The sequence below is a fragment of the Botryllus schlosseri genome, chromosome 10 (assembly GCF_051294905.1).
Source record: "Botryllus schlosseri isolate E-star chromosome 10, Bs_hap1, whole genome shotgun sequence".
Lineage (NCBI taxonomy): Eukaryota > Metazoa > Chordata > Ascidiacea > Stolidobranchia > Styelidae > Botryllus > Botryllus schlosseri.
The window spans coordinates 27004850-27126270 of NC_137245.1; the positions used below are offsets into that span (position 1 = coordinate 27004850).

The window sequence follows — 121421 nt, forward strand, 5'->3', positions numbered from 1 at the left end:
AAATGTTTGCGAGTAATGACAGTTTCCCAACACAGCAAGTCTTCATCAACAGCTAAATATACTGAAAACAATAAATTCATCCGCCGACGACAGCTTTTCACAGTAATTCACACGTCGCAGTGAAAATATTGGATCCATTAGTAGCTGTAACAGAACCTTTTCACACCTGGACACTTTGAGTCCGCAGGCATCGGTTATAATCACGATACCAAGTGCAACTCGCAGGTTGATGGTAATGACTACGTGATGTTATGACAGGAATATGACCAGAAAATTTATTACTGACAGAGTGTTTTCTAGTTAACCCGTTTCATATTTGTCATTCGTACGTCATTATTAACAAAATGAATCTTGTGTGCATCTGAGAGTGTGTGTGTGTGCCTTGCCTATGCTAGGGGCGATAGACGATATTGTTTACAATGTTCAGTGCATGTAGTTTCCTGTATTATATGAGGCAGATGGTTCCACATCAGCGATTGTTCATTCATGCAGGTTGCAGACGAATATATATTTAGTGTTATACATGTACTTCATAGTAATTCATGCCGGGCGAAGTGGGTTTCTTCATGCAATGTTGGTTTGCGCCCCCCAGTGTGTGGACATTTGACACATTGCACATATGCCCGTGCATCATTTCTCAAAGTTCGTTTTGAATATCAATTGAATCGCAAATCCTTGGTACACAGAGCATGTTAGATTCCGGTTTAATTTCTTATATTTAATATATTAATATGTGTGCGCATTACTCGATCCTATATCGTCCGTTGCATTAGTTATATTCACTAATAGGTATATATATTTGAATGCTAATTACTGCAATTGACTACTTCTAGGTCGTGGTGCACCAAGCACTAGCCGGTTTAAAGTGCCACTTCGAAAATAATAATGCCACAATAACAATACTGCACTGTGAGAATTTAGCATTAGCCTGAAATAAGATCGAATGAAAGTTGCAAAACCCTCCAACCATCGCGGCCATGCCTATCATGCACTAGGACGTTTCAGAACACAAAAAGTCAATTCGTTACGTTACGTTGTTGGAGTTCTTCAATATACAGTTGAATAATATGTTCAATTCAAATAAACCAGAATATTTCCGGCTGACACTTGTGAAAAGTAATCGTCAGCAACTCTAATTTATTTATATCAACAATGACAAAAGTTGACTCCAAGGCACGCAAATCTAGTTTGTGACATCAGAATGAGTTCGTGTAAAATCTAAAATAGTACGTTGAGCTTATGAAGTCATCTGTTCGCTTCGATTATTTCATGTCGATGACTTTATATTTGGTGATACGATTGTTGATATACAATGTTCTTCTCAATTATCTGCTAGTCGCTGACGATCACCCCTGGCCAGTGTCAGTCGAAAATATTCGGATTAATTTCAATATGAATATATAAGTCAGTTGAAAATCTTTCATATTGTGAATACCAAAGAGTTGAGAGTATTGAACTCAGAATCACGATTTGCCTATCCTCTCGGATAACGCGGCACCAATATAAGCGACTGAACCCATCGGAAATATGTTTCTGTAACTGAACGCATCGCTTGATGTCAATGTAAGAAGGTGATGTAAATGTCACGACGTGACGAATATTTCGTCGCACGGGATACGCCGTGCCGTTGCAGCTCAAACTCGCAGAAATATTTAGCGAACATGGAGGTGCGCGTAGCAGTAATCGGAATTTTCTTGTTCGAAGCAGTTGGAGCAGGTAAGTTTCGAATGGCAGCAACTAAAAAAACTTTCGAATCAGTTATGAATGAACCACCACCATGCATGATAAACTCAGATGCGTACTTGAGCGTTGGAGATCCGATCCTATAGCTTACAAGAGCCTAGAGTGAACGTGGGTCGTGCTGTAAGTCAGTACAGTATTAAATTCAGCAACCAGAGGCTTACTCAGAATAGGCTTACTCTAAAATTACCATATAGTACCATACCATGAAATGAAAGCATTAAAGCAACAGTAATTACGAATTTCGGTCGCTTGCAGGAGCGAGGTTTACGTGCCAATATCTATGTCGATAACAAATAATTTAGTATTTACTATGGTTGCGACATGTTTGCTCTTTCGGGTCGGAAGTGGCTATATGGTAATGAATAATAACAGATTGCGAGAAGTGTAACTGATTAATACTGAAACAAACTCGTCAAGGCCAATCATTTGCAATTAAGAAATGATAAAAGAACATTGTTTGCTTATCAAAAATCTTGTTACCAAATAGTGTCGCTACAAAATGTTCTTCTCGATTCCGTATTTGTTGATGACGAATATACTGAAAGTACTCGGGTATATTTCAATATGATTGTATCATACAATTGTATATTGAATTTCGGTACGTTTTAGAGTCTCTTGAAATTTAAAGATACTGTATTTTGTTGCATCTGTCTGCGTGCGTACATTGGTAAAATACATTAATTGTTTTTAGACACAACCATACAATTCATTGGAAACAGCGAAGCTAACGATGGGATCACTTATTGGGCGCCCAACTTTCCGACTATTACAGTGGTGGTTACATCTTCGTGTTCTACGAACGGGACTCGCCTCTTCACGGTATCTGGCGACACAAACATTCTCTACGATTCGGTGTTGACGCTCGGGGAGAACTGTGCTTCTTGTGAATGCACGACCATCGAAAGCACAGTCGCTATTTCAAGGGAATGTGTGGCGGGCAACGACCAAGTCAGCTTAAGCACCAGGCTAAGCGGTATACCCAGTGAAACGAAGGTTTTGTCGGTGCGATACAATAACGGAACGAACGATTTCGTGAAAGAGTCACGGTATCGAAGTATGATGTTATTCGTGTTTTATTGCCTCGTAGCTAACATGATATTTGTTGTTAACGATGTTTTTTGCGGCATACATAATCGGCATGGGTGGTCACTGCTCAGTAATGAAGGATTTCTACTTTTGTGAATCCAACCTGTATTACTAGAATTCTAGCCAGCCTTCAAGATTATCGAACCTCGATCTCGCCTATGATCGACACATGCGTCCTTCATTTTCCTCGCTTATAAACGTTTTATGTTATCCACTCTTCCCATCCATTGTGAATGTCTCGTATTTACATCACCTAGGCCCCGGTGGGTGTCTGATTTCAAAGACTACTCTAAGTCGTTTCGACATCTTCCTATCTTTTCATAGTAACGCAGTCTTGTGGTGCCTTGAAATAATGAAATTATTATTAAACTGATGCTGATCGTCTGCGGTGAGATAAAAATGATATGATCTTGCAGACTGTACAAAGGCCGACGTTCTGCAAAACTTTACAATTTCAACCCAAACGTCCCAGGAGTCCTTCGGTTATATGGAAGGGGTTGACGTAACGTGCTCGTCATGTTCGAACGAAAATTCAACGACCCGCGCCGCGTGCGAAGTCAACGGTGAATGGAACACGACAGCTGTCGATTGCGGTAAGGGTGTGTAAGGTGTGCCAGGTGGACTACTGGTAATTTCAAATATGTTTGATAACGAGAAACTTGAAAGTACAGAACTTTAGTATACAATTATGCAATTTATTAATATATTCATACTGCATCAGCACCTGTAGTAGACTAACTCAATTGTTAAATATTTCACTGCTGCTTCAACTGTTTTCAGTTCTTTTTTGTGGAAAAACTAGGCCTAGAATATTTCCTACTGCTCTGCTACTCTAAAATCGCCACTTCTACTTGTACTGCAGTAGAAATTTATGACTTTACGTCCACTTCGACTTGAAAACGAACGGTGACTTCTGTGACCACTTTGCCTGTAAGATAAAACATAGATCGTTATTCGGAGTCTAGCAGTCAGAGATTATAGTTCTCTGATTCCCTACACCAGGGTTCTCAACTTCTGATGTATAGCGGGCCGCATTTTCACAACCAAAAGTGCTGCGGGCCGCAGAACATTATTACTCGTATTTGTAAGCTACTATTATATTCACTGTATCTATCAGTCGTATACGGGCGTTTAATACACATTTTAACGTATTCTAAAGCATTAATGGACAGCGTCCACAGATTCGTAGTTGCTGTTTTTGTGTGAATATGTTATCTATCAGTGGCCCAAGTAAATCACGCAGATTTTTCTCCTAAAATATGCTTACTGCTATGGTAGCAAGTTCATGGAGCGTGCATTGCATGCATTGCCAACGTGCTATATGCACCTTCAAACCCTTTCAGCACGGATCCCTCAGTTTAATTGTGTGAGCAAGGACATAATTACGGTAACTGTTTTCGTCACCGAGGCCATTGTATATTTTAGCTCTCATGCAAAATACATCGATATGAGAAGAACTCTGGCGTTTCGGGATCCTTTTTGAGCAAACCAATCAACCCTTTTTCCTATCTTACCATGGCTGGAGCCCCATCAATAGTTACAGAAGTTAGCTTTGTCAAGTCGGTATTATTTTGGGTGGTTCTCGATAAAAGCTCGCAATTGCGACAACTCTTCGACACATACGACACATCGGTTTTCCATATATCGCTGCAAAAGCAAATTTATGGTCCCACGCTGAGTTGAAAACCCGATTTTCGTCTTTTAACTCCGCTCTCCTTGTATCGATCTGTTCAAGCCAGCCGCGGTTTTTGTCTGTGTGTTTTATTGGCACGACAGTGGCGCTTTTCGCTTATTAAGGTCACGTGCGCCACGACAGTAACATGCGTAGTATTCTTTGTCTTTGCTTTATGTCTCCTTCCGGACGGTCTTTCATCATCGGTCTCCCTAGTTTTTCATGCGCCCGAATCTTCGTCTTAACTGGCTCGGCTCACCTTCACTCTGGGCTTTTCATACACTGCAATCGCAGTGACGTTAGCGGTGAGGAGACCTGATAAACCTCCGACATATAAAAGTTTGAACTGGGGTTCGAACCCACATCCATTGGTGTCGTCGTGGTGATGGTGATTGTAACATTCTTTAAGAGTATAGGCCTACTACCCATCATGATGCTCATGAACCAGAGTCCAGACGAATATCCATCATCAAAACAATACCAATTTCAACTCGAGTATATCAAGGAACCAGATTACATCATAAATTGTTCATCAATAAACAACGCAGAGACGGTGCGATGAGAGAGCTAAATCGCTAAATTAATAGCCTATGTAATATTTCGGGTCTCAGTAGTAATTGCTTTGAGAAAAGTGTGTGTATTCGCACCCGTGCACCACCCGTGATATACAGGTGTGGATATACACCTCCGGTACACCAAACCAGAACCTACTTCAGACTTACCTCACGGTATAAATCAAGCACAATATCTTAATCCAAATTATGTAGGAAAGTAGGATTTGTGACCGCTACATAATTCTGAGTTAGGTTTTGTCATCGTGTACCACTTCTAGGGTGTGAATAAACACTCTTTTCTCTAGGAGTGTATTACATAGGTTACCATATGTCTTCCTTTAGGAGGATTTGTCCTCCATTTTCAGGAAATTGACAATGTCCTCCGAGATCGCCTAAAATTCCTCCTTTGTGACAATTCGTGTCCTTTTACAGCTTTTACAGCTAGGCTAATGGACAGGGTCAACTGAAAATCAGCATAAATGTCACGAAATAGGTAATGCGGACGATCGAGCTGGCCATTCACGAGTTCGAATCCTGGTGATGAGCTTTTGTTTTAGTCAACACCACTAAAGCAACGTAAAAAACGGGTAATTCGGGAGTCGAGTCAAAGTCATGACCTTTCTTTTTCTTTTTTAAGTCAACACAACAAGATTTATTGTAAATATTTCAAAACAAGCTGTTTCGAATTTTGGTAAACTAACATTTATGATTTTTAAAAAGAGCACTCCTTTCCGGATCCCCAAATATGGTAATCCTAGAATTACCGTTGTCGATCTAGTTTTTACCTTCAATGACCGACACCAATGTTTCTTACACAGTGTGATATCGACTCGATATTATCGGCAAACCGATATAATCGGTCAGTCGCTAGTCATGCGTCAAAGACAATGAAGAAATCACGAATTAATTCTTTTCCAGACACAATATGTGCCGAGAATAATGAAGATGAAGCTCAAGCAACAACTCCATTCAACGGATCTGCTGCGGATGTAGTAACGACGCTAGCTGGCGCGGCAAACGTTACCACAACAACAACTACAGCATCGAATTTCAGTGACGAAGAAATAAACCAAATTATAGCGGTCACAGTCGCAACCAACGTGATCATGGTTGTGAGCTGCTGTGTTATGGTATTCTTTTTCCGACTCAAACGCAGCGACAAGGAAAAATCACGCAATCACACGCCGGAACCAGAGGATTAAAGCGTAGTAGAGTGAACTCTTCAGTTCCCACTATTTGGTTAGCTTTCATTTGTGATTTCCAGTATACAATTGAATATTATATTCATATTGACAGTTATATCGACATTGGTTCGGGCTTATCGTCAGCAACAAGCAGAGTATTGAAAAGAACATTGTATATTAACAGTCGTCATATTTGGTGATACGATTGTTGATATAAAGAATTCTTTTTGAGCCGAAAATATTGGGGTTTATTTTATTTCAATAAGAATATATTACACTGGTGAATACGATTTATGAAATTTCAAAAAATTCACAGCCAAAAAATCTGACGTGATAGAGCAATTCTAATCTCAGATTCGGAATCATTCATCAAAGTGCCTGACGCATTATTTCTAATTTGTAGAGCAGTGTTATTCAATTGTATACTGAAGTTCTGTACCTCCAAGAGTATTATCAATTATTTGAGATTTTTCTCACTGTGTTGATTTCAAATAGTGCTATAACGAAGCTTCGTAGTCTGATCGATTTTTTACTTTTCGATCATAGGGATACATCGCTTATGCATATTTATAGCTGTGTGCTGAAATACACGTACGATAAACCAGCCTGTGTATATAGTATTCAAATAAACAGGATGCGTCAGGTAGATAGGCTTGAAGAATCTAAGAACCGCAATCAGATTCCGTTCTCAGTCATCTGGCTTTTTTGGAATTCTCTTTCAACTGTTGTCTGATAGAAAGACCGAAATCGAGTACCTGAGTGATTCGATTCTGAATCACGTATTACGCTTTGAGTCTAGTCGAGTATTCGAGTATCAGTCATTATGACGTCACATCAGAATTTACTATGTCAAAGTTGAAATATCTACCTTTGATGCCACCACAAAGAACATAATGCCTGCTATCCGTCACATTAAAGATACTTTGGTATTTTTTAGACCATACAGATTTCATTGCACTTATTGACAACGTTGTGCGATGATCATGACTTCGGAAATGTGTTATTTCCAGGAACGTTCGTAGCTTTGTACTATGTCTCGTATGCTGCGACACGGCCAATTAGGGTTTCAAGGCTGCCTGAGCGGAAAATACGATTAGAACTATAATTCTCGTTGATAAATTAACTTGCAGTGGCGGGATGCGTATAATTTCAGTACTCGAAAAAAATCGTCTTATACCAGACTCGAATCATCAAAATTAATACTCGATTCAGATTCGATTACTCGAATCAGTGTGACCACCCCTACCGGGCAGCCATTGCTGAATAGTTGGGCGAGCATTTAAACCAGTAGGACAGAGTTCGACAATCTTTCATAAGCAGCGCGCCAAAATATGGATATATCGAAATAGTACCCACTGGCGCGCTAAACATTTAAAGTTTTTTCTTAGTTTTCGGTTCAAGCCAAGAATCCCACCAACCGCTTATCACTTTTAGCAAAAACCATTGTTCCAATATGATGTGCGCGCCAAATCATTTGGTTGCCATGAAAAATCATATCCAGGGTTACCGACCCCTGCAGTGGGCTATCTCCCAACATACAAAATGGAATCTTACTCAAAATGAAACGGCCCACAGCCCGGTACACTGTAAAAATATGGGCTGGGGTAAAATTTTGTGTGGACCTATTTACTACACTCTTAGCTAAAAGGTGTGTTTTCATACCCGTGTACCACCCGTGATAAATGGGTGGGAATATGCACCCGTGGTACACCAAACCAGAACCTAATCAGACTTACACACTCTTTTCGCTAAGAGTGTACCACCTTTTAGGGATTTCTTGGAGATATAATTCCATACGAATTGATGTATTTGAAGAAATACAACCTGTTGGAATGGGTGGGAAAGCTAAATTTCCACAAAAATGCTATAAATACAGGTATTTTCAACGCATGGATTCACAGTTTACATGGGTGTAAGTAGGTGAATTTACAATATTTACACCACAATAGCGAAGCTTGTTGAACAGGCCGTTGGCCAACTTTTTACGCCATCTTGGGGATGTAATCGCCATGGAATTTGCGTATTTGACTCACTATCTCTGATTGGAATCGTGTTAAAAGCTCAATTTCATACCCGAAAGCGTCATATAATGATTTTCACCTTATACTGGGATGGTAATCGGCGAAATACCCGATTCACGTATGCAGTTTGTAACCAGGGATATAGCATCTCAATGAAAACACCTCCGATACACAAATACACGGAGTATTGGATTAAAGGGTTGTTCACGCATATCCGCAACGAATTCATCAATATCCAAGCGATCTGATGTGGTATTTATACGCTCTGACTGCATTCATCATAAATTCCTGGTGATTAAATTAATAATTGATGTCCTCAATTAATTATAAATCGACTTGGCATGTTCGATACGGAGCTAATCTGTCGATACATCAGATTATGCCGCAGTCCGTGGAATCCTCGCCAATCGTAATCAACAGGCCCGTGACGAATTATGGGCAGTAGAGTACCGTGAAGCAGAGTTTGACAACTAGAAAGTTTTCAACTATTAGAATTATGATTATGGCTGCATATTTTTTCGATAGTTGACTAGAATTAGAATTATTGAATTTGCAAAAACTTGGAAATGGAATGAAATTCCGAATTAGCAGGAAACACAACGAACATCAAGTCCAGTTTATATTAAGACAGAGTACATTCTCATAAGCAGAATGGTAAATATCTCTAAACAGAGTTTGGCTCGTTTCGCACTAGTTCTGTTACATGCTCTATATAACCAGGAATTAGATTAGAATTAAATCTAAAGCTTAGAAACATTTCACAAATTAGAATAGCATTAGATTGCCGGCATTCGCTTTAATTTATCTAATTAGACAACTAGAATGATGTACCGCGACGGGCCAAGGGTATACTTTTCTGAAATGTTTTGTCAGAGAAGGAAGTCACGAAACTATAATGAGATTTTCGATTGACTGCAAGTCTTCGTTAATTGATCGGTAAATTCAGTGACTTAAATTGTCTGAACGTGTCACCGCATTGAGCACTTTCGCGTAGAAATAGGCCGTGCGTTTAATAAGTGGTTAATATCGCACAATGCCGGCAAAGAGACGACCGTTTACGCTTACCAAATAATATAGACATAATTTGATGGGTTGATGTCATGCCGGATGTCATGCCAGTCTAGCTTGGTCGTTATCCCAACCGTATTAGGAATATGGAAGTAGTATTCCCGATGTAACCTGACCTAAGGAATATATGTCGTGTCGGCAAAATCGAGTTCAAGAGTGATTAAATTCTGAATCGAGTGTTCAAGTATCACTTATAATAACGTCGTTGCAGTATAAGCGATGCGGAAAGTTCAAATGACTACTTTTTTGCGACCACAGGGAATATAACGCGAGTTCTACATCACATTAAAGATATTCGGTAATTTTTCGACCGTGCCTATTTCATTGCACTTTGTGACAATGTCGTGAGTTGACTACGGCCTCACAGATATACCATTGCCACTAACGCCTGTAGCTTTGTACTACATGTTTCGTACGCTGCGAGCAGACTTGCACAAACTATACCCATTTAGGTAGCCGATGGTCAACTGACTAACGGTTTTTTGAGTAGTTCTAGGTATAGTTCTAGTTGCGGATTTTGAAAATTGAGAATTTCTAGTTCTAATTGTAGTTGCGGATATTGAAAAGTGAGTAGTCCTAGACCTGGTCCCAGTTGCGGATATTGAAAGGAAATAGTTCTAGTTTTAGTTCTAATTGCATATATGGAAAAGTGAGTAGTTTTATAATTCTACTTGTGAGTTTTAAAAAGTAAGTAGTTCTAGTTCTAGTTGCGGATATTGTAAAGTGATTAGTTTTAGTTCTAGTTCTAGTTGCGCATTTTGAAAAGTGAGTAGTTCTAGGTTCAGTTATAGTTGCGAGTTTCAAAAATTGAGTAGTTCAAGATTTTTCTATTTGCGGATATTGAAAAGTGAGTAGGTCCAGTTTTAGTTCTATTTGCGAGTTCAGAAATCCAGTAGTTCTAGTTCTAGTTGCGTTTTTTGGAAACCCAGTTTTGTACAAGTCTGGGTGTGAGACGACCATGCGAAGTTTAAAGGCATCCACATTGGAAAATACTACAAAACTATGATTCTTGTGGCAAGGAGCATATCATTTCAGTTACTCGAAAAACACATCTATTACTAAACCTGATTTTTTGTTGTTGTTAACTTCACTATGTGATTGTTTCCATACCTATTCGAATAACACCTGTGTATAGTCGTGACGCAAAAAACCATTGTTGTTATATGCGTCACGTAAATTGTTCGCAAATCGAGAAGTTTGGCCACTGTTCAATTTGATTGATATTGAGTTTATTTTACTGTTGCATCCTTTTAAATATTATACTTACATTTTGATCAGCGAAGGTATACGTCGGACAGAATCATAGCTATAACTAAAATTCGCGTGTAAGAAAGGCATAAGTTTATTGTGCGATAATCATGATACATTTATTTTCTACTCGACGTGTGCTTAATTAGTTTCGAATATTCCTAGATATTACCTTAACCAGAATAGGACGATGACACGGCCTCATAATCGAGAATGATATGACAACAGAGTGTTGGTTTTTGCAATTGTTTTCAGGCGTGATAGCGCCGAGGGGGATATCACGCCCTTCGTCTTTTTACGACCCAAGATGAATCCGATGTTTTACTTATGTATAAAAGCCAAGTTATCCATGAGCTATGAATTTTCGCCAAGTATTTGCGCTATCATTATAAATGACACGGATTTCGGAATGGTAGGGTGGTTTGAAAGCGAGATATCTACTCATCGCATAAAATTAGATTTGCCATCGTGTAGTGATCTGTTACGAAGCTATGGCCTGAGAATGTTAGTCTGCAGTAGACAGTCACATCTCAATCTCAGGATTAGACATCTCACTATAAAGAAGATGCGATATATTCATTTGTTGGCATGAGTGGTTATGAAGTCGGTTTCGGTTTTAATTCCGTCCTAAAAATAGCAACACAGCAAAACCGGAATGTTATTTCGAGCGAACGTGATTCGACATTGGTCAGTGGAGAACGGCGATGGTGGACATTATGTAAATATATATGCCTGTGTTGCGTAAGATTTACTGCATAATTTGCATTCGTATAATTACTCTAGCTACTTAGATTATACAACTGTACATGGATCACCGCCAATGCTTTATAGACCGAACATTAACTTTACTAAGTTTACAAAGCTCAAATGTAGTCAGAATTCGAAACGTTGGCGTACCATATCGTGTGAAATCGTTGATAGTACATGCTGCGTTTCATGCGTTGTTTGTTCCCTCAGCATTGGCGTTCCTTCATTGAAATCTTGGACGTGATAAATGGACGACGTGACAGCATTCTATAGTGTGCTGCGCGATCATTTCCGCCTTCATAGAGCATCAGATTCATGTCAGATACAAGCCGATATATAAAACACTTTGTACACCAGGAAATTAGCCGAGCACGAGACGGATATTAGGATGCATCGCTGCTGTAATATTTTGGATGAAGTGATCGGTCAGGGGAAACGATAGTCGGCTCGTGAGATAAGACAAGGTGGTCAATAACAAAGAAATTCTACATTTGCAGGGTACTCAAGTTGGTTTTGCTTATTTCGTCGTCGTGGAATCAATCTAACTTTCGTCAATTTTACACATTTTGAGAAAAATTAACATCATGAAAAGTTTTCATTTGTTTTCGGCAATATCTTGGCCATGATTAACTTTGAAACAGTGTGATAAACGCAAACATGGCCAAGATATGATAGGAAAAATGAAAAATTTACAAAACCTAATTTTCTATAGTTTGAAAAAATGGGCCTCAAAGTTTTGAAAGTGGACATAAGGTACTTTGATACTATACCGCGACGATTTGCAGTAGGCCTGCTTACTCTAATGGTTAAGGTTACATACTACCTCCACTTCACCATGACAGTTTTTAGACAAGATTAGGCATAAAATACTTCCTTTTTACTTGAAAATCGCTGATTCTACTTTTCTTGAGTCGAAATTTCTGAGTTTCCCTCTACTCCTAATACTTGAGTATACCGACGATCACTGCCGCTGGGATTAACATCGACTCTTTGGTGTTAATCAGAACCAGACCTATTATTATCGTTTCGTCGGTAATATCAAGGCGATATCACGATATGAAAGAAATATCAGTATCGACAGTTTACGTGACGTCATGACCTGATATAGTAGGACATCAGAGAACTAGGGTTGCATTTAAAACAAATGGATGTTTAAAACAAGGCCCTTGCTTAAAACATGTATTTTATTGTCTTATTTTTTAAGACATGACGTCACGGATATTCAATTGTGACGTCATAGTGGATTGACATTCACGATTGAAATTATAGAGTAAATATACCTCCTTTGTCAAAACATCTACGTACTATAGCGGTAGAACCGACTATTTTGAGGTTTCCAACCATCCCATATGGTATGCGTCGGCTTGTAGGGTGGTAGTCATCCGTATAGGCTCATACAACATGTTTTTTGTAAAGTATTTACACAATTATGCCATAATTATACAACTTGAAAAAAAAACAATTATTGTTTTTTCAAAAAGGCATTTGTTTAAAACACTGCTTAAAAACATGTTTTAAACATGTATGATTTAAATTTATTTTTGTTTTAAATGCAACACGCCTATACAGATAACTATAATCTGCGACTAGTAGACTAGGAAATTGATACTATACCCAACAGGTGTCCAGATGCAGCCTTTCCGGTTCATTTCATGTCCATTGTCCAAGCATAGTGATGGATGTAAACTGTTAGGATAAATGATCCGAAGTATAGAAAACATGCCCTAAGCTCGATACTTGAATATATAGGATTGTAAAAACGCTTTAAAACCAACCCTATTGATTGATGATCATATGCTTTAGGACTATAAGTTCTCTGTGGTGTCCATTCTCGGTGGTGTTAATTCTCGGTAATGTCCATTCTCTGTGGCGTCCATTCTCGGTAATGTCGATTCTCGGTAATAGCGTTCTCGGTAATGTCCGTTCTCGGCAATGGTTTTCTCGGTATTGGTATAGAACCCATATCGTAGTTATCAGTGAAGGTGCTAGTTATCGGCTTCATCGGTATTCGCTCGAAATTTCTGTTATCGGCGGCTATAACGTTAATGACTATATACATACAAAAGTTGTTTTACAGTGTTCGGTTTATAAAGCGATGAAACTGGTTGGCCCGTCGTGCGCCTAAACAGCTTACGGAACGCCATCGGTGTTAACTTCATACGTATGTAATTATAACAAATTATATCCATAATCGTCGCATCGATTGGCGTCCCGGGACACGAATATAGTAAGTTTATCGACTACTCTAGTTGGAATATTAGTTCATTACTATGCCATAGTTCAACTGATCCACACGGGCGTAGTATAACATCTTCTAATTACGTCGCTTTACCCGCAAGGCTTCGTATGATCGTATAATTACAATGCTGGTTTCGCTTATATTCGGTTAGATTGTGAGGCGCTGTCGTGTGAACACTGAACGTGCACAGTTACTGGATGTTGCTAGACCGCCAATGCATTCACCACTGATCTACGGAGGCAGACTGACAGGCTTGAAAAACGAGATTGTTTTAATTGTGTAATTACGCTAGGGCAGTGGTTCCCAACCGGGGAGGAATTCCCCCCTTGGGAGGAATTTTGCAATTTTTAGGGAGGAATTCCACTTTCGAATTGTAACGGATTTCCCAAATTGTTCATGTCCAAACCAGTTATATCCGAAAGTATGCTCCATGGCTGTTTTTATTTGATGAAGGTATGCTCAAATGCTATTTGAAATCTCTTTTCCACATACAAATTCCCCCTTTTAAAAAAAAACTAGTTCAGATGTGCTGTAGTTCGCAAGACAATTTTGTAGGCCAGCGACGGCCTCTCAATCAAATATATCCTAAGCGAGCAAATGTCGTGCCGAATCTATCACAACAAGGCCTCTGGTGAAAGTATATATCTTATATTTTCAAGTCAACATTTTCAGACAGTGACAAAATTTTCCAACGTCATCGATTCAAGTCGAAGAGATCGCTAGCCTTGCTTTATTTTTAGTGAACAGTTGCCCGATCAAAAAGGCATGTTAAGCCTGGTGCAATGTTGCCGAAACGTAATGGGTGTCCTAAATTTCAACGAGCTCCAGCAGGAAATCTGATCACGTGTATGTTATATCTCAGGGCTGTAACCAAGTCACGAGGTTCCGAGTCACAAGACATGCAATCTCACTTTCATAGTTTTGACTCGAGTCAAGTCGAGTCATTTTCAATTCACCATTGAGTCCGAGTCCAAGTCCCCGAGCAGAGGGTCGGGTAGGTGATATTGAATGATTTGAATTTATAATATACTAATTTTCCTCACTTTGAGCAGTTTCCTGTAGCGTTTTCAAGTACTAGGATCCATAGACAAAATTCCAATAGGGTGGTCACTTTATTGTTCTTCGAAATTACAATGAAATGTCGGTCATGGCCGTCTTATAGTCTCGAGTCCTATGACTTGGTTAGAGTCATGTACAATGACTCGAGTCCGAGTCGAGTCAATACACAAATTGTCTCGAGTCGAGTCGATTCCGTATTTTGAGTCACGTCGAGTCATCAGAAAATGGTCAAATAGTCAACCCTCTATATATTAAAGTACCAATATTATTGGCCAGATGCATACGCAAACTTGAGAAAAAAATCGCGAGACTAGTAAATTTATGCATAGCCTACTGATTTTTCACAGCAGTTATATATTAGCGATTGGTGCATGGTAAGCCGAAAACACAAATGGAAGTATGGGGGTCTGTTGAGTCAAGCCATCCAGAATTTGTTTGATTGGGACCAAGACCATTGTTTTTGGAGGTCTCCAAAGTTTACAGGCCCACTAGAAACAAACACTCGGTACCACCGGTCTTATTCTCTCAGTCGACAGGTGTTTGCGCGGTAAAAATGACCTTTTTTAATCATCGGGCAGATTTCTCCTAAGGGGGGAATTTTGGCTTAAATTTCGGCCAAGGGAGGCACGAGGTGAAAAAGGTTGGGAACCACTGCGCTAGGGAAATGCCGGTAATCTAAGTCTAAGTTTGGGAAATGCCTTTGCGCTATGATTTTAATCCTAGTATACATCTGGTTTTCCTGGAAATGCTACAGGAGAAGTGTATATAGCGCGATACGAGTCAATATTGCTGTACAATATACTATGTGCCATTCTGATGCTTATGCGGAAGAATTGATTTTTGTTTTATTTCTTCCTGATTCTGAATTCAATTTCCAAGTTCTTGCGAATTTAGTAATTCTAATTCTAATTTGAGCGGATGAATTTGAAAATTTTCTAGTTGTCAACCCTTGCTGACTGTCAATCTGATCAAAATTATGACTGGTAAAAGATATAAGTTTTGCGTTCGCCACACTCGTACAAGCGATATTGGAACCAAAGTAATGATCCAAATAACCCGAATTCAAGATTCATGTCTTGTTAGCTCATGCAAAATGCTTTTTGTGCTGTTGTTATGATGAGGAACCGGTACCGCTTAGTGTGTGTAAATATTTAACACATTGACTTTGGCAACATCTATATGTAAACTACTCACTATACCTGACACAGATCATGTGGTATAGAGTATATGGCAGAACAGTACTGTTTAAGTTCAAAGAAGATGTATTGGAGATGTTAAATCAAGTACCGCAAGAGAAGGGAGCGAGGTATCGTAAAATACAACAGTAGGTCAGGCTTATACTTCGGAATTTTTCGCCGTGACATGACTGCATTTGTGAGGTTAAGGAGAATCGGATAGGATGCGGTAGGGCTTAATCCGATATTCAATAAAACAGTTATTTCACCCGTAATAGCGTGTAATGACATCTTATTAAAGTGGCGCTATTTATAAAATACTTGAAATTGAGGTTGTGCTGTCAAACTAGAAGAAAATAATCCAATCTTGTATATCATATTATGTATCTATGGGTGTATAGGTTTATAAATTTATGCAGTCGCTCTTACTCTGAAATTGACAAAGCAATTTTGTAGCTTTATGATAGTGTCATCGTTGGGATGAACTATAGTCACTGTAGCGTCGAGTCACAAGTCATTTCGAGTCGAGTTTCAAACTGGGATTCATTCACCCATGTGAGTTCGAGTCCGACCAAGGTCGACTTCAGAATTCCTCCCCAAATCTTGGAGGTTTATCTAGGCTCCTCCTCGCCATCTCATCCGTGTAAGCGATGTCTTATAAAAAGCCTAGAGGTGGGCCTTGCTACAAGTCGGCAGCAACGGAATAAAATTCAACGCAATATGCCTGGTGTAAATGACCATAGTAGTCAACCAACACCATGAATACGACAAACAACAACAAGTCATAGATAACAATGGGCTAGCTTGAAGTTAATCTGCGAGAAACTAACGAATAGTCTTCTCCACGTAGCATGGACGTTGCGTAAGATTTACTCATGACCGTAACTGCCGCACCCCAAACCTCCTAATTGGAGTGGCCGAGCTCGAAGGGGGCCCAAAATTATATCGTGAATTAACATAAATCATGGTGTATTTAGTCGGAATTTTGCAAAAATATTTTCGCGCTGCGCGCGATTTAATATTGTCAGATATCTCGATTATTCGGTATCCTTTCCCCAACAAAAATATGCATGATTTATACGAATGGGCACTTGGGCGTCTGCCATTACCAAACCACGACGCACCAAGACATACGAAGTTATAGGTTATGTAGCATGCTACTCTGAGAAGTGCGCCAGAACGATCAGCAGCGAGAAAACCTTGGCCAAAAAGGACTGCCCTTGTGCTGACCGAAAACTTCGATATATATACATATAGCCTACGTCTAATTGTCCATAGGCGCCTAAATGACGGGCGCTGAATGTGGTGTCCTGGCGACAAGTCCCACAACAAGACAAATGCAATATCGAGGGAACATTATTTGCTAGTAAAGAAATACCAATTTGAAATCGTGTACGTCTTTTATTTAATAAACGTTTGGGCGATTTCAATATCTTTCGACATAGCAGATAGGAAGTCACGAAATAGCATCATGTAACGAAGTCATTGTATCAACGGGTACGGCCGAAGATGTTTATTATTATAAGGGCCTACCTTTTCCAACTCACCGCACTCGATCAGCTCTACCGGTAAATCTGATTATGTGAGCAGAGATATAGGATAAAAATTGAAAGCAATATATATGCAATTCCCGATCATGTTGACCGATTCAATCATGAATTATATAAAATGTTCGCGCGTTCAGGCGACAGAAGCACTAAACGGGCCCCCAATATACATGATAAGTACCGACCAAACAGCGAAGAGGCAGAGGGGGGTCTGGGGGCTAAGCCCCCCAGAATTTCGGTTTATCACCCTATGAGGCCTGGTTGCGCACTGTTGTCCGAGGGCCTGCGCCGTGAAGTGGCGTGTTTGCGCAGACTCGTGAAAAATTAGAGGGAACATTGATGGTAAGCCTAGCTAACATGTCATTTTGATGAAGCAAACCTTACGTAGAACGGAAATTAAATCTGTAGCAAGAAAGATTATAAACTATTAATGCCACCCAATATTACTTTTCAACCCGAAAATATCTGTCCCGTACAAGCCGGATTTAATTGGGTTTTAGGAGAACTTCTGCGAGCATGCATTTGTAAACAAACTAACGGAGTGGAACGACTGTATTACCAATTATCATAGAGAACTAGCAGTGTGTCTTCCGTCACACTGTGCCATCCGAGCTATATCTTCTAATACTTTGCACATAGTAGCTAAATCAATCATTATTCCAAATCCAGTGACTTTAAAACTGTTACTGTGTGGATAGTTTATCACTTTTATACGCTCAAGTGTAGTTGACGCGTTTCATGCAACTTTGAACGGCCTGATGCGATTACGCTGAAACTGTTTGGACCGCTATCGCAAACATGCTGCTTTTCAAATTGACGAAGCTGCAACTCTTCCATTGCTGTCTAGTTGCTGTAGAATTTTCCCTGGTAGAAGGTAAGTATAGTCTTGTATGTGAAAGTTGCGTAGTTTCTTTGAAGTGTCTTGAAATGCAAAGTTAGCGAACATTCGATGTGCATTATGATATATTATAGTATCCGTGCTTTCCTGTTTCATCGAGTTTTTATGAACAGAACCAGACTGTCTAATAATAATATTTCAAGTGGAATGCCGGTAATCGAGCTCTATTCTAATTTGTTAAATGTTTCTATGCTCTAATTTTAATTATAATATATTTTATGGTTTTCTTGAAACTGGTACAGGAGAACTGTATATTGCGAAACGAGTCACGCTCCGTGTTCAGTGATTCTTCATTCTGCAATTTTCAAGTTTTTGCAAATTCAGTAATTCTAATTATAATCTAATTTGAACATCTTGAAATAATCAAGTTTTCAAACTCTCAACAGAACGAGACCGATCTCTTAAGTCAACGACCACATTGTCGCAACAGTCACACTCACATTGTGTTTCACATTTGTCGATCTCTTTATACAGGATTTGCATGCGGCAAATACGAATTTCAATGTCTGAACGTGTCGCAATGTATTCACTATAAGAAATTCTGCGATGGCACTCAAGATTGCATGTATGTATTCCTGTCAATACTGTTTACGAATATCAATAAAGGGATGTATAGTTCGGTTTCTAATCATAAATAAAAATCCAGATAGTGGTAAATAGCTAACGACAGATGCGAATCTATGAGAATTTCTAACGATCTGTAGCTTTGCAGAAATTAGAAGAAACTCAAGAGCCGGTCAATACAATGTATTTTTTCACCACTGCTGCTATAATAGCCTGATAGAATTGGTGACCGTGACGTGAATGCCGTACCACCGAAACTCAACAATGCATATACTATTTATGAAAAGATTTAATTGATATACGATTGAAAATATACCATGTTCTTTCGGATTCTCTATTAGTTACGGACGATTAACCTTGACGAACATCAGTCAAAATATTAGGGTTTATTTCAATATGGATATATTATTCATGTGTACTGCAGATCAGTACCTTCAAGTGTCTCTGCAATTTACGTAGTCAAATTCAATAAACCGTATAAAAAGTCATGAATCACTGGGTGCATTCCATTTCGCAAATATGTTCAATAATAACGTTTTATCAGGGTTTGAAAATTTTGATATTTCAATGCTAAGGAGATTTATTTATTCAGCGATGGGAGTGACGAATATCGTTACCAGAAACCGCCATACAATACAACCGTAGAAGGAATTCCTTGCCGTCAACTCTATTACACGTGTGTCCTACCTACGCATATGACCTCCCGGAAAGAACTGATTTGTTCCAAGGGTGAGCACTGAGCCGTGGTCTACTTCACACAGGCTCTCGATTGCTGTAGAATACCTTTAAGGGGTTTACATTCACTACCAACAACTATATTATTCACGAAAATACAATATTGGTGATCGGTGACTTGAAATGCACGTTCCAACTCAATATATTCTCCTATTTTCATTAGATCTGATGCAACTCTAGGACAGTGGCACAGGCAACCGTTCGACAACCAGGGGTGGTCAAAATAGTCAGCGTTGCTACTCAAGTAGAAGTAATTCCATAATTCCATGATTACAAGTGAAAGTAATGATTTCAAAGACATGACTAAACTTTTTGAAGCGGAAGAAAAATGAAGGGACGGAAAAAGCCCTATAAAATCTCTCTCTCTCTCTCTCTCTCCCTCTCTCTCTCTCCCTCTCCCTCTCTTCGTAGAGTATATCTTTTCGACCAACGCAAAATCGTCATTGGCAGTATAAATGGTAGAGGTCGTAGACCAGGGGTCACCAACCCGGTGCCCGCGGGCACCAGGTAGCCCGCGAGGACTAGATGAGTAGCCCGCGAGCCCATTCTGAAAATAGGTGGAATAGCAGCATTTACTAATATTCGTCAGATTATTACCAGTGAGCTTTTAGATATATAGATTGATTGATTCAGCTATATTCTTGTTTAAAACACACTAACATGTAACTTACATATATAAACACTTAAAAATATCTTCAATTACAATTAGTAATATATAGATGTATGTGATAGAATCACCAGAAATTCAAGGTACGGCGCATTGCCTATACAAGCGACATGACGGAATGCCGTTCACGATCATCTTGAAATGGTGGAGGGTTCCGTTACGATAGCTCGACGACCAGGACAATGCCGAAGTAGTAAACAATATTACTATTCGGAGTCAGATAGCCGTGATGTACTAGCAGATTTTCAATATCCGTATACCCATTACGTATTGCATCTTTTGGCACAGCTTGTTTCTATTACAATCAACGCAGTTTAATATACCATGTTTCCAACTTTCTGTAATCGTTGCTGCTGCCCGGTATAATGAAATCCTGTCATTTCTGGATGCTAACAGTTGGAGATTGAAATTGTAATACTGCAAAATGACCTCCATCTCAGTCTGCAGCAAACGTTTGGTGCATTGTTGATACGGAAAAGTACAGTGGTGTATGCGCAGCAGCTATGAAGGTTGCAAGCGTCTATGGTTCAACTTATCGTTGTGAATCAGCCTTTCCGGACACGAACTTCATCAAAAACAAACACAAAACACGGTTAAATAATGCACATCTGGAACACTAGCTCAGAATTGCAGTGTCAAGTTAAATACTGGAGTACAGCGCACTAGTTGATATCATGCATACAATGCCAGGCTTCCCACTGACTGCTATAGAAACAGATAACATGATGTCCAGTCATGCCCAGTGCTATGAATATCAAAGCGGAAATTCAGTGTGGTACGGGTAAACGGCGGGAGTAAATAGTAGCCCGCCGCTTCAATCATTACGAAAAAGTAGCCCTCGGTTGCAAAAAGGTTGGTGACCCCTGTCGTAGACAATATGGACAATGGCCAGGATACAGAGGCTATTTCACGAGGCTATCATGACAATTTCAGTCCGAAAACTGATCCAAACTCAACACAAAACTTATAAAGTAGCTTGAAAAGTATGTAGTTTTGCCTGACAGCCGTTAAGTATAAGCGGAAAAATTCTAAAATCGCGAACACTGGAATAAGTAGCACAAGAAGTAATATCTATTTGAGCACTATTATGAAGAAGCTCTACTTCTGCGGGCTAGCGACTCACTTGTGACGACACGAAAAGCTTATAATTATGGATTCATTGTTCTGCGAGAAGAATATTCGCGAATCGCGACAATAACGAATTATTCGAATTTATTATTTTCAGGCTTAAATTGCGTTAGCGGCGAATTTCGGTGCAAGGACGGTAGCGGCTGTCTCCCTCCGTCTTGGTTTTGCGGCGGCATCAACGACTGCGCGTAAGTGTCAGCAGATCTGCGTCAAGCCCGGTATAGGCCAATGTTAAACAACTAGAAAACATTCAGCATTGCCGATTTAGATTAGGAATACGATTATAGCTAAACATGTTTTTCAAATTAGAATTGCTGAATTCGTAAAATCTTAGAAATGGAATAAGATTACGAATTAGAATTCAATACAGCAGAAATCAAGGTATGTTCATCTCAAATCTGAGTTTATTCTTATGAACATTAAATCGAAAATCTATGTACACCAAGCGTGGCTCTATTCACACTATACAGGTCTCCTGTAGCTTTTTCGGGAAAACCAGAAATTAGATTAGAATTAAAATGATAACATAGAAACATGTCACAAATTAGATCATAATTAGATAACCGGCCTTTCGCACTATTTCGGCTAATTATAGAACTAGAAGTATATACCTTTACTTGTCTGGTACGGGCTGACCGTTTTTATTCTTAAAGAGATGGAAGCGACGAAAATCAGTACGTATCTGAAAAACCGAGCGACCGGGACAAGACTTTACACAACGGATGTTTCTTGGAACATGAAATTGTATGCGATGGGGTGCCCAACTTTAAAAACGGTAAATGCTCAACTGTTGTGGCTGCGGCTAGGTGTATGTCATTACCAGAATAGTCATCATAGATACTCAGGTTAATGTCGAAGTAACTTCATAAACTTCTACTTCAGTACCAGTAGTGATATCCAAGTATGTAAAAAAGTAAGTATTACAGGCCTATAGTTTTGCCTTAAAACCTTAAAACTGTAACATAGAAGTCTAAGCAGTCAAAATTCATAACCCCTTGAGCTAAGTATAGCGACAGTAAGCAAAATATACTTGGGTATATCGAAGATATAGATAACATGTAGCAGTAGATATGGAGGCAGTCGTTCTTGAAACTGGAGTAAAAGTAAAAATTGCGTTCTAAGTGCCTATACAAGTAAAAGTATCGATTTTCAAGTAAAAATTATCGGTCGTTGGTTCTTAAACCGCGTGTCCACGGACCGGTCCATGGCAAGTTTCCTGCATGGTCTGCCAAATATGTTAGAATTTTATATTTCAATTTCAGAATGCAATATTTTTTCAATTTTTTTCAATTTTTCAATTGATTCGGCAGTTTGGAAGCATGGTGTCGTAATCGAGAATTCATGGTCAACTTCCGGCGTACGTCACAATGGTGCCAATGTTGTACGAAACTGTTAATAGACTGCATCTCGTCTTGGGCAAACAGCAAAGTCGCATTTCTTTCAAAAGAAAACGAGCAATCGCAATCAATTTAGTGGACTTTAACAGGACTTCGCGAGTTTCGCCTTGCAGAAACCTCAATTTTTCGACATTACATTTGAGTTGCATACATTTGTCGTAAATAAATCGAGGGTTTGTTTGTGTTATTCACGGTGTTTGTCGACTGCAATGGCCATTTACACCAGCCCGATTGTCTTTATTTTGATTCCGTATCTGCCGACTTGCCCACTTATAGGCTATTTAAGACACCGTTGCACAAATCAGATGGTGAGGAGGAGCCTAAATAAACCTCCAGCATTTAGGTAGGGATTCTAGAGTCGACCTCGGGAGGACTTGATGCCGCAACCCATTGATGTTGCAGCTGTGGATTATACAAGTAGTGTAGTAAGTGTACATTCAAGTAGAAGTATGGATTGTGAAGTAAATATTCTAAGTTTAGTTGTGTCTTATTACCGAGGAATTGATGCAGTAGTGGAACTGTAGTCAAAAATCATACCTACGTAAGTAAGTTTAGTGCAAGAAGGGTGCAGCCTATTTGAGTACGCCAAAAAGTAGACGTGCTTCGTTACTGACTCATTACTAGGGGTGGTCAGTAACGAAGTACTTGTACTTTTGTGAAGTACTCAAGTAGTTTTCCGCTACTTGGGTATTTACTCAAGTAGATCAAATTCCCCGATACTTCTACTTCGTAATATTCTGTGATTTAGAAATAGTTTAATCCTCCAATCAGGAAGATAGCCTGAGGAGTTTCGGGGCTGTTTTCACGGAGTATCAACATTTGACTTTTCATAAAAGTTGAGTAAAGCCCAGAATTTTTGTCGCGCTTCGCGCACAGTGAATATGGAGTGACCGTGTTATGATTTCACGAAAGTATCGGTGAATATAATTTAGGTAGCGGGTTGCGTTGTTCGGTTCATGAAATAGTATAAATATGGCCCATCATAACGTTTGAAACTGATGTTTCACAATCTAGCATTTAGGCCTACTTATCGTATCGTAATCTAGCAGTCCGTGTCGTGTCCTGATCTGGAAAAGTGCACTCTGATTTGTTTTAGCATATCACCTTTGAAACCTTCTGGACCAAAGACATGAAATACATTTTCTGCTTTTAGAAGTAGTATCTATAATTCTCTTGCAATTCCCAGTATCATACTTTGAGTACTAATCAGTTTCAGTTCTTTTGTCTGGAGAACATACATGTTGAAGTATAAAAGCAAGTGTAGTAATGCCTTTAATTTCCGGAAATAAAGCTACACAATATGGCATTTTTACGATCCACCATATTTTTATTAACGTTTATTAATCGCACAAAGTGTTTACACCGTATCTGATACAACTTCTCCGTTTTGCTCTTTGACTAAACTACGGGCTTTATAATATGGGGGAGGTCATCATACCACGATATTTTCTAAAACGGGCTGTTCGAGTAAACAGAGGATTAGTATCGCATTTCCATATCAATACTATCGTTTACATCCCATGATGCGGAAGAATGCTTATGCTGTCGAAAATTGGATACCTCGTGGTATCCATATAAATGAATCAAGCTCTGCTCCATTCGCATAGCTTAATATGCAGCTTTTGACACTCCATGCGAACGAATTGCGATCGTTTTTACAACTACTTACTTACTTGAGTTGACTTCTACTTCAAGTAGTTTTAGGTGCTCGTCACTACTTCTACTTGAGTAGATTTCTTGACTACTTTGACCACATCTGCTCATTACTTAATCGATTTTGCTTTCCGTAGGAGCTAAAGGCCGCAGTTTGATGCACTTTATCCATAATATTACAGCATCAGATTCAATGTAGGGTTACCATACGTCCTCCTTTTGGAGGATTTGTCATTATTTCGGAGGTATTATTCTCCTTATTTTCATCCTAAAATGCCCAAAAATACCACGATAGACGTTAAATTTTGGGCTAAAAGATAGATAACGGATTACGCGGGAGTTAAATCTGAAAAATGACCCTTTTTCGTCAACAGTGATAGTATAAGGTGAAAGCAGGTATTTCGAGAGTCAAATCGGTAAAATGACATTTCGTTTTTTTAGTCCACTCAATTTAATTGGCTGTATAAATATGACTTTCTGTTCCGCTTCAGTAACTTTTGGAGCCTGTGAAAAGTGTCCTCCTTTCCCAATCTAAAAATATGATAAGCTTTACTCAATAACACGATGTCCATTTCCATTTTCCCTCAAGAAAACATAATTGATATCCGCTGAGATGTAATTAAACATACGGTCAAAGTGTGAAACTGTCAACTCAGATGCCGCAGATACAGAATTACCTGTGACCTTTTGCCTTGAAAACTACCAAATAATGTTTTAATCACACATGTAACCCCACAATCTATATCCGTTTAAATTAATTTATACATAACTTGCATGGAACAAGGTTTATTAATTTTACTTTATTTTAACCTTATTCTCGGCATACGGAATACTCTTTAGACCGCAAATCTATCATATAGTGATCGTTCTGTTGTTGTCTCTGGCATCATGAATTATTGCCAACACTAATGATCATTTGATGAGGCGTGTATCTAAAATAGATTTTTATGGATACACAATGCGTTGCTGATATAATTTATCCATCTTCTTAGGGATTGATGAATGTCTCTGTCCAAGATATCCGGCGAGTAAGTTGAAAATTTGTGTGAGGATGTGCAGTACATATTAAACCTTTCTCGTATATTTAGAATACTCTGACGCGAGATGTTTTCGATGTCTGATGCACAGCCGGACTGTGTTGACTCTCGGGAAGCTTTGTGACGGGGTGATCGACTGTCCGGACCTCAGTGACGAATGCATGTGTGGGTCAGAAAGGAATATAGAGATTTGCAGGAACATAACATGGGGTGGGTTAGCTAAAGTAATCGGTTATGATGCGGTTATGACCTCGGAGTTGGACAACATTAAAATTTTCAGCATTTCCTAATTAGTTTAGAGTTAAAATTATAGCTGCACGTTTTGTTTTTGAATTAGATTAGAATGAGAATGGCTGAATTCGCAAAAACTTGGGAATAGAATTAAATCCCGAATCGCAGAGAAAAACAACAGAAATAACTTCAGTTCATATCAAATCATAGAGTTCATTCTCGTGAGAATGAGAATGAAGAAGGTCTGTACATAAAGCCTGCTTCGTTTCGCACTATGCAGTCCTCTTGCGCCATTTTCAGGTACACCGGGAATTAGAATTAAAATTAAAGCAGTGAAATATTTCACAAATTACATCAGAATTAGATTGCCCGCATTTCGCTTTAATTATAGTGTCAGTATAGAATTATCGTGCTGTGCAAGTCTTCTGTAACTAACCAAGTACATCATGACTTGAAGATCTCGAAAATGGCGGGACTCGGATGAAACACAGGCTTGCGTGCCTCGACTCTGGCTCAAGGAAGAAGACCATCGAAATTAGCCAGATTTGCGACGGAAAGTATGTAGTCCTTTCTTGAATTTCTCGCTTTCCGATTATTTCCTAGGGATCTAAAATAAAATGTAAGCAAAAGGCTTGAATAAACTATAGTAGTCTAGTTGTGAACATAGAAGAAGTCGACAATAACGTAATGATTTAATTATTTCACTTTTTGATATTCGATTACGATTATAATGCTATAGTTACAGATAACTTGGCATTTTTAAACCATACCCCTGTCATTGCATTTTTGTGACAGTGCTGTGGGTTGATCACGACTGCACAGAAAAGTCATTCCCAGTAACATTCGTAGCATTGTACTACGTGTTTCAATTGCTGCGATACTTTTTAAAAACCCTGACAGCTGTAATGCCGGAAAAGAAAATTGTTATTTTTAAAAGTTTCCGACCGATAGCATCTGTGCTGACTAAAAAAGGTCAACACTTCGACTCGACATCCGTTTTTTTCGATTGTTTTACGAAACTCTGGCAATCGTTGCGTCGCGGTCGACACTTTGATGGCATTTTAATACTTTTGCAAGAAAATCTGGACAATATTCCCAAAAAAGAGGACATTTAGGCGTCCTCCGAGGACACTTTCAATTTATTAAAAAAGAGGACGAATCATATTAAAAGAGGACGTATGGTAACCCTACCGACCGCGGTTTCGCTGTTTCCGCAGTGGAAACCAGCGAAACTACGATTTTTGTTGATAAATAACTCTTATGGCAGAAAGTGCGTATAATTTCACTGCTCGTGCAAATCAGCGCTCACTACTCGCCCCGAATCATTGCAATTATTGCTCCATTCAGATTGCTCAGTACTCGACTCATTGCGCCCAACCTTACGTTTACACCATCGCAACAATTAATAGAATCAAACATGGCGGGCTGTGCCTATCAGACTATAGACTATAGACAATCTCTATAATCAGACTGTAAATTGTGAGGTTATTTTATCAACAGATTCGACTGTGCGGACGGTATCGACGAAGAGAATTGCAGCAACGATTGCGGTGATTGCTTTTTTGTTGTATAGCATTAGTATCAAAGAAAATTGCTGCATGATTTTTCAAAAGTGTGCGCTCTCGCATTTCATCCTACCGGCATTGACTATCAGCATGATCTACACATTAGATTGCACTAAATTCTACTGAATTTATATTTAATTCACCTTCAGAGTCGGAAGTCGGGAGACATGCCAACAAGCATTGCGGACGTTACAGTTGTGGAATATTCGGTAAGTGCTATATACTTTAGAAGAAAATAAAGTTTTATAGATTCGTCTGGTATTTTCGGCAAAGCTAGTCAACTGCATTATGCCACTTAAATTGGAGCACTCCGACGTGTTTCGTTTCCAGCGCTCTTTTGGCGTTACAAGTATTGCGATTGCATTCAAGTCACAAACCTAGGAAATTGGTGAAACACACTTAAGAACACCAAAATTTTAGGGTGGCTGCGTGGACACCGGAATAATGGACCTATTTCCAGTAGTATAACCAGGGTCGACTTTAGGGATGCATTTGCAACAAACGGTGTTTTAAACAGTGTTTTAAACAAAGGCCTTTTCAAAAAAAAGTGTTTTTAAGCTGTAAAATTATGACATAATTGTGTAAATACTTTCCAAAAAACATGTTGTATGAGCCTATACGGACAATTACCACCCGATATAGCCGACGTATATCGATATGGGATGGTTGGAACCCTCAAAATAGTCGGTTCAAGTATAGATATTTCGTCAAGGAGCTATATTTACCCTATATTTTCAATGGTCAATGTCAATCCACCATGACGTCCCAATTGAGTATTCGTGACGTCATGACTTAGAACAAACAGTAAAAAACAAGGGTATTGTTTTAAACATGCTTGTTTTAAATTGATTTTTGTTTTAAATGCAACCCCAGTTGACTTCGCCATGCACAAATTCTTAACCGAGTTTATTGGAAAGCAGATGCATAAAAAAATCATCACATTCTCCCGCCGCTAGCAATTGTTGCTTTACCTCATGGTGTACAAATGTTATTGGACATAAATAAAAAATACGGGCAGATCTTATAAAGAAGACATTCTAGATTTATATTTGTAGTTTAAATGTTGCGATTTTACGGACCACCCAATAGGTAAATGAATCCCAGTCTAAAACCCAGTCTATACCATGTAAATTTCTGCCTTGGGGATTTTCCTTGGGCCAATTTTTAGGATGGACATCAAGTTCCGTTTCGTTTTTGAAATTATCTTTAGCTGTCAGAGACGCTCGAGTCCATAAGTCTGATCTTGCTAGTATTGTCGTGATCCTTTCAGGCAAAAGAGCGACTTCGTGCGACGGGATACCGACGTGCGCGTCTGATATGATGGGGGAAGAATGCTCGTCAAATTGTTCGGATAAACTGAGGCTATGCAATTTCGTAGAGGAAATGCCAGGAAAAACGAGCTGGACCAGAGTTAGGTCAGTATATATTGGTGGTTTGCAGCCGGAGTAGTTCAAACCGGTCTCAGGAATTCGGCGTAGGTCAAGACAAACACCCTACTAACAAAGCAGAACAAGTCACATCAATTTGCAGCAAACATGTAATATAATATTTTTGTTTTGTATGAAAATCGTGTTTAATTGTTTCGTTCGTTTAACACTGATGTTGACGCGCAGTTCTTTTTGTGTACCAGTATTCTGTAGCAATGCATTAGCTGTCTATAAGTTGGTATAATGTGTTTTTGTGAGGAGGCTAATATTTGAGGTTTACAGATTAGCGTAAGGGTTCGCCTTGCATGTAAAGGTTGAATAGCCTACCACCGGTATAAATTAATCAGGTCATTCTACAAACTGATACTGATACTGATACGAGCCTATCATCTTCAGATGCAATGTGACCGGCACTTCTCTCAAGTATTTGGACGGCGTTCAGTTATGCGACGGGAATAAGGACTGTTCGGACGGCGAAGATGAAATCGACTGCCCGCATCGGTACGTTACATAGGCATCCTATGCTTTTTATTGTGGTATACAACCAGCCAGGTTGGATTCGTGGGTCGAACCCCCGCCCTCTTTTCAAATTGGAAACCCCATCATTTCCAAATGCCCATTCTATCTACTATATTCAGCGGCAATTCAGTAATTGGTATTGTAAATGTAGCGTGTTCCCAATTATCGAGAAGCATGCTTTGCCAATTAGCGATAATAATCGACTGTGCGGCGTCACGCGATCGCCCACCGAGGTTGTTTTTTGACCTGTACGTGAAATTAGTTTATCGATTGCTGTCCACACGATATCCTCGTTGGCACGAACAATCGCGTCTACAATAGGCCTCGCATGCTTGGCTCCAATCAATGCCGTTAGGTTTATAGTATATTGATTAGCGATTGCCGTGACATCACGAAACACGTAAACGCGTAACATCGAATCTCCGCAATTGGCTGCAAACGGACGAATTCAACGTGCGTAAATGATTACCACTAATGCCAAAACATAGCGGCCACAAGATTTGTGTCAAGGCTTGAGTTATTAAAGAAGAGAAAGGTCTGTATCAACAGCAGACCTTGGCATTTTGGTTTGAGAAAATGATCGCGGAAGTTGAGTTATACCTAAACGCAATGCGTATTTAATTGCTCACGAGAAATCAGGGACTCGGTAACTACTACCGGACACGTTGGTAAAGTTATCATGAGCGCAAGCTCGTCAACACGAGAAGTTTCGGTAATCGTCACTTACGGTTACGGTTATGCTACATTAATAAATTCGAAAAAAATCCAAACCCCCTTTTTCGGCTAGCTACGCGTCTGCACCCAGCCTTGGTCAGTAAAAAGCAAATTCTACATTGTGTGAGTAGTAACGTACGTTTTGGGTACCTGTGTAACTTACTGGAGTGGTTGCGTTACGCTTTTCAATTTTTCAGACAAAAACAGCCCTAGAATACTAACTTTTTTACTTACTTGAAAATCGCTACTATGCTAGTACTTGAGTACTGCTACTAGTAGGCTACTACGCAGAGTTTTTGGGAAAATACTTACTTTTTAAACTTCTGATTTCGTAACGTATAAAGTAGTTTAAAGATGTGTTTGCATCACTTTTTCGAGCGTTAAATATCTTTGATTTACCGCAACAGGTTTTATTGCCAATCCGGGAACCAATACAGTATCGTGGAAGACAAATTTTGCGACCAAGAAAGGGTAACCATCTATTTCTTATTCTGTTACGTTTACCATACCGAGTTGGAAAACTTGAAAATTTTCAGTTTTTTTCACCTAGATCAGAGATAAAATTATTGCTACGCCGTTTTTCCAAGTTATATTAGAATTAGAATGACTTGAATCGCAAAAACTTGGAAATTCAACTGAATGTCTAATTCGAAAGATATGCAACAAAATCAAGCTCAGTTCATTCTCGGAAGCATGGCATGGCAAATGCATGTACAGCAGCTAGGCCCGTTCCGCACTACATCAGTTCTGTTGCATTTCCAGCAAGATCAGAAATTAGATTAGACTTAAAAAGAGAGCATAGAAGCATTTCACAAATTAGATTATAATTAGATTACCGATGATTAGCTCATTGTAGTCCATAATTCGACAACTAGAATTATGTAATACCATACAAATCTCATTGTAATTTCTAGGACTGTGAAGACGGGAGCGATGAGCCGGCGAATTGCAGTCTGCATTGTAACGACGATGGTGACATCGAATTCGTCTCGCGTATACAAGTAACGATCGCTAGCGACTATAGGCCTTATCAGTGTCATGATTGAATGCCTTAAAAGTACATTCGACTCCGATTAATTAAGACACTCTGGTTACAATTGTACAGTAATTTTTCAACGGCTGAGAGACTATTCTCACCTGATAAAACTTACCCCACAAAACAGTTGTGAATGAAAAGCAAAAATAATTTAGCTATATAGGCAGAAAACTTTTTCGTACCGGCATTCTGTTCTACAGGACGCGCGCAATTGTTCCGAAGTACAAAGCGACCATAAGGCGGGCACGACAATGTTTCACCGTAATCACTCACCTTGTGTTAAAACGAACGAAGTATAGTTTGTTGCGTTATAATCTAACGATAAGAATTTCGCCCCTGTGCCAGAATTAAGCGGAGAGTTATCTGAATTAACCAGAGTTTTCGTGTAATTTTTACTTTTCTTACGAGCATTTTGGCTGGATAAAGCGGTTTTCCTGTTATCCTGAGTCAGGATTAGGCGGATCGACTGTACAATCGTTAGCAGAGGTGGTCGGTAACGAAGTACTTCTACTTTTTCCGAGTACTCAATTTGATTTTACATACTTTTACTATACTTATTCAAGCGATTGTCTTTTTCGGGCACTGCCACTTCTACTTCAGTACTTTAAGTAAACCTATGCCTATTTATACCCTTTTAGACTATTGTAGAGTAGAAATACTTTTTTGACGAGTCTGCATCCTTTTATGAGTGAAATGGTCATGGCAACTGAGCGCAATAGCCCCTGTATCACAGTAACTGAATTCATTTGGGAAAATTGCGTCGATTTGTGGTGACATTGGCCGTTTTGCGTTAGTCGTGAAGATGCACCTTGTAATTTCGAAAGCAGCCACTTCCGATTAGCTGCTAAAAGTACATGCGACCCATTCACAAAATCTGCGTTTAAATACTACTTACTTAGTACTTTTCTGACCTTAATTTTCCACTAGTTTTGACATGCTTACGAAATTGCTACTTCTACTTCTAATTCAGTAGAAATTCGCGGGCTTACTCGTACCTGAACAGCAGCGCTGGCTATACTTTCGCCACCTCTGAACCTCGGTCTATAGCATAAAGAAACGTATGCATCGGCATGGTTTGTACCAGGGTTGTAACCAAGTCTCAAGGTTCCGAGTCACAAGTCAATTTCACTTCTATGGTTTGACTCGAGTCAAGTCCAGTCATTTTCAATTCACCACCGAGTCCACCTCAGCCAGTAGACGGTCGAGTCCAAGTCATTACGTTCACCGTTCAGTTTTCAGTTCAATCCGGTTCAGCCGACTTTTTTCAACTCTGCTCGAGTGATATAGAATGGCTTGCATTCATAATTTCGTAGTTTTCCTCAGTCTTAACAGTTTCTGGCTCTATTTTCCAAGTATCAGGACTGATATACGAAATACCAATATTAGGTAACTTTACTCTTCTTCGAAGTTACAATGAAATGTCGGTCTTGCCGTCCTATGCCCGAGTCATATGACTTGGTTTGAGTCATGCACATTGTGTCAGTACTCGAAAGAATCATTATCATCACTCGACACGAATCATTGCGCTCAGCCGTAATAAAAGCGCGAGAAAGCGGCAAGGTCTGTGCTAAATTGGAACAGTGTATATGTAATCCACCCGATTTATTACCGTACTTGAAATTCTTTTTGCCTGAGACTCATGTCTAACAATCTTTGAATGCCATTTGTTCAGTATCGTCTCCCTATATATCCATATTCACGGTGTCTTCAGGTGTGCGACGGGACAAAAAACTGCAAAAGTGGCATTGACGAATGCGAGCCTGGGTGCGTGGATACCGCCTTCTCCGATAACAACTCGTTGATTAGCAACAAGGTCATGCTTGGTCTGGTATCGATTATAAGTAAGATCCTTTCATTCCTTTGTAAGGGTATAATGTGATCGATTATATTGTCGGTGCCTTATCAAACGGATTGATCGATCTTTTCAGCGACTATTCGTCTGAGTCATAAAACATCAAGGGCGGAGATCATAAAGCTAGTTGATCCGGGAGGATGCTAATCATGTGATCAAAAACTGCTGATCGCGGCGCATTTTAGACCGATATCATAAAGCTAGCTGATCCGGAATGCTAATCGTGTGATTAAAAACTGCTAATCGCGACGCATCAAATTGAATGAGGTGTCGTGAGTGTCGCGAGAAAAAGCGGTTGTGATTGTCAGTTGTCAATTTGTTGAATGGAACGGCAGGCTGCTGATAAAGATACTGAAGGTACAATTAACATCATCGCGAATGAAATTCGTGCGTAATCAGTAATGTACAACGAAGCAATGGACTATAGAATATTGATAGGTATACCGCTCTGCAATGGTGGGTACATAGTTCGTTGATTGTCTGACTGGTTACGTGTTTAGTGAAGCCATTTCCTAGGAGTCAATCGTCACGGTCATTGTCCGAAAATTTGCGCGTAGGAATGTTACGCAATGTACGCAGTTTTTATAGATAACTATTATAGTTTATTATGGTTTGTTAAATTATAGTTAAATCATGAGATTAAAACTAACTTTATGCGCTGCAATCAATCGGTTTCCTTAATCCTGGGTTGCTAAACTTGCTATGACCTGACGGACACGATTATTGACCTGGTTGATAACCTAACTTTATGTTATCCGCCCTCAAGTTATATATTTCCGTGTATTTACGTCAATATCAGTGGTTCTGAACACTAGGGTTGGCTGGCGATCAATGTAATCTCTCAACTCCTGCACATGATTTGTGATAACACGCCCCCGTCTTGGCCATCATTGATTGCCGGCAATTAAGCCCGACCAGTAGAAGAACTGTGAGTGTTGTGGTGGTATGTCGTTTTTCAATTATATCTCTTAAATGCCAACTATATCGCCACTATTTAGAACATTGGTTCTCAACCTGGGGGCGCGCCCCCTTAGGGGAGGGGCGTGAAAGCATCTGAGAGGGGAGCGAAGAAGTGGTCAACTGAAAAAAATTCGTGCTCTGCGCGATTCACCTCCAATTCATGCGTGTTTCTCTATATATAGACCTAATTTTATATTTTTTAATTCTTTTAATCCCGGTTGGAATTTGTGATATGACGATAAGGGGGGCGCGAAATTTTTCATTATCATGAAGGGGGGCGTGTCTAAAAGAGGTTGAGAACCACTGATTTAGAAGCTCGTGTGCAATTAAGCCAGGGGCGGCCAACCCGGTGCCCACGGGCCGAATGTGGCCCGGGAGGTAATTTTCGAAATTAGTTATAACATCAGGTAAAATTGCAAGGCCCACCTATATTTGATTAGCCTGGCCGCGAAATTTGATGATGACTAAAACATCAGTAACGACGCATTGGCGTAACCTGGGGCCAGCCACATTTATCGCAGATCTTCGTATATGACCATGGAGCAGAATATTTCGCAGCAGATTTATTTGACTTAAAATTTTTCTTAGCACTTCGCGTGAATTATCGTCACTCGATGTCTTGTATTTGGTATTGGATCTCCCTGCTGAAAATTATAAACACGCGTAATTTGCAGACTTGAGTCCAACTATATTCGCAATTAGGTGATAACGTGTCGTCCAACATGCGACTTCGCTTGTGCGCTCGCAGCGAGATCGTCGGTGATGAAACATTTGCACAAAATGATAGAAGCATAAGTTCACCGAAACCTTCGATATTGTAATGTCCAAACTCTGAATAATCCTGTCCTCGCCAAATGAGCGCAGTGGTGTACAGAGGCGACCGCCAATATATGCAAGTAACATATTTACTGATCGAGTTCATTCATTATCTTTGAAATGCACACTGCACAGTTGCAGACATAGTTTTCATGACATAATTGTTACCAATTTCAAAGCGTGGTAATATAAGTCTTGTTTTCAACGTTACCTAATTTGGTTCGCTCTTATCGGATGACTAAAAAAGGTCATCAACATTCAAGTGGCCCGCGCAATGGTTCGTAAATGTCATGTGGCTCTTTGGCCAAAAAGGTTGGCCACCCCTGAATTAAACAATTGGTGTCACGCTGTTACGTTCCGGCTGAACAAGACGATGACACTCTCCAAAGTTAAGCCTCGAATTTCTGAACTAGTATCTGAAAGGTAACAGCGGAAGCCACACTGATTTGCCTTGAATTTTAATTATATAATTACCACTCTATTGATGAACAGTTCATCTTATGCCTCAGTAATCTATAGTAATATATTAGATGTGTAATTAAACGCGTATTGTCGTAGATTGCTGCATTTATGACTCAACGAAAATTTGGGGTTCAGCAAAGGCTTGCGGTTAGTGTAAAAGTTGGAACCACTGGCCTATATCATTTGACTCTGATTTGTATAGGACTGGTAATTATTGCCAATCATTGTTTCCTCGCATGCCATCATATCGTATTTATACCCACGCTTTACGACATCTAGCCCAGCCATGCCTGCTCTCTTAATAATTAATAGGATCTTGCTCTCCTGTGTTAGTCTTATTGTTTTTGAAGATTAAACATGACCTTATCTCTATATTGTTTTTCTATATTGTTTTAAAAAGTCATGACCCTTAACAAGAAGACTAGGGCCCTAGGTACTTTGGCGTACCTACATGCACATTGCACATGCACACTACATATAGACATATAATACAAAGAGTGTTTCCTGTCACTTGTAAGATATGTCACTCAATATGGAGATGTGTCTCAGTTGATATACACTGATTTAGGGTTGCTTACAAATCATGTTAATACGAGGGTTATACTCCATGCCTTAGTGAAATCAATGCTCTTAATTCAGCATTGAATATTTATCTCAGTTAATTTCAACCCTGCAGGTTTTCTAGCATTGGCCGGAAATATAACGGTGATAAGTCAAATGATCTGGAGTTATTTGAAGTCTGAAATTAGAAGCGAAGCCGAGAAATTGATCAAGGTTTTCGTGTTTGCGTTGTCCTGCGCCGATCTTATTGTTGGGGTAAGTTCGTTAAATCGACGCATTTTGTTGTGTTTAGTGTCGTATACACATCACGTGATTCCGTTTCCATATGGCGCATTAACTTCAAGTTAGTAATAATATATGCAAACGGGGGTCTGGGTGGGGGAGCCCTCCAGAAGCTGCGATTACATATAGGATATGGGATTACGACTTTCCACATCGTTCATACTGTTATAATGTCGTAATAACTTATACTCGAATATACTCCACAAAACTAGAAGTTCAGTACTCGGTGCATAATATAATCACAAACGTACCCGAATTTTGTCCAACTTTAACCAGTAGTCACCATTCGTTTTCGGAATAATGAAATTCTTGTGACTTACAGATCTTCACATCAGCAATCTGCTTGCAAGCAATTTCATCCTCGACTCAATACTGCCTGGAAGATCGATTTTGGAGGAGCAGCGCAACGTGCAGTGCTCTCGGGGTGTTGGTGGTGATAGGGTCGCAGCAATCTGTCTTCACGATGGTTTTGATAACCGCGTTTCGGGTTCATGCAGTTTCAATGTAAGCTAATATAATGTATGTTGAAGTGAAAATTGCACTTCATGATTCTTTGAAACTTGATGACAAGTCTCATCTATGATGAAGGCTTCGTCTCAAATGATGCTGTAATCAGAGGTTGGGAATGTAGTCAGAGTTGCTACTAGAAGTAGCAGTAACGTATATTAGGGCCGATAATTGAAAAATAAGCCCATTCACTGTCTTTTATATTATGTTTGAATAAATATGTTTAGTGTGGGGTAATGAGTATAATGTCAATCCGAGGCCTTCGATGTCACCCAATGGTTTCATAGAATTGAGTTGAACATGACTTGGACTCGATATGGAACAATAAACACTATGACATGGACTAGGACCAGAGTCTTAATATTATAACTCGGACTGGACCCTGGTTCCCTCGGATTGACTCGGTGGTGAATTGAAAATGACTCAAAGATCTAAAAGTCATATTGAGTTGTGACTCGGAACCTTGTGACTTGGTTACAACCCTCCATTTAGCAGTTAAAAGGAGGTGGCTACTTCCAGAATTGCATCTCGCAGAATCTCGACTGACGCAAAATGATTTATTACGCCACAAAAAGATGCAATTTTCAAAAATATATTCAGTTTTCGTGATACAGGGGCTATTTCGTCAATTGTTGCAACTAATTCATTTAAAAAAGTGACGCAAGCATATATCAAAAGTAAGTTATACTGTATAGAATCGAAAGTGCAAAAAGAACGTAGTTTTGCTTGAAAAATGTTAGGTAAAAGTGGAAGTAATCTTAACACATACGCACTTGAGAAATTAGTGAAAGTATAGGCGAAACCTATTTGAGTACCCGGAAAACATAGAAATCCTTCGTTACTGAACCCGCTCTGCCTATAATAGGGCGTTTGTAATGTAACATCATTCCACGTAACAGGATGCATTCAAAATATCATTCGAACCGCTACATATTCGCTCTCGTTGTGACGTGGATCATATCAATACTTCTCGGAGTCATACCGGAATTCGGGACTCTGGAAGATTACTCTGTGGACACCATTTCGTAAGTACATAGATCTATCGACGCCTAGAATCAGGAAATACACATAGTTGGCAAATCCATCTGTTAATACGAAATCCGTGCAAAAGTATGATTGATATTTTTTGCCGATAAGACATTACTACTTGATATTTTAGATCGGGAAATAGAATACACGTGCAAAAAAACGGTGTGTTATATATATTCGATAGTATCATCTTCCACATTCCTAGCGAAGGAAATATATATATTCCACAAATATGTTATGTCCATACGAAAACTATGTAAAAGTGTGATCAGTCCTTCTGATCCATACATTACTATATGCACAATACACATAAATACCTATGTCTTTCTTTGATACAATCTTTTACCCACATATTTCGCGTTCATTCACAGAAAAACGGTTTATTATGTAATCGGATGGACGCAGAATCTTATTGATAACTGTATATAACGTATAAGACGTAACATATTATTACGCTATTCCCGGTTAGAGCACATAGCAATCACTACACTATTCAAATTTACAGAGCAACATTGTGTATATTGTGTGACAGCCCATACATTTTGGGTGTATTTGCATTAACTAATATTTGTCACTGTGGTATTATTGTAATAGTTATGGCCACCAGAGTCTAGTACTGAGTACGTTGTTTGGACACTTGGTGAGAACGTGACAAAGCAGGCTACATGTTATCTGAACTGATCACATGAAGGCAACCTTGGACAACCTGAAAATTTTCAGTTTTTTTTTTAAAGAAGATCAGAATTAGAATTATAGCTACGCAGTGTTTTCCAAATTAGATTAGAATTAGACTGAATTCGTGAACACTTGTAAATTGAATCAAGTTCTGTTCATATAAAATCAGTTCATTCTCACAAGCAAGAGGATTTCGAACGTATGTACATTGTACAGCAAGCTTGGCTCGTCTGCCAATATGTCCTGTAGAATTTTCAGGAAAACCAGAAATTAGATTAGAATTAAAATGTGAGCATATAGAAACATTTCACAAATTAGATAAAAATAAGAAGTATAGCAAAGAAACATTTAGCATAAGATTATACTTAGATTCTCGGTATTTCGTTTTAATTATTCTAACTAGAATTATCTAGTCAAGTCTGTCTAAAGCAGTGGTTCCCAACGTGGGTGATTTGGCGGTCAAGGGAGGGCGAATATAACGAAGGGGGCGATCAAGTCGGAGAAATGAACTTTTGTTTGGTCTACTCACGAAAATTTAGCTGTAAAAGTGTAGGCCTAATTTCGAAGTCGAGCCGAAAAGGTGACCTTTTTTTGTATGCCCATTTTTCGGTTCCCAATATTTGGAGTGTGATGTTCGGTGTGGAGCTTGAAAGGGGAGTGATGAGTCGAAAAAGGTTGGGAACCACTGGTCTAAAGGTAGATGGTGACGTTCTCTGAAAAGGACTGTTGCATATCCGTTAATCTACGATATCAAGAAATGTTTCACATATTGTAACGGTGCCTCCCGTGTACAGCTACGATGGGAATAAGCTGTTCGCGACAATCAACAGCAGCGAAAAGACGACACTTACGAATTGGTTGCTTCTAATGTATAACAAAACGGACGAACGACTTAAAGATTTCGGGTAAGCACATTTTGCATCACGCTTTTTTACGTTATATGAGTACAATTTTCCAAAGCCGTAATCACTGAGCGTGAAATTCACTTGATAATGGATTTGCCTTCCGTGTGAAAATATTCCGTGAGCAATTTCATTCAGCGCCCAGGTTTCCACGATGCTCGAAATTTAATATCGATGATTTGGTTGAATTTACTGCTCGAATCTGAATTATTCTAATTCTTTTGATTCTAATTATTCGAGTCACTTTTGTGGAAATGACATATCTGTGAAGTTGTGATCATCCACAGCATTGTCACAAAGTGCAATGAAATAGGCATTGTTATATTTTTTGCGGTCGCATAAAAGGTAGATATTTAAACTTTTGACATCTTTCTAACTGTTTACAATGACACGCCCTCGATACTCATTGACAAGATAGCGTATAATGGTAAAGCGTCCGGCTTCTTGATCGGTAGGACGTGGGTTCGATCCTCGGCCGGGTCAGACCAAATACCTGATTAGTAACACTGGTATCCATGACTTCCCCGCCTAGCGTGCATGCATTACTGGAATAGCATGGAGGAGTAGTGCAATACTTAGAATGCCGTACAAGGCTATATCTGTACCTTCCTTTTCCAGTGGCATATGCACATCGTGCACTCATGGTATGCAATGCAATGTATATCATGAGTCGGTGTGTATGCCGCAAAAACATCATGGACAAAAATAAACTATGTCCTTATGTCCTTATGTGTCAACATTTGTAATCGTCGCCAGAGTTGTATGAATATGCGTGCGCTTTCCAGAGAGATCGGATCGTGGTCGTTACTCAAGCATTTGATCGCAGAGGTCAACCCAAACTACACATCACTGCGGAAGTTCGGATTTTATTCTTCTCATTCTGTGTGTCTGCCGACACTTTTCCCCGACGTCAAAGCAGACACGGCGTGGATATACTCCCTATTTTTAATCGTAATCAATTTCGTCGCGTTCTTCTGCATATTTACAGGAGGGATTATCATTAGTCGGTAAGTACTTTGTAGTTTTTCTTCGTAATGCGTACGGATTGTTTCAGCGATATGTTAAAGGTCTACTGTGATACTGGATCTAATATAAATTACTTCCTCGACTATATGCCTCAGCTTTATTTGTTATATTTATTTATTTTCTTGTTACGCACTTGATATAAGGATAAACTGCATATCGTCCTTAGGTTTTAAACAAGTCACAAGATTCCTAGTAACAAGTAAATCTTACTTTTATACTTACTATTTGAGCTAAGTAGAGACATCTTCATTTCATCAATCAGTGAAGGCCGAATCCAAGTCATAGCGTTCACCGTTCGTTATCGAGTTCAAGTCAGGTTCAACTCACTTGTTTGAAATTTTTGCGGGATGTCAAATATCTCGCATTCATAATTCACTATTTATTCTCATTCGATATTGATACTGATAGACGGGACTTGAATCAAGCCGTATGGAATATCTCGAGTCATGTGACTTGGTGAAGTGCGCCATGAAGTCGAGTAAATATGCAGAAGAGCTTCTTGGAGGTACAGAACTTCAATATACAATTAAATAGTATATTCATATTGAAATGAACCCGAATATTTTCGGCTGACACTCGTCAGGGGTAATCGTCAGCAACTAGTATAGAGAATTGGAAAGAACATTGTATATCAACAATCTATCACAAAATATGACGTCACCAGCATGAAAGAGAGAGCGTTCAATGTACTATTTTTAGGTGGTACACGAACTCCTTTTGTTGACAGAGTTTTGGTTGGTGTATTTTGATAATATGCAGAAAGTGACCAAGACGAGTCGAGTCCTGACTCGAATCATTACAAGCCTGCATCATCCCTTGTATTATTCTTTGCTGTGGGAAGTAAACTACGTCCATCGTGGATAGGTACTGGAATCATCACTCTTGTCGCTATAACAATCGAACGATATATATCAAAGTTTGTGGGTTTTTGGGGTCGGAATCTCTGCTATTTCCAACTCGAAAGTCCGTTCCTTTGGAATGTCAATTGCATGTCTGATATTTCCGATAAATTAAACTTAGTATGTTGGCTAGGAGGATGAAATCCAGTTCTGTATGGTTCCTAACCTTTAATGACCCGGAAACCCCCATGTCACAGGTGGGCAAGTACTTTTCTGAGAATGACAGACTATAAATATTGGCGAGCCAAGTCAAAAGTTTGCACTATATGCGATGTATTAATTTTTAATAATTTCTAAATTGAATGCACTGAATGACGTTGTTAACACAAACTTCTGGGTGGATGTGTTACTATTAGAACACACTCGGTGAAAAGCTCACCCATAACTCATCCGCTCAAGATTGATGCGGAACAATCAAAGGCCATAAATTCTGCAATTGGCAAACACTTGTTGGATAATCCCGCCTGTGCGAAAAATTATCGAGACGACAGATTTCGCATACTCGGAAAGGGTCGCTCACACTTTCATTTGTGTGCCTTGGAGTCGACTTTTATCAAAATACTCCAGCCAAGGCTGTGTCAACAAAAAGAGTTCGTGCATCATCTAAAAATAGTACATTAAACGCTCTCGTATTGGACATTTCTTGTTGGTGACGTCATATTTTGTGTTAACATTGTTGATGTACGCTGTTCTTTTGAATTCTCTACTAGTTGCTGACGATTACCCCTGGCGAGTGTCAGCCGAAAATATTCGGGTTCATTTCAATATGAATAAACTATTCAATTGTATATTAGGCAAGTACAAAAATAATACTTATACCACGTAATTACTCAAAACAATCGTAACGCGTATCGTAAATTCAATTATTCAAAACAATCGCAAACACGAACATAGACACCGAAATGTATGGGATGTTACAGCTTGGTCACTATCCCGAGCAGTATATATGTAATGTATGTCCCTAGTGGACAATACAACAAAGTCTAACAGTGATTGTACCGTACCGTGTAAGGACTTTTCAATAGCGAACTAAACGAAAGTGGGATATTGTGTCTATGAGCGGATCGAACAAGATGAACCCTGGATCGATCGTAGCGATTGCATGGAGTAACAAAATGATCAAGCGTTTCTGGTTGATTACATGTGACACACAGTCCCGTTTCATGAAATCTAAGTCTCTACAGATGAGCGTTTAGTCTACAATGCCCCGTTTGCATCCGAATTAGAATGGACGATTCGCTACGGGAGAGCCGCGGCATGATCGATCTACGACGATGCTATTCGTTGTATTGGTCGTGTTAATTGCTGTCAAAGTGCTTTTGCTGTCTGAAAAAATCGCAATGATAGAATTTGGCAAGCATTTCACCGTAACCCAGTCCAACGCCGCTCTATTGCAATAAGCTCTGCTGAAAATATCGACAATGCGCCCATTAGTTTCTGGTTCCGGGAGTGAGTTCAGTGAGTCACAAAAACACAAGTCTACCACATCACGCAATAACAACACATTTAGTACATTACCTTTATTGCGGTCCGGAGACACCGGTCAAGAAACTCTGATCTAGTTGATAATTGTGTTTTAGTTAGTTGCGAATTTGTAAAAGTAATTAGTTCTAATTCTGGCACTAGTTGCGGGTTTTGAAAATTCACTAGTTCTAGTTTTAGTTCTAGTTGCGGATCTTGAAATTTGGATAGTTCTAATTATAGTTCTAGTTTCGCTTTTTGAAAATCCAGTAGTTTGTACAAGTCTGCTGGTATTCCCTGGCCTGAGAAATAACCTATGCAATCAGTTGGCTTGCTCAAACCAGCTTGCCATGTCAACACGGATCCATTTTGCAGGAAAACCTTGCCCAACGTGGCGACCGATAAAGGAGACGGCAGTCAACGAGCCGCCAAACTGAGACGGAACTTAACGAGAATCGTCGTAACGGACTTCTGCTGCTGGATGCCAGTCTGCATCATGGCTTTCTTGCAAGTTTCTGGTTAGCATAATTCACACTGGATTTCGTAGCTGAAGGGCGCCATGTTGAATATCGATCCTGGTCTTTTGCAACATGCATAGGTGTTGTAACGAAGTAGCTATAGTAATACTCTTTTCGAGTATTTTAAAAGGTACAGTTTGTACGTACATAAATTCTATATACAATTGCAAATCCATATTGAAATAAACCCGAATATTTCGACTGACACTAGGCATGGGTAATCGTTTGCAACTATAGTAGAGAATTCAAACGATATATATCAAGAGTTGTAACATTCTTTACTGATATATACAATGTTCTTTTCAATTCTTTACTAGTTACTGACCAATACCCCCGATGAGTGTCAACAGAGAATATTCGTTAAATCTATTTTTGGAGTACTCAAGTAGGTATTGTCTACACTCGCGTACTTACTCAAGTGATCATGTTTGAAGGAAAATCGCAGTTCTACCATACAGCTACTAAGCTACTGACTTTTAGCACTTTTTAGTAATCATCTCTGATTAAATGCTAAAAGTAAGCGACTCTACGACAGGATCTTCTTTTTGAGTGATAACTTTCAACAGCTAACTAATGCTCACTTTGATTCAAGCACCAGTATCGTTGTGACTATCTCTATGGCATTTAAAGACTTTCAACACTTCAGCACCAAATATTAACATCTGTACAGCCTGATCATAATACAACAGTGAAATATACCTTACTTGTATTACAGGAGTCGATATACCAAATGACGCGTACATACCTGTCGGTTTACTCATCATACCGATCAACAGCGCGCTCAACCCCTTTCTCTATTCTAATATTCCCGACATCATTTGGGAAAAGATCAAGGCCGCAAGAGCCTACGTTTCTGAACACGCTTTACGGGTCAAAGGTACAGATGACGTATGTACAATACTTGTACCATACAGTACGAAAGCAATGCATTATAGTTGGTTCTGACCGCACGACTCCGGAGGCATAATGACTCCGGAATCTCCGGTTGGAGAGATCATTCACGCGTACAATAGTGTGCGGAGAAATGAGGACGTATTGTTCTGCTGTGACATGAAATTGGCTGTTGTATATAATTGTGACTGCGTTTGTTGTAATATAACTGTCGAATCTGCAAGTTTCTGGATTCAGTTGGACCTAAATGATATTAGCCATGCTCTTCTGAAAATTAGATAGAGCTACAGCTACAGCAATGTCCGTGGATGGGTGTTAACCTGTATCCTGTATTGCATTACTATTTAGTTCATCAGTCACCCGCACTGTAAATATATAGATGAAAATAGGTGTATTAATCAGACTCGTACAAACTACCTATCTAATTAGCTGACTTAATACTATTTTCAGCAGCCCTAATTCTAGTTTTGGTTGCGCATTTGAAAAAATTAATTGGTGACCAACTAGAATATAAGTGTTGTCGTATGGTATGGCGTGAACCGTGATACCGATGTTCTGTTGTGTGATGTTCTTGCGGTCATCGCTAACTCAGAGTCATCACTTCTAATTAGGGATGGTGTGAACCTCTGAAAAGTTCAGGTTCGTGTGAACGCGATCCTTTTTGAAAGGTTCTGTGTTAACGCGAACGTGAACCTCGTGACGTCGTGTGACGTCATATTGCCAATTCCAACCCTACATTTCAGTGATGTGACGGCCTATATCAGTAGTCGGGAACCTATGGCTCGCGAGCCATATATGGCTCTTTGGGTACAAGATATGGCTCTTTGCCAAATATTTATTTTTGTACTGAATTGATCAATATCGCAGCGACTTGTTGCTAAATTTTCATCACGGCCAAAATAACTATCCTCGTGGTAGTATAAACATGTATTTGAGAGGTAAAGACAATGCCGTCTTCAGGTTTAGGGGTTGGGGCCCCCTCTCTTCAAAATCATCAAATGTAAGTTACTGTCACGCCGGCGGCCAATATCACTCGCAAATTCCATGCGCCGGTGTTGTTTGTAATGGAGCCGAATCTCGGCACTTGTTAATTGGCACGCTAATGATTAGTTCTCTGATTGCGCCGTTTATTTAGTTGCCTGACATAACGACTTCGTGCTGTTAAGATGTCTCTTCTGTATCGTGTGGCGACATCGTTTCGTGGTGCAACAGGGAGTTCAGGCTCTGTATCCTGGCGTGGTGGCAGCGATGGGATTCGAACCCACCCCTTCGAAATGACTACTGACTCAAACCTCCTGGCGATGTATCCGAATCGAAATCATGAATTGTGCGATACGTTGAGTCGAAGAGCACAGCAGATACGGCGCCGCCCATTTCAAAACGCAGTTTTCAAATACACATTGTCTTCCTGATCTACGGCGCGAAATGAACTGCTGTGGATGTGACATTCACAATTACAAACTCGAATTACAAACAACGCCATAGCTATCCACGTTCCGTTTTCTCCACGTTCTGTGTAGTATAAAATTTATGCGTGTAGCGCAACGTTATGTTACCGCCGATTACTTTGAGAATGGAGAAGTAGATAAGTATTTAGGGCGAAGATAATAAAGTTGGATTAGCAATAAAAGTCGATTATCGCCTTCGTCAGGATTTAGCAACCCAGGATTAGGGAAACCGGTTGATCGCAGCGCATAAAGTTAGTGGTAATCTCTTGATTTATCAAACCGGAACAAACTATAGATAACTTGTTATCGATAAAAACTGCTTACCATTCCTATACGCACAAATATTTCCGATAATGACCGTGCCAATGGTCTCCTAGGTAATAGCTTCACTAATTATGTACCCGCCATTGCAGAGCGATACCAATATTCTATAATCCATTTCTTAGCTGTACCGAACGAATTGGACACGACCTTAATTTCGCGATGATGATAATTCGACATATTACAGTGGCAGTGTCGCTATCAGCAGGCTGCTGTTGTTGAAAATTATAATTTTCATGTTACATGAGACATAGCTGTTTCATTCAACAAATTGACAACTGATGGCCTTTAACGCGTTTTCGCATTATGATGTAACAAATGACGCCACTTGATTGAAAACTCGGGACACCTCGATTAACCATCGGGCGTAACCTTTCCATCGTGATGAGTCGCGATTAGCAGTATTTAATCACACGATTAGCAATATTCCGGATCAGATCCCTTATTATCTCCGCCTGAGATGCGTCCCGATTAGCAGTTTTTAATTTCATGATTAGCATTCTCCCGGATCAGCTGACTTTATTATCTACGCCCTTGGATTTTCGGAATCAGTGTGACAGTCACATTCCATTAATATCAGTTGTAATAAATTCTAATCTACTTATACAAGGAATTGCGTTATCCTTGGTGGAGGCTTGGCCCGTCTGCCTCTTACCTCTCGTTTCGAGCTTTATTTTCGAACAATAAATACCAGTTTTTACAGAGAAAATGTGGCGCACACGAGGAATCCCATGCAGTGAGTTCGAATTAGTGCTACCATGACGTCACGAATTTTCAATTGTGACGTAACAGTTGATTGACATGTATGGCTCTTTGAGAGTCGAGATGGAAAAAATAAGGCCAATATGGCTCTTCGGGCAAAAAAGGTTCCCGACCACTGGCCTATATATACCTAGCGACATGGACCATATAATGCCGCAATGCTGAAGTACATATTGACGTCTTAAACGTCGCCAAATGCATCATCAACTGGGACAATCAAATGATGTATTAATCCCATAAAATCAATATTATCCATCGCTTTGCCAGCAATTACGACGACGACTTACAAGGAAATATAAGCTTACGCCTTAACGGTCTAGGCCAAACCGGACAATGTATTCGGCGTCTGAGTATTGCTACGTTGATATTGAGCAGAGTGTAAAACGGGTTAATGTACTTACTACCGATATTACCCCATTAACAAGTTATACAGCAGTAGCTTACGCCCCAATCGCAAGGATTTGATTTTTTGATACAGCAACGCCTGCTAAATTTTTTACATCAGACAACGATATCAACTTCATTGTTTGGTTGAATAAGCATCATTCGCTAATCGCTGACTTCCTACATGTAGTGTATTTCGCTCTTGATGTTGTGTGATTGCGGGTCAAGCTCACGGCAGAGAGTCACTATATTTTAGAGCGAACGTTTGTAACGAAGCAAGTACAGTTATTGACATTTTTGAGATTGTCAAGGTTCATGCTTGTTTAGTGTCGTATTTTTTATGCTGCCAGCGCCATGCATATAGTGGCCCGCAGTTGAAATGCAATAAATTTCAACCAAACATGTTATAATGAACTGTAAAATGTAACATATGAAAAAGGTTCACAGTGCAGAACCTACCAAGGTTCGTTTGTGAACGTGAACCTCGAAATTTCTGAGGTTCACACACAGAACGCGAACGTGAACCTCACGTTCACACCATCCCTACTTCTAATAGTGGCGTACCCAAGTGATGCATTTTGGGGATGGAAACCCCTCCCATTTCATGTTCATGCTCACTGCTCAGTTCATGAGGAAAGCCTATCCGATTCCGATAAACTAAAAATTGACGAGTTACTTCGGAATTGCATTTAGTTTAATTAGTTATGTTTTAGTAAGTTATTTTAAGATTTGTAAAAGTCGATATTTCTAGTTCTAGATTAAGTTGAGAATTTTCATAAGTCAGTAGTTTGTACATGTACATTGTACATGGGTCTGGTATTAATCAAATTTTTATCGTGATTTAATGCCCAAAGCAGGCCACCGGTATTTTACGGTGCAAAAATCTGCTTCGGCACCTATCTCAATTGGCGAAAACGTGTCACATAAAACAAAAAGGGCCAAAAGATTGGGATAAAGGTCACAAAATTGTCATCGACGTATCTACAATACGCGCGTGGTTTTCCTGCGTTTGAGAATTGTTGAAAACCCACAGATGCATTTGTCATAATTGCTGTGCTTTACACGTTTTCACGCGATGGAATTGTTGTAAAGGCAAAATTGTGCTCCAGAACTTGCCGTTCACCCAAATTGCATCCTACGCTATGGTGGGCACTGGACATCGCCGCAACACACGATTTTCGCATATGGTGCGTGACTTTCGATAATGATCATTGCCAATGGGCTGTTTCCAGTCAATCTCGCATCTGCTTCTAGTTGCATAGGGAGCGATCTTACAATCCTTGTCTTCCGTATATGATGCAAAGGCCTGTTGCGTAATTCACGGATCACACCAGTAAAGGATTTTAATCTGCGACCGAATGGAAGCAATGTAAATTGTGTTTTAGGCAAACCTTCTGTCTCTGGAGCGAGTACCACTAGCTGCGAACAAACTGGCGTGACTTTAGCAACAATACGGTCTGCGGACGACGAAACGCAACTCGGTATGTACCAGAGTTGGATCAATTGTAATTTGTAATTGTAATTGAATGTAATTAATTACATTTTTCAATATAATTGTAATGTAATTGTAATTGAAGCATTTTTATTTTGTGTAATTGTAATTGTAATTGTAATTTGACAAAAATTTTGCTCAATTACAATTTCAATTACATTAAATTGCTATTGAGACCTGACAAGCACAACATAAAATAATTGACTTATAATGCATTCTCTTTAAATGTCGACAAGGAATTTGGTGGATCCATTCGCGGAAGCCCTTGACTGCGCCCTTGCGGGCGAAGTTTTTATTTTTATTTTTACCGCTATGCTGGCCTCCGCTGCCATTGTATACAATTTTTAGATTACTAACCAACGGATGGATTCGCAACACGTGACTCACGATTGAATACGCCGAGAAGCGAACTGCTGAGCCGGCTAAGAGCAGCAGAATTGATATTCCCATAGCTGGCGATCCAAGCGTCGAAATTTGATATGTATGGTCCTAATCGAAAGCTAATGTCGCACTGATTCCGCAATAAAAGTATATTTCCAGGCAATGGTACCATCCCAAAATAGTCGTGAAAGTCTGGGAATCGGCATTGTTCTGAACAATCGCTGGGCGTAATTGGTAATTGTTGTGGTCATGCTGCTGCAGCGCTCTCACTTTTCAGAACAGTCGGCCTTAAACGGCTATTTTGGAGCAGTTACATTGCCATGACGAGATTTTATTTTGTATTTTCGGAATTAGTACATCAATAGCTTACGATAAAGACCAGATGCATCAAATTTGGACGCTTGGATCGCCAGCTCTAGGACTACAAAGTTTGCTGCTTTTAGCCAGTTCTGCAGTACGTTTGTCGGTGCATTCATCCGTGACTCACATCTTGCGCATCTATCCGTGGGTTGGCAATCTACAACAGTGGTTCTCAACCGCCGGTCCGCGGACCGGTGCCGGTCCGCGACGACATTCCTGCCGGTCCGCCAGGTATATTACAATTTTATACCTTAATTCCAAGATGCAATGGTGAAGGTTTGTCCATTGATAAAATAAATAAAACATCAAATTTTAAACTGATTCATAACTTCGGGTGGTAAAATTAGGCCTGGTTCGGTTTGACTTAAGGTTCAAGATCTGTCATTTGAGGACATGCGAGCGACAAGTACAGAACATACACGAGCTGACTCATGGCTAAACAGCGCAGTTTGCGCATTCGTTTTCGATTCATTCATTTTGTGCAGGACCGTAAATGGGGCGGCCCAAACCGCCCAATTGGAGAGGGGCCGAGCTTGAAAAGGGCCCAAAATTCTTTTGCAAATGAACATATATCATAGCGTGTTTTTTGAAACTTTTTCCAACATTTTTCAATTTCTTTTCGCGCGTTGCGCGATTTAGTGTCTATAATTGTCTTGCTTATTAGGTGTCCTTCTCCGTGGAATACGCATGATTTATAGAAATAGGCATTTTGGCGTCATCCATTGCCGCACCAGGACGTACCAGCACACAATGAAGTTTTGTTTAACATGAGACTCCGAAAGGTGTGCCAAAAATGCGGCAGTGAGAAAACCGATTCAATCATGAATGAAAATCTTCGCTATTGTCGCGATTAAGCTGCATAAACTCTCTCCTTACACCGAGTGGAATGAATGTTCTCACAAGTACTGGTGAAGCATCCATCCAACTGTCGGGTCTGAGCGGGGGCAAAGCCCCCGGAAGTTCGGCTTATCGCCCTGTGGGCTGACCAACGTTTTTAGGGGTAGGCTGACGTAGTGCATTTTCGGCCCGGATTTGCAGATGGCCGGTAAAAGCTGCTGCCTGCTGTATAAGGTGTTTTCTTGCGGCACGCATTGTATTCGTAGTTGCCAGAGTAGCCTGCGTCTAGTGGCAGTGAGCAATGAGCAAGGTAGCACGACAAGGTTCTTGGTTCGACTCCGAAACACGTCTTCGCTGGATATTGTCAAGGAGAAAGATAGTATTCGAGTTGGCGTGGTCGGTTGAACCCTCGGCCTTCGGTGCAAAAGACTGTAAACGACTCTCGGCGGTAGCAGCACGTTTGTCTGGACAAGGCAATTTTACCTCAACTTCAACTCAGCAGACTCACTTCCATAACATAACATAGATGCCGTCATGAAGATAATTAATTACGATCGAAACCCTCTACCCTCTAAATGTCACTCTCTAGCACCATAAATTGCACAAAAAACGGTTGCATACTATACATTTTGGCTTCATTTCAGCTTTGAAAGTTCACCGGTCCGCCAGACATTTTTTGAAATTTTACCGGTCCGCGAGGTGAAAAAGGTTGAGAACCACTGATCTACAATACGATTTCAGACAGTGGCGGCTCGTCCTATAGGGCAACTGGGGCATTGCCCCACCTAAAATTCTGTTCAATAACAATTCTTTACCATTTATAGACGCACAACAATCTATATATACCGAAATCACAGCGAAAATCGTATTCTTCTTGTCCTTTCGCTTGTAAATGCCCATATATAGCGAAGTCTCTGCGAAAATCGAATCCTCTTCTGTGTTTTCGCTTTGCGAATGCCTAGCCGGGGCTTGCCCCGGTTGCGCTCATAACAAGCTTTGACTGTCTATTCTCTCAAAGCCGCGCACAATAAAGAAACGGTGATTTACTCTCTCTTATTCATAAAATTACCGAGCAACCGGGGCTCAATAGGTCTGTGCCCCTAAGGTGTGATGTAACAATCGTATCTATATCTGAACTCGGTTACCGTCATATGCGTTTAGTCGACCTTTGCTGGTATAGGTCGATTTTGATGGTGTTTCACACCATGAAAACTCTTGAAACTTGGTATGTCATGTCGTGATGGTGGTATTTAACATTGCCCCAAGTTTCAGGGTTTCTACTTAAAGTTTAGGGTAGTAAATCCGTTTCCGAAGTTGAGTGTGTGCTGATCCGTCATGTATCGCAAACAGATTTTACTCGAAAGCCGGTATTGGTATCCATTGATTTTGACGATGTTCAATACTGAGATCGGTTATGACATTTGGCACGGTAAGTCTTAATGTTAGTATCGAACGCTGTACCAAGTTTTAAGTTTGTCACTGAACTATGTTAGTGGTAATTTCGTTTCCTAAGTCGAGTGAGAGCTGACTCGTCATTTATCGCTAACAGATTTTACGCAAAGCCGGTATTGGTCTCTATTGATTTTAACGATGCTCCTTACCTAGATCTGTCATGAGATTTTGCACGGTGTGTTTTGATTTTAGTATCGAACGCTGTGCCAAGTCTCAAGGTTGACACTCAATGATTAGGGCAGTAATTTCGTTATCAAGGTCGAATATAGTAGAGATGTGCTCAGATCTGACACTTTAGCCTACAACGCATTGCGGATTTCACGCAAAAGCCGGTGTATCTGTGGTAACGTTAACTGTGTTCCATACTGAGATAGGTGACGAGATGATGATATCATTCTCATTTGCATTCAAATATTTACTTTGATATTATATTGTCCAATGTCAATTTCACCGTGAAATTGTGGCCTTCAAGCCATTTGCTTACAACCCCCTGTCAAGCGCGATAGCTATTTCGTTTTCGATGTCGGCTAACAGCTGATCACTTGATCAGCCTATTCCTCAGTAAATTTTACGCAAAATTCGGTCTGTTTGCATTATTTTGACAGTGTACCATACCGAAAAGGGCCATGAGGCTACTTCTCGATGATGTCATGTAACAGTGTACGGCTTTCACCCACGTATATATTTGGTAATATATTTTCCAAAGGCGATTTCGCAGCAGACCTATAGACAGTAATAAAACCATATGTGTCGTGTTACAGTCTCCAGTTTCAAGGCCAAAATCTCCTATGCTGTACCGAGACCGAGTTTCCGAGACTGCTATTCTTGGTTCTTCAGAATGATGTTTTGGATTCAATATGACAGGCCCAATCTATGAGATAACAATTGGGTATGTGTCCGAACTCGTTGACCTTTCCAATTAGGCTTACGCAATCTCTCGAGTTATAGTCATTTCCATTTCTGCAGATAATTAGTCAGGTCTAGTGCGAACATGAACCGCGTTGAATCTTTGTTCCGTACGCCGTTTACGCAGTTACCACGCTTCAAGTCACAGCTCACCGGCAGACCTCTCGTGGCACATACGTTAAAATCACTGTTGTCGGGAAATTCATGTTACCGTAACATCATTAAGTTACTTGTTTACGTTGGAAAACGTCATTGTGACGTCATCTTGATAAAAAGTCGCTTGCAGCCCTTGCCCCACCACCCGATATTGTCACGAGCCGCCAGTTGATTTCAGATCACGATGCTGCATCGTTATTCCGTCTGGCTAACTAACCAGACCACTGGATATTATATAACGTCTTATCTGACAAAGCACGGTTTTGTTTTTACTCTTCATCCTAATTCCTACGTCCCTTGATAAAAATAATATTACTTCTTTAACTATATACTATATACGCAAATCCAACCCGTGCATATATATTATAATACTTTTTCAACGACATACTGCACCCTATCCTTAATCCTAACCCATAGGAAATTAGGTAAATAACATTTTACATTTCCAATTACGTGAGCTATAATTACCGAGCATACAAAACACGCTTATATTACGTCACAAGGACATCTTACATAGCATACTATGTACGCACATAAACGCATTTATTACTACACAATCTGAACTAGACTTGAATTGTTGTTATATACGACGCTACGGTTGTCAAGGAGCACGGTTGAATTTATGATTATTCAATTACATGTTCAACAGCAGCAATTGTAATTGTAATTGTAATGTAATTGAAGCATGCAAGGAGTAATTGTAATTGTAATTGTAATTTGATATTTTTAGCATGGAGTAATTGTAATTGTAATGTAATTGAAACATTCATGAAAGTAATTGTAATTGTAATTGTAATTGAACTGAAATAATGTAATTGATCCAACTCTGGTATGTACCATGATAGTGCTTCCCAACCTTTTTTCAGTGCGCCACCGACTGTTAGTGAAAGTTTTATTGTGCCACCCGCAATGAGATATGACCAAACGAATGAAGAACTAATTAATGAGACAGGAAATCACGTATACACACGCAGTTTAGTATTAATGCCAAAGTTTAGCTATCATATTATATAATATATGCTCCACGTCAAGTTTAGGCTTTATTGGCTTGATTTTCATACTGGAGAAATATCCTGAATTACCCAAAGGTGAAGTATACACCTATATTTTCGGCCAACCGCCTCGTGTAAGATCGTCAGTATTCCAAATGTTTTAGACCTCTACATTCTTGGCGAAAAGAATGTGTATTTCCACCCGTGAACCCAACCTGATATATGGGTGTGAATATACATATACACCCTCGGCACACGAAACAAGGACATATACCTCAGATTTACACCGCGGTATAAATCGAGTACAACGTTTAATCCAAATTATGTGTGCACGTAGGAACGAAGGAAGGCATATGCACGTAGTCACGGAGAATTTATGACCGCGATGTAATTCTGAGTTAGGTTCTTTAATCGCGACCACCTTTTTCGGCACTTTGGGTGTGAATACCCACGCTTTTTCGCTAGGAGTGCACTATATCGCAAGGTTTACTCTTTTGGGTTGTTCTGGTTCGACCATAAGTTAGCTATAGGATATAGCTATAAGGGGCTTCCGATTCACAGAATTATTTCCTAAGAACTTGCATTATTAGGATCCAGAACTGCTAAAGATAGATACCAGAATGCGAAGAAAGGAGCTTCGAACAGAGACGAATGATGCTTCTGATTCTAATTCGAAATCGAATCGATCCTGCACGCGCGATCGAACAGCCGAACTTTGCAACTCAAGTCTTTCAAAATATTGTGAAGCAGGGGGAAATGTATCTTGCACATCTGAATCATATCGAGCATTTTTTTTATGTTTTTTTCAAATTTTCCACAATATCTCAGTATTTGCACTTGTTTTAACAATCTTATTGTTTTATTCTGTATTTATTCGACGTATAAGGGATTTCATTTTGCTTCGCTATTGTGATTTTGCGATTTTAATATCATATTTATTGTGTTAATGACAAAAACATTATTTCCACCCAGACTTGTACACTGTACAGTCCAGTGGATTTTTGAAATGCGCAACTAAAACTAGAACTAACGACCTTTGAAAATACAAACTAACTATAACTAAAACACTAGCTAATAAGTAGGGCGATTATTTTTGACCTAACATACAGACGATCACGCACTAAAAATCAACATTTTGACATTAAGAAACTAAAATAAAAAGTTTTGCACTGAAATACTTGAATTACGCATTGTTGACCATAATGTTACAACTCACAATTGTAATACTTTTCTACATTTCTGGTTGAACCTGTCTGTCCTTACGAAGCAGCCTGAGAAGAATAGAGAAAATACGTTCAACAGTGACAATTGTTTGCTGGCAGCATTGAATTTCAGTGTATACTGTCATAGTGCTAGTTACCAGTGTTGGGATGACTCGAGTCACCTTTTTCGCATGACTTGACTTGACTCGAGTCACTTTGCCAAAATGACTTGACTTGACTTGACTCGGCGTATCAGAAATGGGGATTGACTCGTGACTCGGAGCAAAATTCACGAGTCAATTTCAAGTCATCAAGTAATCGGTGTCGATAAAAATCACTGTATCTTGGATATGTTCGCGAAACGCTTAAAGTGTAACCCGTGAGAGCGACCAATCATTCAATGAGCGTGCATTTCACCGAGCCTCGACTGTTCTCTCACAAATAGATTGACTGCAAACGAAGTGATCGAAGCTTAAAGCTTACGTTGTCGTAACTCTAGTGGTAAAGTAATAGAATAGCAAAATGTCTATTTCTGTTCTCTGTTCTGATCTGACCTGAACCAAACCGCTTGTTTTATTGAAATTGAAGTCGAATATAGTTTATATAGTCCTCAACCATTGGCGCAGGCTCGAATGGTATGATATCTATTTGTAAATGGGTAACGTATTGTATCTGATCAATTCGTTTCCCGATTCTCTATTTTGGCTGGTAACTATAAACTGGGGCTATGCAATTACGAAGTGTAACAGTTCTACGTATATGTGAGCGAAACAGCGCCTTCTTGCGTGTATATTTAACTCTATATTCGTTCATCGGTTCGGAATCAATGACCAATGACCACTCAAACTGTATTTCAGACAGCTAGCAAATTGCAATGACGTAATCATGCCTCATACATACATCGAAAAAGCAACTTGACTTGAAATGTGACTTGACTCGTGACTTGACTTGACTTGACTCGAGTCACCTCCAAAAATCGAGTGACTTGACTTGACTCGAGTCAAAGTGTGCAATGACTCGAAATGACTCGTGACTCGAAGGTAGTGACTTGATCCCAACACTGCTAGTTACACGCCTGTTGCTGTATAGCGACAATATTTTCTACAGCCACCTTTTTAGAATTGCTCCAACGTGTCATTTCCATTATCTGTCGATCAAGTACGAAAGATTGTCTTCTGGAATTTCTATCAACCAAATGTCATTCATGTACAAGTAGCTTATATAGTAAGCCAGGTTCTTCGCGTCGCAGGTTTATAGGCTCCTTCTTTCTGCAATTGCAATGCCTTGAAAGCTCAGAAATTTTAGCGGGCCAAGCTAGAAGTCAGCAACTCCGATGCTTGGATGGATATTATTAGAAACATCTGTATTGTGATGCACAAATCTCTTGTTTCAACACGAAATCTCGGCGCTTTTACCTGACACCTCATCATCCCCAGAGAGAAATCAAAAAGACAAATCGATCTAGTCCAGAGGTCTCTTACACGCGGCCCGCCAGAGCATTTAGTGCGGCCCGCGACGACATTTTAGATTTTTAATAATTTGACAATATATAAGTGTCACATATATCTTTTCAGGTTATAAAGTCAAAACTTCCTCTTAAATTGCTCCGAAAGCCTGAAACTATTCATCAAACTTCACTATCACATCTATTGCAAACGCTACCATGTAGGGGAAGATTCCCTATTTCGCCACCTTTCCAATTCATGATGACAAAACCTGGCCCTTAGACGATTCGTGACTGAAATTTGTGAGTTGGAATTGGACGCGACCATTCTTAGAATTACTCAGACTCGGGCTAACTCGATGGTAAAATGAAAATGACTCGAGTTGACTCGGAGTGACTCGGAATGCCGTTAATTTGTTAGAACCATGGACGCAACAAACTAATCGCGTATCAGGGGAATAGCAATAGACCAGAAGGTCGCAGCTTGGTATTTCGCTAACTAAGCAAGTAGTTATGGCAACCATGTGCAATCTGTTAGTTACATCTTTGGTCGCTAAACCATGTTATTAAGGCCACTTCAAGGTACCGAGTACCGTAGTGGTACGCCCCAACGATGTAACAACAATGGGCCGTTCGGCGTTCCGACATTTCAATCACTAAGACACATTCATTAATATATTTATGTTATATTTATATTTTTTCTGCTCATGTATTTGAATATATTTGGCCATGAGATTAATAGTCTACATATCAGAAGTACACCCGAATCCTGGATTGGAATTACAATTCTCAGCCTAAAAATGTTTTGATATCAGATCAGTCTCTATTATCAATCTGTTCAATTCAAAATATCATAGTAGCTGCAAAATTATAACCCGATAGCTTTTATGATGGCATCGTACATTTTCCGCCCATATGGTGTCTATATCTTATAATTAATATATATCAAGTACAACAACAATTCTATTCAAATAGTTATAGATGTGATGATTTTTTTCGTGCCAAGGCCTAACTTGATACAAGAGTAAATCACGTTTTGTGTTTACTGTCAGTCTGCTGGATCGGCTGACTTTCAATAGGACAATTCATTCCCGCCAAATAAGGCCTACTTGGAAAGACATAGAATACCCCTATAATTGCTGCGGCCCGCGGCGTCGTCAAGACGGGAAAACTGGCCCGCGAGCACATTTGAGTTTGAGACCTCTGACTAGTCAATATTGTTAACTTGATTCATTCAAAATGACGTGTAAGCAAGTCCACGGGCGTATAGGCTAATATTGACACAACAATAGGGTTGCCATACCTCCTACTCCTTTAAGAGGATTTGGCCTCCTTTTTCGGGTTTTTGAAAATGTCAAAGCAAAGACGGACGTTCGAGCGGGAAATTCGTGGTTCGATCGCAAGTGACAAGCTTTTTTTAGTCAACACCACTAAATTTGAGTAAAAAGTGTTTAAATCGGGAGTCGACCGAAGCGATGACCTTTTTTAAAAAATTTTAGTTAACTCGCCAAATTTTCCAGCAAAAATAGCGGCATCGGCTGTTTTATGTCTTGATCGAACAACTTTTCTGATTTGGTAAAAGTTTCCCGATTCCAAAATATGGTTACCCTACACCAGAGGTTCTCAAAGGGTGGGCCACAGGCGCATTTGAGGTGGGTCACAAAGGTATTTAGAAAATTTTAGAATTAGTGTAAGTTTAGTTTTATTTGTTATGTTAATCGCTAAAAATATATTCATACTGCAACAGTAGAGGGACTTGGCGGCATTCCTGTAGTAACAAAGTAGCTGACCAATATCTATTAGGTTAGCTTTGCTGACTACACAACCTGGAAGTCCTGTACTGAGGTTTGCGAGTTCTTCAATCCACAGATGTTTACTCAAACTCGAAGTATATTTAGAGAGAATAAGACGTTGTTAGGGTAGCGGTTATAAAAGAGTCTGCGAATATTTCTCAGTTCTCGCGTTAAGTACTCGACAAACGATAGAATGACGTCATGGCATGCATTGCGTGAACGATAGCTGGGCAATATTATGGCAAGTGTTGTACGTTGTTGAGATATATATCGGGATAATATTCCTAAGTCCAATTCAAGGTGATACAGTCAACTGCAATATTATCGAATTATACGTAGGCTACATAAAGCTTTTCATCCGACTCTGATGAGACGTAGTGGCACGTATAGAGTCACAATGTACTAGTTCAAAACAGGAGAGACAAACGGCGGCTTTTACCACTGGCTATGACAACCAGAGTTGGATCAATTACATTATTTCAGTTCAATTACAATTAAAATTACAATTACTTTCATGAATGTTTCAATTACATTACAATTACAATTACTCCATGCTAAAAATATCAAATTACAATTACAATTACAATTACTCCTTGCATGCTTCAATTACATTACAATTACAATTACAATTGCTGCTGTTGAACATGTAATTGAATAATCATAAATTCAACCGTGCTCCTTGACAACCGTAGCGTCGTATTTAGCAACAATTTAAGTCTAGTTCAGATTGTGTAGTAATAAATGCGTTTATATGCGTACATACTACATGGTATGCTATGTACGATGTCATGGTGACGTAATATAAGCGTGTTTTGTATGCTCGGTAATTATGGCTCACGTAATTGGAAATGTAAAATGTATTTACCTAATTTCCTATGGGTTAGGATTAAGGATAGGGTGCAGTATGTCGTTGAAAAAGTATTATAATATATGCACGTGTGGGATTTGCGTATATGGTATATAATTAAAGAAATAATATTATTTTTATCGAGGGACGTAGGAATTAGGATGAGGAGTAAAAACAAAACCGTGCTTTGTCAGATAAGACGTTATATAATATCCAGTGGTCTGGTTAGTTAGCCAGACGAAGTAACGATGCAGCATCGTGATCTGAAATCGTATTGTAGATTGCCAACCCACGGATAGATGCGCAAGATGTGAATCACGGATGAATGCACCGACAAACGTACTGCAGAGCCGGCTAAAAGCAGCAAACTTTGTAGTCCTAGAGCTGGCGATCCATGCCTCCAAATTTGATGCATCTGGTCTTTATCGTAAGCTATTGATGTACTAATTCCGAAAATACAAAATAAAATCTCCTCAGGTCAATGTAACTGCTCCAAAATAGCCGTTTAAGGCCGACTGTTGTGAAAAGTGAGAGCGCTGCAGCAGCATGACCACAACAATTACCAATTACGCCCAGCGATTGTTCAGAACAATGCCGATTCCCAGACTTTCACGACTATTTTGGGATGGTACCATTGCCTGGAATCATACTTTTATTGCGGAATCAGTGCGACACTAGCTTTCGATTAGGACCATACATCTCAAATTTCGACGCTTGGATCGCCAGCTACGGGACTATCAATTCTGCTGCTTTTAGCCGGCTCAGCAGTTCGCTTCTCGGCGTATTCAATCGTGAGTCACGTGTTGCGAATCCATCCGTTGGTTAGTAATCTAAAAATTGTATACAATGGCAGCCGAGGCCAGCATAGCGGAAAAAATATTTAAAAAAACTTCGCCCGCAAGGGCGCAGTCTTGGGCTTCCGCGAATGGATCCACCAAATTCCTTGTCGACATTTAAAGAGAATGCATTATAATTCAATTCTTTTATGTTGTGCTTGTCAGGTCTCAATAGCAACTTAATGTAATTGAAATTGTAATTGAGCAAAATTTTTGTCAAATTACAATTACAATTACAATTACACAAAATAAAAATGCTTCAATTACAATTAAATTACAATTACATTTAAAAATGTAATAATTACAATCAATTACAATTACAAATTACAATTGATCCAACTCTGATGACAACCTACGGCTAACAGCAACTAAAATGATTTCGAGTACATAATAACTGGAAGGTAATGCTGAAGTAACCAAGCATTCCGGCAGGGGCTCATGTCGTATGCCGTTGAAAGGTGTGTGCAATTAACTCGGAATGAAGTGTAATTGACGTATAGATTTACTGTACTTAGGCAAGTCGTATTATTGTAGGATAAAAATAGCCATAATTGCAAACTATTAGCAACTTCTGGTGGAGGTATCTGCGCCACCGCAACGAATCGTAATGGATTGAGGATTTAGTGGAGCGCATTAATCTTTGGAGTCGGTTTAAAATGTCCGCCCTGACATCATTGTACAAGTACATAATGCAAGAGTCACATGACTTGATTGTATCACTGGACTGAATATTTTGACATCGCAACTTCAATGGGGCTGTTCCACTTCATTTTGAACACGCGGTGGCGACAAAGGTAATTCGACCCAAATCTGTTCTGTTGCTATATACTTTACTATGGGACTGGTCTGAACATGGACCTAATTTCGTCTCTTGACGTACAACGAGGATGGTGAAAGTATCCATATCAACTTGAATCATCCATATGGATATCAAATTGCTGTTAGCCGACGAAAATGATGCTATTTCTTGGCGTCTGGTCCTCGTAATGGAAGTGCTGAAATTATGATTCAATCCTTATCACCAACAGCAATGGTTCTATCATTATTATTTTCGCCATTTAGCGGCCAAAACTACACCAGATTGGACTGGATTCAACACAAACCCTTTCTAGATATATTATGACCTTAACCAAATAGCTCTCTGGTTGACAGACTTCATGTCATTCCAATACCTTCCTATTCTTCAATCACATCACTATCTGTTGGTGTTTTTAAATGATAAAATACTACTAATATCAACTAGATCTCATCCTCTCTGATCATTGACAATTAAACGATGTACCAGTTGACTTGTGTTGTTGCAGTTATGTTGTTGAATAAAATGGAACAGTTATAAACTGAAGTCGCAAAGCGTATATACCGGTAGTCTATCAAGCAGAGGTTCTCGAATATTTTTTGCCAGACCCGAAAATAAATTGTATGGTAAGCACATAAACATTGGATTATAACATTCTAAGCAACGTATTTATACATGCTCATTATTACACAATTACATAATTCTTAGGAAGAAGGAATGTCAACCCGCTATTTGAGAAACCCATGTATGAGACTGCTTTAAGACAAAAAGCAAAATACTATGGCGTAAACCCAATTGATACAAATAGCATCATCATATCCAAGAATTGTAAAACACAAAAATGAGCTTGTGAGCCTGGGTCATTTTTAATCATCGAGTTTGTACTTGAAAATCTTGAAGGTTGTAGCAAAGCTTTGTTGTGCTACCAACATAATATGTATCAGATATGTATAATAAGAGTCCATGTAGTGAGCAACCGACAAAAGTCCTGTTTTGTTGCAGTCATATGAGATAGTTGTGTTACAACTAAGCCTAATTTCAAAGTCTTTCAGTCGAAAGTACAAAAATGAGGCCATGCTTTCAATATCCAACAGTGTGGAGTGTTCAGGATTTATAATCACTATAGATTCAACTATCCCCCTTTTCAAATTGTTAAATTGTCAGAACAAGATGCCGTGACTGATAACTCGTACGGTTTATTCTTTTCCAAAAGCTTTTGAACCTCTTTCATTGAAAACAGAGCAGATGAGAGGCTGCCTTTGCTGAAGTTTCATCAGCTTCATTGTAATCCAAACGCATGATTTTTATATGTTGTAGGTGTAGGACCTCACAGCAGCAAATTTACAAAGTAGGCCTACATAACATAATTTTCCATAACACATAACACCCATGGGGGAACTGATTTACTGCAGGGGAAGCAGGATAAATCATGTTGGTGAAATGGTATTCTGCGGAGAACTTTTCCAGGAGAGCACCAGGCATCCATACCTCTTCTTCGTAAACGGAATCCATCCTCCCGATAACTTTCTGTTTCTAATTGATGCATCTTCTGAGATCAAATGACCGTCATCCTTGCACAATGAGGCATATAACACTCGCCATATCATACGACTCTCGGAAAATTAACAGCAATGTACCGGTAAGCTGCCACCTGGGCACCTGCCAGGATGCCAATGTCCATCACGAGGACAAGACGCCAAGAAATAGCCTAATCTTCGTCAGCTAACAGCTATTTGATATCCGTATGGATGATTTATATTGATATGAATACTTTCACCATCCTCGTTGTACGCCAAGAGACGAAATTGGGTCCATGTTTAGTCCATTCCCATAGTAAAGCATATAACAACAAAACAGATTTGGGTCGAGTTACCTTTGTCGCCACCACGTGTTCAAAATGAAGTGGAACAGCCCCATTGGTTTGGTACAAGATGTGGTGTTGAATGCATATTAAAAAAAAAATTCTCCACTTCTCTGTAGTACCCCATTCAACAATTCATTGTTTGAAGCTGACCCAGAATGATTATATTATTCCCCACAATAGTGGAACTAAAATCCCAATCACACAGTGGATTTGATCACTGTGTTTCGCGACGCGAATGTAGCAGCGGACGAGCTCATAATATACACACACACACGGGAGTTTCAGCCTATGATCTACCTAGGCTGTATAACTGCTGCAACCAAACCCCAATTGCGGGACCTCGAAGGGGCCCAAGATTATTACGTTAATCGTTTGTTGGAGGATATTTATTCGACTTGAAAATTTTCGTCGCGCTTCGTCTACATTTAAATATCATCAGTAAATTAAGTGAAAAATGCGCACATTTTAGAGAAATATCGGCGCCGTCGATTCCAAGCATTGAACAGGATTATGATTCCAAAATGAGAGGTGGGCCACAGCACATTTTCAAACCGAAAAATGAGCTACGGCCAAGAAAGGGCTGAGAACCACTGCCCTACACCTATACACAACAGTATTGAGGAAATCAGAATATATCCGGCCGAAATATGTTCAGACATGTAGGCTACTACATGACTGAGCAGGCCATATACCAAGGGAAAGCTATCTCTGATATCGCGGCGCTGTATTTACACGAAATCTATATTGAATTGCGTACGTACACCTGACTTTTCTCACGCGATTATCGGGTATGTATAGTAGCGTTATATCTGTTGTTAGAGTTGCAGAGTTTCGTCATAGCCTGAACGCATACTTTGCATAACTTTCCACTGTGAATGTAACAGTGATGAGCATCGGACGGACTCAGATAGTGTTCGGGCCGGATTTTGAACGATTTTGAGACAGACGGATCGAATTCGAATTCTATTGCAGGTTTTGTTTCGGATATTTGTAACTTCTGCTTCGGATATTGTTGGATAGTTCTGACCAGACGTGACTTGACGTGACGCGTGATTTCAAATCAAAAAATTAAAATCGTCTGCTGGACAACCAAACACAGGCAGTAAACACGTTCTGATATGACTAGTAACACTCTGAAGCTGTTCAGTCAATGGTCCAAGCAAATATTGATATCAGCTAACCCTAACCTTAGCCTTTGTAAAAACTACTCGCAGCTCAGCTGTACACTGTACAGTTACGCTTCTTAGGAAAAGTTATTCGACTCGGATTTGTTGTATTTTGGACGGCATTATTTGGATTCGCATGGATTTTTGGTTGAAACTGTTCGGATTCGGACGGATAGTTCCCCAGAGGCTCAAACTGTCGGTCGCATTCGAATTCTGGGAAATCAATATCCGCTCATCACTGGAATGTAGTGCGACTGTGATATCGAGTTTCGTGGCACTTTTTGTCCTGTCTTTGAGCTTGTCGCAGAGATGGACAAGGAGAAAATTTTCGGCTTTTCAAATCAGATTAGAAATAGAATCATCGCTACATAGTTTTTACGGATAAGATTAGAGTCAGAATTACTGAATCCGTATGAGTTTGGAAATCAAATTCAATTACCATGAATTAGGAATAAATAGGCTACACCAAGCTTTCAATAATTTTATGTTAGCAATTTGTATATGTAGCATCAGCTTCATATCATTCTGTGCGGCAATGTGTGATATTCCTATCATAGAGCGAATGCAGAATGGTTGAATTCGTCAAACTGGCGAGTATCGTGCTGCTGTTGTTTTCGACCGTGTCAGCTGCTTCGGTGCGCGCGGATGAACCTCAAATGTTGATCACAAGTAGGTGTTCAGGGTTCTACAGAAATTGATTGACTGTGAGGGACGGAATATCTCAATCGAACGTATATGTGACGATAGCTCAGTATTGCTATTCGTCCTGGTCGAATATTGATCTTTAACTCGAGTTATTAATGCATTGCATTAACATTCCAATAATGGTGAGAATAGTTAAGCACTCGTTTCTTTGTATGAAAAAGAATAATTATCGAGCCTCATACCGAAAGGTGGTCAGAGGCAAAGTACTTACACTTTTTCCTTAAGTCTTCAAGTAGGGTTGTCTGCTTGTACTACTTGCTCTGGTGTGTATGTTTTGGTATCCTTACTTATTATTTATTATAGATTTATCCACCGTAAACAATATGATTTAAAATCCCAAATTTTGAAAAAGAGCGAAATATTCCTATTTATTTCTATTAAATGAATCCAGAACTTTTTTTCTTATATAGTAGAGTTACCATATTTTTGGAATCTGAAAAGAGGTCACTTTTTCAAAATTTTCAGACTTACAATAGCGGAGTAAAATCCGGTTGAATTGGTAAATTTATTCCGAGTTTGCAGTTGGTTGACTAAAACAAAAGGTCATCACTTAAATTCGACTCCAAATTTACCAATATAGTGGTGTTGAGTAAAAAAATTGTCTTTCTGGCTTAACTCCCGAAAGACCCACCGGACTGTTACTTTGGTGCTGATTTCCTATGGTTCAGTCCAATTTTCACATAGATTTAACAAAAAATTTCAAAGAAAAGGACAAATTCTCATAAAAGAGGACATTTGAACGTCCTCCGAGGACACTTTCAAAAATGAGGACAAATCCTCTTAAAGAGGACGTATGGTAACTTGGGTTAGTTAAGATATCAATTATTTTCACTATCCGGATGATGGATATTTCCGTATATTTGGAATTTGTCTAACCGGTTAACCGGATAATAAGTGCTAAGTGAGAAAATCGATTTCACGAGGTTTGCATGAAAAATGCATCGTAAAATCATTAAATAGTGCTATTTTAGATCTACGTACACGCGCAGTACGAGCGAATACGAGAAATATCACGCAAATTTATTGTTCACTGCTTCTGCAACGCACTCTTTATAAAGCGCAATCCGTCAATTGTGGAATCCTGTAGACGGGACCGGAGTTTTGTAACAAAGAGTCCACTTGCACTGAATGCCCTTTCTGCTTCTACGGAAGTGGGCTGAATAGTAAGCAGCCTTTCGTAGAGAGTTTGAAGGTTGGCAGGTCGTTTCCCAGAAGCTTCAAACACTTTACGTTCCTTTTGGACCATTCTTCTGTTAAGGTTCGGAGTACTGGAATGACGAGTAGCTGATACTAGAAATTATGCCACTATGATAGCTCGCTCTAATTCTTCCGTGAGGAATTCAGGAGATCAGGCGCGTCACCAGCCGAAAAATAAGGGGTGTTTGAAATGCAATGGGGGATGCGGTCGATTTTTCGAATTAAGTAGCATCGGAAATCAATTACGCATGCACGCACAGTCGCACACACATATTTGCGAGCATTCAATGTCATTCAGTTTCGCGGTGTTCCTCTTTAATCACAATCGCTAATCAGCATACACTTAACGGGATATTGTCTTCAAGCCAGCGAGAGATAGGAACCAACGCATGTTAGGCCCGAGACACGATAACTAGGCCAACGATGATATCCTCCGTACCGGGCCTATTGCAGATGCGATTGTCTAGGCCAGCGATAATATCGTGTGCACCAAGCCAATGTAGATGCGATTGAGCAGGCCAGCGATTGTATAGTGTACACAAGGCCTATTGCAGATGTGATTCTTCAAGCCAGCGGAACTAGGGTTGTTGAAGACGAGATAATTCAGGCCAGCGACGATAAACCGACGGTAAACCGTTATCCGGATAATCCAACCCTAATGGTAACCCTATTATATAGCGATGTTATAGGTTGGAATTGAGCCAAAATTGGCGTGCAAGGTTTTTTAGTCAACCTAACAATTTTATCAAGTATAGGCAGTAAAATTTGAAGAAAAAAAATTGAACAGCCCTAATGTATATGTTTATGTATGTATAATTGTATAGCTATTAGCTTCACTATATATATCACCCTGACCACGTACAAATTCTACGACTTTATCCAATATCTCTGGGTCTATGAGAAGATCTTTCAAGTCGAAAATTATCCACTTAAATTTTGAAAATTCTTTGAAATCATGACTTCTACACTTCTATGAGTAAAACAGTCCATTTCAATTTGAGTAGCTCGAGTTGCAACACTGACTATTTTTGATTATTTATTTACCATAACTGCTCATACTTCAAGATTCGTACGACGCCGACAGCTTCAGCTTTCTAATCGCGGGAGATAATGGAGGATTTCCCGAACCGTTTTATTCCACGCAACTGCAGCGGGGCGTGGCCGCGTCCATGGCTAATCAATCGGAAGCTCACGACTGCAAGTTCATTCTCGAGCTGGGAGACAACTTTTATTTTCTCGGAGTCAAGGACATTTACGACAGGAGGTGGAGGGTGAGGGAAATGTATATTCGGTCATTTTATTTCGTTTTGAGAATGTAACCTGTATCTATTACCGTGTTTACAGGGAACTTTTGAAGAAGTGTACGATTACCCTTCGCTTTATATACCGTGGTATATAACGACAGGTAATCATGACTGGGGTGGGAGTGTGCAAGCTCAGATTGACTATACCAAGATTTCTACCCGATGGTAAGCCTATGTGTCGGTTGGACAGGCCTACACTCATCGAATGTGATGATTTTTTTAAATAACGCAATCCAAAATCAATTGATCACGACTTCTGTGACAACGAAATGTCCGAATCAATCAGAACAAAAGAAGCAAGTTGGCGATTGAATATATACGGAGAAAGAAAACGCAGATTGATAATGATGTTTTGCCTAAACCGTGCAATAATTAAATTGAAACACACATACAAGAAAATGGTGTTCAGTCGCTCACAAGTCCGATGAAATATTCGATCTATACATCCTGAGAACGCAGGTTCCGACTTCTGACGTAGGATCTGTTTTCTTGTACCCTCTTTGGGGTGTGGATACATTATGCTATATGTGTAGGGACATTATATTATAACATACGTTCTGTCTCGTTTCAAAAACGTCCAAGCATCACGTAGCGATACACCAACGATCCTGCCTAACTCAGGACATTTCCCTGGTACTGGTACACACTTGAACATACACTGGAACCGTCCGGTACCAAAATCCGCACGATCATGTTTGAGACCACGATACCGTGCGGCATCGGCACCACCGGTATCGACGGCGTCCCGATCGACGAGGAGATGGCAGAGGAAGAATGGGCTTGGTTGGAAAAGGAATTGCAAGACAGCCAAGAGTAAGATATAACGTTTTCCAGACTTGTACAAACCACCAATCTAGTTTGTTGACGGTCAACAACTGCACTGTTTTTAGTAGTTCTAGTTCTTCTTCTAGTTGCGAATTTTGAAAAGTGACTGGTTGTAGTTTGGAGTGAATTGTGATACCGGTGTGATGTTGCGCGATGTTCTCGCACTCGCAGCCATTACTAGCACAGAGTCATCACTGCTGACAGTGGCGTATCCATGGATGGGTTTTGGGAGTCGAAACCCCTCCCATTCCAAACTCGAAACCTCGTCCTTTTGAAATGCCGATCCTATTTCCAATATTCGTTAGCTCGTCTGCTTAATATTAGTTATTAGTTAGTTTGGTTTAGTTAGATGGTTGTGGATGGTTGTGGTTGCAGATAAAACAACTATCAATTTATAACAGACATGTTTAAAACATGACCCGTTTTTAAAACATATTTTGTATCGATTTTTGTAGCCATGTCATACCGGGTGCAAATCGCTCATACTGCATGTTTTATCGAAAGTATTACACAACTATGGTATAATAATACAACTTCTAAAAAACACGATTTTGTTTTTTTAAATGGCATTTATAAAAGTATTTTAAGACACCATTGGTTTTAAATGCAACCCTAGTTGTGGATTTTTAAGGTCGTTAGTTTGCGATTTATAGCTGCGAATTTTTGAAAAGTAAGTAGTTCTGTTGCTTGTCTTGAAAATTGAGTAGTTCTATTTATAGTTATAATTGCGCATTTCGAAAATCCACTATTATTTGTACAAGTCGTGCGTTTCCGTGTTGTTCCTGACCTTTCATTAACTCGATTTTCAGTGCTGACTATCTCATCGTCACCGGACATTATCCGATATACAGCGCCTCTACGAATGGTCCTACTGTGGCGTGTTTAAAAAATAGGCTGGATCCACTTCTGCGAGCGTATGGGGTCTCGGCCTACATCAGCGGACATGAGCATTCAGCACAGGTATACATTGCTATTCAAAATACATACGTCTCCGAGCGGCTGTCTAATTCCCTCTGATGCCGATTTCTAGGCGCAGAAGCGTGTTGAATAGAATATCTATACTGTCGTTGAATCGTTGTAATTCAGACAGTCTTCCCACAAGTTGAATAGCCTCACAAATTTCAAATCTGAGATATGGAAAATATAATCTAAATGAAGTCGCGATAGGGGAAGAGATAATAGTCACTACAGTATAACAACACCATATAACCAAAGAAACGTAAGATTTACTATTAATGATGCATATTCCTAAATATCCTATACCACTGGTGGTCCTCCAACGCCTTAAAAGCGACTACACAGCCTGTCCGAGAAGGGCTAATTTCAACTGATTGTTATGAGTAAGAAAGCAAATTATACTGTGAATAAAGAACAAACACAATCTCCCATAGAAAAACTTTGCATGCCAACTTTCCGGAACATGTTTCGTTGATTGACTCTACATTTGTAATGGGATGCATGGAAGGTTACCATATAGATTTGACTACCTATTACTATACGATTCACCTTTTAGGCTGTACTGAAAATTAAATCATGTCATTTCATCTTCTCAGTATCTGCTCTCGAACGACGGGTCTCCGGTGAAATACATCATAATCGGATGCTCGAATTTCGTGACGCCATGGTTTGCGAATGAAAACAGCGACGTGTTTTCTGCCGAATTTCTGTGAGTCCATGGGTGGAAAATAGGTTAATTTATCCGATTTTCACCATAACGTGGGGTGTAAATCAGGTTAAAAGGTCACCAAATCTTGCTTTCACACGCTCCCGATGGGTGTAAATGAGTCGAATGCGCCAATCGTCGTAGAGATATACCCCAGGTGTGCAAAGGGTTCGGTTTACGTTACGTTTAACCAGTGGTGGCCCTACGAATGGGGGCTCTGGGCGAGACTTCCTGAAGGCCCCCTATAAGTATGTAATCGTAACTGATGGGGGCTCCCCCCCCCCAGACCCCTCCTTTCGCATGTATTATTATTATCTATTTATCAAGGTTTTAGCCAGGTGCTGGATTAGTTCATATCTATTATTGCATATGTGCAAGGATAGACTACGTCAAAACTAAGTAATTCTACCGCATGCAGAGACGTGATGTGATGATTATCGGGATACGGGACTTTTCTAACAAATGCAGAGATGATGATTAACACATTTGTACGGAATCATATTATTGATTGATGGACGGATTTCCGCATTTATTCGGGATAATTCTTGGAAAAGGCGCTTAAATCAAAGAGGGGGCCTTCGACCAGGGGGGCCCCGGGCGACCGCCCACCTCGCCCACCCCAAAAGCCACCACTGCGTGTATCACATTTTTTGGGATTTTTTAGGGTGGTACACGAAAAAGAACCCTCCACACCCCGGGGATATATAGCCTATCCGTAGGAAATGGTTCAGTTGACTCATTTCACTCATTGGAAGGGTTTGGAAGTACAAATCGGTACCTGAAAGTGCCGTTTACCTTACTTACCTCCTACGTTTTTGTGAAAATCGACGAAGTAGATGATTCTCGTTTACAGTGTCGGCAGACGCATATAGGCTCGGATTAACCATAGAGTTTTAAGGGCCTTTCTCAGTTTCATGGTCATTTGAGGGTTTCTATATTGGCCGAATGTTATGAGGAAATATTCCCGACCATGCACAGCTCATCTAGCCATCAGTAAAAGCAGCTACACTAAACAACCATTTGTGATCATTTTATTTCTCAGGTTCGCATCCTGGAGAGACATTCTCACGGGATGCTTCGCTCGTGCTGACGTCACGACTGAACACATGGACATCACCATCATGGAAGGCAAGGAAGGCCATGAACTGTACACTATTACAATTCCGAAAAGATCCGCGTCATGAAGACTTCCGATTCTCTTACGAAGCCATATGTAATTCCAAATTCGTAATTCATTGTGTCATCAGATGATTTCGCGAGTATATTTCTTTTTATTGCGTTTGGCCAAGAATCGAATAAAGAGGTCTTGTGAAGAGATTGGTTTTCAAACTTCGACTTTTGACTCTAATCACACAATACGTGACTAACATGCTTAACCCTATCCCATACACATGCGTCACTACGAACCAGTTCAATATAAATATATTTACATAGCGACAATATAAAAACAGCAGTGTGAAGAATAGTATGAATAGCCAGCAAGTGATTTGAGCAGCTTAAGACTACACAAGTACCAATATTGTTGTTACGTGGCCATGCGTGAAGCCAGACGACGCATTGAAAATACAGTTGTCAAGTTGCGTATTTAATGAATGGAGCTGCGCTATATTCTACGGTAATTGGCAGTTGGCACTGATAGCACAATTCGCACAATAGTTATACCTCCAGGTTGGTTGTGTCGTATGTTACTATATTTCGATACCAAACGATTCAAGAATTAGTGTAAAACACGCATATAGGATTGAAATAGTACAATAATTCTTCAAGGGCTGAAAACCCATTTAACCTGATAAACGTACTCTAAAAAACAGTGGGAAATTAAAAGCAATAAGCATTTAGCTAGGCAGAAAAAATTTCTGTACCATTCTGATCTACAGGACGAACGCAGTGGTACCGAAGTAGAGGCGACTATAATTCTGATACGGCCTTATGGGCTGATTGTAGATTGGTAATGGAAGGATCGACTTTTTTTTCTATAATCACTCATCTTGCGTTAAAATGAACAAAGTACTGTTTTATTGTGTCAATAACATAACTATAAGAATTGCAACCCTGTGTCCGAATTAAGTTGAGGATTGTCATAACTGTCGGTTCCTGAGTATAGTCGCCGAATAAAGCGGCTGTCCGGGTTATCTAGTATCCGAATTAACCGGAGTCGCCTGCTTTAATATCCTGATGAAATGTCTCATATAAAACCATGTGAGTCCGTTAGTAAGCACATATCTTTTCGGGTGGTAAATATCCTGAAGCACCAGATGGAGGGTGGGTCTGTTGGCATCGAGTCGTGCATGAATTCCAGTGCATCTTATTCACGTTTCTATTCGTCCATCACTTAGGAAGAATATCTTTATCTCTGTTTCTTGTATTCGTCAGCAGATAGCTACAACACACAGTCGTGAATTTAAACCATCTGCGTTTAAATCCTAATTTAGCTGAATTTAGTTCTACTGGACAGACCCGGGCAAATGGATTATTCTAGTTGTATAATTAGACCAGGGGTGGGCAAACTACGGCCCGCGGGCCGCATGCAGCCCTCAACACCGTTCTGTGCGGCCCGCGAGAGTCTAAAGAACTTATTAAAAATAGTGAAAAAATGCGTACTAAAAATCGAATTAATGCAGGGGCTTGATTAAACTTTTTCTTGGTATATATCACCATGATAATTCTAACGCGGTGGTTCTCAAACTGGGGGTGCATCCCACTTGGAGGCGTGAAAGCATCTGAAGGGGGGCGCGAAGCTGAGCTCAACTGAAAAATTTTTTCGCGCTTCGCGTGATTCACTTCCGATTCGTATTTAGTCTGAATTCCATATTTAAAAATCTCTCATCCACAGTCGTAACCTCCATGCCATCAAACTATTAATTAGGTTTGCTAGCATCCTAGTTGCGTTTTGTGTTATAACGATATCTTTCACCATCATAAGGGGGGGGGGTAGCCTACGTGTTTTAAAAAGTTTGATACCCACTGTTCCGAGGTAAATACTCCCTACATTATTTTTTATGTTCAATTTCTGGTGCGACAGCCCGATGACAAGGCTCACGCAGTTTGAAAGGTTTCAACTGCTAAACATCACAGAAATCCTAAACGAGATTGACATAATTCGGATCAGGAGTGTGCTGATTTCAGATTGGCCACTCCGGTTTTAATTATTTCAGTGATGTGCTTATAAAAAACTATTTGCGCGTCTCTTAGGTAGATTCGTTATGCGTAGAATTTGGGTATTTATATCTTATCTACACATAGTAGAAGCGTGTTAGAAGCTAACATGGTTATGATGCTGTCGGCATTGTGTGTCCTGGAACTGAACCAAAAGTGGAGTTAGTAAATCTTTGAACAGATCGCTGCTCACAGATTTAAATTTCAATCCTGTTCTAAGAATCGACACAACCGACTTTCATCTCTAAAGTTTTGACAAATTGGTTATTGAGGTCGACCAGCCTATGAAATCTCGCCACTGTTTCTGATGCGGGTACAATATCATCAAAGCACTGTTTGGTTTGTATTAAATAGGCATATATATTATCTCCATGTCCTCACTATATAACCAAATACCAACATTGCGTTTTGGTTTATAATCCCAATTTTATATAGTGCGACCCGCGAATGGATTCAGATGTTGAATGCGGCCCGCTGGCTCAAAAGTTTGCCCACCCCTGAATTGGACAAGTTATTAGCTCTCATTTTAATACGTAGATTATAGCATCCCTGCAAAATACTGCGGGAGAACTGTATCGTGTCAAGACGCAAGCTTGGTGTACATGTACAGACATTAGAGAGGTACGGACGAATTTTGGAATCTATACCCAGACAGGAATCCGGCATGTTTTCCATAGACAGGATTGGATCCGAATTCAGATTTCTTGTCCGAGTGCCGGATCCGGATCAGGGCAGGATTCTGAATTTCATAGTTCATGAGAGTGTCTTTCTGATTGTTTACATCAATGTTTTCTGTGAACTTGGACCAGGCTAGTGTTTGCATTGCACCACAAATTCGAAGAGTCCTTGATAGCGAACTCCAATGCATTGTCGAGGTATAATTTGAAAAACATCGACTAAGGGGCCAATGGATGAGCTCAGACCTGAGCAGCATTATTTTTGGACCCGAGTGTTAACATTAACGATGGAAACAGGACCCGCATTGGATCAGGATTCCATTTTATCAAACGGCATTCCTAAAAATCATGATCTGTACCTCTCTAACAGACATTTACCATTCTCCTTCTTATGATAGTGAAGTGTGATTTGATATGAACTGAAACTTAAATCTGTTATATTTCTTTTTGATTTAATTCAATTTCAAAATATTTTCGAATTCAGTCATTCTAATTCTAATCTAATCTTGAAAAGCTGAAAATGTTCAATTTGTCCAACTATATACTAGAAACTAGAGGGTATACTCACGTTATCAATACTACGATCAATACAAGTCCGATTCCAATAGCAATTAGAATCCCAATTTTCAAACCGAGTGAAACAGTACATCCCAGCGCCGGCAGATAACATTTTCGATCACCTGTGATGCACAGAATCGTGATACAAATTCGATCGACAACATAAGCATAATTACCAGAGTGCGTCGAAGAATCGAATGTCGTTGTGTCGCTTGCGGCAGTGTTGGGGGGCGAAGTGCTAGTTGGTTCTGAAATGAAATACCTACGATGTTATTGATGTTATTGTAAATGGAAGGAATGTCTACCCATCAGCGGTCGGAAACCCTTGTCCAGCTGACCGGTGCCGGTACTTTTTAATTTAAGCCAGTGGTTCTCAAAGGGGAGATGAAAGCAACTGAATGAGGCGCATAGCTGCGGTCAGCTGAAATGTTTTCTTGCTCCGCGTGATTTATCTCCAATTAATGATTATATTCTCTCATCAACAGTCCTAACCTTTCGTGCCATCAAACTATCCGTTGGGGTTGCTAGCGTCCTTGTTGCATTATGTGATGTGACGACGAGCGGGGCGCGAAATTTTGCACTATCATAAAGGGTGGCGTGTCTAAATACGTTGTTTGAGAAACATTTAGTTAAGTGAAGGATCGGAAAATTGGGGTCAAAATCACTAATAATTGAAAAAATCTCTGTAAATCTCTGTAATTGAAACATACGTTTTATTGCCTTAATGAACATCCTTTAGTGAGCTTATAGTGTGTGGTGTGCGATAAATTGTGTATTTTCTACATTTGTGCTGGTCGAAGAGTGGTATGCCAAAAAGAAATAAATTTCATTTTAAATTCGGTCCGAAGAAGTACAAACGTTGTCGACCCCTGCTTTACATAACAAAGTTTAAGTTCTTTCACTCTTTATAGCAGGGGTTCTTAGACTAGTTTAGAAGGTCCGGTAAACGTGTTGAAATACGCCATCCAGTATCAACAAAACTAGATTGTCCTTTCGTAATGAGGCTGTGAGGCGGATTGTGAATATGACGACCTTTTTAAGCCATTAGATAGCTTTTTATGCAAGAAAGCGTGTAAATATAGATTGGTCAAAGTAATGACTTTGTTCTTCCTTTTTTCAATCATTCGGCACCTTTTCAGACAGCAAATAGCCTATGGCTAAAATGATTACCTTTTTTAGCGAATCTATCAGAACGCATAGCACACCCACACTCTATAAATCGCTTTTAAATTCGATAATAGCGATTCGGGGTTGTTTTCCCATCATACAAATCTCTGAAGATATTCTCACCATCAATTGCTTGTGCATTAGTCACGCGTAGAACGTCTGTGGAGGTAGTTGATTGGATAGTGCCGTCCCCGAGTCGAGTCCATACGCGTATTCCCCACTCGTACGAAGCGTTAACGGTTAGCCCACCCACAATCACCTATGCAAAGCATAGGTAGCTTCGCGGTTACATTTTACAGCCCGAATGACGATTTATATGTATTTCTGTAATCTACCGCGCGTTGAAGGGTTTGTACTGTGTAGCTTCGTACGACGGAATTCTAAGAACGATAAATTCATGCGACAGAAGATCGAGATACAGGATTACCACAAATTGTTATATACTGGCATCTCTGCCTGACAGTTTACAAGTGATCTCAACGGTATAGGTAACCGGTATAGAAGGTATTGAGCCTTCACAATCTCTACATGGTTCCAGCTATATTCAAGTGCAAACCCTGAGCAATTGTTTGCACCTGTTTACAGTGTTTGCACTGTGTACTGTATACTGTGCACTGTGTAGTACTATTAGGCAGAGGTTGTCGAAATAGTGACAATTTCAAAACTACTACAACTGGTTGTAAAAAATAAGGGTGTGAAAAGTATTCAAGTTATTAGTTTCAAAAAGGAGATCTGGTCAATGGGTCACATATAAGCACTTAATAGGCGGTGGCACTCTCGAAATCTTCGGGACTAACGCGAAATGTCTACTTACCCTACAGATAAATGAAAATTTTGCAAATATTCTAACACCTTGCCACAGTGCCTCGGCTACCAAGTCAAGACAATTCAAGTCATAAAAGTGATGGAAGCATACCCAAAATGTACTTTTCACAAACAGCTAAGTAGAGATATTCTAAAGCATGACCAGTTGAGTTAGTAGCATAAGTATGAAAAACATACAAGGGTATAGGTAGGTATTAGGAGGTAATGGGGCTTAGCTACTCGGCATTTTTCCCCATGAACGATATCCGGCGATAATGATACCTGTACTATAACCTACTATATAGGGTGCTCGTAAATAACAGAAGAACTTCGTTATTGACTACATCTGCTAGTGTGGCTGGCATAATCCTGTTATGAAAAACGGCTTAACAGTTGAAATACATGTTTTTTTCAATGTCCAATATGGCCCCTCATATATAACTTTGTGACTGAAGATCACAAGAGTTAGCTTCGTACCTGAACAGACGAGTAGCAGCTGATATTCTCCAAACGAGTTTCTCCGAATATAACTTCGTTAGTCGTGTTCAAAATTTGATACAAGTAGCCTCCCGTGAACGCTGGTACCCAACACGCCATAGACGTCCCGTCTCTGCGACCGTGGCAGGACATTGAAGACGCGTTTACGGGTGGCGGCGGAAAGTCTGAAACGGGTTTCATTGATTGAAAAAATTTGCGTGAACCAGAGACTAGAAACTTTTCAACTTTTCCAAATTGGAGTAGCTAGCTACATAGTTTTTTCTTTCAAATTCGATTAGATTTAGAATTACTGAATTCGCAGAAACTTGGAAATTGAGTTTCACACAAAGATCAAGTTCAGTTGATATCACACCAGAATTCATTAAAAAGCATGAGAATGGCAAACAATTGAAAGAAATGTCAGTATCGGCCAAGAGAGGTAAAAAAATATCGGGAATATTCGTGACGACAGCATGGTAATAAGAAGTAAGAGAACTATAAACTGCGACTGCTAGACCTTAAATATCGACATAATTCTTTTAGTTTACAGTAGTCCAGATGCAGCATTTCTAGTTCATTCCATGTCCGAGCACAGCAACGGCTGCGAAGTTGTTCAAATAAATGCTCTGAAGTTTTGGGAATGCGCCTAAAGCTATATAGATGCCATATCTTTTGAATATCGGCTGAATAAATCGGGTTATCGGCGAGTTGTTAGTCATCGGTTGTATCTGTATCGGCACAAAAATGCGATATCGATCGAATTCAAGTTTTGAGTCGCTACGAAAATGTCTCATTACTTGTCGTATCCCATGCATGTTCAGCAGTGGTCACGGTATTGTAGACCGTCGCTCCAAACACTTCGCTGTACAGCTCTGACTTTGACCTATTCAAGCAATCCTTGATAAGAAACTTGGGCGTGAGTCCAAGTATAGTGCTTTCTGGCAGGGTAGCGTACACTCTCCCGTTGTCGAGAACCAATTCTGCGAAGGCAAGTATGCGGCGTAAACTTTGGTCCATTGCTATGAGCTGAGGTAGTGCATTAAGCTATGACCGGAGGCATGCAGTCAATGCGGTCAGCGTCGCTATATAGAAGTAGAAGTAACGCCGTAAATTTCTCCTTAATTGTAAGAACAAGTAACCATTTCCAAGGAAGTCAAAAAGGAGGTATTTTAGGCCTAGTTTTGTCTAAATACTGTTAAGTATACTTCAATAGAAGTGGAAGTAGCCTGTGGAAGTATTCTTAACACAAAACCACTCGACTACGTAGTGCAGGTAGGAAAACCAACTTCGGTGCTCCGACGAAGTAGAACTACTTCTTGGCTGACCATCTGTATTTAAGAGTGAGACAAATGATTGAATTATGGACGCGATGGATTAGTTTTATCCGAGCAGAGTTTTAAAAAATGAGTTGAACATGCGCTGGAGTCCGGATAGTATTCAACAGAATGACTTGGACTCGGACTCGCGTCTCAACACTGCGACTCGGACTCAATCCTTCGCGCCCTGGATTGGGCTTGACTCGCAGGGGAATTGTAAATGAATCGACAGGGCTCAGGTCTAAACTATAAAAGTAAGATTGCCTTATGATTTGAAAATCGCTAGTTCTACTTGTTCTTTAGTAGACACTTGCGACGTTACTTCCACGTGAGTGCCAGCGATGACTACTTCGTTGGTTATTGAGGACCTCTGGGGATAGCTGATACGATGATCATCACGTGTCGCGCGGTGGCAAAACTGAGCTTTCCATTCAACCCTAATTTGAGTAAGTCGTGAGAATGTTCGTCCATATTGGGAATAGCATCCGGTAGCGTTTCACCATGTCATATTCATCTTGTCGTCAGGCGGTAGTCATATGAGAAGGTATGCGTGACTAATTACCATTACGTTTAACCACGCGCAGGTTGTAAGCGTGTTAAAACATAACAAGCAACGGTACAGTATATGGCTATAAATGCTTCTCGGTTAAATGTATTTTGTCAAACTTCGAAGTTACGAACTACTTATACATGAATTTTTTATAACCTGTGGCGTCACTGTATCGCCATAACAATTTACGTCACGCAATTTAATTCTTATTTCGAAACACCTATGCATAAATGACATGTGATCAGAAGGTGGTTTGTCATTACTGGCTTTAGCTGTAGGTAGTCTATGAGAATTAGTATCATTCAGCATTCACGAAGTATCGCAAATTTGGAGAAATTCAAGGCGAGGTCGTTCAATTTCAACAAACGCAAAGTTTTATCACTAAAATCTGGTCTAGCTTACTATACAATGTACCAGTGGTCGGGAACATATGGCTCTTTTGGGTATAAGGTATGGCTCTTTGACGTATTTTTAATTTTGTACTTAGTTTTATCGATATTGCAGCAACGTGTTATCAAATTTTCATAACGGCTAGAATATTTATTCTCGTGGCAGCATAAACATGTATTTGAGAGGTGAATACAGTGGCGTATCCAGGGTTAAGGGCTCGTACCCATTTACAAAATCCCTCGCGAATTCGATGTACCGGACATAGCGCGCTGCGTAATCTTGAATTGCACCATACGGTGGTTGATCAAATAGCAGACATGGGAACGTCTCTATGACAATATAGGTTTCAAATGCATATTGTCTTCCTGATCAAGGCCGAAAATGAGCTGTGGAAGTGACATTTAATTACAAATCCAAATTACCAACCACGCTGCGCTATCCACTTTTTTCATTGATAAGTAGCTTTCGTATAGCTTTCTAGTAGCCTACTGCTGTTAAAATGTAGGCGTGCAGTGCAACGTTTATGCTACTGCCGAATACTTTAAGAATTGATAAGTCGATCAATACTTAGATTTTCGGAATCAGGGCTATAGTTACATTAGATTAATATCAGTTATTATAAATTCGGAGCTATAGTTACGATGAATTGAGTTATCACAGGATGATTGGTAGCCTATACGAGTTTTTACAGAGAACATATGACTCACACGACTAATCCCATGTACTGAATTCGAATTAGTACGACCATGACGTCAGGAATTTTCAATTGTGACGTAACGAGTGATCCACGTGTATGGCTCTTTTGGGAGATAAATGGAAACATAGGGCCAACATGGCTCTTCAGACGAAAAAGGTTCCCGACCACTTCAATATACAATTGAATAGTATATATTCATGGTAAAATTGACCCGAATATTTACGGCTCGCACTCGTCAGCGGTGATCGTCAGCAAATAGTATGGTTATCATGAGAAGACCTTCAAAGTTTAGGTCAAATCCACAAAGGTTAGAGACGCAGCAAAATACCGAGTATGGTTTTACGTGCGTCTAGCTACGTAATGTGCTGTTTATATGACAATAAAGCTTTTTATAGGGATTCGATCGAAAGATACTCTCTTATAAATCATTAGTCAAGTCGCGGTTTTGAGATAAAAATAACGTATCCAGCATTAATGAGATGCTTTTACGTTTTCCATTTTCACCACGGCGGCTTTTTAGTCTCAATACGGAAGCTCACGTAGAATTCATTCCACGGTACATTAGATCTGTTTTACCACAATGTGAGGTATGTGATAAATTTTGATTAAAATAACGAGATCTTTGGAAATGGACGGCACCGAATTAAATCCTATTTAAACCACGGTACGCAACGTAATATCAACATGTTGTTAAACGGTCCGGAATTTCCGGAATCCATCATCCAAATGCATTTACGGAGTCACAACACATATACACCTATATGCCAGGACTCGACGAACCGCGGTCAAAACGCAGGCCTTTTCAGTGTTGAAACCGGACCTTATGTGTCTTGGCATTTGCTTAGTTTTTTCTTAAACAAAACCAAGTCTATTATCGTTGATTTGCAAGAACAAAGTGTAGAGATTTATTCGTGTTGTTAACCTACAGACTAACAGCATGTAATCGCCTTGGTTAGAGTCATAATGTCTGCGGGATCGCGGGTTGTCAGGATCATCCATGATGTGTACGGATGGTGTAGGCCTAGTGTGCAAGTGTGTTTATAGAGAGGTATAGTATTATTCTGGTGATGCTACTGTCATTTCTCCCATTAGCTGTGAATGACTAACATAATGACAAAAACATTTCGCTCATTGCTTTTGCTAATACCGCCATACCGGATTTTGTATATACTGTAGTCATACCGTATTACATTTGTCTGATATACAATGTTCTTTCCAATTGTCTGCTAGTTACTGACGATTACCTCTGACGAGTGTCAGACGAAAACATCTGCGTTCATTTCAATATGAGCATACTTTTCAATAATGAATGACTGTAAATTATTTCATGATAGTTATAACGGCCGAAGCAAATTTATACTTTCGTACCTGGACCTCTTCCAAAATAGTTGAGTAGCCATGCGGCCCATGCCTATACCATCGATAGTCACGTCTAACTACCAGCTGGACCTACAAAATGCTCACCCCCATTTTTCCTAACAATCAAACTATCCTCTTCCCGCGAAACCGTAGCTTCGGAGCTTGCAACGTTGAGATGAATCGTCATTGTCGGATGATTTTCCGGAGAAACGATCATGTATCGTTCCACGATCACGGTGCCGCTTCGAGTAGGGCACGTGCCGTCTCTATACCACAGCGTGTATTTGTTGCCACCCTGTCTGCTTGTGACGTCTATCCATGTTGTTCCAGACGCAGTATCTGGAACATAAATTCAGTTTCACGCGCGCATGCGACCGGCAATGAGATAATCGGTGTTATTGTGGGTATTTCATGTTTATTACGGCGTCACAATAATTTGTGAGGCAGATTTATGTAGCCTATGCTATATAGGTGCAAGTTTCACTACAATTGTCGATGGTGTGAAAGTCAATAGATAGTTGCCAATTGTCATAGGGTTTTCTGTATATCAACAGTAATCGGTCTATACTGTACGTCCTCAACTACAATCACAGGTCTTGTGCGATATTGTAAGATATTCCAGATACAAGGAAATCAATAAATCTTTCAATCAATACAATATACTTCAGAGGTTTCAGGCTAGTTCCACTTCTTAGGTTTTCAGGTTTCTAGGCAAACTAGGCATAGAATACCTACTTTGTACTTACTTGGAAATCCCTACCTTTACTTTGGGGGAAAACGTCCTTCGTTACCTCTACTTCTACTTGAGTATCAACGACGACGACTTTAACCACATATGATATACAATATACAATTTACATACTCTACTTCAACATCGTCTATTCATCGGGAGACCTAGTTAAAAGCAAGATAACTAGCAACAGAGTTGGAATTCTGTAATTTTTTCTAGCCATTCCAAATCAGATTATAATTACAATTACTGAATTCTAAAAATTTTGGAAATTGAATTACGTTAGGAATTAGAAAGAAATACAACAAAATTCAGGTTCAGTTCATATCAAATCAAAGTTCATTCTCCTAAGTATCCTTTTCAAGGTAACCGGAATTGAGATTAGAATTAAAATGAGAACTTTTTACATTTCACAAATTAGATTAGAATTAGATTACCGACATTTAGCTCCAATTAGTCTAATTAAACCAATGGAATTATGTAGTTGTCCAAGTCTGCATATAGGCCCATAGTCTGCATTTCAGAGACCGCAACACTCGTTACCTTCGTTGTTGATAATGCACTCTGAAATCCCCTGTCCCGTGACAGTATAGTTGACGACGGAAGGCAATGATAAGTCTGGAACGCCCACGCGGTAATATACGACTGGATATTTCCCGTCAGCAGAGGCCTCGATCCGAAGCACCCTGGTGAAATTTCCGTGTATAGAAAATCCCGATGTATAAGCGTTTTGCACTCGCTTGAGCTCGCGATTCCATTCGGAGCTGCCTTCTCTTTTGTGTGCGGGAGAGAAGCTCGTGTCCGACAGCATAAGACGACCGAATATCGACAGAAAATCTAGGTATTGAAAATGTAAAGTGATTGATTGATCGGACATACGATTCGTAAATCGTCCTAATCTATACGCATATGAATTGATATTTTCGAGTCGAATGACTCATAGACGTACGCGTTAGGGCATACGGCAAAACTCACGGCCTATTTCGAACCGAATCCTAAACATATATATATCAAAAATCAATTGGATTTAGGCCAGTGGCTCTAAACCTTTACTAATCTAATGCATCCTACTTAGGCGCACAAAATGAACTGTGCGTCAACAAGGGTTGTTGCTGTTGTTTATGGTATTCATGTTGTTTGTCGACTACTATGGTAAAGGTCATGGTCATTTACACCAGGCCGATATTCCGTATTTTTGTTTCCGTATCTGCCGGCGGGTAGCACGGCCCACTTCTAGGCTTCTTGTAAGACACCGCTTACGCGGATGAGATGGCGAGGAGGAGCCTAGATAAACGTTCAACACTTGGGTAGGAATTCTGGAGTCGACCTCGGTCGGACTCAAACCCACTACCCATTGTTGTGGATCATACCAAATATAATTTTCACACACAAAAAAAACGAAAAGATCTAGGAGGGATCATCGGTGACAAAACATTATTAGTTTCACTCAATGTTATTGCAACCTAACTGCAAGGATGCGCTAATTCATGACCATGTAAATATTTTTTATTCATGGAAGAATGGAGCCCAGTATATTAAGCGATTGTATTTTGGCATTACCTGTTTTGACGACATCATCTCCCCATTGCGAGTAAGGGTAAGAGGCTTCTGTGACGTTGGTAGTCTCGTTAAATTGTGAAGGCCTTGCTCGGAATTGATATTCAGTGTTCGGTCTGAGTTCGCCTACTCTGCAATTTTAATGTCAATCTGGGTAATCATGTTTATTTTAGGAAATTGGCCACTTATATCCGGACCAATCCGACCTCGAGAGAATAGTATAATTATCGAATGTAAACAGTCGATACTTTAATACAGGGGCATCAAACTCGAGATATATTTGTCGCAAAAGTATAAACTAGAACTGTCGATTTACCACCTGTTAATTACCCACCTAACAGCGTTGATCCTTGTTGGTGTAGTCTCAACGAATTCCAAAGTTGAATTATCTCCGGTTCGTCGGTATTGAATCATCCACTTCGTCACTCCTTCGCATGGTGACGTCACAAAGACCTCGACCGAGGTGGCCAATGGTGTCGCGAAGCGCAGCGTGGCACTTGTCGATGCTGTTAAAAAGTTCGCGACTTGTATTATCAGATTGATCTAATTAGTGCGTGTCGATGTACATGTGGCTGTCTAATAATGTTGACTCATCTGCATTCTACTATGTATGTATATTTGCTTTGGTACACCACTCGCAGGAGATGCAGGAGATCAAGGCCTTATTATGGCCTACTACAGCAGGCATTAGCAGATTATTGCAGGCTTTTTCCAGAACTAAAACTGTTTTTAGTGCGTCCTGCGTCGTCACTAAAGAACAGGGAGATCGTATGACACTAGTTCATTGTGTAGTGTAGAGCTATAGACAGTTAACTACGTAGGTTAGTTGTCTATAATAGAACTATTGGTAGAACAGACTAAACCACTTACCTTGTGAAGAAACGCTTAGTGTGTCGTACAAAATCACAGTGATGAATAACAGTGAGTACATGTCGCAATCTTACATGTAATGGTTTCAGATTCTATACGGAAACATGCTTTGTGGTAATATAAGCGAGTACCATACCAGGAATAATACAGTATAATTTTCCGGGTATTACATGTATAGCTTAAGACCAATAGTGTTCAAACTGTTTATCGTTACTAAAGAACCCACTTTGCTGAGCCTACCAGCTCAGATTTCCAGCCTGTTTCTTTGTTGCCGCTTCTTAAGCACATGAATCTAGTCATACGAGAACTACTTACATCCTCGACGAGATTAATATTGCGTTTGTCTATAATATAATTATAAAATTTTAAATCGACGAGTTTACGCTCAGTGACATCGTATTGCTGCAGCGTGCAGTTTCTGTGCTTCGGCTTTTACTATCAATATGAATAAATTAATCAATTGTATACCGAAATTCTATACTATATTATTGAATCGACTCTCTTGGCATTGGACATGGACACCTGGACAGTATCGTGCTCAAGATAAAGCTTGTCGTAATTTCGTTCTGAGCAAAGCTACATATCGATTCTGATGGCCATCTTGACAATGACAACGCCTCTTATCAACTCCTCCGCTGCAAAGATCGTAGTCGTGAATCTAATGTATGTGCTTAAAACGAGACCTCTTGTTCTTTACTAGTATTTTCCAGCTCATAAAAAATTGATTCAGTTCTATCCGGCATATATCTGCTCTCATTGGGAAACTTACCATTGCCTATCCTTTGGAAAACTGAACGTGGCGGGCTATCACATGATCTTGAACTTCATGAGCTAACTTGCCTGGTAATCTTACTAGATAACGAATGCGCCTTCTGCAATATAACGTGACAGTCATAATGTACAAAGCAAAGCCGCCGAATCGAACAGATACTACAATATGCGGTGGCGCTATCATCAGTATGAACGCTGTTAATTAGGTGGTGGGTTGCAAAAACTAAACATGGCATTGCCCGAAATAGAGTCCACTGATGATTCCTGCCAGCGTGCCCTTGCGTCACTCTCATTCTGAATTTTCGCCACCGTTCTTAGATTGGGAGTCACGCGAAGAGACATGAGTCGCTACGGCCGTCCTCGTAAACAACGCGCCGCTGTCTCGTGAGCCGTTGTTCGTAATGGGTGTGATTCAGCGCTGCATAATAGTTTAATGACGTAGAGGCGTCGCAGTGACAAATTGCCAGATCAATTCAGTTTTATTATTCCAGCAACCTACGTAATCCACAAAGAATATATTGTCAGTTCTACATTACAATAAAGATAATTTGGTATATTTTCGACCTTGCCTATTCCATTTCCCCTTGTGACAATGCTCTGGGATGAGTGCGACTTCACAGAAATATAATTTCCACAAATTTACGAAACTACTACATGTTTCATATACTGCGATACTTCCAGGTTTACAACATTCCACAGTAGAAATTAGGCCTACTATCGAAACTATAATTCTCGTTAATAAATTAACTCTCAGTGGCATCGATCATATAATTTCAGCACTAAAACAAATCATTCACAACTACTCGACTTGAATCATTGCGCCCAGCCCTACTGCTGACCAGCACCGTGATAAACTTCTGAATCTGTAGCGTTCTGTCTGCGGCTGGAGACGTGTATAGATCCGGCTTTCTACTTGATAAGATCAGTTTCATTCACACAGCAGCTACTAAAGTGAGTCCCACACAATAGGCTTACTGTTGAACGAATAATCCTGTAGATAAAAGTCCATACACAAACCGTCATACTGACACCTGAGTTAATACATTAGTCGTGGTAACTCTCAGTAGAGATTTTAGTTATCTGGTAAAGTTTCAGAACTTTACAAGGCTAAGACAGAATATGCATGCACTGTACATAATGTACAATATGGCCAACAATACCAACGTCTCAACTAATAAATCTTCGTTTCCAACACTACCTTAAACCCGCGGCACATTACATCACCCCGATACGTTGTACTGTTCTGCTTTACCGAGCGAGATAGTGTAATGGTTATGCGTCCGGCTTCTTGAGCGGTAGGTCGTGGGTTCGATCCCCGGCCGGGTCATACCAAAGACTCGAAAAATGGTATCCGCAGCTATCCTGCTAGGCGCTCAGCAATCACGGATAGCATGGAGGAGAAAAAAAAACGGGGGCGCAGACTAGATGACCTCATGGGGCCGTATCGCAACTCCGTCGCCAAAGCATCTCGATGGTGCAGGCGAGAAAGAATATCATATCTCTCTCTCTCTCTCTAACAGAGATGAGCATGAATTAGGATTTGGAAAACTGGATTTGTGAAATTTTGACGGATTTTGATTTGAGATTTTTTCATCAGTAGCTAAGGATTAGGAATCGATTTACCGATTTTCGGGGAGAGTGATGTTCCGTGGCGAACGGCGACAAATTTTTACGTCCTACCAAAGTTACTTCATGTAATTCGGCACTCATTTAGCGTTTTATTTCTTATTACAGAATTATAGGCATACGACGTAGGCTTTCTGAACGGTATTCCAAGTCTGAATCGGATTAGGATTAGAATTGAAATATACAAAATTTCTAGATTAGGATTTGAAGCTTCGGATTTGATTTAGATTAGGATATGGAAATTTCAAATCCGCTTATATCTGTCTGCTAGTCGCCAATAGGTGGTTTAGTCCGTAATCTAAATAACTGAATGAGACTGTATTTTCAGTACAACTCATCTATATCCGGATATGCCTTACAAGGTAATAACAGGCAGTAGTATTCCATCATTTCCAAAAATTTGTATTCTGCGGTGGCCGGTGGTCTCTGCGGAATTACCTTGCTTATTTATCGCCACCTTGCGGAAGGAACCGTACTAGAGATATACCCTTCGTCGTCTTGGAGGATTTCCACACATAAACTACGAACTCATAATATTCCATAAACTTTAATATATGTAATAGAAACGAGACATTGAATACGAAGCATCAAAGTATTTATAATAATTTATAAGGCGGTGCAAGTGAACTGGAACGACTGCGGCGAATGAGTGATATATTTGAATGTATATTATATCCCACCTGTCAAAACGAACAAAACGATCACTCTTCGGCACATCACTGAAGAGCATTTCTGAGAAAAAGCAATTTACATGGTCCTCATTGCAATCTAGGTTCATTATGTGGCATGATTAGTCAGACAGGAAGCTATAGCATGATTTGAAAATCACATTAATGCTGTTGTGTTGGTGCATGACACGATGGCTGCATAATATACAACACTGAGACATATAATTGCATAGAAATGTTGCAATGAAAGAAAAGCGCACCGATCCTAGACCCGTCGACGTATGTTACGTAACACATCGGCATTCGTAGGGAGAACTTTTGTGTAGTCGTTCGATCATCAATGGCAGTACATCAACGGCATCGTCGCGCCTCCAGGGAATGAAATCTTCAGAACACCGTTGGATGACTTTTCATTTTCCCCGTCCGCTGAAGTATCGCTGACGACGATGGTGCCAGCCTCGGTCAACTGTTCATGTTGAATATATTTTAATAGTAGGCCTACACGGGCATCGCAAACAGTGAATGCTAACTAAGGTAATATAATTAGACCAGTGACAACTAATTACTGAATATATGTATAAACGTTATTCTAATGCAGTGGTTCGTAACTGGAGCTCAAATTAACCCGATGGGTTCGCTGAGCCACTCTCAGGAGTTAGACAGGGTTCAAGAGGTACACCCGACTCATACAACAGAAGTCACACTAATTTGCATTGTCATCCTTTTGTTTGGTGTTAAAATCATATTTTAATACTTTCGTTATTTTCAATCAATTTATTCAATTGAATAGTATATTAATATTGAAATTAAACCGAATATTTTCGGCTGACACATGTCAGGGGTAATCGTAAGCAAGTGGTGTAGAATTGAAAATAACATTGTATGTATATCAATAATTGTATCATAAAATATGACGTAAACGGCATGGAATTACGAATAATATAGGCAATGCGATCGCTTAAGCTCAATGTACTATTTTAGGGGGTACAGAAACTCATACTGCTGGCACAAACTATAGCTTGGCGTGTTTTGATCAAAGTCGACTCCAAGACACACAAGTGACAGTGTGACGACGCGAAATCTGTCGTTTCGGTAATTTTTCGCACAGAGTTATCCAACAAATGTTAGCCAATGGCAGAATTCATGGCCTTTGCCTGTTCTGTTTCGTGCTTCGGGGGGGGGGGGGGAGGTGAGTTATGTTTTCGTTTGGAAGTCAGCAAAAATCTGCGGTAGCATACAAAAAACACTGATCTAATCTCACTGACCTATGCAGTATGGTCTTGGATATACCCATCGTCCCGATGGTAAGCACTGTGTCTTGCGCGACCCGTACATGTAGTAGCCTCGCGGGCATTGGAATATGAAGATGAACCCGACTTCAAAATATCTTTCTGGTCTCATCGCATACCCTTGAAGACTGGAAGCTGTACATCTTCTTTCGAGCTCTAAATATACAATGATTCCACATATTGCAGCATTCGTATTGTAACATTGTACATCGCCAAATTGGGGTTCATTTGCATCTCTGTTTATGGGCTTATTCTTGTGCCTTAAACTCTCCACAAGGGCAGAGTTCAAATGACCTGAGTCACAACTCGACTCGAGTCGAGGTTTTTCAGTGACTCGGCTTGACTTGAGTATGAAAATGACTCGACTTGAATCAATTAGTGTATTTACTCGACTTGTACACGGGTCATTGCGCATGGCTCGATCAAGTCACATGACTCTTGATTCGGACGGCCGAGACAGACTTTTCATTGTAACTTCGAAGAATAGTAAAGTCCCACATTATTGGTATTTTGTCTATCATCAGTACTCGTACATCAAAATTAGGGCCAGAAATTGTTGAGAATGACGAAAATGAGCATACTATAAATGTGAGGCATTCGATGTCACCCAAGCAGAGTTGTAAAAAATTGGGTTGAAAATTACTTGAACTCAAAACTGAACAGAGAATACAGCGATTTAAACTCGGACTCGAATCTACTACCACGACTTGCAGTCCGACTTCACTCGGTGGCGAGCTGAAAATGACGTGACTCGACTTGACTCGAGTAAAAACTATAAAAGTAAGATTGACTTGTGACTCGAAACCTTGTGACTTGATTCCTGCATTTTGATAATCATGACATGTATGAATTCGTCATGTCAACAATTTATACCCATAACTGATGTCTTACTTGCACACCGCGGCAACTTCCTCGACCACGACCCGTTCGATAGACATTCCGAGGCCCGTCGCCCGAACGGAGAGTACCCTTTCACGCACTCGTATCGGATGACTTCGCCTTCATTATAAAATTCCTTTTTCGGTGCGATCTCGCTGAAATCTTGAAGTCGCATCGGAACTTGGCAGTGGGCTATTTTCTCTGAAACGTGTTTGAATCATAGCCTTATCAACCACGTTTCATCGGGATGAAGCGCTTCAACTCATGAACTGGGCAGCAGGACTGAGCAAATTCGACTATATGAGTGATTCGTTTCTAAATCAAGTACTCAGGTATCACTCATTATAACGTCGCAACAGTATGAATGGTGTAGCAAGTTCAAATATGCGTTCAAATATGTGATCACAAAGAATACAATGCAAGTTTTACATCACCTATACTCATTTCATTGCACTTTGTGATAATACTGTGAATTGATCACGACTTCATAGATATTTCGTTTCCACTAACGTGCGTATAGCTCTGTACTACATGTTTCATGGTTCACAGCCTCCCAGTGGAAAATAGTATCGAAACCATAATTCTCGTTGATAAATGAACTCTTACTATCAAGCAGCGTATAATTTTGGTGCTCGAAATAATCGTTAGAGTTTTTACTCATTGTGCCCACCTATATACTACCGGCAGCACCGTAACTGCCGCACCCCAAACCCTCCAATTGGGGGGGGGCTGAGCTCGAAGGTGGCCAAAAATTATTTCGTAAATTGGCATAAATTATAGTTTTTTCTTTGAAATTTATGCCACTTAAAAAAAATCGCGCGATTTAATGTTAACAAATATCTGGATTATTGGGTACTCTCCCCCAAAGAAAAAAATACGCATGATTTATACAAATGGACATTTTGGCGTCTGCCATAGACATACACAGTTTTAGGCCATGTAACATGCGTATACAAGAAGTGTGCCAGAACGATCGGCGGCGAGAAAACCTGGGCCGAAAACGACTGCCTTTATGCAGGCCGAACACTTCGATATGTATACATAAGCCAATGTTTAATTGTCCATAGGCGCCTAAATGGCTGGCCTCGAATGAGGTCGTCATCATTAGCATTACAGACTCTGATGGTGGAAGTTAAACATACTTTGACAGGTCGGTAGTTGCGAGTTCCAAGACCCATCATCCTGGCACGTGGAAGATAAGTTTCCTTTAATCTTGTATCCATCTTCGCATTTGAACACAATGCTTTCACGGACTCCCCACACCCTTCTACGTATCCCAACGTAATGAAGATGATCCCGCAGAAGAGGCAGGCGGCATTGAACTCCTGAATAGTGTGCGAGAGTTTCCGTATTCTGAAATAACCGTCAACGTCGGTATACTTACTGACGCAAGACGGTTTTCGGTGATCCCAGTGAGGGCCGATACACGTCATCTTAGAGTTTCCGCTCAGTATAAATCCTCTGCGACACGTGTAAGTTACAGATTCACCCGCTCTCATCACGCGCTTGTACTGCGTTGTTCTGGCGGCGTTTGGGACTAAATGTACCGCGCAGAGCCTGGGTAGAGCTGTGATGGAGATGAACTGTATTTAATGTCGAATTGTGTGGATTTCAGAGAATCGTTTCACCCTCGACGATGGATGCCTGGACAATGGACATCAATCAATGATAAAACATTGTGTTGAACAATAAACTTCATAATTAATTAAGCCAGCGTATGTCACAAATTCACAATCATTTCCGGGCTAGTAATGGTGAATTTGAATATGGCTCTTCGATTTGTATTGTAAAGGGTAGCAATAACTGCTGAGTTTGGCCAAGAAAATATCGTCGAGATTAACGAGCTGAAATCTTCCAGCCTATGAAGGAACTGCTTCGCACTGCTTAGACGTCATACCAGCTTGATTTCAAACACCTTGCAGCCCAGGCGGAGACGCATCGTATCACCACACATTAATAAACTTCATACGATAGCCTACATTTCATTGTGACGTCATAGCTACGTATTTTAGAACTTTGTTGTGTTGTGGCACTTTTAAAGCTAAAATTTTTGATATGCGGCTCGCACATGAAGCATGTCTGCCAACCCCTGGTATATAGTCTGCTTTCGAGATTACCGGACCACGATCGGTATATATCTATTTTGTCATCTAGTGTTTTTATGTAATCTTCTATTAGCCTATACTGTTCATTCAGTGTGCATTAGGGTTGCTCGAAAATAACTTCTTCCCCGGATTCCGGCGATTCCCTGATTGAATTATTAGGTTGCCGGAAGAACGCTGCACCAAATTTGGCTCAATTCCAACCAGTAGATGCAGATGCAATTGAAATTTTTGAATTTATTATAGTCTACAACCTAACAATCTAATCAGTGAATCCCCGGAATCCTGCAAAAAAGTTCTTTGTGAACAGTCCTACTGCTGTGCATGACTCTTCGTTACATCGTTTAGGCCCGAGTGGATGTCGTATTTCAAAAACCACTGCAAGTCGGTGCGACACCTTCCTATTTTTTCATTGTATCGCAATCTTGTAGTGTTTTGATCTGATGACATTACTAATTAACTGATACAGACCAGAATCAGGTCGCTCTGGTGTATATCAAATATCCTCGTGAAAGGCATATGTAAATCCACAGCGAACAGTATGACGGGGATAAATTATATTTTGAAATAACCAGAAACCAGCACAACGGTAATAAAATATTCCCAGGACCATGTAGGCCTATTGCTCAAACGGAACTTTGCTTGTCAAGACAGCGTCTTCAATATCTAGAGTAGAACTTTACATACTCGGCCACAACTATAAAGGGAGTAAGAACCACTGCTTTACAGGTCCTATACCCTAAATAACATGAAGTATGCATGATGTATGTGGACCGAGGTGTCGCTTTAAATTCAGCGGACATCGATATTATAGAACTATACGTTTCGCGAAACAAATATGCTTTAGACTGCAGTTCCTGCATTAGCCTGTGTTCTGCAATTACGTACGCTTGTAATTATTACTTGAGCTCATTGATTGTTTTCATGTTGCTACCTTGTTTGTTTTTTGTTTTTTGGGGTATTCATGGTGTTTGTCGACTACTATGGTCATTTACACCAGGCCGATATCCTTCTTATTTTCCGTAATTGCCGACTTATAGCACGGCCCACCTCTAGGCTTTTGTAAGACACCGCTTACGCGGATGAGGTGGCGAAGAGGAGCCTAGGTAAACCTCCAACACTTAGGTATCGGAATTCGGAAGTCGACCTCGGTCGGACTCGAACCCGCACCCATTGGTGTTGCAGCCGCGGATTACACCACTGCGCTATCTCGCCACCTGTTGATACCTTCAATAATCTATTGAGTGTCGTGTGTTTGTAAAGGTTTGTTGCTGTATCGAATTATCGTGCTCGGTGGCAATGGCCTTGTGCACCATATCGATTCGACTTGCATTGTTCAATTAACTGTCCCTTCCGGTCAGCAAAACAAATTCGATTGCTGGGGAGATCATGGTGGGATGGGTCAGGATGTTTTCTATGGAGAATAACGCGGAAAGGTTTGATCATGGATAAACGTTATCGGATTAGGGTTACCATACGTCCTCTTTCAAGAGGATTTGTCCTCTTTTTTGACTTTTTTTAAAGTGTCCTCGGAGGACGCCCTTTTGTCCTCTTTTTTGAAAATTTAGGTCATATTTAGAGCAAAATGCGAGTTATATGCCGTAAATTAGCACAGCAGGGCGAAAAGTTGACCTTTTTTTTTAGTCAACCGATCACAAAGTGGGAAGAATTCGCCGATTTTTGAGAATTCTCCGGTTTTGCAAGTCTCAAATTTCTGAAAAAGTGTCCTCTTTTTACATTTCCAAAATATGGTAACCCTACGTTATCGCAACTTTTACTTCATCGGCTCAACTTACTTCGGCGTGTGGAATAGCTGCACAACAGCATGCCGATTCAACATATCGATCCGTTTATGACTTACGTTCGCAAGATGGGAAAGCCGTCCACTGGCCGTCTCTTTTGCAAAAGCTGACTACTGACCCTCGCAATTGGGTTCCGCAACAGCATTGGAAATACAGCAAACGCCTGTTCCTCGAATATGTCAGTTGGAGGTTCGCGGGTGGTTGTCGAGCCTCGCAGCTTTCTGTAAGGGGATGGATGAGATGTATTTCTAGTCTGACTCGATACGGTTAAGAAATCGTGCAATGAGCAGTGTGGGTCGGGGTAGTTTTCTCTCTGTAACATCATTGGATGGATTCGGACTATGGATGGTAAGGGTTGGACAACTGGACTACTTCCAATTTTTCCAAATTAGATTAGAATAAAAATTACTGAATTCGGACTAATTCACAAAAATCAAGTTCAGCCCATATCTAATCCGAGCTCACTAGCTCTCTTAAGCGTGAGAATTAAAAAAGCCTGTACACGAAGCTTGGCTCGTTTCACACTATACAGTTCGCCTGTAACGTGTTCGGGAAAACCATAAATTAGATTATAAATAGGATGAGAGCAGAGAAAGATTTCACAAATTAGATTACAGGCATTCCACTGATTCCAGCATTTGAAAATTGGATTAGAATTAGAATTACAGATTCAAAGTCTTTTTTTCCAAATTAGACTATGATTAGAACTGTAGCCACACAGTTATTCCCAAATTTGATTAGATTGAGTTAGCTATACACGCGGGGCCCAAGATAACTTAAGTGATAGCTATGTTATCGCAGGCTCCGCCACACAGTTTTTCTCCAAAATACATTAGAAATTTAAATTACTGAATTCGCGAAAACTTGGACACACAATATCCGGATGTGATAATTGCATCCCGCGAGATGTCGCGTCAGAGCGCTTATCGTGTCACTTGCTTGTCGGTTTGAACGCAAACGTTGCTATGGCGAAATTTGCGACATGTACAAACACAAGTCCTCGTAATAAAGTATATTTAGACATCATAACTCGCCAAAGTCGGAAGTCGACGCGATAAAACGGCGCACTAAAGCAGGCGCAGACATTTGTAAACTTGCACTCCCTCTTCGACGAGGAATTGCGGGAATGATTCTGCCTGGTTTCAAACTTGGATAGCTAGACAATATTCAGAGCGTAATGCTGATAATCTAATTCTATTCTGATTTTACTGAAAATGCTGCAGGTGAACTGCTGTACAGTGAGAAACTTGTCATATCGAGCCTCCCGTCTACCTTGCATGTCGCATTTCACTGTTACATTTTTGTAGTGTAATGTTGATATGTAATGTATACGAATAAAGATTCTCTCTCTCTCTCTCAAACGAGCCAAGCTTGGTGTACAGGCATTTGCCATTGTGGTGCATGTGAGAATGAATTCCGTTTTGATAAATATTGAACTTGATTTGTTTTATTCTTTTTAATCCGGAATTCGATTCAATCTTCAAGTTTTTGCGAATTCACATTTTAATCTAATTTGGATAAAAGCTGTGTAGCCATAATCCTAATTCTAATCTAATTTGGAAGAGCTGATAATTTTCTAGTTTTTTTAAATTTTAGCTGGTATGACGTAGGCGGCATTGAGAAATTATTAAAAGAGAGTCTGTGTGGCGATCACGGCACCAGAAAAATCGAGAAAACATGGCAGGAAACCAAAAAAATTCCTTGTCCGTAATTTCTTAGGGCTTTGACTCCTAAGAAATGATGGATTGATGCGTATGCATTGCACTGCATAAAATCACCATTACCCGACGACGCCAGGCGTTTTCAGACGCGCCTGATAATCTTCTCTGCGTTAAAATTGAATAATATATCTATATTGAAATAAACACGTCAACCGTCAGCAACTAGCACCTCTGACGAGTGTCAGCCGAAAATATTCGGGTTTATTTCAATATGAATATTTTAATCAATTGTATATTTAACCTATGCACCTACGCATGAAGAGCTTTGCGTTAAGGAACCTAAAGTTTGGGTATGGGAAAGAACATCTAAAATCTACATACATGGCTTTAGTTTACCGAATAGCAGTGACGAGATTTCTTGAGGGCTCCCTCGATGTAGCAACAATTGCATCAAAACTCATAAGCTTAGGAGGAAATCTTGATATACATTGTATACATCGTTGGATACGAATAAGACTTTCTCCAGCCGCTCGAGCAACCTGGCGATGCGACTTCCACGTACATAAGGAGCTAATGATGACGGAAGACGTTTAAAGTACGCAAAACGCGCATGAATTCGACATTCGCTCTCTCTACCTCCTACATACTTTACCGATGTTTGCTTTTCTACCTGCTTTGATGAAGACGTCACGATTCAGAATCACGGTTGTCTGTTTACCGATCTTGTTTCGAACGGTCGCGTTCACCGATATCGCGTAGGCCTTGCTGTCCGCAAGGTCGTGTAAAATAACCTGTAACACAAAATCGAGGGGCTATTGAAACGGAAATACGGATTTAGGGATGGTGGCAACCGCAAAAGTTTGGCATATAAATAGACAATATATGGTCCATTGTGAAATTTTACGCGTGTTAACCTAGCACTAGAGACATTATGAGGTCAAAAGCTAAAAATGAAGGACCCTGCTCTATCTAAGTCAGTGGCTCTTAACCTGCGGAACGCTGACGCTAATTTACCAGACTTCGGCGATCCCCAAATTTGCTAGATCCAAAATTTACCACATTATCCAGCATTTACTACATACACTACAGTAGGGGTTCTCGATCTTTTTAACCTTGCGGACCGGCAAAACTTCAAAACAAATGTTGTGGACTGGTGAACCTTCAGAAATCGAAATTGACCCTAAATTTGGGTATGAAAAATCTATGCGACTCGAATGTAATACTGGAAACTTCCTTTAATGATGTTTTTTTGATATTAGATATTCAACTTGGTTCTATTGAAGTCAGTGAAATTAGTGTGACATTTATTGTATGGTTCGGGTGTGTGTCTTGACCGCCGGCGAGAACTAAGACTGGCTCAGTGAACCCTGATACTGCGTCAAATGCAACAGCGTTCTTCAAGTTTACTGGAAGACATCCCTCATCATAACAGTAATAACTCCGCCCGTATTAAGCTAAAATAACAGTAGGGTTGTAGGGCCTAAAAAGGAATATATTTTGAGCTCTAAGCCAATAATCCCTCTGCCAATTCGATATCTGCATTAACTATTTAAATGAAATTCATAGGTTCCACTTATTCAAGTGAGTTGTCATGCCGGATAAAGTATACTCACCCTATTATACGAACTGCATTTAATGTCTTCATACGGGACACTTTCCGTGATCGCGGTGCCAGCAACGGAGACGTCGTAGCGAACCGCGTTTGGGACCGGCGGTACGTATACCACTATTCTGTCCCTTTTTCTTCGAAATTCAAGCTTAGCGGAAGACTTTATTCCCATATCTTCTGGCTCTGTGGAACATGGGTATTGAATTTAGTACGATTTCGTCGCAATGAAATAGGCATGGTCGAAAATATATTTTCTCAGATGTGGTTACACTGTAAATCCGCAAGGTCGTATTGAACACTTCATAACACTTTTTTCTGCGTACAGACACACTTTTTGGGCATATAAACGCATTGGGCCATTATCGTCGCAACGCTTCTGCGTATTTCTCCGTTTACATGTAACACTTCGTCACTGCGGCTTATTTTCAAGAAAATTTATACTTGGTAATTTATCATCAATTTTGCATTCATAAACCATCGCTACGTTTGGAGATCACATTAAATCACGGTATATGTAAAATAATATTACTCACTTGACCCAACACTAAGTTTACGGCTAATATTTCAATGAAATATACATATTTCCCTGTGACGCAGAGGGGTCACAACCTTCGTCACGGTAGAGCGCGCTCGATTTCAGTTTGGATTTGAATTGGTGGTTCGTCAGGCTTCAGGCAGAGAGTAAGGTACACGAAAAAACTTGGCGAACTGGATAAATTGAAGCAGTTTCTGCTACCTGATGGCGTAAAGGATCATAAATTCCATGTACTGTAAGGTATGGAGATGCGGTAAATGTTATTGAATGTATGTAATGTGAGAATAGTCATAAAATTAACTCGTTTTGACATTGCAGTAACGTCGTTTGTTTTAGATGTTTTAGCAGGCTACTCATATCCCTTATTCATATGAATGTTCTTTAGATGTTTTGTAGTATATGATTCGTCTGATATTATTGCTGGATGATCGAGCTTCGAATCTGATAATATACCAGGCTGCGACCAGGTCCAGTACTACAGTACTGATGGGAAGCTGCTATAAAATTAACTTTTTTTACATATGGATAAAGGGATGTTCTCTCTATCCACACTGAAATATCACTATGTAGGCGATATTGTGGTCCATTGTGGACAAGTACTGCAATGTCAGCAATTAAATGCCGGTATGACAGTCATGCAACGGTTTTGATTGTTTTTCAACTGCAACACGTTTTACACTGTAGGCGTACTGTTTGTTCCAAGTGGTAAGGTGTTAACTAAAGCGATTTTTTTGAAATGTCAAAATAGGTCAGAATTTTGTCAAAATTGTACCGTTAGGTCAAAAATTGCCAAAATTCTTTACAAAATCAAAATTTTGTTGGCAACTTGCATTTCGTTTGTATCATAGATGATTGCACTGTCGGTGAACTTATCATTTTAAAATTTACATTTTGTAGCCTACTTTATAGTCCTACCGTTGTAGACGGACCATCGTCTGCTCATTGTGAATCATAAACTGTCAAATGAAACAAATACTCAACGTAGCCTATTGCACTATCCTAACTGAAGCGAGACTGCGTGGGCATTGGTTCTTCTATTAAAACCGTATGATGAATACTTGCAATGTAGACAACTTTGTCATAATGAGAGAGAGAGTGCAGTGTACGCACAACTTCAGTGTTGCCGGCCAACAACTGCAGCTGGTGAACGTTCTTTCTTCATTCTTGCCAAGCTACTTAGTTAGGACAGACACTTTCTACCCGAAAATGTAGGAAAGTATCTTTCGTTGTACTACAACAAATTTTTAATTATTTCTACCATAATACGAGATGTAACTAATACTAGAATTATTCATGGGTCCAGATTTCGATAAAATAAGTTCTTTTTCATATAAAAATTTGTCAATTTTCATGCTAAAAGATTCTTTCAGATCAAATTACTTCGGAAGAACAGACAGCTCCAGCCAGAAATAAAGATAGGTTCTGGTAATACAATTCTAACACTATGTGAGAAACACCTAATTTAAGTACATGGGGTCAAAATTAAGTTTTTCATCATCAAAATATGTGTGAATTTGAATTTTTTAGTCAAAATCTTACCTTTTTAGGTCCAAAAAATCGCCCCAATAATAGCACAGCCAAACAAACAATCTTTTCAACAAACCATGGATTACAAGGGGTAGTATTTGTTTTGCCCAATCCCCAAATTTGACTTTTCTGAGTTTATTGTGATACGGTAACTGAACTAAACTCTATTTTGCAGGTAGTATGTATTGAACTTGGCACCTTTTTGAAATGCATTTGCTGTATGGAATACTGGTAAGCATCACGGTGTTTTCTAAGTGAACTGGTATATCCTTAGAGAATGAATTTGATTCTGTTGCAATCGGTTATCTTTGTGAAAAAGATTTTTATGAAAGTTTGCTGGTAAAATTTCACAAAAATTGTTAACAATCCAGGAAGTATACTAACTGTGCCAGAGTAAAATTGGTGGTAACGTCATGTGCAACTTTCCATTCCATTACTCAATTATTTTATGAAATACACCCTTCTGTCACGCACAACTTATTGCAGAAAAAAAAACTGTATCCAGTATGATATCTGCGTGATTACTGAGCAGTTCAATTGAATTGCGAATTTTTGCAACAAATATTTTCTTTTCAATAGTCTTGGATTGATCCTCAAATTCGTTCAACTGATGTCCACTCTTTAAAAAGAGCCCCCTGGGTCTACCGTGCCTGCGCTATCAGACAATGTTGACAGTGACGCGAGGAGTCGTTCGTAACGGGTTTTGTGCCGGCACAGTCATCTTACGTGATACAGACCTTTGTCTCAAGAGCCCATGGATACATGTGATTATGTAAGCCTATTTTTTCATTTTATATATCACCATTGATTATGTAATTTGCTGGTTTTTGCAGTCCTACTTTTCTCACGATCTATCTCGCAGAGTAGCTTACGGGCTATTCGATATGAGCTGAAAAAGGCTTCATCTGTGTACACTGCACAGTAAAGTGTACCCTGAACTGTGTACACTGAACAGAGATGTAGTTGAACGTAATGAGCTCGTGTAACTTGTACTTTAACTATTGCTTACTGAACTATAATGGGCTAGGTCAGTGGTTCTCAACCTGGGGGGCTGAGCACCTCTCCTGCGCTTCTGTAACCTATCTGTGTGAAATATTTATATTTACTTCTGCATCAAATTTACAATTTTCCTTTGTAATGTTTCGTATTTTCTAGGAGCAGCATTTGGATTTGACCAGTAAAAAAAAGATCCGCCATGGCACGCCACGAATCAGGGACTCATCAAGCCTGGGTTGCGGCTGATGGAAAGAATATGAAAAATGCCCTAATGTGCAGGTAGTATGTATTGCAATTGGCACCTTCTTGAAATGCATTTGTTGTTTTAAATCCTGGTAAGCATCGCGGTATTTCGTAAGTAAACTGGTATATCCTTAGATAATGAATTTGATTCTGCTGCATTTGGTTATTTTTATGAATGTTTGCTGGTAAAATTCCACTAAAATGATTAACAATCCAGGAAAGTATGCTACTCGTGCTGTAGTAAAATTGGTGGTACGGTCACATGCAACTTTCCATTACAATAATTATTTGTTCTATCAAAGACACCCTTTTGTCACATACAAATGTATCCAGTGTGATATCTGCGTAATACTGAATGCCGGTGACGTGATATTTTGTGATACGATTTTTGATGTACAACGTTTTTTCGAGTTCTCTACCAGTTACTGACGATTACCCCTGACGAGTCTCAGCCGAAAATATTCGGGCTCATTTCAATATGCATATACTATTCAATTTTATATTGAAGTTTTGCACCTCGAAGAAGCTGTTCGAATATTGAATAGTTCCCTTGTATTGCAAATTTTTGAAACAAGTATTTTCTTTTCAACAGTCTTGGATTGATCTTCAAATTCATCCAACTGGTGTCGACTCTTCGAAGAGACCCCCTGGTTCTACCGTGCCTGTGCTAACAGACAATGTTGATAGTGACGTGAGGAGTCATCTGAACAGATTTTGTGCCGGTGCAGTCATCTTTTGCGATAATACTTTTGCCTCAAGAACCCATGGAAACATGTGATCATGTAAGTCTATTTACTCATTTCATATATCACCATTGATCATGTAATGTGCTGGTTTTTGCAGTCCTAATTTTCTTAATAACTATCTATATATGCGATATGAGCTGAAGAGAGGCTTGATCTGTGTACATTGAACAGAGGTGTTGTTGAATGTAAAGAGCTGGGGTAACTTGTATTTAAACTACTGCTTACTGATCTATACTTGGAACATCAAATTGAGATCATTTCCCATGTCGTGCTAATTCCAAATAATTTCGTTAATTAAATTTAATCAGGAAGGAAGTATTTTGAAAGATTGAGAACAATTACAATTACTGCAATGAAGGAAAAGTATTCAACACCTTCAAAGTTTTTTGTACTAAAGACAACCAATGTGTCCTTTGTCTGGTCAATTATTGTAATGGAAATCCAAACCCATAGGAATAACGATTCTACTATATTTATTTTCGGATCTTGTTTGCAATCAATTACATTTTCAGCAAAACGAGTTTGATGAAGTCAACTGTCTTCTTCTCCAAGCCAAATTGAGAGACAAGCAAATACAATCCAAGACCCAAGCGCATGTCTTATTGAAACAGGTATCGTAATCTTTCTGTTTTGTGGACCATACAAATATACATAGACCGTTCATAGACGTTGTGCTATAAATTTCATCCTGAGTTACAGTTCTGCATTCTCACTGTGGCCTGTGCGTCTGAATGTCAATGTAAATGTCAAAATGGCCGAATTGAAAAAAGCGCGGACCTAATTCAAGATATTTTTATTAGTCGTTATGCGAATTTTAGTCCTTGTCAGTGATAGGATTTCACATGTACCCGAGCGCCTTTCCTGCGCTTGTGTAACCTGCATGTGTGAAATATTTATATTTATTTCTGCATAAAATTTAGAATTTTCATTGACATATTCAAAACTTTGGAATTTAATCACATTTTCAAGGAGCACAACTTGGAGTCGACCAGTAGAAAAGAAGCAAACACCATGCTAATTCCAAATAATTTCGTTAATTAAATTTAATCAGGAAGGAAGTATTTTGAAAGATTGAGAACAATTACAATTACTGCAATGAAGGAAAAGTATTCAACACCTTCGATAAGATGTCACAAAGTCTTTACTAAAGACAATCAATGTGTCCTTTGTCTGGTCAATTATTGTAATGGAAATCCAAACCCATAGGAATAACGATTCTACTATATTTATTTTCGGATCTTGTTTGCAATCAATTACATTTTCAGCAAAACGAGGTTGATGAAGTCAACTGTCTTCTTCTCCAAGCCAAATTGAGAGACAAGCAAATACAATCCAAGACCCAAGCGCATGTCTTATTGAAACAGGTATCGTAATCTTTCTGTTTTGTGGACCATACGAATATACATAGACCGTTCGTAGACGTACATAGAAGTTCTGCTATAAATTTCATCCTGAGTTACAGTTCTGCATTCTCACTGTGGCCTGTGCGTCTGAATGTCAATGTAAATGTCAAAATGGCCGAATTGAAAAAAGCGCGGACCTAATTCAAGATATTTTTATTAGTCGTCATGCGAATTTTAGTCCTTCTCAGTGATAGGATTTCACATGTACCCGAGCGCCTTTCCTGCGCTTGTGTAACCTGCATGTGTGAAATATTTATATTTATTTCTGCATAAAATTTAGAATTTTCATTGACATATTCAAAACTTTGGAATTTAATCACATTTTCAGGGAGCACAACTTGAAGTCGACCAGTAGAAAAGAAGCAAACATCATGGCACGCCAAGAATCAGAGATTGACCGATCCTGGATTGTAGCTGATGCCAAGAATATAAAACTGCTTCAGTGAAAATGAAGTATTCAGAAACATTGTTGACGTTTTGAGCTACTATGCATTGGATTGTCATACCCTGAAGGAGTGGTTCTCAAACAGGAGAAAGCATTTGAAGGGGCGTGAACCCGCTGTCAACTAAAATCTTTTTCGCACATGGCAGCTTCTACTTATTTCTCTGTGTATGGTCAGAATTTAATATTTGAATATTCTCTCATCAACAACTATTACCGTCACTGCCATCCAACTATCAGTTGGGATTTTTAGCGTTCTGGTTGCTTTTTTTAATTTCATGATACGACGATAAGGGGTGTGTGAATTTTTTTGCTATCATGCGTGTCCAAATATGTTCATGAACCAGGGCCCTGATGACTTCCAGATTTCATATTTTGCAGCAGACTGGCAAATAACAACAAAATCTTTTCTGTAAATCTGCAAAATTTGTATGGACTCAAAGAAACGATTTCTTTGTTATTTAAACAAAAGTGATTGGCATTAACCTGATATAAATCCTTGTAATGCAAGCCCAAAAATATTTTTGATGCGTGGTTAGCAGGCCCAATTTCATTAAAAGTAAAAAAATACTTTGTTACTTGTTTATCGTGGTAGTGGTAGTGAAACTGATATATTCATTGTTTGTTTTTTTACAATAAAATTAGAAATTTACAAGCCATAATTTGATCAATTATAAATATGTTTTAATGATTTGTGTTGATCATGTTTTCCGTTAACGGATGTAACCAATGAATTTGATTCCATGCCATTGTCATGAAAGTTAAAGATACTAAATGATATTTTGTTATCACTATCCCTAATTCCCTATGCATTCATTTTCATGATTGAACGAGTTGCATGATATTTGTAGTGAGTTTGCTCTTGATCATTTGTGATGTTCGTGATTTCATGGACTATTCCGGAAACGGTTTCAACTGCTGATCTGAATTTATGAAACCCTGTCACAACAGCTATTGGAAATTTCAATGTTTGCACGTATTTAATCACCAAGGTTGGGTATTATAAGCGTCATCTATTCATGAATCAATAAAATCTGATTTTATTTTGAGCCCTGCGTTCCGGTGACTAGTCAACCAGCCACTTTGAGGCTGAACACTTTTTAGGTAAACACTTTTAATTTAAACACTTCGCAACACTTCTAGGCGTTCAATTTTTGGATCACGTTTCGTGTTCAATTTTCCGGGTTGAGTAACACTTCAGAATTTACAGTGTAGTAAAACGTACATATATATACTTTTAAATAAGCGATTAAACGTTAAACCACGTTTCCTAGACAAAATACTGAAAATAATGTATTTCTACGGTATATGGGAGACCATAATAATAATACAAAGCCAGTGCGCCGAATTGTAAACACCAAATTATAATCACTTTCTCGTCGGGTATGGCGACTCGTCATATGGACTATGGAGAGTCGCTGGTAAGCTAAATACAATCCAGAATGTTACGGGATGTATTGACTCTCAAAATATCGATTCTCCGAAATGACCATTGATCGTGATGCGGAATTGCGTCTGTAATGATGACGATTAAGCTCCCAATTACTAATCGTCGAATTCACGAGAAATCATCGATAATTGTACGATTATCACCGACGGTAATGATTTTACAATTCAATGCGTCGGTATTAACCAACGTCCAACACGTTGCCTTAAGAATGTGTAACACAGTGTATCTTGAATAAAGTAAAATCTTTGTCGGTTACATTTTACCGTATATATGCTAGACTAAACTAAGCATCAAGAATTACTATCGATTCGATATTATTTTACACTGCGGAAGACCATGAACCCGGAGTTGGCGAGTCGTATCTTCCAAAACATTTATACAAAGCTGCGCACGGTATAGTGAGAATGAATGACATTTATATGAAGTCGTGATCGACTCACAGTGTAATAAAATAGGTATGGTCGAAAAAATACCAAATCATCATCAACGCCACGTAAATCGGGCATTGTATTCTTGGCGGTCGCATAAAAGCTACATATTTTAAAGTCCGCGTCACGCATGCCATTGTGACGTTGTAACGAGTGATAGTCGAGTCTATAATACTCACAATCGAATCAGTCAGCCCCTACTAGGGGTACATCCGGTCCGATTACTCAGTTTTGCTATTGTAGTGTCCTATATATTATGAAGAATCGAGAAAATCACACATGGACTTCGATCCAGACCATTTTTCTACGGCACGGACTGATTCAAGCGAGGGAGGCTCAACGTTCAACAACACCGCTTCCGCGCGAACTCTTAGCCAGAGTTAGAAAACCAGAAAAATCGTCAGTTTTTCCGAATCGGATTAGAATTAGAATTACTGAACTCGCAAAAACTTGGAAATTGAAAAAAATACTACAAAAAACAAGCTCAATTTATATCAAACCAGAGTTGATTCCCATAAGCACGAGAATGGCAAATGTCTGTACGCCAAGCTTGGTTCGTTTCGCACGATACAGTTCTCCTGTAGCATTTTCAGGAAGACCAGAAATAGGCTAGTATTGAGATGAGCACAGAAGATTTCACAAATTAGATCAGAGATGAATTATCGGCATTTCGATCGAATTTGTGTTAGACAACTGAAATTATATAGTTATCTAGTTATTAAGGCAAGTTTTTGCAACTTTTTTTACAACTTGTAGCAGCTTCATACATACTCAGATAGGGAGATTTAAGCTGTTTAGCGCAACTTTTTGCAAATTTTCTTCATATTTTTCACGCAACTCTTTGTAACTTTTTCGATTTTTCATGAAACTTTATGCAACTTTTTCGAATTTTCATGCAAAATTTGGCAAGTTTTTGATTTTTCGTGCAACTACGTTACCTGTTTACTGGAAATATTTGGCACTACATGTGAAAAGATCACTTGTTGCTTGAATTTGAGATCCTTTTTGAATTTACGTACATTCAGGCTAGACCGCCGAAAATTATATTTCAACCGGGTCATTTGTTTTCAGGCTATTGATTTTGTTGAAGTCACCAACACTTACCTTTGCTACAGGGCCTTGGATACGGATCGATTCTAGTATCTTATACCCTAATAATTTCAAGGATCTTGTTCATAAATGCAACTTCTTAGTACAACTTTTGTGAAAAACAAATGCCACTTTCCACGGATTTGACTGCAACAAAAACCTACCCTACTAATTATCCTTACCTATGTATTCATAGAACGTGCTCCGTCCCTGTTTCGTGTTAAAATCGATGGCTGTATCGTGCTCGCTGTAGATAGAGATTGATCCTTTCTCCAAGCAATCGAGTATGAGGAATTTCGGAGTCATCATCACCAACGTGTCCTGTGCCAATGCGCCGACTGACCTGCCATCATCACGGATCAGATCTGCAATTAGATGGTTCCACGTCATATTTGGTTGAATGTTGACTTGTAAAAAATATGGATATATGCATCATCTACGCACGATTTGAAAACTAAAGCAGCAGAGTCGTGACAGAGGCTTAGCAATGCCATTGGCGTGGCTACCATATTAGTTGATATCTTTTCAATATCGGAATCTGGTTTGTTTTGAATTCATGAAACGACTAATAATTCCACCACTGAAATAAGTTATCCAAGAATAAAACCAAAAGAGAAAATGTTCCCAGACCGGGAATCGAACCCGGGCCGCGTGGGTGAGAGCCACGAATCCTAACCACTAGACCACCTGGGAAACGCTCCCGACGAAGCTAAACGTTAGGACATAATGTTCGAAGCTGCTTTATGATCGATATGCTCAAGCTCATGTTCGATTTAGAAGTGCTATATAGCAACTACATGTGCAATTTTATATAGGTAAGTCAAAGTGAGCACGGATCTCGCAAATGACTTCACAATGGCCCAGTGAATGTATCGTTACTTGACTGATTATTATTAGTCTGGTGTCGCAGTCTGAGGTTGCTGGACAAATAATTTATTATTAACAATGTCATCATTTCAATACACCACAAGACTGCGATACCATGAAAAGATAGGAAGGTGTCGAAACGACTTGGAATAGTCTTCGAAATCAGACGCCCACCCGGGCTTAGGCAATGTAAAAAAGGAGGCACGAGCGCACAGTGCACACTGAATGGGGTAAAAAAAATAGTAAAAAGCAAAAGAAGATAATATAAAAGGACAGGCGACAAAAAGTGGTGGCATGTGTCTGAAGGCGAAATCGATATGTCAGGTCGTGGTTCGTTAAACATTATTTCACTTTATCGCAATGTTGTGATGATTTGAAGTGACGAAACGACTGTATTATTGAACTGAAAAGGACATTTCTTCCCAATAAGCTAGGCGTAATTGGCTTATCTCGCCGCAGAGGCGAGCTAGGAACAATGTAACAGCAGGATATCCAGGGGAATAACGTCGGTATTATTATGATGAGCAATGAGCATCAATGTTGAACGACCGCTATCGATTCTCATACGCGATATATCGGCCGCAGTATTAATACAAACAACAATAACAATGGTCAGATTGTATTTTTTTCTGAACATGACACACACAATGTACAATGCGATAAGATGCGATGTAATGAACAGATAGGAGGATGCCGAACGACCAGTTGCGGTCTGGCATCCACCTCGACCTAGCTGCCCGATGTCACAGTTCTTTCTTCGATTGTAATCTCTATCCCGCGGCTATTTGTTGCTCTTTCCATTCCTCTGTCCATTCATCGCGTCTTTCTCTAGACTTTTTTTGTCACAGGATCTTAGCAAACTACGACTACGACTACGCTATCTCCCCCGTATTATAGGCCTGTACGTTGATAACTTGCAATACATAAAACACTCGCCTCCGTCCGCAGTTATCCGAAGCCCGTCCTCCTCCGACGAAACAGTCGCCCGCGAATCGGCCACGTTCAAATGGATGTCTTCGGTGACGCCGTTATCCTGCGTAACGCGCATGTACCGCTCTATCAGTGGGGAGCAGTTCGCTCGAGATTTGTAAAGAAGAATGACTTTGTTGCCTTCTTTAATGACGTAACGCGTGCCGTTTGACGTTCCTGCACGAATGAACAGCATAAAGTTAGCCTATATTATTATGTCGAACACACACCTACTGACTAGGGCATGGCACATTGATTCGGTGCCAAGGTGAAGATAGGGGTCTGATTTCAAAGACTACTCCAAGCCGGTTCTACGTCTTCCTATCTTTTCATTGTATCGCAATCTTGTGGTGTATTGCACTGATAAAAAGTCGGGTATTATACCCATACGCGACTGACCGCTAAGAGTTAATTTATCGTCGAAAATTATAGTTACGATGCTATTTACCATTGTAGAAGCCTTGAAACCTCGATAGGTGGTATCGCAGCATACGAAACGCACGGTACAAAGCTACGCTCTTAGCGTTAAGAGCGCGTATATTCGCAACCAAAAGCGAAAATAACAAATGGGGATGATTAGGAGGGGTGAAAACATACAAATGGAGCGATAGGGGGCGGAAATGTTAGAACGTTCAGTCAGATATATTTAATTACCCCGATACCGGCACAAAATACACGTAAATCTTGTTATTCTGGAACTGCCTCTAAAGTTGACTAATAAATGAAGCCGGAAGGTCAACTCGCCACAAACTATCCTCAGATACCGGGATTTTCAGAGTTGACCGTGACAAGTTGACCTTTTTTTTAGTCAGTTTACCAGAGATCAGCCTCGGCTGTGCAATTTTCCCGTTTATATGTCCTCCTTCTCGGATCGGAAAATATGGTGCGCGATAAATATTTGTCGAGCTTGATAAGGGGGCGATGAAAAGGTTGGGTTTGGTGTAGCACTGGTGTATAATCACACCCATATATCACGTGTGATGCAGAGGTGTGAATACACACCTCTTTTGCTGAGGTTGTACTGTTAAGTGTACAGACTGTACACACGTTTGTGGAAATGGCATATATGCGAAGTCGTGTGACTCGTGTCGTGATCCACACGCAGCATTGTCAGATAATGCTTTAAAATAAGCATGGTCTCAAAATCTCAAATGAGCTGTAATTTGATATAGAACTGGTATCATATTCTTTGTGGTCACATAAAAGGTACATATTTCAACTTCACACATCTTTCACGCAGCCATAGCGTCATAATGGATCTATAAATCAGATGTACCTCCGTAGTTGATGTACGAGTCTACGAAGCCGTCTCCCGCGATTCGATACGACGAAGTTACAATATCTTTTGCGTCGACTTTAAAACGGTAATGCACCACGGGTCTTAGGCGATCGTCTCTCAGAATTCGGATTAATTGAAGATCTTCGAATGGTAAGTCAAGGCTTGCGTAACATTGCGCTATCCTGGTCAGCGTTGAGTTCCATTCAGCGCCGTTTGCTCGAGAATAGCCTTTATGATGCGATGGCGTTTTCAACGTAACCCGCCCAAACACGGAGGGAAGGTCTGTTCGAAAATGAAAAAATACTGTTTCACATGAAACAATGAAAACTCTGGATTTATTCTCATTGTTACTTTGCGTGACATTTATTCAGGAGATCTTGTGTAAATCAACATTCCCGCACAACCTCGGACTGATGTAACCCCGTGACAGTGGGATATCAGCGCCTGTTAACTCACTTTTGTGTAGGCCTACTACGGTTATTTCTTTGGTCATTTCTGCAAGCAATTCGACGTATCTGGATCTGTGGCGATATGTTATCAGTAAGGCGATTATTTTTTGAAATAAAAAACGAAGAACTTTACGTTTTTTGACATTAATAAACTTTCATGACAAAATTGAAGAACTCAAGTGGTTAAGTTACGCAATATTGTATTAAAATTCGAAAGTTATTGCAGTACAATCAAAAATACATGCGTCTATCATTTTGTACCCAGGTTTCATCGCCGACTATCTTTTTGCGAGTGCAGACGCGAAGTCGCATGTTGGACGACACGTTCTCTCATAATTGGGAATGTAGTTGGACTCAATCCTGTAAATTGGCCGTATTTTTAATTTTCAGGAGGGGCTACCAATGCAGTATACTGGGTGAAAATAAATCGCGTGAAGTGCTAAGAAAGATTTACAGTCAAATAAATCTGCCAGGAAATACTGTACTTTATGGTCATTCACGAAGATGTACAAAAAATATAGCTGGCCCCCTGGCTACGACAATGCGTCGGAACTGATGATTTGGTCATCAACACCCCAAGTTTCGCGGTCAGGCTAATGAAAGTTTTGGTTGGCCTTGCAAGTTCGCATTGAACTACCATTGAAATATATATTTTTCGATAATATAACTAATTTTGAGAATTACCTCGCCCGCCACTTAAAACCATTTCGCGATCCACATGTTACCCGCGAGCCACGGTTTGGCCGTCACTGCTATAGGCATAATATAATTGGATTTTCGTGGAAATAAGACGAAACTCCAAACAGCAGGAACAAGCTTGACTGCGTGCGGTGTATACATCCAGCATGGAGTGCGCATGATCGTATGCATATTTGTTCATCAAGACGTCCCAAATACCGTACAGTCGGCTGCAAACACAGCCATTGTTCTTTTTCATGGTTTTGACTTCGTGGTAAGTGGGCGAGATATTTTCGAACATCGCCAAGGGACGTGTCTCGGGGAGCGTATAAAAGGGGTGAGTTGGGTACAGTTTTGAGGGTTTGAACCGACTTAATCTCAATATCATATATTCAAGTTGATATCTTTCTTGGCGAAAGAGATGAATCGCTAAATGAGAGTGGGACTGATATCATTATGAACCCGAATATTTTCGGCTGATACTCGTCAGGGGTAATCGTACGCTAGTAGTAGGGAATTGGAAAGAACATTGTATATTAAAAATCGTAACAATTATCTTTGAAATTCTCTACTAGTTACTGACAATTACGATGTCAGCCGAAAATATCCGTGTTTATTTCAATATGAATAAGTGTATATTGAACTTCTGAACCTATTCAAATACCAGATAACACAGGATAAACATATCTTGCTGTGTTTTGAAATGATGAAATAAGAACTGAAAAGAACCTGTGCGGAATTTCTTCGACTCAGTCCAGTCCAACCGGTCCGTTCCTCGCGTTTCGCTCCTCTGCGTCGGGAATATTAACAGCTGATAACCCGTTCCTGGTTTCAATCCGAGTATTCTTAAAGATGTTATGATTTCAATCAGCACGCCTGATTGGCCGAGACACAGAAACGGATGCACCGTCGTTACAATATCGTGAAACATAATGATCACAAATTAATTCTACCGTCTGTATCCTAGAAACATCGCCATGCTTTCAATCCTCTGACTGTAAACCAGACTTGTACAAACTGCTAATATAGTTTGAAGAAACTCAACCAACTTCTGGTTATTTTACTAGTTCTAGTTTAATTTAAAATTTAAAAAAATTGAGTACCGGTAGCTCTATTTCTAGTTCTAATGAAAGGTGAGTAGTTATAGCTCTAGTTCTAGTTGCACATTTAATAGAACATACAGTTGCCAAACGACTAGAAACACGTGCCATCGTTTGACGTGAATCGTGATTCCGGTGTTCTGTTGTGTAATTTTCTTGCAGCCATTGCTAGCTCAGAGTCACCACTGCTATCAGTGCTGTAGTCAGGGCTGGGTTTTAGGGGGTGTAGATAGAAACCTCTCCCGTTTCAAACTTGAACTGATGTTGGTGTGGGAAACCGATCTGATTCAGATGAAGAGTTGCTTTGGAATTGAATCTAGTTATGATAGGGTTACAATATTTCGGAAATCTGAAAAGAGGACATTTTTTCATACTTTACAGACTTGCAAAACCGGAGAAAAATCCTGAAAATGGTAAATTTTTTCCACTTCGTGGTCGGTTGACAAAAACAAAAAGGTCAACTTTCTCGCTCAGTGCCCAAAATACAGTTTTTCTTCCGCGTTATTAGGTGGTTTACTAAAAAAAGGTCAACTCCCGAAATACCCGCCGGAAGTACTTCGGTGCTGATTTACGGCATCTCAGTCGAATTTGGCCGTAAATTTGACCAAAATTCTCAGGAAAGAGGAAAAAGGGGTGTCCTGCGAAGACGCTTTCAAAAAAGTCAAAAATGAGGACAAATCCTCTTATAAGAGGACGTATGGTAACCCTAAGTTATGGCTGTATTTTAGATTATTCAGTTCTAGTTGCAAGTTTTGAAAAGTGAGTAGTTCTAGTTTTATTTCTAGTTGCGCATTTTCAACACCCAGTATATCTACACGTCTGCTGTGAACTATTTCCTCGGCAAATCTAATTGACCCTTCTTATGTGCGCACTGCGCAGCATGCGGAGATGACGATTTAGTGTTAGTGTTTTCATACCACCTACATACCTCGACGAAGGCAGCTTGAGTAAATAGTCTAGTTCTTAACGGATTACAGTCCGCACGAACACAATACGCCTTCGGTAAACTATGGGCGTCGGGATCATGAAGCTACGGGATCATAACATTGACCCGGTTATCATGTACGCACCAAAGGCCACGGACCTAGTGTAGTGTAGCAAAGGACGTATACCCTAGGACCTAGGCCCCTCTATAGGAGTACCATTCGACCGGGCATATACGCTAAAAGGTATAGGCCTATAGTTTAGAAGTTTTCTGAAGCGATATTTGCCTCCATGCAAAAGTATAGGTAAAATATTATACTCCATTAAGTAGCCTATCATTGTTTTACTACACCCGATTAATCCTATAATTATGGACAATTAGCTTAATATTGCGAATATATTGAAATACTTTGCTACATTAATCGATTGTGTTGTTGATGATATAACTATCAGCTTGTGGCCCGGAATACCTTGGTTGTTATCAGCACCATAACACGATTTTACTAATTCAATAATTATTATTCACACAAAGTCACAACCAGAGTTTGAAATTTGTGAATGCTCATTTTTATTGATGTATGCCATACTAAATCAGAAAATATTATAGTTTTAACTCATGGGCAAATTTTGTGTTACAAAGTGTTATATTCAATGAGCAATTTACTATGCCACTCAGATGCGCTGAATCCTCATCTACATCTTAAGTCGATAAAACTTATTGTTCGTGTACAAATGAGTCATTTAGCTGAGTGACGAAACGACTGACCCGAAACAGGAAATGTTGATTTTATATAAAATCGATTGGGTCCGCATACTATGGTTACTAATCTTCCTCAGATTGACCTTGCTATAGTTGGAATATCATTCATAGCATCGGTGTTATTGTGACAGCGGAATACAACAGTGACTTGTGCGCGGTGAACCTTGTGCGCTTCTGAATTGTTCCAACCTTCCCACTAGCGTAGCAAAATATTCATTCGTTCTATTGTCAGAAACCACATGACCATCGACGTATTAAAGTAAAAATTTGGAAGGCGAGAAGTGACTTGACCTCACTAATAAATTATGACGCAACTTACGGCGAAACTGCCGAATCGCGAAGTGCTTCCATATATAGATATTCTATGTTTCTCAGAATGCATGATATATTAAATCGCGTGTAAGCCTATAACCTTTGACCGCAAGCGATACCGTGCAATGCGTCCCTTCGTCCATTAGCATCTCGCGTCATTCCATAAATCAGTGAAGACTGAAATTATATATACTTGATCTACTGAGAAGTGTCATATGTTTCAATGGAATCTCGTGGGAAACTTGATACGTACTGAATTAAATTTGCTATCGTAGTGTTTCGTAGTAGCGCGGTTCAGATTCAATAGGGATTGGCATCTATCCGATGGGTTTTTTATAATATTTTTTTTTCGTACATGCACACGACACCCATAATTGGGTAACTAGATTATTCTAGTTGTCTAATTTAAGTAATCTAATTTAAATCTAATTCATCGTTTTCCGGTAAATGCTATGCAGGAGAACGGTATAGTGCGAAACGGGCCAATCTTGCTGTACAGACATTTGTCATTCCCATCCCCAAAAGGAACTATGAGCTTGATTCAATCACCAAGTTTTCGCGGCCTACGGCCTATATATCGCTCTTCAAGTCCTCACGGATGGGAACTTTCAACTCTCACTCGCGGCCTTAAAACAGGACGTGAAAAGTTATCTGGATTAAAGTTGATATATCCCTACGAAACGGCCTACTATCTCTGCAAGTTAAATCATGTCACGATATCATGTTGCTGTACTATGTTAAGTATTAGTCAGCGTTCGAGATTACCGGACCCAATGATCTGACGTATCGACTTCCCCTACCGACATATGCCACTTCATTTTCATCGCTTAACTTTTTATGATATCTTGTGATACTTTTAATGCTCATGCCGCTCATCTAGTGCTCTTCGTTATGGTGGGTGTGTCATTGCGAGCCGTTGCAAAGACTTCCTATCCTAGAAAATGATGTAGTACAGTTAAACAATATTGTTCTCGCTGTGTTAACGGATACCTGGGTCGTTGAATATGGATTGGAATCCATCCTTATACATAGCTTTCACCGGATGGAAAGGACGTTAGGTATTTTTGTGCTCGATGTTTTTGCGCTTTATGCAACGACTCACACACGATATGTGCATACTGCATATGCATACCATGCGTGACGTGCATATGCCGCTGGACAAGGAAGGTATGGATATCGTCTTGTAGGGCTTTTTAAGTCTTGCACCACCCTTCCATGGTATCCCGGTAATGCCGAGAGCCAGGCGGGGAAGTCATGGATACCAGTGTGTTACTAATCTGTCTTCGGTCTGACCCGACCGGGTATTGAGCCTACGGCGTACCGATCGAGAAGCCGGACACTTCACCATTAGGCTATCTTGTCGGTCATGTGCATGCAAATGCAAATGTAACTCACTTAGTGGCCAATGGCGGTTCTGATATCTTTATGAAATGAACTGGCTTTTGATCTGCCTGCCGATATGCTATCGTCCACGTATTTAGTTTGGCGCATGTCGTATGAATGAAAATCTCGGCACTGCTGTCTGAGATATATCCGAACGTGAAGCTCGCGTCTCCTGTACAAATAGAAGAATGTAAAATAGTTACCAAAGTTTTGGTGGCAGCTCTCAGTACATATCGTACTTCCTCCTCATAAGCTGTGACCTAGTTCAAGTTCATCTTATAAACCTACTGACGCAAGTTATGTCTTCATAGAAGAATCTAATCTCAAACTATAAATCCTTTTACCATATGCTACTTTGCATGCAATTATCACAAGCTACGGGGCTGGATCCTTGGTACATGATCGCTTCCAAGTACATTTGACCATCCCTCATCATTACTTCACACACACGAAGAAAGACACTAACGTTCACATCAGGGGTGGCCAACCTGCGGTCGTATAAGGTAGTTTGTGCGGCCTTGGACACGAAATTCAATTAGTATGTGTTGGCGGTCGTCGACATGCAATTTGAATTTACGAATTGACTCCCGACGTTTTGAGAGAGTTTAATTAATCCATTTTCGATTTTATAGTAACGCCACTTGCAATCAGATCCCCACCGGGGCCGACGATAACTTTATCGTAGGCCCCGTCCCCACAGTACAGACGCGAATAGCAGGAGAAAATGATGCCCTCATATAGAAATACCAACTGGGAATCGTGGAATCGTGTGTTCCGCCCTATACCGACAATCCTAATGGGAGGTCGAGAAATAACAGCATGCAACAAAGTGACTAATCACAATTGGCCCAGTCGGAGATGCATCATCATTATAACTTGGCCTGAATTTTCGAAAACACCCCCTTCATCAAACTCTACCGGTGAATCTGATCATATGGGCTGAAGAAGGATAAATGTTGGATATTAATGACGAAATTCCTCGGTGAATCTGAATTTTTTTAGCGCTTCACGCGACTATCAGCGACCTCATAGCCTGACCAGTGGCCACTCGCGATTTCGGTACGTATAGTAAGCCTACATCATTAAATAGATTAATCCGAAGTGTACCGGAAAAGACATAGACAGTTTAACAGTGCGACTATGCACTGAAATGCGGCCGTAGGCTACATGTGTAGTCGAAATGCGGCCGTGAATGGCAAAAACGTTGGCCACCCCTGGTGTACATATATACCGGTTTGCACTTGTTATACGACTACAATTAAGCGATAATTACACTTTGGATGCTATTTTGCAAGCAATCAAGGTTATAAGGATGGAAGAAAGTAGCGAAAATATCAGTCTCTGTGAGAAATTAATTCACAGTCGCTACGGGCCGATATTTGGTGGTTAAAAATCTCGCCTGTACTTCGTCATCACAATCACTCGATTCGGATTATTAGTACTAAAATGGTTGTAACCAGCCGAAATAATCATAACATCTAATACCGTTTCTAGGAGGCCCAACAAAAAAATTCAAAACGACGAATGTTTGCTTAACTACATGCCAAAGAAACCATCAGACGCTCATAACGCAGCCGTGTTGGCCAACTCAGAAAATAGTTTGGATCCCAAACTATTCCAATCATTACAGATATAGCCCCATACTAACCAGTCGTTAACTACTAGATACAACGGATGATCAGTGAGCTGCGTCGCTCACGTTGACTTCAAAGTTGTTATTATTATCATCTATCTCTAGCCAAAATATATTTGGCGTACGGATTCCTCTATTGAAGCACAGTAACTCAATGTAGTTAAATTGACGAAATTACGGATATTATTTACAAATCTACTTATACTTAGTTACATTCACGCAGTATGTTACCATAATCTGCCCTTTATTTCCTCCATTGTAACGCAGTAGGTAGAACATGAACGAAACGTAATGCGTGGCTTAATAACAAAAGTACTATTCCCACTGAGCAAAAAAAATGTGCAGTGCATCGTGGCGGCAGATGCTTATAGTACCAATTGTAAAGTTACATAAAATTAATCAGCAATTCAACACTCACCTGCTTCTGAAAGGGCATAAAGAGAAACGAAATTGAGGATAGATAACGATAATGTATGTAGAGACCTCATACTATAATCCAGCGATGTTTGACCTTGGTTTTGCGGCACCTCCCACTCGGCGCTCGCTAGCTGAAGGCTACACCGATCTAGCTGACCTACTGTCAATACGATAATGTAGGTGGACCCACCGAGAAATAGAATGGATTTTCTTGTTTTTTTTTTTGGAGGCAATTGTACACTGTACAGTTACTGACAACTAGCGACAGCTATTTACAGTCGGCTTCAGTATATTTGAAGAGCTTCTTGGGGGTACAGAACTTCAATATACAATTAAATAGTATATTCATATTGAAATGAACCCGAATATTTTCGGCTGACACTCGTCAGGGGTAATCGTCAGCAACTAGTAGAGAATTGGAAAGAACATTGTATATCAACAATCGTATCACAAAATATGACGTCACCAGCATGAAATTTCGAATGAGAGAGCGTTCAATGTACTATTTTTAGGTGATACACGAACTCCTTTTGTTGACAGAGTTTTGGTTGGTGTATTTTGATAAAAGTTGATTCCAAGGCACACAAATGGAATTGTGAACGGCCTCGACCTACGATTCGAAATCGGTCGTCTCGATAATTATTCGCACAAATCGGATTATCCAACAGATGTTTGCCGATGGCAGAATTAATGGCTTTTGATCGATCAGCATCAATCTTGATTGGATGAGTTAAGGGTGAGCAATTTTATCAGTTCAATACACCACAAAAAATGCGATACAATGAAAAGAAAGGAAGATGTCGAAGCGACTAGGAGTTGTCTATGGAATCAGACACCCACCTTGGCCTAGGCGATGTAAAGAGGAGGCATGCACACTGAATGAAAGTAAGAAAGATAGTATAGAAAAAGGAAGCGACAAGAAATAGGGCGGCATGTCATGGGAAGCGAGATCGATAGGCCAGTCGTGGTCCGGTAATCTTGAGGATGGACTGTATTTATTTAGTAGTAATTGCTTGTATTTCGACTTGAATGTGGACAGGACATGCTCGTCGACTGCCGGATGGCCGGCGGGATACTGTTCCATACATCAGGTCAGCCATATTTGATAGAGCGATGATCTTTTCGGTCGATCATATGATATTTGGACGACGTGAACGCGCGTGTGTTGTACTTGTGTGCTTTTGATATCTTAAAAAATAGAGCCACTCCGCGGAAACGAATGCCATTTTTGAGCTCAGCGCCCTAGTTTTACCGTAAAATCGTACTCCTTGTTAAACAAACACGAAACTATTTTCATCATGATGATTTTTTTGTTGGCCATTGTTATCAAGCTGCATTTCTGACCTAGTTCTTTTGTTTATACTTTGTGGAAGAGAAAGTTCCAATTGTTTCGTGGTGTAAAGTATTGTTCTAGATCAGCGGTCAATTTTCCAATAGGGTCGATTTTCGTAATTGGTACAGGCGCCTCCAGATGAAACATAGCAACATCGAGAGTCAAAGGTTATACGATGCTGCTGCGTCACGCAATACACAGTTTCCAATACCTTTTACCATACAATATAAGTCCTGGCGGGGTGTATGACTCCTGTTCAAATCCTACGTGCCTATATCGTGCATGCCCTCCTATACGCCTCTCTCTATACGTTCCGTCCTACTCCACTGGTGCTTATCCTCATTTGTCAGTCATCATTTGGAGTAAAATGCTGTGTTTGATTTATATCACGGTATAATTTTGAGATATAAGTTCTGTTTTCGTGAATACGCACTCTTTTCACTCATAGTGTAAAATTAATTTCATTTCATTTATGTCGTCCAATGTCCAATTGTCCATACATGAAAGGCAAAGAAGAGTATCGTTACTCGTGATCGATGACGCAAAATGTGCTCGATATAATTCTATTTCGCGCGTTCATTTATTTGAGTCTTTATCCCGCTATCACGTGAATTATTAATTACCCGTGCGATGACACGCGATGCATTTTGTAGAGGTACAGTACAGTTCCGAAGCTGGCTTCCGGAAAATAGTTTCGTGTTTTATCGTGTCTTAACAAGCAAGACTTTTTCATCAACCCGGCCTGAGACTTACCGTTAACAGTTTTCTGTCGCATGCATGAGGCTATACCACGAAACTTATGATGCTTAACACGGCGTAGCGAATGTATGCGATAACTATCATATTGTAAACACTCGACGTATGGTCTGCATACTTGGACGACTGCTAAGGTACATGTGCTCAATTGCTCATGTAGTAGGATATTACGTGAACGCGTATAATAGATTCTTTTGTGCTCATCCCATGTTTACATGCTTATTGATGTTTTCTCTTAAAGTACGTGGAAAATCAAGGTTTACTTAACGATTTGTAGGAAGTGGATAGAGATGAGGTGAGGGGCATATACTGTGAGATGTATAAGGCTGGATTATTACGAATTTACTGATCCGTTCGACAGGCTACGAGTTGTTTTACAATTTAGGCACATAAACATCGGATATACGACTTACTGATAGCAACGTAGCACTGATTGCTGGTTTGTAAGGGTTTGAAGATTCAAAGGGGTAATGTGCTATGCGCGATGTATCGAAAACGTCCCTAATGATTATAACTGACAGTATTCCAATCAGCTGAGCACTGAGCAGTTATGAGTTAGGGTCATCGTGCCTGATGGGGTTAGAAAGTCACGTGTCAAGTGCAGACTTGGACAACTAGAAAATGTTCAGCTTTCCTAAATTAGACTCGAATGAGAATAATAGCTACACATTTTTTTTTCAAATACGATTGTATTAGAATTAGAATTAGATTGTATTAGAATCGCCTTCACCGATATCCAAGCCGATATTTATCCGATATTTAAAGAAAACATGGCATCTATCTCTCTGCGCAACCTAATGCGCGATTGTGTTATATACATGTATTGTAGGCCATACGGAAAGGTCCTCATAAAATCTAGAATTCGGATGTCAATGACACGTACGACATTAACTTGATGCAGAACGCATGCATATTGCAATGCGGTTACATGTACGCTGTCATTCAACGTGTCTGGATATGTTAGCTGCCCGTTTACAGGCAACAGCTGCGGTGCAATCGTGAGATTACGATGCAGAAAATTCTCCGCAAGTGCAAGTCACGTGATAGCTTGTGTTTGTAGGTTCGTACTTATTCGGAACAGCCCGTGACTAGGAGGAAGTTTGATTGCACGCATGAATTCGATCTCTCCTGCGGTCGACGTGTATGCATTTTCTTGTTAGCTGGATAATGCGTTCTGTCAGGTATGTGGCGCATAACGGGCGCTTTTTGCGCAATTTATGTATCAGTGGGAGAGGTATTTATAACTGTATTTTGAGGCGGGGCTGTTGTTTCGTAATGTGTCTTCCTGCGTGCAGTGTGAGTTGAACGACTAGAAAATTTTCGGCTTTTCTAAAAAACTGGTCAATTGAAATAAATTGCAAAATTAGAAAGAAAAAATATACAACAAAAATCAAGTTCAGTTCGTGTCAAATCGGAGTTCATTGTCGTGATCATGAGAATGTCAAACGTCCATACATCAAGCGTGGCTCGTGTCGCTCTATGCAATTCTCCTAGGTAGTATTTTCCGGAAAATCAGGAAGTATAGTAGAATTTAAATTAGAGCACAGAAACAATGCATAAGTTAGATTAGAATTACATTACCGGCATTTCGTTCTAATCTAATCTCTGTTATTAAACAAGAACTCGGGGACGTATAACCAATAAGCCAGGGCTAACAATTCTCTGAATAAGTGACGTCACATAGACTACAGGCGTAATGAACGTAGACGCACTTTCCGGAAACCAAACTTTCTTATCTGACTCCATACTTTCCCCGAAGTGTGGAACCATCAAGATGTTGTAGTTATGTGGTCCCATGTCAATAGTTATGTGAAGGTATAGGTAGCGCATGCATAACAAAAGAATCTAGCATGTCTAAACTTCGGGTTAACCTTGTCAAATGTGCAGGAGGCAGGTACCTTGTCCTGCCATCTACGCGGATGCAACTTTAACTGTGCGTAGTTTTCAAAACACGGAAGTCCGCCATGTTTATGATGATACTATACACGAAGAAGCGTGCAATAGTTATAATGATATACACAGCTCAGACTGCTAAGTGTTAATTTACCATCAGCCTGTCATGATTGGCACTCGCATGCCTCCCTAGTACACTTTAGGCTTAATCCACATGGATCAATTTGTCATTGATTTGACTATCAAAAATACAGAATGTCAGCTCGTCTCTAACACTCTCGCTGGTTGACAATAAACGTTCAATTACAGTACATACATACATGCAGTCAGATTACGATATAAACCGACGCTTGTTACCTAACGCCGAAGCCTGCAAATTCTCGACGTGTGACGTAACTTGCCAATCGATTATATAGTAAGAGCCTGGTCGAACGTTCTCAGCCAGCCGCAATTAAAATCAAATCTTTGCATCGATTCGCCCTCCGAATCAAGTTATTATTTCGACAAATGGGTTCCGCATTAGATTAAAGTTAGTCATGTCCAGTAACCCCTTTGATATCGGTCTAATGCAGGCTTACATGTCACCGTTATGCCCTGGCAGTGATCATGATCAGCGGCGTTTAGAATTAGCAAATTGCTGCGCTGGGAACAAGTGGCCCAGGCGCGAACAATGCATTCAACAACTGCCTATCGATCTCATTGATCATTATGGTTGACGGTAGGAATGCATCTTATCAGTTCGCAGTTGCGCTACTATGCTACTATTTCGTGGCGAGCTTAGCATAGATAGATATCCTTGTTACTTGGTATCGTGTGGTGCAGATAGTTGAATGTTTTAACATCCGCAGATGTTGCAGTCAAGAGTGAGGTTCTCGGTAACGAGAAACACAGGAGCCTCGTTAAACGCGATATAATAGCCACCTAATTTGAAGAGCTTCTTGGAGGAACAGAACAATTGAATAGCAATGTAACTGAAGTCTAATATCGATACTGCGACCGATTTACATGACAAGGCGCAGATAGAACAGACAGTCGATGAATTTTGCAGCTATTCCGTGACTATATGCCGTGGACGAAGTCGGGTTATATAGCAATGGTTCCACCAGACACTAGACCCCCAGGGTTCGTCTGAAGACGCACACCAGATTCATACTGCAGAATCATATTGCATTGCAAGCAAATATTCATTCTATTCTAGTTTTGTTTTGTGTGGAAATCACGGTGGTGTTGTTTTGACACTTTCGTTTACCTACTTCTCATTACGTTCACTAGCATTTTGTGGTAACGCATTATATGTGTAATAGGGTAGGTGCTTGTTTTTGTGTAACTAGGCCAAAATATGGAGTTCTCCAGGTTATCAAAGGAGAACCACTGCACTAGAAACACGGGCTGGGCACAAGATACGAATCTAGAAACAGTTGTTCTAAATCGGGGCGTGTGGTGAGATAGTGACAGACTGTCTTTTTCGAGTATTGAAATTATAGTTTCGATACTTTTGTCCCACCGCGCAAGCCTTGAAACCTGGATCGGCCGTACAACAGCAACCCAAACACATAGCACGATGCCACGCATGTCAGTAGAAACGACATTTCCGTGAAATGATGATCAATGAACAATTGAATGAACAGTAGCATTGTCTCGATTCGCAATTTGATTAATATTGTTCGAGAAATGTCATATGACGCTTAATGTGGTGTATAACAGGCATTATTTTTTTTGTGGTCGCGTAAAATGTACAGATTTTAACCTTCTAGACTGGGAGTATTGAGACAACTAGGAAATTTGCAGCGTTTCGAAATTAGACTAGAATTAGAATTGGGGGTACACAGCTTCATTCCAAATTAGACTAGAACTAGAATGAGAGCCACACAGTTTTTCCAAATTAGATTAGAATTAGAATTACTGGATTCGCAAAACTTGGAAATTGAATGAAATTCCGGATCAGAGAGAAATACAGCAACATTCAAGTTCAGTTCACGTCATATCAGAGTTAATTCTCATAAAGGGTCACTGCGCTCTAAAAATGATGGGGTCTCAAATTGAAGGTAAAAACGAACAAAAAGTTTTGGCCGCAGCCATTTCCTTCAGAACGCCACCGTAATGGAGCTGCAATTTATTGAAATTTCTACAAGACCAGCTGCCGCCGCTGCTTAACCCGTTACATGGCACAATGTCTTCATCGTCGCACTTGCTCGACGCGATAAGG

At 39.9% G+C, this 121421-nt stretch overlaps 5 protein-coding genes, 2 long non-coding RNA genes and 1 other non-coding gene across 11 annotated transcripts; 5 read left to right on the top strand and 3 right to left on the bottom strand.

Annotated features, from left to right (window-relative positions):
* Window positions 1–1198: 1198 nt before the first annotated feature.
* Window positions 1199–6843, top strand: LOC145447616 (uncharacterized). Its single transcript, XM_080325855.1, has 4 exons — window positions 1199–1716; window positions 2435–2797; window positions 3246–3422; window positions 5974–6843. The coding sequence occupies exons 1-4, from the start codon at window positions 1581–1583 to the stop codon at window positions 6255–6257; spliced, it is 960 nt and encodes a 319-aa protein (XP_080181981.1). The 5' UTR covers window positions 1199–1580; the 3' UTR covers window positions 6258–6843.
* A 6688-nt stretch (window positions 6844–13531) lies between these two features.
* Window positions 13532–54998, top strand: LOC145449197 (uncharacterized). Its single transcript, XM_080327674.1, has 24 exons — window positions 13532–18217; window positions 18716–18806; window positions 19398–19534; window positions 21433–21523; window positions 21989–22110; window positions 25378–25413; window positions 25474–25632; window positions 26111–26210; window positions 27154–27203; window positions 27368–27427; window positions 28489–28633; window positions 29042–29146; window positions 30286–30349; window positions 30793–30879; window positions 32626–32755; window positions 35681–35820; window positions 36170–36351; window positions 37254–37379; window positions 38853–38963; window positions 39746–39967; window positions 42722–42864; window positions 43580–43741; window positions 48056–48151; window positions 53837–54998. The coding sequence occupies exons 1-24, from the start codon at window positions 18142–18144 to the stop codon at window positions 53899–53901; spliced, it is 2700 nt and encodes an 899-aa protein (XP_080183800.1). The 5' UTR covers window positions 13532–18141; the 3' UTR covers window positions 53902–54998.
* Window positions 54999–63585: 8587 nt separating this feature from the next.
* On the top strand, window positions 63586–70203 carry LOC145448257 (tartrate-resistant acid phosphatase type 5-like). Its single transcript, XM_080326622.1, has 7 exons — window positions 63586–63863; window positions 66162–66367; window positions 66441–66565; window positions 67022–67213; window positions 68035–68185; window positions 68779–68891; window positions 69931–70203. Exons 1-7 carry the CDS (start codon window positions 63764–63766, stop codon window positions 70070–70072), a joined length of 1029 nt encoding a protein of 342 aa, XP_080182748.1. The 5' UTR covers window positions 63586–63763; the 3' UTR covers window positions 70073–70203.
* A 92-nt stretch (window positions 70204–70295) lies between these two features.
* Window positions 70296–84641, bottom strand: LOC145448254 (uncharacterized). 2 transcript variants are annotated; one of them, XR_013917841.1, is made up of 12 exons: window positions 83197–84641; window positions 82661–82832; window positions 82330–82457; window positions 81313–81606; window positions 80145–80378; window positions 76525–76707; window positions 75728–75912; window positions 74570–74705; window positions 73456–73527; window positions 73290–73401; window positions 72692–72783; window positions 70296–71268 (listed from the first exon to the last, which is right to left on the bottom strand). XR_013917841.1 is itself a non-coding variant. In XM_080326619.1 (11 exons), the coding sequence occupies exons 1-11, from the start codon at window positions 83255–83257 to the stop codon at window positions 71217–71219; spliced, it is 1629 nt and encodes a 542-aa protein (XP_080182745.1). In that variant the 5' UTR covers window positions 83258–84637; the 3' UTR covers window positions 70296–71216. The 2 variants fall into 2 exon arrangements, 1 of the variants encoding a protein (XP_080182745.1); XM_080326619.1 differs by lacking the exon at window positions 72692–72783 and having other exon boundaries at window positions 83197–84637.
* Window positions 81606–84528, top strand: LOC145448261 (uncharacterized). The gene is made up of 2 exons (XR_013917849.1): window positions 81606–81893; window positions 82301–84528. It is a non-coding gene; the product is annotated as an uncharacterized LOC145448261 (long non-coding RNA).
* A 1483-nt stretch (window positions 84642–86124) lies between the features above and the next one.
* LOC145448250 (uncharacterized) lies at window positions 86125–116881 on the bottom strand. Its single transcript, XM_080326613.1, has 14 exons — window positions 115235–116881; window positions 113196–113355; window positions 109434–109549; window positions 107575–107859; window positions 106266–106475; window positions 104645–104827; window positions 95608–95786; window positions 94665–94785; window positions 92393–92554; window positions 89814–89996; window positions 89572–89754; window positions 88442–88630; window positions 87527–87706; window positions 86125–86727 (listed from the first exon to the last, which is right to left on the bottom strand). The coding sequence occupies exons 1-14, from the start codon at window positions 115302–115304 to the stop codon at window positions 86672–86674; spliced, it is 2277 nt and encodes a 758-aa protein (XP_080182739.1). The 5' UTR covers window positions 115305–116881; the 3' UTR covers window positions 86125–86671.
* Window positions 96364–101813, top strand: LOC145448258 (uncharacterized). 3 transcript variants are annotated; one of them, XR_013917843.1, is made up of 8 exons: window positions 96364–96378; window positions 97841–97896; window positions 98245–98437; window positions 98821–98940; window positions 99497–99686; window positions 100163–100261; window positions 100916–101014; window positions 101382–101813. It is a non-coding gene; the product is annotated as an uncharacterized LOC145448258 (long non-coding RNA). The 3 variants fall into 3 exon arrangements; XR_013917842.1 differs by lacking the exon at window positions 96364–96378 and having other exon boundaries at window positions 97544–97896; window positions 101382–101811; XR_013917844.1 differs by lacking the exons at window positions 96364–96378; window positions 100163–100261 and having other exon boundaries at window positions 97546–97896; window positions 101382–101812.
* On the bottom strand, window positions 105084–105155 carry Trnae-cuc (transfer RNA glutamic acid (anticodon CUC)). The gene has a single exon. It is a non-coding gene; the product is annotated as a tRNA-Glu (tRNA).
* Window positions 116882–121421: the final 4540 nt, after the last annotated feature.

Excerpts from the sequence above, each read along its gene's own strand:
- LOC145447616 (XM_080325855.1), top strand. The coding sequence starts at position 1,581 with ATGTCACGACGTGACGAATATTTCGTCGCACGGGATACGCCGTGCCGT. Across the intron at positions 1,717-2,434 it reads GTTCGAAGCAGTTGGAGCAG|ACACAACCATACAATTCATT; the intron begins GTAAGTTTCGAA and ends AATTGTTTTTAG. Across the intron at positions 3,423-5,973 it reads CACGACAGCTGTCGATTGCG|ACACAATATGTGCCGAGAAT; the intron begins GTAAGGGTGTGT and ends ATTCTTTTCCAG.
- LOC145449197 (XM_080327674.1), top strand. The coding sequence starts at position 18,142 with ATGCTGCTTTTCAAATTGACGAAGCTGCAACTCTTCCATTGCTGTCTA. Across the intron at positions 25,414-25,473 it reads CTGTCCAAGATATCCGGCGA|AATACTCTGACGCGAGATGT; the intron begins GTAAGTTGAAAA and ends TCGTATATTTAG. Across the intron at positions 36,352-37,253 it reads CGGGTTCATGCAGTTTCAAT|GATGCATTCAAAATATCATT; the intron begins GTAAGCTAATAT and ends TCCACGTAACAG.
- LOC145448257 (XM_080326622.1), top strand. The coding sequence starts at position 63,764 with ATGGTTGAATTCGTCAAACTGGCGAGTATCGTGCTGCTGTTGTTTTCG. Across the intron at positions 63,864-66,161 it reads ACCTCAAATGTTGATCACAA|ATTCGTACGACGCCGACAGC; the intron begins GTAGGTGTTCAG and ends TCATACTTCAAG. Across the intron at positions 68,186-68,778 it reads GACATGAGCATTCAGCACAG|TATCTGCTCTCGAACGACGG; the intron begins GTATACATTGCT and ends TCATCTTCTCAG.
- LOC145448254 (XM_080326619.1), bottom strand. The coding sequence starts at position 83,257 with ATGTACTCACTGTTATTCATCACTGTGATTTTGTACGACACACTAAGC. Across the intron at positions 82,458-82,660 it reads ACAAGGATCAACGCTGTTAG|AGTAGGCGAACTCAGACCGA; the intron begins GTGGGTAATTAA and ends TTAAAATTGCAG. Across the intron at positions 81,607-82,329 it reads AGATGATGTCGTCAAAACAG|ATTTTCTGTCGATATTCGGT; the intron begins GTAATGCCAAAA and ends TTCAATACCTAG.
- LOC145448250 (XM_080326613.1), bottom strand. The coding sequence starts at position 115,304 with ATGAGGTCTCTACATACATTATCGTTATCTATCCTCAATTTCGTTTCT. Across the intron at positions 106,476-107,574 it reads CTCGTACATCAACTACGGAG|GAACGTCAAACGGCACGCGT; the intron begins GTACATCTGATT and ends TCATTCGTGCAG. Across the intron at positions 94,786-95,607 it reads AATGCAGTTCGTATAATAGG|GTTATTTTACACGACCTTGC; the intron begins GTGAGTATACTT and ends TTTGTGTTACAG.